This window comes from Engystomops pustulosus, chromosome 7 (assembly GCF_040894005.1).
Source record: "Engystomops pustulosus chromosome 7, aEngPut4.maternal, whole genome shotgun sequence".
Taxonomy (NCBI): domain Eukaryota; kingdom Metazoa; phylum Chordata; class Amphibia; order Anura; family Leptodactylidae; genus Engystomops; species Engystomops pustulosus.
In genome coordinates this window covers 35,423,157-35,567,335 of record NC_092417.1, presented here as the reverse complement: position 1 = coordinate 35,567,335, position 144,179 = coordinate 35,423,157, and the positions used below count along the sequence as shown (strand labels likewise).

At 44.1% G+C, this 144,179-nt stretch overlaps 1 protein-coding gene across 5 annotated transcripts; it reads left to right on the top strand.

Annotated features, from left to right (window-relative positions):
* Positions 1 to 88,462: 88,462 nt before the first annotated feature.
* DPH6 (diphthamine biosynthesis 6) lies at positions 88,463 to 135,942 on the top strand. Of its 5 annotated transcripts, none has more exons than XM_072115431.1 (15): positions 88,463 to 88,485; positions 90,115 to 90,209; positions 90,901 to 91,088; positions 100,926 to 100,999; positions 101,123 to 101,241; positions 105,512 to 105,573; positions 108,034 to 108,128; positions 111,857 to 111,944; positions 114,588 to 114,720; positions 115,129 to 115,245; positions 117,946 to 118,075; positions 119,788 to 119,965; positions 128,184 to 128,420; positions 129,035 to 129,407; positions 135,518 to 135,942. In XM_072115431.1, exons 2-15 carry the CDS (start codon positions 90,140 to 90,142, stop codon positions 135,634 to 135,636), a joined length of 1,983 nt encoding a protein of 660 aa, XP_071971532.1. In that variant the 5' UTR covers positions 88,463 to 88,485; positions 90,115 to 90,139; the 3' UTR covers positions 135,637 to 135,942. The 5 variants fall into 5 exon arrangements, 4 of the variants coding, with proteins under 4 accessions (XP_071971532.1, XP_071971529.1, XP_071971528.1 ...); XM_072115428.1 differs by lacking the exon at positions 88,463 to 88,485 and adding an exon at positions 88,608 to 88,780 and having other exon boundaries at positions 114,591 to 114,720; XM_072115427.1 differs by lacking the exon at positions 88,463 to 88,485 and adding an exon at positions 88,608 to 88,780.
* Positions 135,943 to 144,179: the final 8,237 nt, after the last annotated feature.

Here is a 144,179-nt window from a genome sequence, read left to right as displayed (position 1 = left end):
GTCATTGACACACAAAAAAGCATCTAGTGAAATCATTATATGTATTTTTACATTATTTCAGAAATATTCGGGACATGAAGGCATATCATTTTTGGTCTCCGTTTTATCCCATTCTTTAATTCACCCTCCTAATGATTTGCATGTAATATTTTAATCCTCCCATCATCCCCAGTGATCATTAATTTCACCTTAGAGCATCGGCCATGCCTGTGACACTGGCCATTATGGCCATGCACTACAGCTTGTAGAGGTCATTATGGATTCCATTGAGTCCTAATGGGTCATCATCAAGTTGAATAAATCTTATGACACTTTCAACAGTATCAATATCTACATAGTAGAGCGAGGATTTATAGAAGGAAATATAGGATCTGTGCCCTTACATCCTCTATCTACACCAGGACCATGAGAATAGTTTCCTTGTGAACTTGTTATGGGCATTATAGGCACCAAGGAGCTCTTATTAGTTTAAGGCGGCACACTAGAGGAATGGTCCATTTCAAGAGGCCATTATTACTTCGGAAGTAGGAACTTTTCTATGTGGGGGCTTTATTACTGTTTGGCAGGCCAAAGGGGTTCTAGTTCAGGGGTAGACACATACCACTTCCTTATTGGCATCATTATTTTTAGGGGCGCTTTCAGCATGGCACTTGTTCTCATTGGTACTGGTATACTGTGACAGTATATTTATGAGAAGCATAGTAATCTCAGACTGTGGGGGGATTTGTTATGCTGGTTGCGCCTCTTTATTGGTGTGGGCTGCCATTTTTTTCTGCTGCTCCTCATGTGGCCAATTTATTACGAGTCAAGGTCACAAATGTCCTCTTTTTCCGATGTGCATGACTTTTACTGAATTAGTCCCTCAATTTGGTGCAGCTTTTTTTGCTCTTCTGGGTTACCAACATCTTTTTGTGTCGCACAGGTCGACCCACAAAAAGCTAGTCTACCAAGTTCTATGACACCTTCATGAATGTGGAGAGTCCGTTCAGACTCTTTATGCCATGTGGCAAATTATTGAGTGTCTTCGACACAATCTAAGATTGACTCTAAAGGTGAACAGTCTACAAAAACACACAATTTGTGTGCCAAAAAGCTGACACAAATAATAAAGATGTCACACAGCGAGTAGAGTAATAATGGCAAATGGCCATCAACAGACACAACACTGGCGTAGGATCGAAGCAGTTTTTGAAGTTAAAGAGAACCTGTCGCCAGGGACCCCCACAAACTACACACAACACCTTCTAGATGTCTGTATTCATGTTCCACTGCTGCTTCTATCTATGCTTCTATCCATGGGATAAGAGCCACCATTCTTTTAAAAAAGACTTTTATTGATAACCTCTGTTCCAGTCATGGAGGTGAGGAGCTACAGTATACAGCCTGTATACCCCGCCTGCTCACTGATGCTGACACTTCTAACCCTGCCCCCTCATGAAAGAGAGAGACATGTGATTCTCTGAAGACAATTCCTTAGGGCAGCATGGGTTGATTTCTATTCATATAGCCAGGTCTGTCTCAGCCCCCACCTTTTTGAGGGAGTGGTTAATAATGTAGCAGTGCTAAGTCACACACAGCCAATGTCTGTGTGTGTCTCTCTCTCAACTTTCCAGCAATGGATTGTGTAAAATTCCCTAGCTTTCCTACAGCCACTGTAGGGGAAAGTAAATTAAACATGTTTGTAGCAGTGAGACCTGTCAATCAGGAAGAGAGAGCCAGGGCAGTGCAGTGATCACTGCATATGCAGGACCCCATTAATATCATTGGACTCAATTCAGGTGAGATGCATATAAGTTTACAAACTGATATTTTAACATTGTAGCTCCAGAAAGAAACTATTTAGGGATAAGGGCAATGTCTTTTAATAATTTTTCTTAATAAAGTATTTAGTTTGGGTGGGATAATTTGAATGGTAGGTTCCATTTAAGGTAGAGGCAGGAAAAGAGAGCAGCCGAAGATGAATTGCAAGCTGTGGCTGAAAGATGTTGTCATGGTGGTCTGGGCCAGATGGAAAGAACCTGTAACCTATAATTTACAAAATTTTTACTATATTATATTCATTTCATTGGTCTCCAGGCTGCCTGTATGGTCAGGGCTGGTTTTAGACAAGTCAGTAAGAGGCTCCTTTATCCCTGCACAATAATCACACTTTGTAGTTACACACAGTAGTAGGTAAGGCAATGTATTATATGGGAATGTATGAGAATTGTATAGGAGATAGGGAGATGATAGGGAGATGGATGATAGAAGAGAAATATGAAAGATTATATAGATTTATTGATAGATGATAGAGTTATAGATGCATAAATATAAAGTAGATTATATAGAGAGATGGATGATAGAAGATATATCTGAGAGATAAATAGATAGAAACAGTAGAATAGAGATAGAAGATCAGTTGATAAATTGATAATACAAAGGAGCTAGATAGAAGATAAATATGAAAGATGATAGAGATTTATAGATGCAGAAATAGATGATAGAAGATAGATAGAAGATCAGTTGATAGATGGATAGATCATAGATAGGTAGATAGAAGATATATAGATAAACAAAAGCTACATATAGGAAATAGACAAATGATAGGAGATGAATAACTAGACAGATCGATGATAGATATATAGACAGGAGATAGATGATAAGCATCTCCACCCGGCATTCAACGAAGGGGTATAAAAAAAGCAATACATCCTCTGCCCACAAATGTCCACTTGCAGGGGGCCCCGTTAGGACAGGGGGCCCTGGGCTAATGCCCAGTTTGCTGCCCACTAACGCCGGCCCTGTGTATGGTTACCATGATGTGGTAATACTGCTATACCTAGAATGGGAGCCCAGTCACATGTGCTAACCCCCTCCTTCCCCCCTGGTTTTGACGTATGGCGCACTCTAATAGAATTCAATATGCGTTCTATCTACATAATATTCTGAAATCTATCTAACAACTAGTATTATTTTCCACAAACAAGGCTGACGCTCTAGGAGGAATACGGGAGGGCAGTTCCCTGTCTGGCTCTATATATCCTCCTGCTTAAATACAAAAGCCGTAATGCCGAGGCATTCTGAGGATGTATACAGACAGTATAAGGACGAGACATGGGTTGGAGCGTTGGCTGCTATTTATTATGTGTCTGAGGTGTTTAATAAAGGTGTCTGAAGGAAGTTAGCAGGCGAGGTTCATGCACTGCCTGTGAATTAATGATCTCTGGGGTTGTTTGCCTGCACAGGAGTCTGTGTTGGGACACAGTCGGCATTACTTTACTATATTGCGTGTCAGTTCTCGGAGCTGCGGCTCTCAGCTAATATTATCTGTAATCTGCCCCCACCCTCCTCGTCCGGGCAGCATTATTTATTAATGACGTGCTCACAGCTAATGTTTGGCCTGAATTATTTAAATGCATCTTCATTTATCAATACACATAAAATGTTAAACAAAGAACACTGATTGTAGGCATTATTTAGCTATAAGATTTTATGAGGCTTTTCCGACACGCTGTTCCTATTCTGATTTATTAACCCAATATATTTTGTAATTATTTTACTTTACCTCTTTTTTTTTTTTCCACCCAGTGCACTGAGAAAACTATAAATAATAGGTGGATTTTTTTTTTCCTACGCACAAGCTGCTCGCCTCCGAAACGGAAAAACAAGCAAACATCATCCCCGTATATATATATATCTCTCCGTTACAAGCGGATAAATCATTACTGATCTGTGTTCATTTTTACGCTTATGTTAATATTGTCTCTTTGAGAGCATTAAACGTGCATTGATTTTCTTTTCTTTTGCTTGTGTCTGTTGCAAAGGAGAAATTTTATTTTACTACCTATGGGTCAAATCATCAAACCGAAAACTGGCCTTGTTCTCTATAAAATATGCGCAGTAAAAAGAAACTCGTTTTAACCTCGGAATAAAGAGTCTCTTTATGACACCGAGTGATTTGTGCTCCGCGTTTCCAAAGGTGTCCTTAAACATTGTATTTTACACCAGGAACTTGGTTCCGATTTCCCTTTATATTTTATATGTTTTATCTTCCAATTGTAGGGAATGGGGCTGTTATATGGAAATACTCAATGCGCAACTGTTTTCTTCCACAACAAGTGGAAGATGAATGATGGAGATGCTAACAACGAGGTGAATGGCTTGGAAGTGCAACTACATATATCTTTTGACCAGCTCCATGCATGGCTGAAACCTATTCTTTTATATTCCCCCCTATGCACATGCATCATCAGGTTGGCTGAGTATGCATGTACTATCTATGGGAAGAGGGGTGTAAGCTTCTAATAGACTCAAAAATAAGGACTCCTGGAGGTGGCTCATCACCTGTGAAATTGAAAAGGATTGGACATGTTAAAAAGCATGTTTAAAAGCCCCCCCCCCCCCATTTACACAAAAAAAATTTTATACTGTTAAAATGGATAATAAAAATAATAATAATTCCTTTGTTTATATAGCGCACACAGATTACGCAGTGCTGCACAGAGTTTGCCAAATCAGTCCTTGTCCCCAATGGGGCTCACAATGTAATCAACCTACCAGTATGTTTTGGAGTCTGGGAGGAAACTGGAGGACCCGGAGGAAACCCACACAAACACAGAGAGAACATACAGACTCTTTGCAGATATTCACACTGGATGGGACTGGAACCCAGGACCAAGGGCAACGCTATAGAGCTAACCACTGAGCCACCATGCTGTTCCTTGGTTTGGATGAAGTCGCTGTAATATGGATAGGTATATACAGCTTGTATAGAATTTCAGGGTCAATTTCTTTTTTTATTATTGCATTGCTTGTATTATAGGTTATAGGTTTTCATCAAAAGTGTATATTTTTTCATTCTCTTCTATGGTCTATGTCTTCTCAGTCAGTGCAGGCTAGTTTGTACTATTAGCATAGAAATCCGTAAAAGAAGCAATTGTTGTCTTCTGAGGATCTGCTAAACTTGTTTAATCATCCTGCCCATAGCTGTGTAGCTGCTGCCCCAGCTCTTGGGTCAAATGAATACATAGTTAAGGGCCAGTATACAATACAATGTTTCCCGAAAATAAGACGGTGTCTTATATTAATTCTTGCTCCTAAATAGGCACTAAGGCCTCTTCCACACTAGCGTTGCGTTTCACGTCAGGGTGCAATGCGTGAAAAACTGACGTTTTTGGCTGCGTTTTTGTTCCATTTTTCCTTGGAGTAATTAGCGTTTTTGCGTTTTTCACACGCGTGTTGTTAGCGGTTTTTTTGCGTTTTCGGCGCATTTTTCACGCGCGAGTCAATGGGAGAATCGAGCATTTTTCAAAGGGACCATGGTTTGGGATTAAAATGGGTTATTTAATTAAAAAATAATGTCTTCTGATAAGTTGCAAACATCTGCGATCTATTCTTCACTGTTCCCTGTGTATATTATCTCCCGACAAGTTAGCAGATGTGAAGAACAGTGAAGAATAGAATAAAACCAGTGAACACAGTGAACACAGGATCATTTAAGAGAAAAACAGAGTGCAGAACACAGTGCAGAATAGATAACAGATGTTCGGCACATCTGCTTACTTGTCGGGAGATACGCGCGGAACGGTGCGGCCAAAATAGCATGTGAAGAACAATATATATGTGTGTGAAGAACAAATTGCAGATGTTTAAATACATCTGCAATGTGTTCTTCACACATATATATTGTTCTTCACATGCTATTTTGGCTGCACTGTTCCGCGCGTATCTCCCGACAAGTAAGCAGATGTGCCGAACATCTGTAATCTATTCTGCACTGTGTTCTGCACTGTGTTTTTCTCTTAAATGATCCTGTGGTCACTGTTTTCACTGGTTTTATTCTATTCTTCACTGTTCTTCACTGTGTTTTTTTAATTAAATGATCGTTCGCGAGCAGGGGAAATACTGTTATTCTGGTCACCTAGCAACCCTTACGTTTAAAACGCATTGCACTCGCATTGCACTTGCAATGATTGCGAGTGCAATGCGTTCTTGATGCATCTCCATAGACTTGAATGGGGCGTGAAAATTGCGCGTGACTCGCAAAAATAGAGCATGCTGCGATTTTGACGCGCGTGCAAACGAACGCAAGCACGCGCGTCAAAAACAACGCTAATGGAGAAAGACCCATTGAATACAATGGGACAGAGTGCAATGCAAGTTCTGCGCGTCAAATGCACGCGCAGAACTCGCGCGTGAAAAACGCCAGTGTAAAAGGGGCTTAAAGGGGTATTCTCATCCTGGGTATTCACAATCAGTTTGATAAATCTGCCATATATAAACATTTCTTCCATTAGATGTTATTAAAAAAAATGTTCCTGTGTGAAGATAATTTCTCATAAATATAGTCATGTTGTCCCTTAGAAACGAGAAAGCTTCCCCGGATACGGCCACCTCTGCTGGATGGATTTCACAAATAAATAAAAAGTTTTTGTATATGAAATGTCCGGGAGTTACTGTATGTCCCACAGCCTTCCTGTAGTAATGATTGCTGAATCCTGGTGGTCCGGCAGGACTCTATAGCTCATGTCTGGCCACCGCTGCCAGAGTGTGACGTGGTCGTAACTGAGGAAGATATCTCGTTTCTAAGGGACAACATGGCTACATTTATGAGAAATTATCTTCACACAGGAACATTTTTTTTCATAACATCCAATTGAAGAAATGTTTATATATGGAAGATTAGTGAAACTGAATGTGAATGCCGAGACGAGAATACCCCTTTAAGTCTTATTGTTAGGAGATGTCTTATTTTTACATCAACAAGAATTTACTTGTATTGTTGAACATGTCATCAAAAGCATCAGCATAAACCTCTGAATTCCATGAGGAAAGTCTTGTGGCTATTTCCATGTACAACTATCTATGGCAGTGCAACAGTCAGTGATTTTATCCCATGAATTCTTCACCCATGTCACAACCTCTTGCAGAATCTACATGATCTACTACTACTAATGCACAGCATGGAGGGAGATAGCAATGCCTGTCTCTAGGTTTTATTTTCAGGTGAGGCCTTATATATATTTATTTTGACAAATGTGGGTGTTGCTGGAAAGGCTGTCTGGCTATATACTGGGGAAAGGGGCTGGGCCTGGCTATATACTGGGGGCTAGCTGGCTATATACTATGGAAGTATTTTTATACTTGGGCTGGCTACATACTGCAGGAGGGGGCTGGCTATATACTGGGGGAAGGCTGACTGGCTATATACTGGGGGCTGGCTGGCTATATACTTGGGGTTGGCTGGCTATATAGGGGACTGGCTGGGTATATACTGTGGATAGCTATATACAGGGGTTGGGTGGCTATATACTGGGGGCTGGCTGACTATATACTGAAGGTTTGCTAAATAAGTTGGGCAAGGGCTGGCTGGCTATAGTGTGACAGAGGCTGTATGGCTATATACTGGGGGGACTGGTTGGCTATACTCGAGTATATACGGTACATATTATACTGCATATTGCACAGCACATTGGGGCTCATTTACTTACCCGGTCCTGTCGGGGTCCAGCGATGTGTTTTCCGAGGAGGATTCGGGTCTTCCGGCGATTCACTAAGGTCGTGCGCCCGATGTCCACCAGGTGTCGCTGCTGTGCCGAGGTCCGTCGGAGGTCACCTTCCTATTCCTGGTGCATGTAATTGTGTGTCAAGCTATTTTTTAAAATAGCGCAATGTTTCCGAATCCGCCAGGTTTTCCGACGGGCACGCCCCCCATTTTTCGTGGCATGCAAGCCGGCGCCGATGTGACACAATCCGATCACGTGTGCCAAAAATCCTGGTCAATTTGGCGCAAAACGGTAAAAATCGGAAAACCAGGCGCAAAAACGCGATTTGGACCCTTAGTAAATGTGCCCCATTATGTATATAATATTTATGTGATGCATTTATGCTGAAACTATGATGTGTATATACTGTATGTGTATTCGGTATATGGTCTGTGTATATACTGTATAGGGCAGATTTACTTACCCGGTCCATTCGCGATCCAGTGGCGCGTTCTCTGCGGTGGATTCGGGTCTTCCGGCGATTTACTAAGGTAGTTCCTCCGACATCCACCAGGTGTCGCTGCTGCGCTGAAGTCCGCCGAGGCCCGCCGGAGTGCACGATCCTATACTTGGCGCTACAATCCGATCGCGTGCGCCAAAACGGAAAAATTTACATAACCCGCCGGTATAACGCGATTCGGGCCCTTAGTAAATGATGTAAATTAGTAAATTATGTATAGAAATATGTATATTTTTAAAGTGGGAATGGGGGCCCCATTCAGTAGCCTGCTATGGGGCCCTGCCTTTTCTAGTTACGCCCCTGCCCTGGATAGATAAATCTAAGTTTCTTTAACTTCTTTCTCCTTTTCTCAAGGGCCATACATCTCTGACTGAGCTCCTCACCTCCACCACTTTTTGGAAAAGTGTCAAAAAGGGACCTAAATGGCCTTTGATTACATGCTGCCTAATTTTTATAGATTAATCAATTACCTATTTGTTTAGCTAAATTTAACACTATTTTTCTACGCCTTTTTTTGACCGTTTTTCTGGTGGTAGTGATTCTCTAGCATCATCCAGTGGAGACCTGGACCTTGTAGAGACACAGTGATGGAGCAGGGGATTACGATGCAGCTGTGAAGAAGAGGTAAATCTAACATTGGGAAGATTGAATGGGGCGCATTTAGTCTGACAAGAATTTTTTAGGATATGGACTTTCCATGAACTCATAAATAATCGTTTCTTGTAAACAGCGATTCTGCTATAATGTGATTTTTCACTAAGCATATTTTCAAGAAAGACTTGGTCACGGTCAGACACTGCAATCCACTTTGAGCCTTAGCTGATGAGACTATACATCAGGACGTCTATATTTTCTTAATTTACTATATAATGCTCAGAGTGTGAAAATTGTCATCAGCTTGACATTCTGAAGTGTTCATGGAGGGTACAAAGAGTATAGTGTATAAGCAAGACTATACGCGTTCACCCTCCGGTGTCTGACCTTGGGTGTGAGGGTACCTGGATTCCCTGGCACCTGAGGGGTTGGCTTGGTGCACGACCTAGCGCTAGTCGTGTCACGGGTGGCTTGGTCCAGGTGAACATGCCTCATCCACTAGGGGATACAAGAAAAGGGGTTGCAAAGTAGTGAAGGGTTCTCCCTGGGGCACTCCTGGTGTACATGTAGTATGGGATCCCCAGGTAGATGGTGAAGGGGAGGCCCGTGGTGTTAGCAGCAGCTACCAGGAATCACACAAGGAGACAGGGATGATAAACATCATGAACATAAACTCAAACTCTCTTTATTCAGCAGACAATCCAATGCTGAAACAGATAACAGGCTGAAGTATAGGTTCCTTCATGCCTGCTTCCACAGGACAGTGTTTGGTTGGATTTGTAGTCTGCCTTAGAGCTGCTTCACACGAACATGTACAGTCCGGCTCGATCTTCAGCTGTTAGAACAGCCGTGCAGTGTTCTTTCCTTTTGAGAGGGGAGGGGTGAGCAGCTCTTATCCCTCCTCCTTTCTAGCGTGCTGACGTGTGCTTGTCCGGGCTATGGCCGTGTGAGCACATGTTTGTGTAAATGTACCCTTAGTCCTGTAACTTCAGGCTGGATAGTAGCTTAGGCTGCTTAGGTAGCAATCTGGTGCAGGCTATGTGGAGTTTAAGGTCACATACCTGCTGGTCTGACTGAGGGGTATCCCTCTGAGGAGAGACAGCAGTTAGCTGTCAACCAATCACTGGCCTTGGCTGCATGGAAGAATAACATAACACTCAGAACAGTAACCATTCCAACACAGACATATCACACATCAGCTGTTGTATCACAGAAAGTCACTAGTGGTAGGATAGGATTAGGAATACATCAATTGGCAATAGGTAAAATTACCTAGTTTGAATTAATAGAGTTGGCCAGACTCTATTAGCTCACCAGGAGACCAAATGAAGTGAATTGGTTTGTAATGTCCAGTCATGCGGGCCATTACACTATACATTAGACTAATTTGTTGAAACTAGCCAAGCATCACATGTCTATGCCCCCTCACTCATTCCTGCATTTCGGGAGAGATATGGATCAGGCTGTTGGATTTCAGCTATATAATCCTTATGTTTTCATTACAAGGCATCACCAGAGGTATCAGAAAGCAGCTTACACGCCCTTTCGCACCACCTGAACATGTTGGTCAGCCAAGGTAGTTGATCTAAGATGTATAGGGTGAATCAAAAGTCAGAGGACATTCTTTTATTTTGTAAATTAACGGGACAATTACATATACGAAAATTCCCCCAAGGATCTTTTAGGCTTATTATGGAACAGAGCCACCATATTGTATTTAGGACATGTTTGTCCAGTGAGATGGTGATCATGTTACATATCAAAGAAGATCAGAATTGTGCTGCCATATTTTTTCTGGTTCAAAAGTTATCAACACAGAAATTTACCTTAAATTCTCATGTGAACCTTTTATCTTCTGTTTTCAGCACCATGGACAACACGTCACATCGCTTATGTTCTCCAAATTAACTTTTTATTTCCCAGTGCAAATGGAAAACCCCGGACTACAACATGCATCTAGTGGCACCTAGACCAGATGCATTTTATTATAGCAGACTCTCAGCTTTGAGATGTATTAGGTTTCTGAAATATGAAGAAGAATGTTCTATTCCTTGACAGAAAGCTGAAATCATGACCCGACTATTCATTAATCTGTGATAAAATACTACTTTGAGATCTCCATTCACTCCCAGCAGAAGGAGGAAGTTCATGTCACTTATTTATGAAAAATTCCGATATCCTATAATGGGTGAAAGGGTTAAATTGCCCTCATTAGGCTGCACCTGTTGATACCCCTCTGGCACTGTAAGGGTTGTTGGTATCTTTTCTGTAATAAAGATGTTTTATGATGGCAATAAGGCCACTGCGGGGTGTATGGTTATCTCAGTGTAATAGAGCCCTGGGGGCAAGGCTCACACTTGGCTGTGCTTCATAACACCCAGTGCGTCTGTTTTACTCCTGATAACGGTGCTCCGTAATATGGCTCATTGCCTAATGACTCTCCCATCATGCGGAACGCTCATCCCTGGCCCTTCAGCGCAGTTTTACTCTGCCGCAACAGCTATCTCTCGCTGGCGGGCTTGGCAGCTGGTACAGCTTTCTCTTGAACCCCGTGTTGCCAAGTAGCTGGTTTAAACTATAAGCTATGTTCCCAAGAGAACATGTATGTTAGACTTTTATGTCGCGGCTCATCTGAACGCAGACAATAAAATGCACGATGATTCCTTTCTTTAATTGAAATCCACATTTAAGGTGGAAGCTTTATGGTGTTGACATGAATAAAACGAAACCCTCTAGTATAGAGGAGTCTTCCATATCTGGTCGAAGTCTTGTTAGAATTCATGGTGATGTATTTGGAGATGTATTTCATATTATTTTGTTAATGTCTTTGTACTGTTTGATAACTATAATCAATACCGTGTCTTTAAGAACCAACAGGACTGTACCGTCTGATCCTTATTCAGCCATTGTAACAGCTATTACCTGGCATGTTGTAGGTAGAGGGAGGACCAGAGGTTATACAAGGACAAGTCCACTCTAGTTAGGAGTACAAGGACCCCCTATTCTCCACCTTCAGTCAATGGTGAGTTATAATTTGGGTGGCTGCCATGGCCTAAAACATTGCCAGGTCTGTAATTACCTCATATACTCGAGTATAAGTCGACCTGAGTATAACCCTAGGCCCCTAATTTTTCCACTTATTGACTCTAGTATAAGCCTAAGGTTGGAAATGCATTGGTCACAGCCTACCCCAGTAATGAAATGCCCTGCGGCAGCACCCCTATTAATGAAATGCCCCATGCAGCCCCCCTAGTAATGCCATGATGATGCAGCCCCCCTAATGATAAAATGCCCTGCAGCCCCTTTAATGATGAAATACCCTGCAGCTCCCCCATCTATCAAATGCCCTGCATCCAGCCCCCACTATTGATGAACTGACATGCAGCCCCTTGGTGTATAAAAAAAATAATCTTCCATACTAACCTTACGATGCTCCCCACTTCTCCTCTTCCTTCTTCTCTTCACTGGTAACAGAGCAGCCAGAGACGCTATGCTCTGTTACACGTGAAGAGGAGAAGGAAGAGGAGCCGCACAGAGCATTGGGGCGCTCTGGAGTGCATTTTCTGTGCTGAAAAACTCTGCTTATACACGAGTATATACAGTATTTTGCATGGGCAACTTAAAGATTATGAGCGTGGCACAGCAAAGCCACGAGTCCCAGCAGAAGAGCTTAATGCCTTATTTTGGGCACTTTAAATAAATTATTAATGGGGAACACTGTACATAAATGAAGGAAGGAGCACTGAAATTAAATTAAAATCAGGGGAGCTGAATAACCGACACCCGCAACCTACTGACTTGGAGATCATCCGTCCCAGTTGTCTAGACATCCCATAAAAGAGTTGTCCACTTTTATTAGGTAATTGCAATACATGCATACAATTGATTATAAGTGCATACAGGCAGAGATACATTTGCACGCTCACCTCCCCTGCCCAGTAACATTAGCCCCCCCTGCCCAGTAACATCACCCCTGCCCTCGGCTAGTAACATCAATCAGCACCCCCGCCCAGTAACACCCACTACTGAGTAACAACACCTATTTTGCTGAGTAACAACACCCCTCCATTGAGTAGCAAGTAGCCGAGTAGCGGAATAGAATCAAACCCCCCACCCAGTAACATCAACCCTCCCCCCAGTAACATCACCCCAGCCCAGTAACACCCCTTACTGAGTAACAACACCTCTCCTGCTGAGTAACAACACCCCGCCCAGTAGCTGAGTAGTAATACCTATCCCCCTACCCCCACCAAGTAACAACACTCCCCTGCACAGCAATATATATGTACAGCAACAGCACTAATAAAAATTATAACATTGTACTCACCCTCCCGCGTTCCCCCACCATGTGGCAGCCTCCTCCTCCTCTTTTCCTGCGGTGTCAGTTTATTGTCGCAGACAGTAGCATGCCAGACATTGGTATCCTGATGCATGCGACGTAGTGACATTACACAATGTGCTGCATGTGTCAGGACACAAAAGTCCTGCGTGCTTCTGCTACTGTTCTGTTCCCTACTCTGCCTCACACTAAAGAATACCGGCAGACAGATGGATAAGGGGATTGTGTGCGATTCTGGCGGCCATGTGATCGGCCGAATCACACACACTTGGTGGGGGCCCCCTTAAAGGCAAAGTGGCGGGAGTCCGGGGGTGCGCGACACACGCGCCCTCCTTTAATCTGGCCCTGCTGCTGGATTATTTTATTAATGAGAGGAGGCTACTGGGTATTTTATTAGTGAGGGGAGGCTGTACTTGGATATTTTAATAATGAGGGGAGGCTACTGGACAATTTATTAATGAGGGGAGGCTGCAGCTGGACATTTTATTAGTAAGAGCACAGTATATATATGATATATGAGTATGGTGGTATGTGTATATGTCTGTGTAGAATATATGTGTATTTTCATGAGGGATGATCGCATCAGTGAGAGTTTAGGTATTTGGGGCCCTGATGCAAAGTTTGTATCAGGGCCCACTAGGGTCTTGTTTCGCCACTGCCTTTTAGTCACTGAGATCCTGATTGTTGCCCATTTTTCCTGCTGCCAACAGATCGACATCCAAAGCCAAGTCACATTGGTATTCACGTCCGCAGTAGCTTTAGTTTTATGGCTGATTGATGTATGCTATAGGATGAAGCTATCACAGTATTTATCATTTAGAGGTTTCCACTACTCTATATTCCTGTGTGAATATTCAATCCATAGATTTATTTTGTTTTCAAAAGCATAAAAACTATAGAACTGATGACTTCTGGGAATAAACAATACTATGTATAAAAGCAGGAATCAATCCTGGCCTCTCATATCCCAGATCAAGCCTTTATTCATCAGGGCTTGCTCCATGGCTCCGTCTTCTATTAGACTGGATAAAAGCCAAGTGGAGCCGCGAGAGCCTTTATTTCTGAGGCTACATTGTAATTTCAGATTACTAGAAGCTATATTGTATATAATAATGACATTGTGCAAAAAAGATTGGTAATATTGTGTTTATGTGTATTATTTTGGCAATTTGGGTATCTGAGCCACAAGATATTTAAGAAGTCTAAGGAAAGTACTTATAACCATATAACATTAGATCTTGTCTAATATTCCAGAGCAATGTATCATTACGGAAATGTGCAAGTCGCGATCCCCGCTGTGCGTTGTCCGATGAGGATTCGGGTCTTCCATGATTCACTTAGATCGTGAGTCCAATTTCCTGCATGTGTCACTTCTGCGCCGAGGTCCGCCGGAGTTTACCTTCTTCTTCCCGGTACATGTGAGTGCTGATCTTGCGACACAATTTGCTTTTTAAATTCCGCGGTTTGTCCAAATCAGTCGGGTTGTCCGACGTCCATGCCCCCAATTTGTGTCACATGCAAGCCGGTGCTAATGCGCCACAATCGGATCGCGTGCGCCAAAAACCCGGGGCAATTCAGCTCAAAACGGGAAAAAAAAACGCGAAACCCAACGAAAATGCACTATTCGGACCCTTAGTAAATTTGCCCAACTTTGATGCCATGTGGGTATAAAACAAGTATGGTGGTAAGAGCACTGTATAGATGTGATATTTTAGGCACAGTCTGTGTTATGTAACCAACATATGGCACTGATATTTGGGATGTGTAATGCTCATCATTGGGCAAAGTATGAGGATTTATATGACTGGACATTACATGGTCGGAGCAGTAACTGAACCAACAAACAACATCCAACAGCATCCAACATGAGACCAGCAATGACCCACCATACCCACACAACAGCCTGTGGCACACATCTACAGCCTCATCTACACAATCTCATCACGGGCTCAGTAGGTCACATTTCTATCTATTTGTCCTCCTTAGTAATATTGATCTTTAAGTGCCATTATTCCTGGAGATTTCACAGATTCTAAGTGAATAGGTCATCACCGGCCTATTTACCAATGCTTACAGGAATAATGAGGTTCAAGTATGCTTGAAGGGTCGAAAACTTCACACCAGTAGGACATCTGTCTGAACGTTGATGCAAGAGCTTGTGATCATCTGTGGCTGAAACTTTGGAGTTAATAATAATCATAATTCCTTTATTTATATAGGGCACACAGATTATGCAGCGCTGCACAGAGTTTGTCAGATCAGTCCCTGTCCCCAATGGGGCTCACAATCTAATCAACCTACCAGTATGTAACTGGAGGATCCGGAGGAAAGGTAAGTGGTATGCCGGGGTAAAGAAAGGTGCTGCTACAATGTTCAAGGCAGATCCATTTATTTTTATTAAAATGTACATGACACGTTTCAACTTAGAACATAGGTCTTCTTCAGGTACAAAAAAATTATTAAAACATTACAAGGCCTCCCTGCCCCTATGCTGCGCTTCAGGAGTGAAGCATAGGGTCTAGGATACTCTGATCACCTTTACCGGCTCCAGTGACGAAGTCTTATTCTTTATGTCATCGCATCGCATCTACCAGCTACAGAGCCGGAGTGTACAGCTGCCACAGAGAGGAGAAAATAAAAAGAAGGCTGCTGTCTCAGCGTGGAGAACAAAGGTGAGTAAATTTTGGGTTTTTCCCCAAGCGGGACATATATTGGAGGGGGGGGGGGCAGGCAATTGTACAGAAAGGGGGCATTTTGATGTGGGGGCACTCAAAGGATTTGATGATGGTATGGGGCACTTTGAGTATTGGCTGCTGATGTGGGTACATTCTAATTATTGGCTGCTGATGTGAGGGCACTTTGACTATTGGCTGCTGATGTGGGAGCATTCTAATTATTGGCTGCTGGTTTGGAGGCACCTTGACTATTGGCTGCTGATGTGTGCTGATTTCTGGGTCTATACCCATCCATTGTGTTATCACCCTACATTTGAATCTACACTCTCTTCTTTTTGTTTCCCTTTACTCTCCTAATCCAGGTCTACTGAACCACCACTTCAGATCACGACCCTACATTCAGAGTGATACTTTGGAATGGCACTCATGGACTGCTGTAGTGATCACAGAAGCAGACTAGAGCACTTCACAGTCTATAAAAGCGAGTGATGTAAAGAAAGCTAAAGCATCAGTCAGTGACAAGGGTAAGTCATGGTCAAGAATGATTATTCCTAGGTCATCTGTCCAAAAACCAAACTTCATGGGCCTTACACTGAAGCACAGTCCGATGGAAAGTTGGGGTGGAACCTATTTCTTTGGATAGCAGTGACTTCTCATGACTCAGATGACGCAAAACCAATCCTTTCCCCAAAGTCACGTAAAACAACTTATTACTAATGTGTAAAAGGTCTTTACTTCAGAGGGAGGTCAGGAATTTGTGCACCTCTATTAATAACCTCCCCTCTTTTAGATAAATAACACCAGATGACCACCAAAGCCCAAAAATCTATGAAACAAGACAAACACAGCAAAAAAAAAGTTGCAAATGAAAAATGGTTCCACATGAGTCTTGAGTTTAGGGAATTGGTGCCAGATTTATCAATTATTCCATAGCGTTTGACAAATGTGGTGCATCTAAATTTTGTGTCCTTATTTGCCCATTTGCTAATGCCAATTTCTGGAATTTTTTGAAAGGAAACCCACCATCAAAATCCATCATAATAAACCAGGGACACTTACTCATAGATCCAGGCACTCTTACACTGATAATCTCCTATATTTGTTATTCCCGGCCTTCTTTTTTCTAATATCAACTTTTAAAATTATGCTAATTTACAGGCTGTTACAATGAGCATACATGTTACACGCTGTTACATAAAATGGGTTGCTGTGGTGGTGGTCATTTTTTAACTACCTTTCTCTGGTACCTTATTATGCAACGCCCGAGTGGGTAAAATGACCTTAATATTTATACTCATATTGTGTACTATTGAGTTGGATTGTACTTATACTACGCATGTATGTACTTGATTATTCGACCACCACCACACTTTTTGTTCTTGTGGTTTTTAGAATCATATGTTTTAGTGTTTATTGATTGCCATGTTATTTATAAATAAAGATTGACACATTTTTATGGAATTGGCATTACAATTTTTGGTTACTTTTTGATCCTGTATTGGTACCATTAGTATTTGCTGGTATCGCTGGTATAATTTTAAAATTCAATTTTAGAAGAAAGTGTCAGGGTTCTTGGTCTGTGGACACTCTGGAGCACCGCGGGAGATGGTACTAGCCGACACCTGGGACCGGAGTCAAAGTCACACCTGGCCTCCGTCAGAGCCCGCTGCAAAGCGGGATGGTCTTGCTGCGGCGGAGTGCCACCAGGTTGCTTCACAGGTGTGACTACTCCGAGGTGGCAGACAAGGTAGATATGCAGAACACAGTCCGAGCCCGGGGTGAGAGCAGAAGAACCGCGCAGGAAGGAACCCTGGAACACACAGCAGGAACACGGGAGCAGGCACACGGCACAGGAACGCAAGAACAGACTGGAACATGGGAAGAGAGTCACAGAAACACAGGAACACGGAACGCAGGAGCGGGAACTGGAACGCAGGAACGCTGGAAACATTTTACTTCACAGGATATGGCTTGAAGATCTGGCGGGGAATGATGGGAGCCGTCGGATTAAATAGCAGACCTGGAAGTTACCAGCACCAATCACCTGTCCGCTGGCCCTCTGAGTGCCAGCACACGTTCACCCTTGGGAGCTGGAACGCGCACGGGGCCTAGGCGGACGGGAGTGGGAGCATGGAGTTCGGAGAGGGGCCAGGGGCATTGCCACGTAGAGGGGCATTTGTGTGCCCGCGATCCGTGACATGGATCGCAGGGGCACTCATGACAGAAAGGAGGCCATGGATGACAAATTTAAGAAGGCTGGTAGATTTATTGTAAAAAAACACCCATTTGATCTCTCCGTTTTTGCCAGGCTGATCACCACCACTTTCAAACCCAATTTTCAGCACATATCCTTATTTTTGTTAATTTGAGAACTTTAGAATCCTGCGCTGATTCATCCACTTCCCCCATAGTATTGCTGTGTTATATTAAAGATAGTTACAGCTTGCATTATAAAAACGTGAAAAAAAATACTCTGAATACTCTTCAATCACATTACAATGCAGAATTTGTTCCGAGGAAATGTTCTTCGGAAGAACAATCTCCCGCCATTTGGATTAAGCTTTCCATAAATAACCTCTGCATAAATAACTTTGTATGGTTGTGTTCTGTATCACTGAAACTTAGTTGTATTTACACCACTTATTGACATCTGCATGTAAATTGCCCCACGCTATGTACATTCATCCCCATATATACCCTGTCAGTGACATACACAGTCTCCTGGGAAATAATGCAGTGACACTGGAACGGCATACTGAGAAAGTTCCTGGCTAAATTAACAACGCAATTACATTACACGACACGCAGGAAGATGGATGAGAAAAACTTGGCCTGGATCCTCTTCTGTTTTCAAATTGCAATTTATTTGAGGGCTTTAATGGATGCCTTATTAAAACATCCCAGCATTGGTGAGCCCAGGCGCGCTGTCACCGCCAGCAGTGATTGATGACATCCTGAGCTGCTTCTCTTGCACATTTGCTTGGGGGTTGGAGGAAGAGACTGTTGGGGGGGGGGATGTAGAGGGGTATGATGAGGGGATAGATGGGCCCAGCTCTGCTTATTGCTATTGATCCCTGTGTACTACACAGACATTTAATTGCCGTGTATGTGAGTGTGTGCTACCAGATAGAAGGCTGGTAATATCTAAGGTCAGCATACCTGTGCCAAAGGTGGAAGAAGAGGCCGCAATGAGTTAACACTTCCATACTAACATTACTCATCAAATAGGGAAAAAAAAGTCTAGTAGTAAAAGACAATCTTATTTTCTACAATTTATGTGATTCAATATCATCAAGCATTGAGCATCACTTGGTCCTCAGAAAGTACACGCACCACAATTATTTATCAAATCTCTCAAAAAATGAATTTTTTAACAAAACCTACCAAGTCTACACCATCAGAACATAACACATAGGTAGAAGGTTCTTTTTGGACACTCAGGGCCTAGCGTGCATCTATAAGCCCATGTCGAGGCTTCAGGGGTCTTGTGCGCAGAAACAAGTTTCTGTCTATAGCCGCAGGGCCTAGAGTGCGTTTACAAGGCCCCTTTTAGATTACAGGGCCCCAGCGCACACATACAGGGTCTTACCTACATCCCTAGAATCATGTACATGCTATACATAGCACCAGCTAGACCACCTAAGACCTAATGTCCACATAGAAGTTCTTATATAGACCTCCCTGGGCCCTACACTTACACACAAGGTAACATCTAAGCCTCAAGGGCCTTGTGTACACAGCCTCAAGACCGAGACTGCACATACAAGGCCCCATCTAGATCTCACGGGCCTTGTGCACACATTCAAGGTCCTATCTCGTTCCTCAGAATCTAGCACACATATATGCCCATCTAGACCTCAGGACCTGATGCTCACATACATGGTTATCTATATCCACCAGACATTGCAGATAAATACAAGTCCCCATCTAGATCTCAGAGGCCTAGAATACACATACAGCATTCAAACTAAACCACTGGGTCTAGTACAAACCAATAACCAATAAGGCATATGAGGACGAGGGGGTGACACAAGAGCTTACAGTCTATGAGGACGAGGGGGTGACACAAGAGCTTACAGTCTATGAGGATGAGGGGTGACACAAGAGCTTACAGTTTATGAGGATGAGGGGGTGACACAAGAGCTTACAGTCTATTAGATGAGGGGTGACACAAGAGCTTACAGTCTATGAGGATGAGGGGGTGACACAAGAGCTTACAATCTATGAGGACGAGGGGGTGACACAAGAGCTTACAGTCTATGAGGATGAGGGGTGACACAAGAGCTTACAGCCTATGAGGATGAGGGGGTGACACAAGAGCTTACAGTCTATGAGGATGAGGGGGTGACACAAGAGCTTACAGTCTATGAGGATGAGGGGGTGACACAAGAGCTTTCAGTCTGAGGATGAGGGGGTGACACAAGAGCTTACAGTCTATGTGGATGAGGGGGTGACACAAGAGCTTACAGTCTATGAGGATGAGGGGGTGACACAAGAGCTTACAGTCTATGAGGATGAGGGGGTGACACAAGAACTTTCAGTCTATGAGGATGAGGGGGTGACACAAGAGCTTACAGTCTATGTGGATGAGGGGGTGACACAAGAGCTTACAATCTATGTGGATGAGGGGGTGACACAAGAGCTTACAGTCTATGAGGATGAGGGGGTGACACAAGAGCTTACAGTCTATGAGGATGAGGGGTTGACACAAGAGCTTACAGCCTATGAGGATGAAGGGGTGACACAAGAGCTTACAGTCTATGAGGATGAGGGGGTGACACAAGAGCTTACAGTCTATGAGGATGAGGGGGTGACACAAGAGCTTACAGTCTATGAGGATGAGGGGGTGACACAGGAGCTTACAGTCCATAGCTCTGGGTGTAAAGATAACAATATATCATGCTACCTATAGTGCAAGAAATATGAGAAAGTATTGCTAACATGATTCAGAAACCATGATATGCCACTTGCAAGAATTGAAGGTATATGCTGCTTTATGGTAATGGAGACTTGTTCGTGTTTTGAGCTTTAAGCAGTCATATATTACAAATTTCTGAAACGTAATAGATCAGTGCATACTTCCATGGGTAGAAAATCTGTAATAGATTATAAAATTAGTGGTTTTGAATGGCTGCCCAGGGACCAAGGCTGCTGTGGGACCCAAAACACATTGGGGGTCATTTACTAAGGGCCTGATTCGCGTTTTCCCGACGTGTCACCCGAATATTTCCGATTTGTGCTGATTTCCCCTGAATTGCCCCGGGATTTTGGCGCACGCGATCGGATTGTGGCGCATCGGCGCTGGCATGCACGCGGCGGAAATCGGGGAGCATGGCCGAACGAAAACCCGACAGATTCGGAAAAACCGTTGCATTTAAAACAAAAAAAGTGTTACGGAGCTTGCACTTACCTTCACTAGGAATAGGCCGGTGAACTTGAGCGCGTTCCGATGCTTTTCAGCGCAGCAGTCGGAGGAACTACCTTAATGAATCCCGGCCTGACCCGAATCCACCGCAGAGAACGCGCCACTGGATCACGAATGGGCCGGGTAAGTAAATCTGCCCCATTGAGTCACCCAGCCCATGTCTCCAGTATCTCCCTCATTCCCCCATGCCTTCGGCTTATGTCATCCTCTGCTCTGCTGAAGGGATAGGGGAAAGAGGGAGATGCCGGAGACATGGGGGCAGATTTACTTACTCGGGCAATTCGCGATCCAGTGGCGCGTTCTCTGCGGTGGATTCGGGTCTTCCGGCGATTCACTAAGGCAGTTTCTCTGACGTCCACCAGGTGTTGCTGCTGCGCTGAAGTCCGCCGAGGTCCGCCGGAGTCCACGATCCTATTCCTGGTGAAGGTAAGCGCGTGTCTAGCGACACTTTTTTTTTTTTATGCGGTGGTTTTTCCGAATCCATCGGGTTTTCGTTCGGCCATTCCCCCCGATTTCCGTCGCGTGCATGTTGGCGCCGCTGCGCCACAATCCGATCGCGTGTGCCAAAATCCCGGGGAAATTCAGGAAAAATCGGCGCAAAGCGGAAATTTTCAGGTAACACGTCGGGAAAACGTGAATCAGGCCCTTAGTAAATGACCCCAAATGTCTGAGAGACACACTGCCTCGCATTAATAACACATGTCCCTTCAGACTTGCTGCTCCTTGTGGCAGGGTGCCAGGTAGGCTAATACATTTTTTTAGCTAAAAACAGTGCAAAGCACAAGCGGTGTGTGTTATTTATGCAAGTGACTGTGTCACTTATGTTTCCGGCATCTCCCTCATTCCTCCATCCCTTCCGCTGACATCATCGTCTGCTCTTTTTGAGCTAAAAACTGTGTGGGTAATAGTTAGCCTGTCATTAGGTTTATTAGTGAAAGTTTGGCGACAGGTTCTGGTTATGAAATAACAGATATTTACCTAAAAATATACATTTTACATTTAATTAAAGTAAATGTATTTACTTTCCCTTCACAAAATGGAGCAGGAGCTGTTATACAGGCAGTCCCCGGGTTACGTAAAAGATTCAGTAAGTTTGTTCTTAAGTTGAATTTGTATGTAAGTCAGAACTGTATATTTTATAATTGTAGCTCCAGACAAATTTTTTTTGGTCTCTGTGACTATTGGATTTTAAAAATGTTGGGTTGTCATAAGAACCAGGATTAATAATAAATCGTAATTGTAGACATCTCTAATAACTCTTACAGCTGATTATTGTAGCTTAAGGATAAAGTACGGTAAATTACCAACATCCAGAGGTCCGTTTGTAACTAGGGGTTATCTGTAATGTCGGGTGTTCTTAAGTAGGGGACCGCCTGTATTCTAAATACTCTACCTGTTTTCTGAGGTTAGGCCGTTGACATCATCCAGGACACGATGGTGATCACGTACAGAAGGCATCATCAATGGTGGAAGAGCTATATTGAGATTCAAGATCTGTTGTTTCTTCCCCCCCTCAGCTGATTTTTGGCTTCTTTCCATAGTAATCAATATCTTCAGTCCTATATTGTGTTCCCTCTAAGAAGTGCAGCCACACACGTGATCCATGAGCCCAGCGCACACAGGACCACAGCTCACACAGTAGCAAATGTACTTTATATTACTTATGGTTGTACTGGATCGGTAGGGGTTGGCCTTACACTTTTATAGTCTCTGTCTGTGGAGACAATAATCAGATGATATCCATAGCACCTCCGGAGATGATCTATATGACATCTTCATAATTGGCATTGTAATGAATGGCAAGAAACTATTGTTTATTCTATTGGACATTAAGTTTGGGAGCGATCTGATCCCTTCCTTAGGTCCGGTTCATAGGTCACTACAATAAAGCAGACCTAAAGATATAATAATAATAACAATGATAAGAAAAATGGATGAATTAAAAATTAATAATACACGTCTTTTCAAACAATGGGGCACATTTACTTACCCGGCCCATTCGCGATCCAGCGGCGCGTTCTCTGCACAGGATTCGGGTCCGGCTGGGATTTAAGATGGTAGTTCCTCCGCCGTCCACCAGGTGGCGCTGCAGCGCCGAAAATAATCTTAACGCCCCGGAATGCACCATCCCATAGAAGGTGAAGGTGAGCGCTCCCCAAGCGACACAGTTTCGGTTTTTAAATGCTGCGGTTTTTCCGAATACGTCGGGTTTTCGTTCGGCCACGCCCCCCCGATTTCTGTCGCGCGCATGCCGGCCCCGATGCGCCACAATCCGATCGCGTGCGCCAAAAACCCGGGGCAATTCATGTACAAGCGGCGCAAATCGGAAATATTCGGGTAACACGTCGGGAAAACGCGAATCGGGCCCTTAGTAAATGACCCCCAATGTTTTAGAATTCCTTTATTATTTCTCCTAGTAATGACATTGACAAGTGGGTGTTATCAATTGGGGATATTTCTCTACCCCCTGTAATATGGTCCAATTACTGCTTCCAGATTAAAGGGAACCTGTGCAACATCCCCCCTAGGGGCCTAGCCTTTTCTTGGGGCCTGGAGACAGCCGGGGCCCAGAATACCGGAGTGGCTGGTTGTTGTGGCCTAGGCACGCTAGTGTCACGGTGCTTGGTATGGGGAGCGGAGGGCTGTCCCAGAGCTTGGCAGTCTCCAGCAGGTGGTGTGTGCAAGAAATTAGATGAGGGAGAGGCTGATGTACTGGTTCTCCCTGGGGCAGCCCCTAGAGTCTGTAGTATGTGTCCATGGTAGATGGATGGGGCGCCCTTGATGGTGATACGGAAGTAGCAGGGACCAGACGGAGGCAATGTTGTACATGAAAATAACTTACAGTTCTTTATTCGAACCAACAGCAACAACAGGCCAAACAATCCTGCACAAGTGCAGTACTGGAGTGATCTTGGAGAGTGAACCTCAGGAGTTGGGTCACCAGCCTGGATGCAGGGGCAGGCTGGGATGTAGCTCTGTTCAATGCTGGAAGCTGCAGCTTTGTCCTGGTAGTTCTTTGTCACTCAGTGTGTAGTTGCTGAGGCCTAGGAGCCCTGTGGCAAGAGCATGTGCTCTGAGGTGATGCTCCTCTGTCAGGAGCTGGGCCTAAGAGCTCCTCATGTGGTGAGAGCTGGGCCTGAAGAGAGAGGTCTGCTCACTAGAAGAGCTGGACCTGAAGAGCTCCTCATGTGGTGAGAGCTGGGCCGAAGAGAGCTAACTCCTCCCCTGCCTTAGGGTTTAGTTAATCTCTGGTCAGGTGATCTCCTTCTCCAATAACACTCCAGTTACAATAGAGGAAAATCATTGGATGACAACATTAAGTAACATTAATCTTTGCCTATTCAGGCAGTATCTACCGCTGCACAATTACCTCTATATGTACTGGATGGTACAAGGGGCTTATTCGCAAATACTCCTCTGCCCATGCATTGGCTGGGGTGTTGCACCGGTCACTAGATTTTACCCCATCAAACTACTTCCGCCTCAGGTGAGGGGGGGGGGGGGGACTGTCCTTTATAAAATTCTGTGTTTTCCTCCAAAGTCATGTGAAAATGAACAGAGAAGATCGGTCAAGTTTAGATGCTGCAGGGGAGGGTCACTTTAACGGCCCCTTAAAGTGTAACTGTCATTCTGAGCAAAAAAAAACTAAAATACATAATTCTGCTCCAGGTGTCCCTGCAAATCATTCCTTAAAGTATTTTCCCTCTCGGTCCTCATTTAGTACCTTTTTTGGCCCATAGCAACCAGGGTTTCCAGCTCTCAAAAACCTACAATCAGCAAGATGGAGGGGCGGAGCCTGCCTCCTGTCACCTCATCACAAGCTCATACTTTCTATCTCCTATCTATCTATGTATATCCTATGTATATCATATCTATCTATGTATCCATGTCTGTCTATCTACCTACCTAAGTAACACTCCAGCACAGCACATGAGGGCACAGCACATGAGGGCACAGCTTGCAGACTTGGAGAGGGGCACATTTACTTACCCGGTCCAGTCGCGATCCAGTGGCGGGTTCTCCGACACTGATTCGGGTTCTGCCGGGATTCACTAAGGTCCGTGCGCCGATATTCACCAGGTGTCGCTGCTGCGCCGAGGTCCGCCGAAGTTCACCTGCTTTTTTCTGGTGTATGTGAGTGCTTGATCTTGCGACACAAATGGCTTTTTAAATTCTGAGGTTTTTCCGAATCCTTCGGGTTGTCCTGTGGCCACGCCCCCTGATTTCTGTCGCGCGAAAGTCAGTGCGATTGCGCCAAAAATCGATCGCGTGCGCCACAATCCCGTGAAATACAGTGCAAATCGGAAATATTCGGGAAAAACCCGACGGATTCGCGGCTGTGGACCCTTAGTAAATGTGCCTCGGAGAGTGTCTCCTGCCACTTCCTTTTTATGGGATGATGGGGGGAGTGGGGGCTGCAGTTTCTGTCTGTGTGGATTATGTGTTTATAAACAAGTGTAGGGAAAGCTGAGGAGAGATAAGAGTTTAGGTGTTTGGTCACTACATTAGTGAGGGCTTCTCCCTGCACATGGCTGAGTGCTGGGGCAGTGACACATGAGGTAATCAGCTGTGTGCAGTGAGACATGAGGTGATCATGTGTAATAATATGATGTATATATACTGTATTTGTGTTTATTTGATGTGTACATACTGAAATGTACAAGTGTATAAATGTATATAGTGCCTAAATGTTTGTTTAATTTGTTAATTTGTGTGTATATATATGAGGGTATTTTTTGGGTTTGTATAAACGTGTGTGTGTGTGCAGATATGTATATTTTTTAAGGGAAAGGAGTTCAGAAGTCTATAGGGCACAACCTCTTCTAGTTCCGCCCCTGCTTATATGGACAGTGACAGCACTAGGACAGTGATGGTGAACCTTTTAGAGACCAAGTGCCCAAACTACATCTAAGACCCACTAATTCATCGCAAAGTGCCAACACAGAAATGTAATTAGCGACTTATACTCTGTGCTCTGTCACAGCTTTCATTCATATCAGCCTCCTGAAGACATCAATAAAGCAGAAAATAGAAGAAATTTGGATGATCATTGTAGCTTCCCTCCAAGGTCCCATAAACAGGAAGAATTGTCAGGGCCAGAGCAGGAGCTCTAATGAGAATCCAAATCCAATACCCCTGAGGAAGTCACGAGGAGTGACGAAACGCGTGGGGTCTGTGGGTCTGTCTCCCTGCACCCTGCATCCCTCTCATCCATTTGCAACTAAGTATCTTCAACCTGCATCTTTGTAGAATCTTTCATACCAGGTCCCATTATGTGATTTTTTTATTAGAGCTTTGTGTACCCACTGTGGACCAGTGTGTTGACCTTTCAATACTTATTTGTGGTTTCATTTGTTTGATGTGTACTTTACTGCATGGATAGCATCTTACATTTTACTGTTTGATATTTTCTCATAGCAGGGAACAGGGAGAGTACATGAGGGACATGGCTTTGTACCTTTCCTGTCCGCTCTTCAGGTGCTGATTGGGCACCTTTTTAAGGGTTTTTATAGTTGTATTGTTGTTGTATAACCTTGTTATTGAATAAAAGTATTTTCTTTGATTTTGGTCACCTTATGCATCATCTTTTCCTTTTTCAAGTGTTGCTATTATTGCTTGATACATGACCGTAATTTATTCTAGCAGTGCCGGCCTTACATTAATATTAACACGATAATCCAGATCCATCCACATCTTCCCACTCCTGCAGTAGTCCCAGGTAGCGCTGTCACTTTAAAATAGCTCTGTGCACAGCAAGTCCTGGGCTGTCTGGGACTGCAGGAGGATACCTGGAGTCATCTCTGGTGATGGCCTGAGTGCCCACAGAAAGGGCTCTGAGTGCCACCTCTGGCACTAGTGCCATAGGTTCGCCACCACTGCACTAGGAGATCCCTAGTGCTGTCACTGTCCATATAAGCAGGGGCGGAACTAGAAGAGGTTGTGAGTGTACTCTCAGCGTAGGCTGGAGGAGGGTACAATACTTTGCATCTGTCTCCCATTGCCTCCAAGCAAGGATGGAAAGATGTAGTTTGCTTAGCTGTGTTTTTCACAGTATATGATATATACAGTGAAGTCAAAAAGGATGCATATGTATGTCTCAACATTTACATGAAACAAGATATAAATGTAGCCTGATGTCTACGGCCTCATATAGACCTGATACACTATTTTATCTCCGCTTAGCACTTTCTAAGAACACCCCCTCCATACATATGACAGCATAACCATTTTTTGTGTTTTCAAAGTAAATATTGTAGCCCTGTATTCTAGGAAAAGGCGTAGCCCTGTATTCTAGGAAATATTGCAGGGCACATGTTTTAGGCAATATCCGAAAGCAGCCATATCATCCAATCTTGTTGAATACTGTATGTTACATTGTTTCTGCTATTTTCAGCTCTTTCCGAAGCAAAGGTGTTAAAATAACAAAAAACAAACAAGATAGAAAACGTGAAAGGGGTAGGAAGGGGAAGAGATATAGCCAGAGGCAAAAAGCAGTGTAAAATATGTATGAAAGCAGAGAGAGGTTGGGGAGGGATGAGAGATCCAGCTCTCAAACTGTTTGCTGAGCTGCAGGCTGGCTCCTTTAACCACTTAGTACAGAGGAGTCATTAATATTGTATAGACCAGGCGGGATGGCTGCTATGGTAAATGAGCGGCCCAAACCCAGGACTGTGGAGAGCCAGGAGCTTGGGAGTGGAGAGCACAACAGTAGATAATATACAGCGATGCCTGGAGGAAAGGGGGGTGCCTGACGCCCTCCAGACCCCTCGGCCAAGCACTGTGAGATATCCACCTTCACAAGTCTAAGGGCTAAATAACACTGCCCACCGTAGAACAACGTACATAGATATGTACTGGGAGGGTGAGGCCGAAAAAGCGTGTTTAGAAAAGCTATATGCATCTGTATCTGGGCAGATGAGAGAAATGATCAGAACCTAATCCCTGGCAATGATACGTGAAAAGTAAAATAAAGATAGAAGCCTGTGGGCTGGGAGATGACAGCTCATTACACACTGGATATATGTCTGTAATGATAACGGATGGAAGGGACAGATTATTAACCCCATGTTACAAATAGTTAGGCCCGGAGACCAAGAAACTGCTTATCATGGAAGATAGGCTGGTGTGATAGTTATTACAAAGCTCAGGCTGGAGCACAAAGTTGTGACATTGTGTATACAGAGCAGACTGCCAGCAGCATGTTATAGAGCAGGATGAGATGAGAAAGCTCATATATGGCAGATAAGCAGCAAAAAATCACCATAAGTTGGGGTTTTTAAAATCATGACTTTAAGTCATTAAAATGAAAAAAACACCTCTAATATAGGATCTACCAGTCACAATAGATGAAATATGATGCAGTACCTACACCGTACACAATGACCACTGTCACATAGCATTACCACAACAATTCCCCAGGGACCTGAATGATCTTCTTCAGACTATATTCTATGCAGTGGTGGGTACTCCAGACAGGACTCAGGGCTTCCTCCTAAGGTGTGGTTTTCCTTATGCCATCCTGGAAAACTTTGCCAGAATCCCCTGGAGCATCCATGGTTAGAAGACTCGAAACGCCTACACAGCGGCCTTATTTGGCAGTCTCCGTAAGGAGAACTGTTATTTCCTGACCCTAGTCACAAGCCTCTCATTCAGCCAAACCAGTTCCCTACACTGTACTGAAGAGACAGAACCAGGTCGAAACAGTGCTGTTTACAGTTGGGAGTCTGTTCCTTCTGGAATAGATATATTGGTTTGGATTTAATCCTGCACAATGTCATAAGGCTTCCTGAGGTTCATGCTTGATGTTGAGGGAGCTGCCTAACAAGGTAGCTAAAAGAGGTGTGGTTTTCTTATACCATCCTGAAAGACTTTGCATATTTTCCCAGAATCCCCTAGTGGAGCATCCATGACTGTAAGACTCCACACACCTGCATGGCAGCCTTAATTGGCAGTGTCCGTAAGGAGAACTCTTACTTCCCGATCCTACAGTCCCAGGCAGTCAAGGATTTGTTGTGTTCCTCCTTGGTTGATTGGAACTGCAGGAGGAACAATGAGGTGAGGACTGAGCTGGGTCAATACTGGTGCTCCTGCTGTAGGCTCCTCGATTCTTTCTGTTCTTGGAATTATGGAGAGAAGCTACAATGATAGACTGAATTTCTCAGTTTCTATAGACCATATTTGTGTTCTCGGTACGCTGATACAATTGAAAGCTGTGACAGAATAGGGACCAAAACGTTGCCGCTTCAGGTGCCATGTTGGCACTTTGTGAGAAATAAGTGGGTTTTGGTTGTAGTTTGGTCACTTGGTCTCCTAAAGGTTCCCTATCACTGGTCTATGGGATGTGGCTGCTGTAAAGCATATCTCTAAGTGCTGTTAAAAGCTCTGGCAAAAGATCTGAACGTTTAAAGGAGTATCCGCATCTCATAATGTTATGTCCGCAACATGGCTGCTCGAGGTTTTGAGTGTCAGAAGAAATCCTAATTAATTCTCATCTATATAGTTCTCACGAGCAAGATACTGCCCTTCTGGCTAAATGGTATTCATTGCATAAATCAGTGGTTCTTAATCTTGTTTGAGGTATCCACCAGTTTCATATGCACATTCACTGCAACCTTCTTTAGTAATAAATGAAATATATGTGTGTCTTGACCTCTGTTGAGGAGGCTCCGCTAAACCCCTAAGACCGCCTCACCGGACCCCTAGGGTTTAATAGAACCCTGGTTAAGAACCACTGGCACAATATGATGCCTTATACTGGCCTAGGGGTCAGTTCACATTTCTGTTATTTATTCTGAGATGCTTTTTTTTAGGACCAGGTCACATTTCCTTTCTCATCAGTTTTTTACATCCGTTATTATGAGCCAAAACCAGGAACAGGACTACACAGAGATAAGGTATAATGGAAAGATCTGCACCTGTTCTGTGTGTTTGACCATTCCTGGTTTTGGTTTTCCATAATTAATGCAACAAACTGATCAATTATCTCAATTAGGGTTTTATATTATTATCAATAGGTCATTATTGACAACCCACTTTATACACTAGGGCAGATTTACTACCTCAGTCTAAAAGTAGAACAGTGTACAGTGAGACGAGACAGCCTGATAGTACTCCAGTGTCTGGATGCTGGATGATAAGTGTGTTGCTTTATGACTGTCTAATCCAACATTACACCTCTTATTAGTTAGTTTAGTTTGAGCCAAAACCTTTGGTGCATTTGTGAGTACCTGTTGTCAAACAGTGAACCAAAACCCACAATGTTCAAATCTGTGCTGAACAATCTGGGTTTAGTGTCACCCAAACTCAGACTTCAGTCAGGAGGTTTTGGGTTTGGTTAGGGCTTCGGCTCTCCCTCTGCCATTTAACATTTGCACACCATGCATATATCTGATCACATGAATTCCCAGATGTACACCACGCATATATCTGATCACATGAATTCCCATGATGCCTGCATGGACTTCTACTCCTCCCCATCCTCCGTGCATACATGCTGTAACTTCATGTGATCAGAAATATGCATGCTGGAAGACTAAAGGACCTGAGATGATATCACCCTGGTCACAAGACATTACTGCTGCATGCTGTCAAAAAATTGTTTCTGAGGAAAACAATTTTTAGCTAAAAGAAGATTGTCTGTTAGTTAATAGGGCTCTATGAGAACCTGCCACTACTAGTAGCTGTTTTTGTGTCAGGCTAGCGGATGTGGATCCTCTGGACCACTGCAGACGATGACACAAGCCACTACCTGGGACCGGAGTCTAAGTGGTACCCGGTTTTCACCAGAGCCCGCTTCTAGGCGGGTTAGACAAACTGCGGCGTGGTACCACCAGGTCGTTCCTCAGGCGTGGTGCAGTGGTGGCCAAGGTCGAGGTACAGACACGGCAGACAATCTCGAGGTCCAGGCACAAGAGCAGGGCAGGCGGCAGAGATGCAATGTCAGAGTCCGATCCTGGGTGAGCAACAGATGGGTACGGGAACACCTGGGAGGCGGGGATGCGTGTGGCCGAAACTTGGCAGCGATTCTGGAACGGGGAGAGGTGAGCTGCGCTGGCACCGCGTCTGCGAGCCCCGAGGAGAACCCATTATGAGCCCAGGGGAGAACCCATTACAGTAATGGGTTCTAAAATTTGCATCATATTCTTGGGAATCCTTGCATCTTACCAATCAAATGGAGAATTTAGCTCTTAACGTGACTGATGGTGAACTCTGGACTGTTTCCATGGACGTTGAGTCATTATACATGAAGTGGATATCAATTACAGGGGGCTATAGATAGAAAAATAGATATTAGATGGATAAATACATACAACAAAGTTTCCAGCAGCACAGACAACTACATTTGGTGCACACCATGGCCGTGAACAACCAGTCAACAAAATAGTGTCAACAATGGCAGCGAACCAACATATTCATCGCAAAAAGGTTACTTTATTCACCCAAAGTGCAAAAAGACAATGTTTTGGGTCCTATTCATGGAGTAACAGTTCTCTTTACGGAAACTCTACCAATTAAGACTGCCTTGCAGGGGTATGGAGACTGATAGCCTTTGATGCTCCACTTGGGCATTCTGAGAAATATGCAAATATGTTTTCCAGGATGGGACAAGGAAAACAACTCCTCTTTTGCTACTTTGTAAGGAAGCTGTTTGGGATCATAAACTCAGGAATATTTTAGGGCTAAAGGAGACTGGTTTAGTTTCTGAATGTTTAATGCCACCAGGTGAGTTCACTGCAAAGGGGCCCAACGAGGCTCTGTCTCCCAGGGGCCTATTGAAACCTGGAGCCAACCCTGGATAGATAGATAGAAATCTGTACCAGGCCCCAGTCTTCTCATATGGAGAATAAACTCCTTATGGACACCCTCTGCAAGCTATGGGGGTACTGAACTGGCACTTTTAGGGCAATTCAAATCTAAGACTCCATGTATTATGAGCCCCAAGGGTATATGCCCGGCTATAGTACATGTGTGCAATGGTAGTGGCTTGTTCTAGAAATAGTTTTCTTTGTTTTAAATAACTACAATTTTCAGTCCTGTGGTGTGAGATATAGATATGGGGTATCTCTGTTTTCCGCTTTCTTGTTCCTACCTGTGTTTCTTTCTTTTCTTTCTTGCTTATCAAGGGAAGGATGAAATGGAAAGGAGGTTTCGCCTAATGATCTCCAATAAATTCAGCGTTCTTTTGAGAAGAACACAATACTGTATTTTTTTCCTTTTTTCGGTACCTAATATCCTTTTGGCACCCCCCTCTGTGACCTGTCGGTCCAGCTTTGGAAGAAGACTATCCCCCCAGCGGGAGGGGCACGCAGCATCCGATGTGCTCCTCTGAGCATTAATAAAAGCCCTCCGTTAGCCTCATCTCATTACTCTACTACAAGTATTGACTTTGGCCTGCAGTCATGTATAGATGAAATGAAGATGGCTTGTCCTAAGTGATTACTCAGAATTACAAATCATTTCACAAGTAACTCTACACCACAGCCGGCCTGGCACCCTGCCCCTGCACCCCCCCCCCCCACCCCACTGTATAATAACACAAACATATAGCATTCACCACATCATGGATGTGATCAGAATCTCTGCACAGTACAACTTATATTTACCAATAGGAAGAAAGAAAAGCGAGGGTTTCTTTCTCAGCACTTTGGTCCCAGAGGAGCCAATAGATGAATGCGAGTGTTTATGTGCAAGAAGCAGAACAGAAAAGAATCCTAATGTATAACAATGAGCAGAATTTTCGGGCCACTGTCTCTTGATATACTTTATTTTTATCCAGATATTTTGTTACAATTCTAAACTAACAAATAACTAATGAAAGAAACCCCTCCATCCCGGTCCCGAATCCAGCAGGACAGTCCCGGTTTTTGGGATCTGACACGCTGTTCCACCCAGCAGAAGGTATGTGCCAGGACAGCTGATTATAGTGATAGAGTCGGCAGCTCCCTGCACTATCACTGTGGCTCAGCTTCTACTCTGTGAGGCAGAGGCGGTGATGATGTCATCTTCCTATCATCTTCAGAGCTACTTACAACAGAGAAGCTGCCGCGGGGGAACAAGGAAAGGTGAGTATGTGTGTTTATTGTTTATTATTTTACTTTGGGGACACAATAAGAGGGGGAGATGCTGGGGGACACAATAAGAGGGGAAACTGCTGAGGGGCACAATATGAGGGGAAGCTGCTAAGGGGCACAATATGAGGAGAAGCTGCTAAGGGGCACAATATGAGGGAGAGCTGCTGAGAGGCACAATATGAGGGGAAGCTGCTGAGGGGCACAATATGAGGGAAAGCTGCTGGAGGGCACAATAAGAGGGGGAGCTGCTAAGGGGCACAATATGAGGGAAAACTGCTGGAGGACACAATAAGAGGGGGAGCTGCTAAGGGGCACAATATGAGGCGAAGCTGCTGAGGGACACAATATAAGGGGAAGCTGCTGAGGGACACAATATGAGGGGAAGCTGCTGAGGGGCACGGTAATAGCCTGTGTCTTATGGCGGCTGCATGGGAATCTGTTCCATCTGGTTTTGCTTTAATCCCTCATCATGTAATTAGGCTTCCTGAAAGTCAAGCTTGATGTTAAGGGGGCTGCCGTAAAGGTAGCAAAAGAGCCATTGTTTTCCATATGGATTGTTTTCCATATCCCATCAGGGAAAACGTACTTGCATATTTTGCAGAATCCCTTACGGCCTCCACTGAAAATAAGACCTAGCAGATGTCATTGCTACAGGTGCTGCCACATAGGCATTAGTAGATCATTTAGATACCGCAAGATGTTGTGACATGGGTGTAAAATTCATAGGATAAAGTCACTAATCGCTGCGTTGTGAAGTAGGGTACCCGGACAAAAAGTCATCCGTTAAAAAAAGTGCTATTGCATTAGAGATTGGGGCAAATGATTCTAAAGGAAATGGAGTCACAACAAATTCAGCATTAAATTCAAGTTTTGGAGAGTTATGATGAGGTTCCAAAAGGTGATGATACAACTGTCTTAAAATACTGGGATCTGCAAATGTTCCATATATTTTTGAACATAGAAATAGAGTCGCAAGGAACTCTTGATGGAATTCAGAGTTTGGCTGGTCCTGCTGATGACATGACTACAGGATATTTCTAAATGTTGATATTTTTTTATCAACAATAAATTTGAATTCTTGTATATTGCAAAATAAGACATCCCCTGAAAATAAGACCTAGCTCCTCTCCAGGAGCAAAAATTAATATAAGACACTGGGGCACATTTACTTACCCGTCTGAGGAGTTCATCTAATGTGCATTGTTCCGACGACAATGCATTCTGCTGCGATTTACTAAGATTGTTTGCCCGATTTCTTGCATGTGTCGCTCCCCCTCTCAGGTCCGACAGAGTTCACCTTCTTCTTCCTGGTGCATGTAAGTGCATTGTCTTTCGACACAAATTGAAAGTTAAATGCCGCACTCAGTCCGAATTTGTCGGATTGTCCGACGGCACGCGCCCCAATTTCTGTTGCATGGAAACCAGCGCCACTGCGCCCAAATCCGAACGCATGAGACATGCTTCCTACAGATATGACTTTTTCCTGCTCTACAAAATGCTGCCTGCAGATAATACACTATGGGGCTCATTTACTTAAGTTAATTTCTTCTTCGTGGTGCATGTTAGAGCCAGGGCTTGAATGTTAAATCCTGCGCTCAATCTGAATAAGCACTGCCCCTAAATTGTGTCGCATGTAAGCCAGCGCATGTGCCAAAATCCCCTAAAAAGGTGCTCATTCCGATGAAAGTGAGCTGCATGACCCTTAGTAAATGAGCCCCTATGTACAAGTTACCCAGCTCCTCCTGCTCTATAATATGCTGTCTGCAGATAGGAAACTATATACAATCTATGCAGCTCCTCCTTCTTTATAAAATTATACCTGCAGATAGGACATTTAGTACAGTCTTCTCAGCTCCTCTTGCTCTATAACATGCCGCCTGCAGATAGGATACTATCAGCTTAACTCATCCTGCTCTATAACATGCTGCCTGCAGATAGGACACTATGTACAATTTGTTCAGCTCATCTTGCTCTATAACATGCTGCCTGCAGATAGGACACTATGTACAATTTGGTCAGCTCCTCTTGCTCTATAACATGCTGCCTGCAGGTTTGCAATATGTCAGGATTGATTTGGCAAATAAATACTGGCTTTTTAAAGCGCTTTGATGTTTGGAGTCTGTTTCTATCCCTGGGTCAACCCCTCTTTCTCTGACAGACATGACAAAATTCTGGAAGAGCAGAGGAAACTGAGGTTAGTGTGTTCTCCAATAGGAATATATTCCTCGGAGCTTCTGTATTGATCACATAAGAGTGACATTACCATCCCTAGAAATATCCCTGGAAGCGATGATCCTGATAAAGAACCACTGATGGACTATGTGTCTGCACTTGGGACCGCAGGGCAGGATGCAGGGTGAAGATAGCATCTCCTCCAGCCCAGAGAGGACTTGTAGGCTGAATGAAAATATTCATTGATAATTTATGGAGGAGACGGATAAAGTGAATGTGTAGTGTGTGTTTTCCTTCTGCTCTGCTCACCCTTCATGTTTAATTAACTCTTTAACCACTGGATAGACTTTATTCACAGGTTTATGTGTATTAGATTGTACAGATGCAAATCCAAGGACGGGAACAAGGTAATAGGAAAACATTTGATATGTTACTCTAGTATCTGCACCTATGCAGGGCCTAGGTAATCCCAATGTAACCCTGGCTACATTACATAATGGTGGAAGCAAGAATACACCTCAATGAATTCTAGAATACAGCAAGAAACTGAGACAGAAAGTATATTGGAAAATTATACATTGGATTATTTTGTATGGACAACCCCTTTAAATATATGACTATTGGGTATGTTATCGCCAATGTCCTCTTTAGCTTTTGCACTTGAGTTTGAAAAACCCATAAATTGTTATGTTTTCTGCATAACAAATTGTACTTCCTAGTGTCTGTATATCTCCCATGCCCTGTAGCGGGAACCTGGAAAAAAAATGGTGGAATGGACAAAAAAAAAATTCTTGCGGGGTCTGTTTTTTACGTCTTTCACTGCGCTCCAAATGACGCCTCCCCTTTGTTATTGGGGTCGGTACAATCATGTGGATACCATTTATACAGGTTTCGTTATGTTGTACATAACGAAAAAGTCTTTCATACAAAAAAGAAAAACTTTTTTTATACTTGGTATACAGAGCTGTGGAAGGTGTAATATTCTGTGGGACGAGATGACATTGTCATTGCTACCATTTCGGGGACTGTGCACATTTTTGATGGCTTTTTATTCATATCTTTATGTGTTACAAAATAGTAAAAAAATTTGGTTACTATTTTACGTGATAGTGTTTATTGCCAGGAATAATTGTGTATATATTTTTAGAGATCAGGCATTTTGTGAGGTGGAGATTCATAACATGTTTATGTATTTATATTTCTCATCAAGGGAAAGGGGGGATTGAATTTAACTTCTTGTAACTATATGTTAAGGCCCCTTAGGGTACTTGAACCCTAGGGGACCTGATTGTTCATACTATATACATTAATACAACAGTATATGGTGAATTTGCTTCTTATTTATAACGGTCTTTCTCTGACAAACTGTAAAACCATGCATCAATTGAGAAGCCTGTGAGTCTCACTGAAACTTCCAGCTGTCTTGACAATAGATCTACACAGGGGGCGACATTCCAAGCCAAGATGGCAGTGTGCATGTGTCACCGGCAGCTTTGCTCACAGCATTTAAATGGTTAGCAACCACAATTGGTAGCAGCACCAAAACTGGAAAAGCCATAGATTTTTCCAGGCTGATCCTATATACATGAACTGTTTAATAATAATAATCCATAATAATCTTTTTTATATCAAATTCCGTAGCGCTTTACAGATTCTGGGGAAAATATACAAATAAAATAACCTATATACTTGAATATAAGCCAAGTTTTTCAGCACAAAAAATGTGCTGAAAACCCCCAAACTCGGCTTATACTCAAGTCAAAAAAAAAAAAAAAGAAAGTCTATACTTAGGCCCCTTTCACACTTGCGTTTTTCCTGCATGTGCTTTTGATGCACAGAACTTGCATTGCACTTTGACCCATTGTAATCAATAGGTTTTTTCAGACTTTATTTTTCACACACACACGCAGGTTTTTTTTAACAGACGTTTAAATCTCGACATGCTCCTCTTTTGCAATTCAAGCGCATGAAAAACGCACCATACAAGTCTATGGAGATGCATCAAGAACGCATAGACCACAGTCCTGAGGCTTTTTCACATGTGTTATCTGCTTGTGAAAAACACATTGAAAATGCATTGTAAACACCAAAAATATGTGCAAAAAAAAAGACCTGAAAAACTGAGACACTGAAAAAATTCTGACTGAAAATTGATTGAACTCTGGTGAAAAATGTCAGTTTTTCACTGACAAAACCTTGATCGCTCCCTGATCAGACTCTGACATGATCTGCAAGTGTGAAAGAGGCCTAACTTTTCCTGTTCAATCCGTCCGGCAGCAATAGTATTGTGTGAGCCGGCAGCCATTGTGCCGCACGGACCTGCCGCTGTCGGAGGGATCGAAGAGAAGACCTGCGGGTGGTGCCGGAAAGGTGAGTATTGACTTTCTTTTATTATAAATTGGGCAAACTGGGGCTGGCTTTATTCTGGGGCATGTGGCTGACTATATACAGAGACAAAGGGCTGGCTTTATAGAGGGGTAGAGCTGGCTGCATACAGGGGCAGAGGGCAGGATGCATACAGGGGCAGGACGCTGGATGCAAACTGGGGCAGGGGGGTGGCTATATACTGGGGGAATGCTGGGTGGCTATATAATGTGACAGAGGGCTGGCTATATACTGGGGAATGCTGGCTGTCTATATTGTAGGGGCTGAATAGCTATATACTGGGGTGGGCTGTGACCAATGCATTTCCCACCCTAGGCTTATACTCAAGTAAAAATGTTTTCCAAGTTTTTTGTGGTAAAGGTAGGAGCTTCAGCTTATATTCAATATGGCTTATACTCGAGTATATAAGGTAAAACATTACAGAGTAACAGTCTATGAGGGGGTGACACAAGAGAAATAAGAGCTTGTATAATGATCCAGCCATTTAAATAATGGAATGGAATAAAAATAATTTAAAGGGAACCTGTCACAAGCGACAATAAAGACAATATAATTGTCTGTTATAACTTACCTTGCACCCTGATAGAATCCTCTGTTAAGTCCCAGGGGTTGGGCTTTGGTTTGGCTGCATTTCAAAAAACATGTGACGTGTCACATCAACTCTCAGCCCCCACCTTTGTTCTCCTGTACAACTACTCCCACCCCCACTGATGTCACCAGGCTGGGAGCTCTGCGAAGGAGCAGGAGGGAGGAGCTGTATAGGAGCACAAAGGTGGGGACTGAGAGTTGAGCAGTCTACAGCACAGATAAGTCATGTGTTGTTTTTTGAAATGCAGCCAAACCAAAGCCCAACCCCTAGGACTACACAGAGCATTCTAATGCAAATGCTTAGAGAAAGCAGAAAGGCAGATTTGCAATGCAGGTGTGATGGGCTTCTGCAACCTGTCTTTAGTGCAAATGAGGTCCCTGATCACAGGTTCCATTTAATAAATGAAAATTCTGCTGCTTGAACCAGTCATCAACCACCATCTTATATACAAAGTCAATGAGAATGCAGAGAAGCCTGGAGCTTAGTACCTGGTAATTTCCGGATAACAGACAGGGGGAGTACTCAGAAATGGTTGCTAAATAGAGAGCTAAAGTTGCATGCAGTTAGCAAGTGTGAAAAGGCCTGCCTAAATAAATGGGTTTTAAGAGCACATTTGAAGCTTTGGTGGATGAGTATTAGTCTATTAGAATTGGTGCAGCTCGGGAGAAGTCCTGGAGATGTGAGTGAGAGGTTCTAATTAAGGTAGAGATTAATCTTATATCACTGGCAGACCGAAGAGCACGGGGTGGGTGATACACTCAGATAAAAGGAGAGTTAGGGAGCTGCAGCATTATGCAGAGCTTTGTGGATGAGGGTGATTAATTTAAGCTGATTTTGGAAGGAGACGGCAACCAGCACAAACTGGAGGCATCCATGTACCGTTTGGTCTGAAAGATGAGCCTGGCTACTGCATTAAGAATAGATTGTAGAGGAGAGAGTTTAGTGAGTAGAAGACTGATAGAAATACAGCAAATGTTTCCGTCTGGTGTAAATGAGCATTTTACAATGCAAGACCAGGATAATGTCTAAGACTCTCAGATTTATTTTATTAACTACATAGTTATTCCACATTATTTTGATGCAAATGAAGCCGATGCATAGATAACCTGTACAAAGCCCATATTAGCAATCTGTATTTATTGTACATCACATAAAGATTAAGCTATCATTGTATTGCTCTAGCGCGGTCACAAGGTCACTGTTCATTACATAGGAATTAACATTGCCTAGGGGTGTACTTTCCTAATACCGAGCAGTCACAAGAGCATGGAGTAGTCTGTCTCACCACGAGACGCCACACTCCTGTCATTCCATTGAGGCCAGACCATGTTGGACGCTGTCCCATACCCCGTTATGACATATACATATACAGTGGCGCTGTAGATGATTTATCATCTGCTCTCCAGCTGTTCACAGCATACTCAATAAGCGGTGCTGAAAGCCCCTGCTGACCGTGAAAACATGTGAATGTCCTTACTGGATGTTCTGTAAGAGATGGACAGGAGCCAGCAAGCGTAGTTGGAAAAGTTTGGAATTTTTAAAGAGGACCTGTCACCTAAAATTTCGGCTAAAGTAAGCAGCTCCTAGTGCTTGAACAAACACCTCAGTGTTAGAAGGATAGCATTACAGGAAACCTCGGGTAACGCTATCTAACACTGCGGAGGGGTACAATGTAATGCAAAGCGTTCCGATGTATTCATGAGGGGGCGGAGTTGGGGCATGGTTAGGGGCGGTGACTGTCTCATGACGCATGGCAGTCACCGCCGGCCTATGGAGTGAGCGTGGCGGTCCGGGAATAGGCATCGTCTCGGACCACCCCCTCATGAATACATCGGACCACTTTGCAAGCGGTCCGATGATTACACTGTACCCCGCCACAGTGTTATATAGCGTTATCGGAGATTTCCAGTAACGCTATCATTCTAACACTGCGGCGTTTGTTTAAGCACTAGTAAGCAGCTCCTAGTGGGTAACAGGTGCTCTTTAAGCAATTTTTTGGAAGCTGTAGTGAAACTTCTCTTGAAGACCCGTTATTCAGACCGGATTTTTTGTGATTTCTTCTATGAGAAGATCCCCGTCACCCCACACCACACACACGCTTTTTATGCAATTTTGGGTCTCCTCAAACAGGTTTCAATGCACAATAATAAGGCACATAGGCACACGACTAATAACTATGGCTTTTGATATCCCTTGCCGTCCGGAACTTAAAGTGACAGTACTTTATGTATCCGATGTAGCGGATGCCATCACTTTTTCTCTTATCGACCTTATGTCAGCCTCATATATGTGTCATATCTCCCCCATCTTTACCCCCCTCATTATAAAATGCCCCCACTGCTTTAATTAAGCCCCTGCGGTTTGCAGAAATGTGTCTGTCTGGTGTCATTATTTTCCCGGGGGATCTTTATAATTACCCACATCCATCGCTGGATGCCTGCAAGCTGCTGCATCCTTATTACCAGCCCGCTAATCGTTGCGTCCTCAGGAACAGCTGCTCTGCAAGTTCTATGCAGAAGACCAGGAGGGGGTCCCCGGAGCTGTCACATCTTCCCTCTTCTCATTTCAATGCATTTTAATGGGCCAGAATCCATATCCTGTTTTTTTATAGGTTCTGGTCCGATGTGTGAATGGGTACAGTAGAACTGTACTTTTTTTTAAAAAATGATCCTTTTTTTATAATTGGAAACGGGGAAATAAATTGTGCGGTTGGAAATTTGTAAAGGCCAGAAGAAAAAATCAATGGAGGCGAGAGGATCTGATTTGCTTATCTCATTATAATATAATAGCACAGAAGAAATTGTCATATAATAGAGGGAGATGTGATGTCATTGCATCTGTGAGGAGCAATGCCAAGACCCTTTGTTTGCATATGGAAATCATTTTTGACATATGGTTATAATCCTTATAATTTGGGCAAAAATTATTTCACTGCAAATACATCTATTTTACTCTCCCCATCATCATAATGCACATTGTTAAGGAAATGTATCATCAGAAAATGACAAATACTAAGCAAGATTTATTAAGAATTCTTTCCAATTTTACTTACTAATTTTAATCTACCATCAAACTCGAGCATGATAAACTCCTAGATCCAGGCACAGTGACTGTGGTAATCTTTTATATTTTATATCCATAGTGTCCTTCCTTCTAAAAAAAGTTTTATAATTATGCTAATAAGACAGAATAGCTCTGGGGGGATTACCAGGGCCCCTTCATGCTCTGTGTTCAAAGGCTGTTACACTGTCTCCCTTCTCCCCTGCTTTTGCAGCACTTTACCTCTTCCTTTGTCTGCTGTAATCTCACACAGTTGATTTTAGAAGGAAGGAGGCCATGGATAACAAATATAAGAAGATACCGCAGTCACGGTGCCTGGATCTATGAGTAAGTGTCCCTGGTTCATCATGATGGATTTAGATGGTAGATTTCCTTTAAAGGAAATCTACAATTTGTTTTTATGCATTGTGAATCTAACATATCTTGAGAATGCTGTAGCTACACTGAAGCAGAAACATATCTTGTTTAATCTCTGTTCCATCAATAAACAATTATGAAACTCAGTACCTTGGGAAAGCTGGGTGAATAATGGCTGCTGTGTTTCATGGAGCTTCCTGAACTGTCCAGACAGAACTATTCAACCTGAGCTGAATGACTCATACACAGCAGCTGGGGGATGGTGAAGCAATTGATTACTTCTGCCTGTCAGGGACACCACAGTGATGACGTATTCTCGGCTTTTGCTTGGCAGGACAAAGGTAGAATAGTGCATAATTAGGGTAAGAGGAGAAGCACTGGAGCAGCCACAGGAGCGACAGAGCCTCATTATCATAATTTTATAATAGTTTTTTCAGCAAAACCACTCAGTTCAGGGATTAAACAAGATATGTTTCTGCACCAGTGTAGCTACAGCATTCTCAAGGTATGTTTGGTTTAGAATGCATGAAATCAAATGGTAGATTTCCTTTAATGCATAGCTAAACGTTTTAAACCATTTCTAGACTCAGTAGTACGGGCAATAATACTAAACTTTATAATATACATTAATATAATTCAATACTAAAGGATAATCTTTGGTCTATATTTTTCCTCCTTTTCTTTCTGCAATTTTTCATAATAATTCCATGAAATAATGATTTGAAATTGTCCCAAAATATCTACATAAAAAGATTGCTCTGCCTTTATCTGGTGTCATTAAACATGTATGGCCAATATTGACTAAAATGTGAAGGGCTGTAGAGTGACTTGATTGGACACCAAACTATGGTGTATTCACCGCGTAGTCGTGTAGTCAGGTTCCTCCATATGTTCTTTATATTGTGATGTAATGTATGCTATATTCAAGGAGAGAATTGTTGGTTTTATGCTGTTTGTTGGCATTTATATGCACTTTGGATTTTTTTTAAATTTAGTTTACTTACTTCTATATATTTACTAATTTGGTCCTTTGAGCCTTTAAGACCATAATCCCTGCAATACTGTATTATACCCTCTATGTATAGGAACATGTGTAGAAGGTTATGATAGGGGGTGAATACTGCCCCTGACAGCAGCGATTACATAGCATTTCTGAAATGCTGTTTTGCAGGAAAGTAGGGACACTGTCATGGGTGCTCCCGCAATCCCTGTCTCGGATCGCGGATGCACCCGTGCCCCTGCGTGTGCCCCTGGAGCCTGACAGAACTTACCTCCCCTGGCTCCAGCGGCGGCCTCTCTAATTGGCGCTGGCCTGCCATAAGTTTCTGCCCCTTCCTGTGACCCTTGCCGGATCTTTGTGCCTCACAGCCTGAGAGAAAGGCTGCGTTCCTGTGTATTCCTGCGTTCCTGTGTGTTCCTGCTCCTGAATGCTGTGTTGCTGTGTTACCAGAGTTCCTCTGTGTTGCTGTGTCCTGTGTGCCTGTGTTCCCGTTCCCAGCAGCTCCCGTTGCTGACCCCAGATTGGATTTGACTCTGCATCTCTGCCGCCTATCCCGACCCTGTGCCTGGACCTGACCACGAGATTGTCTTCCGTTAAGGTACCTAGACCTCAGCTGCCACCGCGGGCTAGTCGCGGTGAAAACGACCTGTGAAACGACCTGGTGGTACCCTGCAGCAGCTCTGGTGAAGACCAGGTGGCACTTAGACTACGGTCCCAGGTGTCGGCTAGTACCACCTCCCACGGTGGTCCAGTGGATTCACACATCCCGAATCCTGACAGACACCTTGTATCATATATTACTATGATGCACAGTGGTCAGGCCATGAAATTTGGCCACTACAGGACCCTGATTCAAAGCGTTCTGTTTTAGCCCTTAGTCTATTTCCAGTATGTCCGGTCTAGTCCAAAACCAGTCTAAATTCAGAAAACGCTACACTTTCATGCATGTCCTATAAGGAGTTGGGCAGAAAGACAGAACCAATGTACAAATAAAATGTAGCTGTTTGATGTTTTTTATGCCATGAATAAGAATCAGCCGGTTTTCAACACGTAGATCTAGTCCAGGGTGACCATTTTGAAAATGAAGTCTTGATGTATTATGGAAGTGCCGCAGCTCCTGCAACATTTTTTCTGTACCAGTAAAATTAGTTTATTAATATATTCACCAAAATGTGCATACAATAAAGTTTATACATCCAACTGACGCCAAAGGTTACTCGTCCAAGACCGGAACCCAAGAGTCAGCATCTTCAGCACTAAAGACCACCACAAAAGGCCCCCCAATTCCTTAACCCCCCACCACCACCTAACTGCTACGCGCTACGACCAGTTGTTCAAACCGTCCACATCCAAAAACACATCAGGTTATACATGGACTTCTACGTGTGCCGGATACATAGAACTTTTTGAAGATAGATGACAATCTATACCTTACCATCACATGTTGACACAGACATAGAGTCCTGTGTAAATGGTATAAAACACAGAAATAGCGGCACATAGAATAATGAATACAAGATCACATCTCTAATCCACTTTGAGTTTCTCATAGCTTTACTTCCGTTTGATATTAGCTGGTAAAATCTCCCCCCGGCCAGTGACTGTTTCTCAATTCTAGAAAGTGCATTTTTGACAACAGTAATATAAATATCCATAATTCTCACACATGAGAGAGTGAGGTTTACAGCTTCTTTATGGAACTATATTTTATTTATAGGTGCTCTGAGCTCTGCTGCTAGTGCAGAAATCAATGGTTCTGATTCACACGAGGATGTGTGAGCCATGGAAGGCAAAGGGGGGGATGAGACAGGGAGGGTGCACCTGTATTGATAAGGAGACTGCTGGAAAAATATTGGGGGTGAAACTGAATGGGTATAATACAATAACTAAATATTAAAGAGGCATTGCTTTCCTTGGCAAGTGCAGCCTCCCGTTCATGAAAGAGCCTGCAGTGAGTGTTAATAGATAAATGGGGGGTTTAAGATGTATGAGTATCTGAGAATCCGAAAAATGTCACCATCCAGTCCGGTAAAATTCCCTCCGCTAGCGGGCAAGCCTTATCTATTGGATAAGGCTGCAAACTCTACCAGTTCAGAGCTTGTAGACCAGGTCTGGCGGGGTTATTTGCTAAAGTGGTGGAGACTATAGTAAATGTGGTGGGCCGGGCACTCACACTCGTACTCATTAAGAGACTCAAGACTCTTATTAGATATGGCCGCAAACAATGCCAGTTCCAACCATGTAGATCAGGTCTGGACTGCCGGAGTTATTTGCTAAACCGGCAGAGACTATAGTAAATGTGGCAGGCCGAGGGCTCACGCACCTCTCCAATGTGTGGTTTGGAAAAGCTCAAAAACTGTTGGGGAAGGGGAGATTCATTTGCTTTCTCCACCAGAAAACTGAAGGAGAAGGCATATCAATATATTTAAACAGGCACATAATGAAAGAAATGTCTCAAATTATAACCCATTCATCTTTACACAATAAAGATCATTTAATCACCTTACTTTACAATTTTTACGCAGTTTTATTGCTGTTTTAGCTCAGTGATGGACAGTGTTAAATTCCAGAGTGTGGACGGGGACGCTCTAAGCAGACACATTATAAGCCATATAGTGCTGTGAGATACAGTTAGCTGACAATGTGCTTAGATTATCAGGGTCCAGGTTTATCTACACTTTTATTTAACTTCTGAACATTCTTCTAAGAGAGATGACACATAGATCGGAGATGATGACATCCATGAGATGGATATAACATACAATGACACCCTGCTAACTCACCTATAACACACACAGTCAGCTCTGCTACATGCGTCCTTCTCCTGCTATAAAGATTTTATCTGTAGCTTGTAAAGTCTGTGCATGCTGCTTGCTGGCAGGAAGTGTCTGTAACTGTCTATGTGTGCGCTCATTTTGTAATGGAGGGGAAGGAGCACAATGAGGAGCTATTCATGACAAGAATCTGTCCTACCCGACCATAAAAATCTGAAAATTTACGGTCAGATCCCGGGGCAACCAAAATTGTAAACACCAGGACTGATAGAGACAGGTTGGAATTATATCTGTTTAATGCTGTATTTTTGTTATTAACAGTGAATCAAAGAATGGGGCAGATTTATCAAGCTGTCTAAAAGTCAGAGGGACTCATTTACTAAGGGTCTGCGGACCGCATTTTTTGCGTTTCCCGACGATTTTGCGCGGAATTGCCCCGGGATTTTGGCACAATCGGGGGCCGTGGCCGTCGGACAACCCGACGGATTCGGACAACGTGGAAGATTTAACATTTAGAACTGTGTCGCAAGACACACACTTACAAGCACTGGGAAGAAGCAGGTGAACTCCGGTGGACCTCAGCGCAGCAGTGACGGATGCTGACCCGACTCCTCGTCGGACAAAGCACCGTGGGATCGCGACAGGACCGGGTAAGTAAATCTGCCCCAGAATGTTCTTAATTGCCCATGGCAACCAATAACAGCTCAGCTGTGATTGGTTGCCATGGGCAATTAAGAACATTTTGACTTTTAGACAGCTTGATAAATCTGCCCCCATGTGTTATTTTGTTATCCTGAGTATCTTGTCTTTGTGGGAATAACCCTTTAAGTTTGGGGAAGAGTGGAAATGTGCAGAATAATAACTTATACATAGCTTCTACATATGGTGGCATATAAGTTCTACAAACTAAACAGGGTTTTTTTTTTTAACCCCTAGGCGCACCAGGACGTTATAGTACGTCCCCGGGGCTAGATGCTTAGCGCACGGGGACGTTCTATAACGTCCTGCTTCTGGCACCGGCTCACGAACGGAGCCGGTACCAGAAGCAGCGGCTGTCAGCTGTATTGGACTTAAACCAGTGATCAGAGCATCACTGGTTTAAGTTCAAGTATGTAGAAGTAGAAATATGAAAAAACAGTTAACACTACACATTATAATAAATAAAAAATAAATACATAAAAATATAAGCCCCTAAAATGTCACTTTCCCATAAAAACACTTAATAAAGTATAAAAAACACAAAAACACAAAAAACCCCACATATTTGGTATTGCCGTGTCCGTAAAAATCTGTATAATAAAACAGAATTGTTACTGGACCCGCACAGTACACGCCGTAGAAAAAAAAAACGCAAAACGTTCCGAAAAAAGATAATTTTTAATTAATACCCTATAAAAAAATGCTCTAAAAAGTAATTTAAAAAATGTTATGCACTCCAAAATAAGCCCACTAAAAAGAACAACTCTTCTCGCAAAAAATAAGCCCCTAACTAGATTTGTCAGCCGAAAAATAAAAAAGTTATGCATATGAAAAGATGATGATGCTAAAATGAACAAGATTTTCTCCAAATTGGTTTTTATTCAGTACAATTGAATAAAATACACAAAACCCCCACATATTTGGTATCCCTGCGTCCGTAACAATCTGCATAATAAAACAGAATCGTTATTAGATCCGCAAAGTTAACCCCGTAAAAAACAAAAAAAAGCTCCAGAAAAAAGATCATTTTCAATTAATACCCTATAAAAATGCTCTAAAAAGGGATTTAAAAAATGTTATGCACTCTAAAATAAGACCACTAAAAAGAACAATCCTTCTCGCAAAAAATAAGCCCTTAAACAGATTTGTGAGGCGAAAAATAAAAAAGTTATGCATATGAAAGACGGTGATGCTAAAAGTAACAACATTTTTGCCAAATTACTTTTTATGCACTAAAAATGGGGAAAAAATAAAAAATCTATATAAATGAGGTCTTTTTGTAATCGTAGCGACCCATAGAATAAAAATAATATACTATTTTTATGGTATGGTAAACGGGCAAAAAAAAAAACCCATAAAAATCTTCCTGAAAAGTGATGATTTTCATTTCCCCCCACCAACAAAGAGTTAATAAAATCTCACCAATTAGCCTATAGATTCCCCCAAATTACGTACCAGAAAAGTGCATCTCATGTGGCAAAAGAAATAAGCCCCTATAGGTCCACATTAAAAAAAGAAAAAAATTATAGCCTGTACAATGTGACATAGAAAATCTGATCTGGATGGCGCCTCCTTCCCTTCTATGCCCGGCCGTGCGCCCATACAGCAGGTTACCACCACATATGGGGTATCCGTGTACTCGGGAGAAATTGGGTAACAAACTTTGTGGAGCCTTTATTCATGTAATCCATTGTAAATATTTAATTTTCCACCCAAAATGAGTGTATTGTGAGAAAATATTACAATTTGCAGACTGCACCTCCATTTTGTTTTAACCCCTATAAAACACGTAAAGCGTTAACAAACTTCTTAAAAGTGGTTTTTCATACGTTGAGGTGTGTAGTTTCCACAATGGGGTATTTTACGAGTCCCACTATTATTTAGGCCTCTCAGTGTCAATTAGAAGTTGAGCAGGTCCATCTAAATACAGGTTTTGGTGATTTTACAAAAAAAATATATCATTTGAAATATGATACCTAAATTCTGAGCCTCATAACATTCTAGTAAAATATGTGGAATCTTAAAAAACCATCCAACATAAAGCAGACATTTGGGAAATGTAAGTTATGAATTTATTTGGGTGCTATGACTATCTGCATCAAAAGTAGAGAATTTAGAACATTGAAAATAAAGAATTTTTCCAAATTTTTGCCAAATTTAGTTTTTTTTCATAACTAAACACAAAAGATATCATCAAAATTTTTAAACTAATTTGAAGTACAATGTGTCACGAGAAAACAATCTCAAAATCCCCTGGATATCTCATAGCGTTCCAAAGCTATAACCACTTATAGTGACACAGGTCAGATTTGAAGAATGGGGCCGCGTCCTTAAGGCCAAAATAGGCTGTGTCCCCTAGGGGTTAATAAAAACATTTTGCTTAATTTTTTTAATTAAATTTTTTAACTGAAAAAAATGTTGAAAATGTTCAAGGTCTTTAAACACCTTCTCTACCTGACCATTCCTGATGGATTCATTGTCAATGTGCTATATGTCATAAAGTATTTATTTTTACAGTACATTTATCAAATCTGTGCTATTTTATGTTTCAGCCCTTTATAAGCTATAACTATGGATTCCAGCTGTCAACCTGACTAAAAAAGACCATGGGTCCCGCTACATTATACTCTCCTTTTGAAGAGCAGTCAAGCCGCTGGAGGATAAGTGGTAACACTTTCCTTTTAACATTGGCCTTTTGCCATAGTTTTTCCTGAATCACTAAAGAAAAAAAAAACAATACTATTTAATCTAGAAGGATTGTGATTCCGCCCCCTTACAATGCAGTACATGTTATAAGACGAAACAAATAAAGCAGTCACTATGTACACAAGTGTAACAAATGTATTCTATTACAGGCGGTCCCCTACTTAAGAACACTCGACTTACATACGACCCCTAGTTACAATCGGACCTCTGGATATTGGTAATTTACTGTACTTTATCCCTAGGCTACAATAATCAGCTATAACAGTTATCACCGGTGTCTGTAATGAAGCTTTATTGTTAATTGTGGTCCTTATGACAATCCAACATTTTTAAAATCCAATTGTCACAGAGACCAAAAAAGTTCTGGCTGGGATTACAATGATAAAATATACAGTTCCGACTTACATACAAATTCAACTGCCTGTACTGTGCTGTGTTAAAAATTAAAAATGATAAAAAATATCAAATACAATTTACCGTAATGTTTCTTTTCTTTCTATATGTCCAGTGCAGATCTATGTCTCCATGGTAACAGACAACAAACAACCTTGATTGTAGTCTGATCCTGTAATCGTCCTCCCTTTATCTGTTTGCTAATTCTTTCTTGTCTATTGGAAACATGATATAACATATTGTTATACTCATCAAAATATACTTAAAATAGCGAATTATTCTATACAAATTTGGCCTGCTTATAGACATTTATCCCCTATCCATAGAATCAGGGCCGGCACCAGCACTGGGCATACCAGGGCAAGTGCCGGGGCCCAGGGCTGCTGGAGGGGCCCACATAAGGTTGTACATGAGGACTCTATGGCAGTGAGGGGGGCTGTATCTAATGAATCCATAACCATGAGGGGGCTGTTTGGAATGATAAACTTAGGAATATTTTAGGGAACAGGAGACTGTTTTAGTTTCAGGGGCCTACTTAAACTTCGAGACAACCAGGCAAAGGAGGGCGTCTGGCATCTCGAACCCTTGCTGATCAGCAAACCAGGTGAATGTCCTGTGTTTAATTGAGTTCTTTTAGGGTGCGTTCACACATTCAGTTTTCAGATGCAGTTTCCGATGTACAAACCATAAAATAGGAGGATGATATGATATATTGGGGCACATTTACTTACCCGGTCCTGCCGCGATCCGGCGGCGCGTTCTCCGATGAGGATTCGGGTGTTCCGGCGATTCAGCAAGCTTCTGCATCCAACTTCCTGCAGGTGTCACTGCTGCGCCGAGGAGTTCACCATCGTCTCCCCGGTGGATGTAAGTGCTTGATTTTGCGGTGGAATTTGGCGCATAACGGAAAGTGCGGCCGCAGAGCCCTTAGTAAATGAGCCCCATTGGGGCAGATTTACTTACCCGGTCCATTCGCAATCCAGAGGTGCATTCTCTGCTCTGCGGAGGATTCGGGTCCGCATTTGCTATATGTAAACATTTCTTCAATTGGATGTTAATAAAAAAATTGTTCCTGTGTGAAGATAATTTCCCATAAATGTAGTCATGTTGTCCCTTAGAAACCAGATAACTTCCTCGGATTCGACCACGTCACACTCTGGCAGCGGTGGCCAGACTTGCGCTATAGAGTCCTGCCGGACCACCAGGATTCAGCAATCATTACCACAGGGTGGCTGTGGGACACACAGTAACTCCCGGACATTTTATATACAATAACCTTATGTTTCTTTGTGCACTCACTACAGCAGAGGTGGCCGTATCCGAGGAAGCTATCTCGTTTCTAAGGGACAACATGACTACATTTATGAGAAATTATCTTCACACAGGAACATTTTTTTTAATAACATCTAATTGAAGAAATGTTTATATATGGAAGATGAATGAAACTGAATGAGAATGCCAAGATGAGAATACCCCTTTAAGGTAGTTCCTCCGCCGTCCACCAGGTGGCGCTGCTGCTCTGAAAAGCATCGGATCCCGCTGGAGTTCACCGGGCTGGGCTGAGTGATGGTAAGCAGGGCCGGCGTCAGCACCCGGCATACCCGGGCAAGTGCCGGGGCCCACAGCTTCCAGAAGGGCCCACGGCACTTTTCTCACTGTCGCTTCTCAACTGGGCTGCTCGGCAGGTGACTCTGCAGAGCGAGGGGGTTGCTCAGTGAAAGGGCCGGACTGGGGCGACAGCTACTCACTTCAGGGAAAGAGTTCATTCACCGGCAAACATCGGTGAGGTGAGATCAGTGTACTGCTGGAGCTTCAATACATGCAGTCAGGGTCGTGAAATTCCACAGCCGAGCACTCAATCAGCTGTACTGCTCTACGGCACAGCGCGGGCTCGGAGCACTACAGAAAGCAGCATAGCTTACAAGCAGCAGAGCTGAACACCCCACGCTACCTTGTGCCGTCCTGCAGAAGTGTCAGTGTAATAGATCTTCCGGGAAAGACAGCGGAAGATCAGAGGTTAAATCAGAGAAACAGGGTCATAAAACACATCGCTGCGAGTCTGTGGGTTATACTGTTTTTAAAGAATAGCTGACTGGCCAGCAGATAAACTAAGCTGGACTTCTACTTCAGTGTTCTATAAAAAATACTGCAGTTTTAACAAAGGGCATTACTTAGACAACTGTATACATTTTTATAAACTGTATTAGTGTCTCTGTACACTTTGCAGGATGCTGGCTGGCGTGCGCCGCACAGAATATGCACTTCGAAGCTTATAGCAGAATAGGTGATGAGGATAGTGAGAGCCTTGGACCTGCATGAGGGGAAGTAATTTTCATTATTTGTTATTTACTGGCCACATTCATTTATAAAACTGAGGGACTATATACAGGCAGTCCCCGGGTTACGTACAAGATAGGTTCCGAAGGTTTGTTCCCATGTTGAATTTGTATGTAAGTCGAACCTGTATATTTTATAATTGTAGTTCAAGGCAATTTTGTTTTTGCCCCAGTGACAATTGTAGTTTCAAAATTTTTTGCTGTAATGGGACCAAGGATTATCAATAAAGCTTCATTACAAACACCTTACAGCTGATTATTGCAGCCTGGGACTATAGTAACATCCAGAGAGCTTCACCAGAGGTCTCAGTGGGCAGAGGGGTCCGTCTTTAACTAGGGGTCGTCTGTAAGTCAGTTGTCCTTAAGTAGGGGACCGCCTGTATATTCAATGCAAAGGGGCCCGCTGAGGCTCTGTCGCCCAGGGGCCTACCGAATCCTGGAGCCGGCCCTGATGGTAAGTACAAGCTCCGCGACAGATTTTTTTTAAAAAATGCAGCGTTTTTTCCGAATCCATCAGGTTTTCGTTCGGCTACACCCCTGATTTCCGTCGCGTGCATGCCAGCGCCGATGTGCCACAATCCGATCGCGTGCGCCAAAATCCCGGGGCAATTCAGGGGAAATCGGCGCAAATCGGAAATATTCGGGTAACACGTCGGGAAAAAGCGAATTGGGCCCTTAGTAAATGACCCCCATTATGTTCATGCTCATTATGATCCACACCTGCTTTTGGCTTTGAAAACTGCTTCTGAAAAACTCAACGTTTAAACGCACCATTTAGGGACTTCTAGGATGTCTTACAAGAGTGTCTGCTGTGGAAATCCTATTATGAGAGGGGCTTATTTATTCCAGAGGTCGTACTTCCACTATTTAGACATTTATTCACTATCCTGATCTACCATCAAAATCCATCATGATAATCCAGGGACATTACCCATAGATCCAGGCATTGTGACTGTGGTAATCTTCTTATATTTGTTATCCATGGCCTCCTTTCTTCTAAAATAAAGTTTTATAATTATGCTAATGAGACAGAAGAGCTCTGTCCTCAAAGGCTGTTACACTGTCTCCCTCTCCCCCCTGTTCCTGCAGCACTTCACCTCTTCCTTTGTCTGCTGTAATCTTACACAGTGGGAAAGGAAAGTATAACAGTACAGAGGGGCTTTGATAATGCCCCCTCAGAGCCCTTCTAGCATAATTTTAAAAGTTGATTTTAGAAGGAAGGAGGCCATGGATAACAAATATAAGAAAATAACCACAGTCATGGTGCCTGGATCTAGGAGTAATGTCCCTGGTTTATCCATTTTTTATGGTAGATTTCCTTTAAAACCATTAATTGTCATATTTTATAAATTGTTAGCAAGCTGCGAAATGTAAGGTTCCTCTAATGTGTAGTATAACTAAACCCACACTTGGGTTGCATTCCCTACAGTCATGTCTGTCCTTCCCCTGATTCTGTCCCATTTATTTATAAAGTGAATTTTCTAAATGTAAAAGATACTTCTATATTGAACGTAGCTAAGTCTTTGCTGTCCTAGTGTGGAAAACAAACAGCAGAATCGTAACAATTATCATACTAAATTTGGGGAATTTTGAAGGGAATTCTGGTTGAACTTTATAGAACGTCATCCTTATCACGCTAATGGTATATAGCGAACTTATATCACTACTAACCGATCCCTTGTTGCTGCGATGTTTCCTCCAGAGATTGTATTGAACAATAAGATAGTGGATTTTTCTTGCCTTGTTCTTTTTTTTTTTTCCTATCGTACAACATTTCCTCCATCCGAATCCCCTGGCAGAGCCATGATAGGATTAACAACTCCATTACATACTGGTTAGATTTACATAGCTGCAATAAGCCTATTGATGTAGATACAATGGGACAAGCCAGAGGGAAATTGAGACTGACAACATTTCCATATTTGCTCCAGTATATATTGTGCCAGGATGTTTTATAGCTAAGTGCAGCGGCTGAAAAAAATATATACACATATATATAAATATTATACCCGGAGCAAAAAAGCCGTTCCATCTCCCAGTGTCTGATATATTGTGATCCCAGAACATGAGGTCTGGGCAGTACAGTTGTAAATTACTTTTGCAAATGAGGCCACAAAGTAAAATGTTGCTGAAGGCAAGAATCATATATTGTGGGAATAATCAGCAGAAACACAAGAACAAACATTGATGTCAATGCTCAAATAAGACGACTGGAAAAAACCCAAAGTTGTTCACTATGCAATGGTCCTGTTGTATGATACATATTCTATATGGACTAGTGATGCCAATGCAGAAGGTCTAGACAGAACCAAAAACTTTGCTGTGTATATCACAGACAATAGTAGGAGATGAAGGTTCCATCGTTGACTGAAACAAGGCAGTTCCAATTTATTCCTATAGGATTTAATTTTGTGAAATACTAATTTCTACTTTTTTTTTGGAGATGACACTACTGGAAATGGATTGTATCCATAGACAGTATCATCAATCGTATATGGCGTATTATTGAACTCAAAACCAAGTTAAAACAAAAAAATTTTGTGCCAGAAACCTTATACCTAAAGTTTTGTGTTTGGGTTATGTTTAGCTGTAGGTCTGGAAATGCACCCAATGGCCAACATTTATTAAAAATAGTGTAAACAGATTCATAAATTGTGGCGCCCGTTCTTCATGAATCTGGCGCCCCCTGCACTGCTCCGACAGAGTGCGACAACTTTTTTTGGTGCACCTTTAAAGGAAACCTACCATTTGATTTGATGCAGTATGAAGCAAACATACCTTGAGAATGCTGTAGCTACACTGATGCAGTATCATATCTTGAATAATTCCTGAGCTGAGTGGTTTTGCTCATAAACAGATATAACATTATGATAATAAAGCTCTGTCCCTTCTGTGGCTCCTTCAGCACTTGCTTCTGCACTTCTCCTAGCACGTGAGTTTTTCTCTGCAGGAGAGGATGATACAATCACTGTTCTCCTTGCCAGACAGAATAATCAATTGCTGCACCATCTTCCAGCTGCTGTGTATGAGCGATCCAGCTCAGGGTGATTAGTCAAGCCTGACGAACCTCCATTTGTAATTACAAGCTCAGTGTCTAATGTGTTGATTGAGGCAGCCATGCTGACCCAGCTTTCCCAAAGTCCTGAATGCTATAATTGTTTTTTCAGCCAAACCACTCAGCTCAGGGATTACCCAAGATATGTTTCTGCATCAGTGTAGCTACAGCAGTCTCAAGGTATGTTTTCTTCATAATGCATGAAATCAAATGGTAGTTTTCCTTTAACATATGGGGGCATATTTATCAGGACCTCTGCGCACCGCCACTGGCGCAGAGGCTCTGAAATAATCACAAATGCTAGCTTATTGCTAGCTTTTGCGATTATTTTCCCCAATCCGCCACCTTCACGCCAGTGGGGCGTGAAGGGGCGTGAAGGGGGGGGGGCGCGGCCGGCCGAGCGGGGGGCGCAGCCGGACGGGAGTGGGCCGGCGCGGGGCGTTACTGTCCCCGCGCCTGCGCACTCGCTGCTGCCGGCGACTTTTCATACGTGAAAAGTCGCCGGTTGCGTTTTTTTCTACGCCAGGCAGGGCCTGGCGTAGGATAAACGCTACGCAACTGGCAGCCCGATACATGAAGAGGCAGAAGCCTCTTCATGTATCGGGCTGCGAATTTGCAGCGGCGGGGCTATCATACGCTGGCGCACGAGTATGATACATATCCCCCAAGCAGTTTGCACTGCTTAAATACATGTACAAGCAGTTCGCACTGAAAAGGACGTGCAAAGTCAGACAGAAAACTGGCACAGGGGCTTTAATAAATCTAGGCCAATGTATATATGTCATCTGCCAAATGTGGCCAGATCAACTGTATGCCAACATTTTGTTGACAACCTTTTATTATAAAGGTATAATCCGCTATATTTTTAAGATTTTGAAAAAAAAGTCTGGCTGTGTGATTTTTTTGCATCTGAGCTATTGACAGATGAAACTGTATTTGTGGGGGCAGGATTTAGAAGGACCAAACATACAAGTATAGCACCCAAAAAAGGCAGTTTTTCAGAAATTTCAGGATACCTAAAGAATGCCTACTGACACTCTTCCTGCAATGCTCCTGTATTTCCAGGTTTATGGCCCTCCACCTGGCCAGAAGTTCATTGGACCAGTTTAGGCAAATGATTGGCCTCCTCTGACCACGGGACAACACTGCCTCTGACAACATGAAGTCACTTATTGGATGTAATGAGTCATATGACCTCCCAGAACTTCCTAGCAAGTGCGGGGCTGAAATCTGTATCGGAGCAACAAGGGAACCTGGAGCTGGAGCACGGTAGGTATGAATTCTTTTCTTTTGCCATCCAAATGCTAATTCATCATTATTGGCCAATTATCGAATGTTTATGGAGGTCTCCTGATTCATGCTGACAATAAAATAGAAGAATAAGGAAGGCGAATTCCAAACATGCCCAGAGTGTATACCCGAGGCTTATTCTACTCGCCCCACTTACCACATGCATAATTGGCTTAGCTGAACGTGCTTCATTATGAAGGGTGTTTGGGTGCAATAATATTCTCCGAAGCCAGAAATGTAACATGTATCGACTGTTATACAGAAGAAGAACGATGGAGTAAAGCAGAGTTTATGGTTGACCAAGACGCACTAAACATTTACAACTACATACAATGGAGGGAGATTTAATCGGTAACATTTACACCAAATCTTGGTGATTTTTTGGTGATTCTCCTATTACTTTTTAAGTTATGAGGAAAGCAGTTGTAGTTTGAGGGGTGAAGCCTCTTAGGGCCTGACCTTTTTACTATAATTCACTAAAAATTAACCTTATGCCTGCTCATACCTGATACATACCGTACATTTTTTTGTTATTACCACATAAAACTTTGTAAAGAAGATTCCACTCTCCATATATGAAATCCAGTGCCTCCATAAGGTATATAAAGCGGTAACTAGTTGGAGGGCTACCTTGTACGGTAACCGGTGGTCTATATAGTCAGCCTTTCCTTGACAGTAAATTTTGATGAAACACAAGTAACAAAATTATAATTCATTTTAGGATTAACCCATAAAAAATATTATCTTCAATCTATAGAATTTGAAATTCCAAATAGTACTGGAAAAAAAATTGGTAATCTCCTTGTCTCACATTGTAAACTATTTGACCGAGGACATGGATAAAAGCAGATATCTCTAAAACCCAATAAACATAACCTTGCAGGCTCCTTGTGTATATCTGACTTGGGCAGCGCCGTCTGAAAGGACCATGGCACTCTAGAATTACCCTAGGTATATTGGCAAGCTTATGCAGCATTTGTGAATACTAGCCCATGTCCCAGGCTATGCTGAAGTTTATCTATCCTAATGGAATTACACTGAATCGCTGCATGAACTGTCACTGGGAATCCAATTTCATTTTAAGCAGGGTTTTGATGATGATGCATGACTCTGCCAGCGCTGACACATCTGCTTAAGTCCTGGGTGATTTTCCCTGTACTGGACAGCAGCACAATAAGAAGATGAGGTATTCGAATTATTTACCATCTGTGACGGAGCAGCAATCTCTGGATGACAGGACGGAGCCGGATAATGTATGCAAACAAACTCAACAAATAAAAGAGGATAGAGGAAAGTGAGTTAGAAAATTGCACGAGGAGTCGGAAAGGGAACGCAATCCACCGCTCCGGGATTAGCGTAGCTCCAAAAAGAAGACTGGAACAATGGGGAGTTGTTTTGTTTCTAGTAAATCAGATAAATCATAAAAATAAATAAAAAATAATGGACAATACACAAAGAACGCTGTAATAATATATACATAAATATTCAAGGGGGAAGATCTTTCTCTCTATCTCTCTCATCAAACATTTGGTTTGCCTTTTTGTATAATTTTTGAGACTGTTCATGCTTCATTAACACGATGTATGCCCACCATACCGTAGTACGGCGGGCATACATCGGCGTCGGGGAGAGAAACAGGGGATGAGCGCTGCTCTTCCCCGCCCCTCTCCATAGGAATACACAGCGCACTGCGCCGTTTTCCGTAGAGAGATAGGACACGTCCTATCTTTCTATGGGCTACGGAACGCGTGCTGCAACGTACCGCTCCCGTACAGGGCCGTGAGGCCATAGAAGTGTATGGGGGATGTCTATACGTCCCCCATACGTTCCTGTGAATGTAGCCTAAGACAGTCTCCTTACGAAGTTCGCCATTGTCTAGTTTTCTGCAGTGCTCCCTGAGTTATCACCTGAATCCACAGGTGAAAGTTGCAACATTTTTTAACCAAAAAAATTGCCGCTAATCTAACAAATTAGCTTAGAACTGATTGCGATTTAAAAGACTTTTTGCAACTATTATTTTAAAAAGTCTCAAATTCACTAAAGACCAAACGCCACATGTATCAATAAGGAAAAATATCTAAGATAAGCCTAGAAAATAATATAAATTATCCTTATATATACAGCGCCATCAGATTCCGTAGAGCTTTACAAATCATAGGGGACATATACAAATATAATATTACATTACAGAGTACAAACAGTCATATCGGAGTGAGGGCCCTGATCACAAGAGCTTACAGTCTATGAGGATGAGGGGTGACACAAGAGCTTACAGTCTATGAGGATGAGGGGGTGACACCAGAGCTTACAGTCTATGAGGATGAGGCGTGACACAAGAGCTTACAGTCTATGAGGATGAGGGGTGACACAAGAGCTCACAGTCTATGAGGATGAGGGGGTGACACAAGAGCTTACAGTCTATGAGGATGAGGGGGTGACACAAGAGCTTACAGTCTATGAGGATGAGGGGGTGACACAAGAGCTTACAGTGTATGAGGATGAGGAGGTGACACAAGAGGTTACTGTCTATAAGGATAAGGGGTGACACAGGAGCTTACAGTCTTTGAGGATGAGGGGGGTGACACAAGAGCTTACAGTCTATGAGTATGAGGGGGTGACACAAGAGCTTACAGTCTATGAGGATGAGGGGGTGACACAAGAGATTACAGTCTATGAGGATGAGGGAGTGACACAAGAGCTTACAGTGTATGAGGATGAGGGGGTGACACAAGAGCTTACAGTCTATGAGGATGAGGGGGTGACACAAGAGCTTACAGTCTATGAGGATGAGGGGGTGACACAAGAGATTACAGTCTATGAGGATGAGGGGTGACACAAGAACTTACAGACTATGAGGATGAGGGGGTGACACAAGAGCTTACAGTCTATGAGGATGAGGGGGTGACACAAGAGATTACAGTCTATGAGGATGAGGGAGTGACACAGGAGCTTACAGTGTATGAGGATGAGGGGGTGACACAAGAGCTTACAGTCTATGAGGATGAGGGGGTGACACAAGAGCTTACAATCTATGAGGATGAGGGGGTGACACAAGAGCTTACAGTCTATGAGGATGAGGGGGACACAAGAGCTTACAGTCTATGAGGATGAGGGGGTGACACAAGAGCTTACAGTCTATGAGGATGAGGGGGACACAAGAGCTTACAGTCTATGAGGATGAGGGGGTGACACAAGAGCTTACAGTCTATGAGGATGAGGGGGACACAAGAGCTTACAGTCTATGAGGATGAGGGGGTGACACAAGAGCTTACAGTCTATGAGGATGAGGGGGGTGACACAAGAGCTTACAGTCTATGAGGATGAGGGGGGTGACACAAGAGCTTACAGTCTATGAGGATGAGGAGGTGACACAAGAGCTTACAGTCTATGAGGATGAGGGGGTGACACAAGAGCTTAGGGAACAGAATTAAATAATTTAATAAATAAAAGTTCTGCTGCTTGAACCATCCATCAGCCGCCATCCTATATACAAAGTCCAAGTTGAATGGGACGCCTGGAGCTTGGTATCTGATGGTTGCTGTATAACAGATGGGAGGAGGACACTGGAGGGGCAAGTAAAGAGAGTTGGCATTTCATGCAAGAAAAGTCCCAAAACACAGATGGACAAAGCTTGACTTACGATACATGTACCCCAATGATTAAAAAAGTTTTTAGTCATTGGACTCATCACCTGAACCATTGGCCAAGTATAACTCATCAAAAAGGAAGGTGTTTAAGGCTAACATGAGCCATAACTGATGATGTAGACTTTGATTTTTCTGCGCTTGCCTTTAGCTTCTTCTTGGCACACATAGCTGGGAATTTATCAAAGCCTAGAAATAGTTACAATTTCTGGCTCAGATTCAGGAATTGGGACTATTCCCCCATTTACAACACCTCCTTGCCAAGTGGGAATAGTGGGAGGTGAAGTGGGTAGTCTTTGGCTACAGCTTGCACTTGCATAGTTATAGCACAATTCTACGCCTGGCAGGACCTGGCATAGGATTGCCTGGCTGCACACCGTCCGTCAGATATATTAGAGGGGGCAGGGTTTAACTTCATGCCAAGTGGGCGTGGTGGTATGTTTTTTTTTTTTAAACACATTTTATTAAATTTTTCAACATACATTTAACATCATATATAACAGGCCTGTGGCAGTATGTTAAAAGTGCCATCCAGGTCCACAGAACGCACAAACACACTTGCTATATAGAAGCCCAATTATACGCCAGGCAGGACCTAACACAAATTTACCCGACTACACGCCGCCCCTCAGATGTATATCCGATGGGGCGGGGTTTACATCAAGAATTGGTTCACCATGTGCCAGAGTGAGATATATGCCCCGCACCATGTACTTTCATAATGTACTTTTTCCAAAAGACTATTATCCAAAACAGTATGAAAACAATCATTTTTTTATTTTTTAGATTTTTTTTTTGAAAACTAGAACTGGAACTCTGGTTATACATTTGGGTTGTCCAGATTTGTATCTATTGGGAGGTCTGTTTGTAAATTTGAGAAGCCAATGTCTCCCAGGACTGCTTACATTGTATATATTTAACACTATTTTATTGTTTACATTATAGGAATAGATGCTTCTCCTTTGGATATTTTAGTCTATTTTAGGAATGATGTATGTAGCTGCAGAATTGACCATTTTATCGTTTTTTAGCTTGATGCATGGATAAGAGATAATATATGTACATTAACTCATTCATACAAAGCCTCGCTGACAAACCAGTCATGCATGAGCTTCAGTAGCTGCCTCATTTCCTTTCCTGGCCGTCATATGGAAAGCATGCATGATGACAGTGTTATTACATGGTACGCTAGAGCAAGGCTGGCAAAGCAAGTGTGAATAAATAATAGTCACTATATGGAGAGGGCTATACGGCGCCATTATCACTATATGGAGAGGGCTATACGGCGCCATTATCTGCATGAAATTAAAGGGGTTGACCACTTTATGTCATGTTTTTTGTAATATGTGTGTAAGTGTGGGAGGTAGGATATTAGGCAATTTACCAATAAATTACCAATGGCACATTGTAACATAGCAATGATTGTGACTGGGGTCTAGTGTATATTAAGTGACACATCAGAGGCACCTGACTAATATCATGCACATCAGAGACGCCACTAATATCATACACATCACAGGGGCCACTAATATACACATAAGAGGTGCCACTAATAACATACACATCAGAGGCGCCACTAATTTCTGTCACGAATTTCATGGGTGCTCCTGGAACCCATGTCTCAGGTCACGGGCTCAGCCGTGCCCCAGCGTCCCACAGCTCTAACTTACCCGTCCCTGCTCCTGTCTCTAGTCCATTGGCTGTGTGCACGTCCCCATCTCCTAGGGCGCGTGCGCACCGGCTTCAGAAGATTTGAAGGGCCAGTACAACGGTAATTGGTGCTAGCCATTTCCCAGAATCCCTTATAAACCAGCCTCTCCCTGCCTTATAGAAAGCGTTGTTCCTACGCCCTGCGTTGTTATTACGATTTCCTGTTGTGACCCCGGTTCCGTTATTGACCATGATCCCGTGCTGCCTGTCCTGACCTTCCGCTGATTCCCCGACTCAGATCCTGTGCTGCCTGTCTTGACCTCCTGCCTGTCCCTAACCACGATCCTGCTCAACGTCTCTGTACCTCGCCTTGGCTGCCACCATGGACAAAGTCGCACCTGTGGAATGACCTGGTGGTACCACGCCGCAACAAGTCCAACCTGTTTTGCGGCAGGCTCTGGTGAAAACCAGGTGCCACTTAGATTCCGGAACAGGTGGCGGCTTACGTCATCGTCTACAGTGGTCCAGTCGGTCCACTACCCCTGGAACCTGACTGTAAGATCCAACCATGGATCCCGCCAAGTTTCTGCTACAGAAACTGACTGATCTTACCAGGTTCAGCAGTACCAACAGATTGCCACGCAAGGTGTACAGCTTGGTCAAGTCACCGTCATGTTGCATCAATTGATGGTGTCTCAGCAACAGCACCAGGTTCCTGTGGCTTTTCCTGCTACTCTGGTTTGCCTGCCTTCCACTGAACCTAGGCTGAGAGTTTCCATGCCATCAAAGTTTGCTGGGGACCCCAAGTTGTGCAGGGGCTTTATCACCCAGTGCTCCCTGCACATTGAGCTTATGCCAACACAGTTCATCACGGAATGATCTAAGGAGGCATTCATCATCAGCCTCCTCTCCGGGAAGGCCCTAGCATGGGCTACTCCCCTCTGGGACAGAAAAGACCCGGTCACAGCCACGATCACTTCCTTCTTCACTGAGTTCCTGTCTGTCTTCGAAGAGTCTGCACGGCCGTCTTCTGTAGAAACCACACTGCTGAACTTGCGGCAAGGGGACTTGTCTGTCGGTGATTTTGCTGTACAGTTCCGTTCTCTGTTCTGGCTTCTGAACTGTCCTGGAATGAAGCAGCGTTGATCGCAATGTTCAAAAAAGGGCTTTCTGGGACGATTAAAGACACACTGGCTGCACGTGACCTGCCATCTACGCTGAGTGCTCTTGTCACTCTGGCAACTCAGATTTATGTATGCTTTGCTGAGTGTTCTGAGAAGCAGTGTCTGGAACGACTACAAGTCAGGGCTTGAAGTTTGTCCCACCTGGCTCCTATTTTTCAAAGACCGTGCCTACCACCTTCCGTGTCTACTCCAGAGGAATCGATGGACAGATCTCGTCTGACCATCCAGGTGCGTTCCACACAAAGACAGGAGAACCTCTGTATTTATTGTGCCAGCCTGGAGCACTTTCTTGGTACTTGCCCTGTCTGTCCTCAATGTCCGCGAAGCGCATGCACCTAGGGTCCCTAGGTGAGAACAAAGCTTCTTCACGCTTGAACATTTGCGTTCTGCTATGCTCTGGAACAGGTAGCCAGTTTCAGGTTTCTGCCTTCTTGGACTCCGGTTCTGCAGGAAACTTTGTGGATGCTGCTCTGGTCTGCCAGCATCATTTCCCTTTGGTCCACCTCGAGAGCCCCTGGTCTTCTCCTCTGTCAGTGGCCAAATCCTCTCCGATCCGATACCGCACTGACCCTTTGTAACTGCAAGTCGGAGCACTACATAGAGACTGTCTTTCTATGTGAAACCTCGGTCCACATCTTCCCTCCTTTTGGGTCTTCCGTGGTTGCAGCTCCACGCACCGGTGCTTAACTGGAAGATGGGGGAAATTCTTTGTTGGAGACCTGATTGCCAGTCTTGCTGTATGGTGGTTCCTCATCCAGTACCTGTCATGGTCTCTTCCATAGTTGCCAAGCCCTAGAGGGTCTCTCAGCTTCCTACCATGACTCTGCAGGTGTCTTTTCAAAGAAGCAAGCAGAGACTTTGCCACCGTCCCTATGACTGCCCTGTTGACCTGTTGCCAGGCACGTCTCCCCCACGGGGTCCGGTGTATCCACTAACTGTTCGACCCCCTTCGTGGAGCCAAGGTTTCTCCAAACTGGACCTTCATGGGGCCTACAAACTCATCCAAATCTGCAAAGGTGACAAGTAGAAGAAGAGCGCCTTTAATACTCGGGATGGACACTTCGAGTACCTGGTTATGCCGTTCGGACTCTGTAACGTACTAGCCGTCTTTCAGGAACTCATCATCGACATCTTCAGAGACTTGCTATATACCTTTGTCGTGGTCTATCTTGACAATATCGCCTTGTTCTCTATGGACCTTGAATCCCATTGGTCCCACGTACACCAAGTCCTCACTCGTCTAAGAGCCAATCGCCTATATGCCAAACTTGAGAAGTTCCAGTTCCATCAGAAGAGTCTTCTCTTCCTAGTCTACAGATAGATCCTGCCAAGTTGTCTGCAGTTCTTCAGTGGCCATGTCCAGTAGGAGACACAGAGATTCAGAAATTCCTGGGCTGTGCAAATTACTAATGGCAGTTTAGCCCAAAGGCTGAACTCTCACTTGCGTTTTTTTCTCAAAGACTTTCTCCTCCGCAGAGAGGAATTACTCCATAGAGGACCGAGAACTGTTGGCAATTAAACTTGCCTTAGAAGAGTGGTGTTATCTCCTGGAGGGAGCTCATTTTCCGGTCTGCATATACAAAGATCACAAGAATCTCCTCTATCTCCAGACTGCACAGCGACTAAATCCACGACAAGCTCGCTGGTCACTCTTCTTTTTCTGTTTCAATTTCCCTATCCACTTCCTTCCAGCTGAAAAGAACATCAAAGCTAATGCTCTCTCTCTTGCCTTGGTTGTCATTGGGGAGCAACTGGCTCCTAGGCATGTCATCCCTCCTGAGCAACTGGTTATGGCCGCTCTAGTGGACCTTCGACAGCTACCTCCTGGCAAGACTTACGTCCGACCTGCTGTATGGAAGAGGATTCTGACTTGGGGACATTGCTCATGTGTGGCTGGGCACCCTGGGGTGCAGCGCTCTGTTGCCCTCATTTCACATTTCTACTGGTGACCAGATCTGGTCAGAAATGTACAGGATTTTGTGGGCTCCTGCGCTTCCTGTGCCCGAAATAAGCGATCTAGTTTTAAACTTGCTGGTCTTCCTCTGCCTTTGCCGATACCCAGCTGCTCGTGGACTCACATGGCTATGGACTTTATCACGGACCTCCCGCCTTCCTCTGGCAATACCATCATCTGGGTGGTACTCAACCGTTTTTCCAAAATGTCCCACTTAGCCCCTCTGCCAGGTCTGCCATCTGCTCCACGCATTGCCAGTCTGTTCTTCAATCACACCTTCCGGCACAATGGACTTCCCTGGCACATCGTGTCTGATCGGGGGTTTCAGTTTGTTTCTAGATTTTGGCGATCCATGTGTACCAGTTTCAAGTGAAATTGGACTTTTCTTCCGCCTATCATCCACAGTCTAATGGCAAAGTGGAAAGAGTTAACCAGACTTTGGGCTGCTATCTCCGTCATTTTTTTTCTGCCCATCTGGACAACTGGTTCACTCTGTTGACATGGGCGGAGTTTTCTTCTAACCCTCTGGATTCAGAAGCACCATAATTTAGGTTAGAGGGGTTCTCCTTCCTTTCCTTATACCTGTTTAGCTACTCCGGCTGCTCCGATGTCTGCCCCAGCTTTACATGGAAATAAGTTTTCCAAGGTGTTAAATGGAGAACAATACCTCCTTTTGCTACCTTGAAAGGCAGCCTCCTTAACATCAAGTATGACCTACAAGAAGTCTAAAAACATGATGTGGGATTAAGCCAAACCAGTATATCTATTCCATATATATTCCATATATTATGGAATAGATATACTGGTTTGGCTTAATCCCACATCATGTTTTTAGACTTCTTGTAGGTCATACTTGATGTTAAGGGGGCTGCCTTTCAAGGTAGCAAAAGGAGGTATTGTTCTCCATTTAACACCTTGGAAAACTTATTTGCATTCTTCCCAGAATTCCCTAGTGGAGCATTTTTAAGTCTCCACATGCCTTTAAGGTGGCCTTAATTGGCATTGTCTCCTTAAGGAGAACACCTACTGTCTGATCCCAGCTTTACATGGTCAACCATTCATTTGAATGATCAGTATTGTAAATCAGCCAAGCCTAGTGATTTTGGTGGGACTGCGCGGCCATTTAATTTGTAAAGGGACCTCCCAATTTTGCTGGTAAGGAGATAGGGTTTTAAGAGGCAGTGTTGTTCAGTAATATTTTTAACTTCTTATAAATTTTCTGTCAATATTTAATACGTCTAAAGAGTCTAAACAAGTCATCATCCCAGTCTCCGAAGTCATGGGTGGTCACTTCAATCAATGTCATCATCTAGGTGTCACCACCGGGTTGTGGATAATTGAAGTAATATCAGACTCTTCCATGCTCTGGCAGCTAAACAGTGTCAAAGGATAACCCCCCAAATTTGCTACAACAGCCAGAGATTCATTGAAGCAGAACTTTAATATGGGAGCTGACAGTACAAACCATTGACCTGTCGCAGATAAGATCTATTGCTTGTCCTAGTCCATGATTAAAAGGCCAAGGGACCTGAAGGGAGAGCCGCAGACACATATCTGTTTATTTACACAGAGAGGGGGAAGGAGTCTCCATCAAGTCCAGGTTGACTACTTCTAACAGTTCTGCTATTGCTCCTGCCATATGTCATCTATTCCTTACTACACACTTTCACCCGCTCCTCGAATTACAAAACATTGGGCATTTTAGGAAACCTGTGTTTTCAAATCAAATATTATGATTTCTCACTTGAAGCCTCCATTGATTGGTCGGAGCAGAGAAAGAGAGGCTATAAAGTCTTAGACATACGTCTTATCCATAGAGGGATAGTGTATCTATAATCATCCACTATTTACTAAAATAAATAATAATATTTAATATGTTGTATAATATATTATTAGTAGGAAAACTACACTAATGTTCCTTCAATCTAAGACTGTGAAGTTTTTTTCCCGTAGTCTATCAAGACAATGGCAGCAACAATCTGATCCAATTGTAAGCGAAACCTTTAAATTTCACATTTATAAGTTACATTTTTTTTCATAGAAATCACTTAAAGGACCTTCCTAGGTCCTGAAATGAATGGGCAGTGACCTTTATCGGTTTAAGTTTTAAGAAGTCACCTTTATGGAGAATTTCCTGCACTTTATGTCAATTCTCGTACAGAAAAAAAGGGCTTAAAACAAACAAGAGTCGGGGGGAGCCGAGGGGCGAGTGGCATTGATTAACCAGACATTTTATTTAGAGAATCGGGCTTGCCACATTCTCCTTGGGTCTGGCTCCATAGTTCTTCAGATCTTTAGAAAAGCCTTTTAAACAAATGAGGGAGGGCGGAGAGGTCAAGAAAGTCCAGAGACATGTTTTTTTTTCCTATGAATTTTTTTTTTGTTTTTAAATGGATTTCCCCACCTTTGTAGTGTTGGTATCAAATTACCTTCATCGTTAGGTAATAAGTAATGTATCATTGAAAACGTAGTCGTACTTTCTAATGGCTCTAGTTCTTAAGACTAACATTTAGGAGATGTTCACACTGCAGATGTTGGCACAGATTTTCCCAGTTATTGATTTCAATATTAGGCCAGTTGGGTCTTTATGGAAGTGACTTTCACCTCTTGAGTCCTCTTCAAAAGTCCATAATCTTTTTGTTTTCCACTGGGAATAATAATTTTTATATTTTAATAGATCGGGACTTATGGGACTTGCCGATATACATGTATATAATTTTATTTGTTTATTTATTGTTATTTCTAATACAGGCAGTCCCCGGGTTACATACAAGATAGGGTCCATAGGTTTGTTCTCAAGTTTAATTTGTATGTAAGTCAAAACTGTTTATTTTATCATTCTAGCTCCAGACAACATTTTTTTTGCCCCAGTGACAATTGGAGATTGAAAATTTTTTGCTGTATTTGAGATTATCAAAATAACTTCATTACAGACACCTTACAGCTGATCATTGCAGCCTTGGACTATAGTAAAGCTTCCAGACAGCTTCACCAGACGTCACAATGGGAAAAGTGGTCTGTCTTTATCTATGGGTCGTCTTTAAGTAGGGGATCACCTGTATAGGGAAGGGGGAGATTTTAACTTTTTTTTATTTTTAATTTTGTCATTTATTTTTTTAGCATTTTTTAGGCCCCTTAGGGTATCTGAACCTTTGGGGGTCTAATTGCTCATACTATATACTGCAATTCTCCTGTATTACACCATATTAAATCATAGGCCACATATCCCAATAAAATAATACATTACAGAGTACAAAGTCATATGGAACAATAGGAGTTAGGGCCGTAGTCTCAACAGCTAATAGTCTATGAGAATGAGGGGGTGACACAAGAGTTTACAGTCTATGAGGATAAAGGGGGTGACGCAAGAGCTTACAGTCTATGAGGATGAGGGATGACACAAGAGCTTACAGTCTATGAGAATAAGGGGATGACACAAGAGCTTACAGTCTATGAGGATGAGGGAGTGACACAAGAGCTTACAGTCTATGAGGATGAGGGAGTGACACAGAAGCTTACAGTCTGTGTAATCTCGTGTGTCAAACTCTCATCCTCACATACTGTAAGCGTTTGTGTCACCCCCTCATCCTCATAGACTGTAAACTCTTGCATCACCCCCTCATCCTCATAGACTGTAAGCTCTTGCGTCACCCCCTTCATCCTCATAGATAATCTCTTGTGTCACCCCTCATCCTCATAGACTGTAAGCTCTTGTGTCACCCCTCATCCTCATACACTGTAAGCTCCTGTGTTATCCCTTTCATCCTCATAGACTGTAAGCTCTTGTGTCAACCCTTCATCCTCATAGACTGTAAGCTATTGTGTCCCCCCCTCATCCTCATAGACTGTAAGCTCTTGTGTCCCCCCTTATCCTCAGACTGTAAGCTCCTGTGTCACCCCTTTCATTCTCATAGACTGTAAGCTCTTGTGTCCCCCCCTCATCCTCATAGACTGTAAGCTCTTGTGCCACCCCCTCATCCTCATAGACTGTAAACTCTTGTGTCTCCCCTTCATCCTCATAGACTGTAAGCTCTTGTGTCTCCCCTTCATCCTCATAGACTGTAAGCTCTTGTGTCACCCCCTCATCCTCATAGACTGTAAGCTCTTGCATCACCCCCTCATCCTCATAGACCGTAAGCTCTTGCGTCACCCCCTTCATCCTCATAGATAATCTCTTGTGTCACCCCTCATCCTCATAGACTGTAAGCTCTTGTGTCACCCCTCATCCTCATAGACTGTAAGCTCTTGTGTCACCCCCTCATCCTCATACACTGTAAGCTCTTGTGTCACCCCCTCATCCTCATAGACTGTAAGCTCTTGTGTCACCACCTCATCCTCATAGACTGTAAGCTCTTGTGTCCCCCCTTATCCTCATAGACTGTAAGCTCCTGTGTCACCCCTTTCATTCTCATAGACTGTAAGCTCTTGTGTCACCCCTTCATCCTCATAGACTGTAAGCTGTTGTGTCTCCCCCTCATCCTCATAGACTGTAAGCTCTTGTGTCACCCCCTCATCCTCATAGACTGTAAGCTCTTGTGTCACCCCCTCATCCTCATAGACTGTAAGCTCTTGTGTCACCCCTTCATCCTCATAGACTGTAAGCTCTTGTGTCTCCCCCTCATCCTCATAGACTGTAAGCTCTTGTGTCACCCCTCATCCTCATAGACTGTAAGTTCTTGTGTCACCCCCTCATCCTCATAGACTGTAAGATCTTGTGTCTCCCCCTCATCCTCATAGACTGTAAGCTCTTGTGTCACCCCTTCATCCTCATAGACTGTAAGCTGTTGTGTCTCCCCCTCATCCTCATAGACTGTAAGCTCTTGTGTCACCCCCTCATCCTCATAGACTGTAAGCTCTTGTGTCACCCCCTCATCCTCATAGACTGTAAGCTCTTGTGTCACCCCTTCATCCTCATAGACTGTAAGCTCTTGTGTCTCCCCCTCATCCTCATAGACTGTAAGCTCTTGTGTCACACCCTCATCCTATGAGGATGAGGGGGGTGGTACAAGAGCTTACAGGTTATGAGTATGAGGGGGTGACATAATGGTCCATTACAGGTGGTCCCATACTACAGTCATCATTCGCATTCAGTGCAGGTTTTGGCAGTGGATTTGTGCTCCAATATGCAGCAAACCTGGACTGCATGGAGAGGGCTCAGCTTGTATAAACCTTTGAAGCTGATGGCAGGAGGAGCTTTAGTGATGACTCCCAGAGCACATCTGGCTCATTTACATATTTTAAAACTTTATTTTTGGGTGAATGACCACGATGCTCGGCTGAAAACATAAGTGATGCTGGTTTATCATCTGCAAAATTGATGATAGATTTATTTTAAGGGTTTGTCAGCACCAATGTTACCAATTACAATATATTAACTGATGACCATAACTCCACACCCCATTCAGAGGACTGCCCTTGGTCGCTGACACCCTGTGACTGATGCTATATGTACTGAGAGTTGTCTCACAATCTAGATGGCCTGTGACTATGATACTGATAAGAACCAGTTTGAAGTGGGATTTTGTAACTTACAAATGATTATCTGTAATTGGATGAGGACTTCTCACCTTCAAACAGTATTGCTCCAGAATGTTCAAAATGTATTTGGCTTCTTGCAGCACATCTACACACTGTGCACCAAAAGATACCACAGTCACTTACAGTAAGATGTCAGATGGAGGGAAAATATGTCCTTGAAAATAATATTTATCCACTACCACAGCATAACTTACCCCAAATATCCCCCCATTACAATCCCTCAATATATTACAATATATACTATAGCCCTTGAATAATTAATTGTTATGCAGACGGACAAAGCCCCAAGACTTAACCCCTCCCCAGCTGTCCATGCCTAATTAGCTTATCTGCCCTAAGTGGTAGTAAAAAACTTGTCAATGTTCCCTTCCTGCACCAAAGTGCAAACACAGAGACAAAGACAAAACAATACAATCAGAGATGGATAGTAGCTAAATACGGGTCAAAACCAGGAGGACAATGAAGTACAAAATCATTGGATAGTCAGGCATAGAGGCAAAAAGATACCTGCAGATACAGATGACAGAAAAAAACTGCTTGCTTTCTAAGTAGAAGACTATAGCACTGGTCAAAAAGACTTTATATGAAATGCCAGAGCCCGGGTCCAGAAAGTGATTTGATTAGTTCTCTGACAAGCAGGGCAGTAGTGACAGTGGGGAGAGATTCTGTCAATCACAGCAGATTAACTGGTTATGAACCAGATCAAAGTTTGCAGGAGACAGATGGTTGTGGTTAAAATCAATAAAGGGTGCTACAAAAGGAAATACACCAGTGTTCAGACTAGCAAAAGACATGAAACAAACTGACACTTATCAGCATATCCTCATCCATACTTTATTGGACAGAGGATGATACAGGCACAGATGTAACAAAAGTACTGTACAGTACTTCTAATAAGTTAGAGGTTGTACTGACATGTTGTAGTGTGATGTCATTATCATGTGGCCTCTCATTTAGGATTAGAGTGTGACATGTGTTGGGGAAATCTCCTGGCTGCATCACACTTGCACTACAACTGTTTTAAAGAAGCAGATGCTATTGACTGTGGTAGCTACATGAATAGAGCTTGAGCATCCGATTCCTTCCACATGAAGTACTATTATTATGACTGGTATGGAGTTAGAGGCCCTTGTCATAGCAATAATAAAGAGAAGGACCTTTATCCATGAAATCCGCATATATGTGTTCCTTCTCTTAAAGGGCACCTACCACCCCGATTCTACCTATAAAGGTAGATCGGGTGGTAGGTGGATGAATGGGCTATCCTCACGCCCCGGGTGCCTTTCATGCCCCAGTAGCCACGTTACTCCGCCTACCATTTAATCTTCGGCGCGCAGCTACGGGGACTCGTCCGAGTCCCCCGGCATCTGCGGCCTTCTGCGCATGCGCAGTAGCTCTGGCCCCTGAGCCGCGGCCGAGCAGCCGAGGGCCTGCGTTCTGCGCATGCGCAGAACGCAGGGGACCAGGACAAGGGCGCGCAGCTACAAGGAGCTGCGCGCCGAAGATTAAATGGTAAGCGGAGTAACGTGGCTACTGGGGCGTGGAGTAGCCGCGACTAATAGCCTCATGTCCGGCTACTCCACACCCCAGTAGCCGCATAAAATATTTACATATTCCTGCAATAAAGTTTTCTAAAAGACACCCGGGACGTGAGGATTAGCCCAAAAAAGGGCTATCTTCAAGTCCCATTCATCCACCTACCACCCGTTCTACCTTTATAGGTAGAATCGCGGTGGTAGGTTCCCTTTAACACACATGTACACTAGGGTCCTTTAAAGACCATTGAAGCTCCTCCTAAGGTCCTCAATCTGCAGAACTGAAAGTGGGCAGAACTGACCCTGCTCTTTTCCCAAGTAGCTTGATTCTGGTACCATATTAAGGATGTCAATAACATTTTAAATATTTCACTTGTGCAGTGGCCAGGGCCCACAATTTTCATGCAGCCCATGGGCTTCTTCCTGGTTGTAGTTGCAGCTTGGATCTTCCCATAGAAGTCTATAGGAATGCAAACACAGCATTTACAGATGTGAGGCTGGGTAACACAATCATGTAGGTAACATCAAGAATTTGGGACAAACTAGTGACACCATTTGCCAGCCTTTTCAGGTTGTCCATAAAAATGGACAATTTTTGCAGCCACTTAGGCTCAGAGTTGGATGATCCACTGGAGAAAAGCACGCATTCATGTGCACGAGGCCTAAGCATCAACATCATAGGCTGATATACTCAAATTAGGGGAGATTTATCATGGGCTGGAGCTTTGAGCCTCCTGTTGTATTCAGTGTCCAGCTGCGTGGGCGTACAATTCTAGAATAGCACTATTCCACGCAACATGGAGTTTTATACCGAGTATGCAGGTGCAGCGTAGCCAGGGCTGGTGCCAGCACTGGGCATATCCGGGCAAGTGCCAGGGGCCAATGCTCCTGGGGGGGGGGCCCACATAGGGATTTATATAATGAATCCATAGGAGGTAAGGGTATATAACCATGAGGCGTTGTATATAAAAATAACCATGGGGGGCTGTTTGGGATGGTAAACTAAGGAATATTTTAGGGATCAGGCGACTGTTTTAGTTTCTGAATTTTTTTATGCTGCCACGTGAGATCACTGCAAAGGGGCCTACAGAGGCTATGTCGCCCAGAGGCCTAGGGAAACCTGGAGCCAACCCTGAGTGCAGCCCACTCCGCCCCCGGCCATGCTCCCTACTTGACTTAGAGATGGTGTAAAGGAGAACATAATCTCAATTCCGGGTGGTTCATTTTTTATCATTTTAAGATTTATACAACAGAAAACTGACGTATAAGCGCTGATGTCCACATGTCTTAGTTTCTATAGCCATTATTCTGCATACTGGGTTGAGGGCCATGTGGTGTAAATTACAATGCATTCAACCTGGTACCACAATATAATAGAGAAACAGGAAATTTTTTGGGATCCACGGTGCCAGGTCCATGGAACATGTCCGTAATATCACAAGGTAAGCATCCATCATGTGTCCGCGCTGTATCGGGCATTGCCGGATGTCTCATTAATCATTCCACTGTATTTGGCCAGACTTTTGCACTGTGTATGGCGAGTCTAAGCCCAGGATTTGTTCTGTGTATCCGTCTCTTGTTTTATTATATCACACCACCGTGGAATTGACTTATATTTTGTATATTGATTTTTTTTGGTGTCAAAGCGAAGCTCCGAACAGCGCAGCTCCACTGTGTGTAATCACACGATTTTTTATCACTTTCATCCCAGACATAAGTCTCTCTCCCTGAGCCTCCATATCCCAGAAGTCCAGTCTGCGTGCGTCACAGGGATGGAAGTTAATAGCCGCACGTCCCATCACTACTTCTAATATTCAGCATTTAGTAACAATATATAGGACCTTGGATGGAACAGATTACATGGATGACCTTGTTTAATCATGTTACCATTAACCCTTGCCGTCCACTTCATTTCTCAGTCTCACGGGGACTCCCGAGACCAGGACGTCCTCCCCCTCCAGGGAAAAAGGGACATGTAGGTTATTGAAAAACTGGTGAAACACATTACCGGTCTGTACATTTCCCAACAGAGACTGGGAAAGGGAAGTTGTACCATAATGGTACCTTTTCATCAAGGCCTGATGACCTAATTATGAGAAAGATCTGACTGCAACCTGATCCACTGTTTATTTGGTTTAGAGAACATGGTTCTCCATTGACCTTCACTCAGGGAACAGAACAGGAAAAAAAGGACAGCGCATTAACCTCTTAAAGACTACGCTCAGGATCATTAACCCACTATGTGCCATGTGTCTGCTATTATCAAGAAGCAGTGTTATCGGGGCATGTGTAGATCACATTACCAGGAAAATTTACTCAACCTTCCATAAAGAAAACATTGTATTCTGTACATTTTAGAAAGATATGTTATATACCCATAGCCATTTTGCAATGGAATGACATGTGACATTGATTTATGTAAGTGATTACAATACTATAGAAAAATTAGGAGTTTATTGGAGAAAAGTGTACAATTGAATGAAGGCTCAAGAATTCGATCGCCTCTAGCCTGGATATAATTTATTGATGGTCATGGAGGCATATATACCGGTAGTTTCTCCAAAAATAAGCTCTACTTTCAAAATATTCCTTAGTTACAAAAGGCTGAATTGGCCAAACTGACATCAGAAATGACACAGTTCTGGTGTCATTTTAAATATGGGTATCTCTCCTTTACTGTCACATAAGAGTTGTTTTTCTAGGTGCCACAAAACCAGAGACACTCCCTGTTAAAGGGGTTTTTCTACAAATCAAGTTAGGCCATATCCTAACTCGCTGATGATGGGGGTCTCATTGATGAGACCCCCACAGATCACAAGAACGATGTACCCCAGTCAGACCCCTCGTCTACCCCCGAGATGAGCAGAGCACCATCTTCGTCAATCTCTGTGATGTCCATATAGCCATTGAGGTGAATGGAACAGCCAGGACATGCGCAGGAAGCGACGAGGGGTCTGACTGGGACCCCATTGTACCCCTCGTTCTAGTGATCTGTTGGGGTCCCATCACTGAAACCAGTCAACAAGTTTAGTGGGAAAACCCCTTTAAATTAACAGTCAGGAGTGTGATTTTCATAAAGAGTTCCCATTCCAGACTGTAACTTTAACTGTGGCTATGTCTGTGGCACCTAGAATCCTTGTGTGATATTAACCCCTTAAGGACGCAGGGTTTTTTCGCTCATTTCTCGCTCTCCATCTTCAAAAATCCATAACTTTTTCATTTTTACGTGTACAGACCTGTGTGAGGGCTTATTTTGTGCGTAACAAATTTTGCTTTCCTGTAATGTTATTTATTTTAACATGCCATGTACTGCAAAGCTGAAAAAAAATTCCAAATGTGGAAAAATTGAAAAAAAAACGGCACGTGCGTCACGTTCTTGTGGGCTAAGTTTTTACGACTTTCACTCTGCGCTCCAAATAACACCTCAGCTTTATTCTTTGGTTCGGTGCGATCGCAGTGATACCAAATTTATATAGGTTTTATTGCATTTTAATACATTTTCAAAAATTAAACGAATGTGTACAAAAAAGAAAAAAAAATTTTTGCCATCTTCTGACGCTAATAACATTTTCATACTTTGGCGCACAGAGCTGTGTGAGGTGTCATTTTTTGCGAAATGAGCCAATGTTTTCATTGCTACCATTTTGAGGTCTGTGCGACATTTTGATAATTTTTTATGTGATGTAAAAAGGTGTAAAAGTCGCATTTCGGACATTTGGGCGCCATTTCCCGTCTCGGAGGTCACCGCCGCCCGTAACCGTTTTTATATTTTGATAGATCGGGCATTTTGGGACGCGGCGATACCTAATGTGTCTGTGATTTTTACTGTTAATTATGTTTTATATCAGTTCTAGCGAAAGGGGGTGATTTGAATTTTTAATATTTTATAATTTTTTACAAATTTTTTAAACTTTTTTTAACCTTTTTTTTTCGCCATATCTTAGACCATCTAGGGTACATTAACCCTAGATAGTCAGATCGCACCTACCATATACTGCAATACTTCTGTATTGCAATATATGGCATTTTTGAAGCTCATTCATTACAATGAGCCACTGGCTCATTGTAACGAATCTGCAGAAGCCATTAAGCCTCGGGTCAAAAGAAGACCCGAGGCTACCATGGCAACCAATCGCCGCCCCCCAATGACATTCGGGGGCGCAGCGATCGGAATAAAGATGGCGGCGCCCACGCGCCGGACGGGTTAATAGCCGCGATCGGCGCAAGCACCGACCGCGGTTATTAGCGGTGGGGGTTTGCTGCAATATGCAACAACCCCCACCTTTGTATGAAGAGGACTCAGCCCTTGAGCCCTCTTCATACATTCCCTATACCTCTGCTCCGTAGAGCTACGGCGCGGAGCCTTAGGGGGTTAAAGAGGGAATTCTTTGTTTTCATCAACTGAACCAGGTGCTATGTTTCAGAAGATAATGGCTGAGGATATGTCATACAAATTAAATCTGAAAATACCCCTTTAAAGGAAACCTACCACTGCTTGCATGATGAAATCATGCAAGCAGACCACCCTGTAGGCTACTTAATGCTGATGCCGGCACATAGTTTAGTTAGGCTCGCGAACCGTGCCGAGAGCCGTGACGTCACCAAGCTCTCGGCACCTATCGCCGGTCGGCTGTCCGAGACTTAGTGTTTGCGCATGCGCGATAAGTGCCGAGAGCTTGGTGACGTCACGGCTCTCGGCACCTGAAGGAGGAGGGTAATTTGAAGTTGGCTGGAATAATTAAACATCGGAAGCCATCGCCAGCCCGAAGGTGACGTAGGGTAGCACCGGAGGGCTCATTTACATATGTAAGAAAATCGTTTTTTTAAGCTCAACTAAAGTTCGCCGAGCCTAACTAAACTATGTGCCGGCGTCAGCATTAAGTAGCCTACAGGGTGGTCTGCTTGCATGATTTCATCATGCAAGCAGTGGTAGGTTTCCTGTAACATGACACTTTTTAAACCTACCATTGATTTCATGCATTATGAACCAAACATACATTGAGAATGCTGTCGCTACACAGATGAAGGAACATATCTTGTTTATTCCCTGTGCTAAGTGGTTTTGCTGAAAAAGCAATTATAAAATTATGATAATGAAGCTCTGTTGGATCTATGCTGGCGCTCGGCGTGTCTCCTCTCACATTAAGTATTTACTGCTTAAGAGAATGATGTAATCACTGTATTGTGCCTGACCGGCAGAATTAATCCAATGGTGCACCATCCCCCAGCTGCTGTGTATGAGTGACCCAGCTCAGGTTGATTAGTCCTGTCTGGATAGTTCTGGAAGCTCAGTATTTATGTAGGCACCCAGCTTTCCCAAGGTCCGGAATCATATAATTGTTTTTTCAGAAAAACCACTCAGCTCAGGGAATAAACAAGATATGTTTCTGCATCAGTGTAGCTACAGCAGTCTCAAAGTATGTTTGTATGTTTTCATGAAATCAAATGGTAGATTTCCTTTAAGAACAAACTCTCAGGACCTTCACCTCTGGAATAAACAACAGACAAAAAGATTAGAAGTACAGCTGTGTGCATTCTTCTAATAGCTTTATATAAAGAGGGTTTCCAAGCTCTACTATTATTTTTATAAATGTGTTTATGTCACGTAGGTTTATCTGGGTATGGATAAATTCTGTTAAATTCTGAAAGGAAGGTGATCAGGGAATGCTCATATACTCTATGGGGAGAAGTATCTGCAACACCCCTGCCAACGGCAAGGTGGTAGTTGCAAATAGCGCCCTCTCCATGTCAGGAGCTGTTAGGGAGACTGATCACCTCTCTACGAAGTCTCTAAGCACTGGAGGACTTAGTGATTTCAGCTGTAGCCACTGCCTGGTAAGGCAACAGTTAACAATACTTAATCCTATTGTCCAATTATGTTCTTGTAAAGCCAGCTGGAAGCTGATTGGAGAAGTGCTACCATCTGACCAAGGGAGTAAATAAACCCCTGGTGGGTGGGAGCACATGGTCTTGGAATCCAGTCAATAGATGGAGGAGCAGCTCCAGTGTGCAACTCCCTGCAGAGCCACCCTTTAGACCCACTACCAGGAAGAAGAGGTATCTCAGACCACTGCCTGATAACTGAGGGCAAGTCAGGAGACCTAAGTCCCGGAGCAGAGGTCCCCATCTGGACTCAGCTCCATCTGCAGCAGCCCAGCCCGCAGTTCCTACCAGGCTGAGAGTAACCTTCCTGTGGATCAGCTTTCTCTCACTGGCTTTGCTGAATCTGCTGTTTATCGTCTGGCCATTTCCTGCTGTTCAATAAAGAACTGTAAGTTGATTTGCACAATGTTGCCTCCGTCTGATCCCTGGATACGGCTGTTTCCACCATAGGCTTTTCCATCCATAACCCAGGGACTCATCCTACAGACACCTCAGGGGTTGCCCCAGGGAGAAACCAGTACATCAGCCTCTCCCTCCATATTTCTTGCCCACACCACCTGCTGGAGACCTGCCAGGTTGTAGGACAGCCCTCCGGTCCCCATACCAAGCACCGTGACACTAGTGTGCCTATGCTGTAACTGTCAGCCACTCCGGTATTCTAGGCCCTGGCTTCCTCCAGGCCCCAAGAAAAGGCCCGGGCCCCGGTGGGGGATGTTGCATATGTAAAAGTACTGTTCCAGTTGCTCATGGTAACCAATCAGAGCTCAACTTTTATAAAATGAAAGCTGAGCTGTAATTGGTTACCATGGATAAAGAGAACTTCTTCACAGGCACTTATGATTTTAGTGTCTTTTGAACCTATTAAAAGAGGAAGTCAATCCATCTTAGTTATCATAATGATTTGTACAGTATAGCGGGCTGCTCTGGATGAGCACTGCCTACTACTTCTCAGCCTTCTGCACACTCCAAACTCCGCTGTGTACGATAAAAGCGCCAGGCAGGTATTTTAAGCTCTATTGATATGCACTTGTGAATAAACAACTCCATAAAACAAACAAGGATAAATAGGGAATGTGTAGTCACACTCGACTCTAAACGCCTTAGACCTGGCCTCTTCCTAGCCATCTGCTGATTGGCTTCCAGGTTTCTACATTGCCAGTGGGGAGCGAGAGACCCTTGTTCACACCCCACCTCTATCCGCTGCTGTCTTCCTAATAATTGCATGTTTTTCCTTCGGGCCCACTAAAGTCTTTTACTCTTTAATTGCAATTACACTCATTTACATAGCAGATGAGGCTAATTGCCGGTATTAGTTACCAAATGTAGGGCCGCACTGGGAGGGAGTAATGTGCCCTACAGGTAGGAACGTGATCACAGCTTTAATTGAGGAAAGATGGGGATACAGCAGTGCCGTCTTATATGGAGAGGTGCGCTGTAAACTGTGAAGTCAGTGTTGCACATAATCAGGAGTGCGTCTAGCCTTACTGCTGCCTGAGAAGAAGGCGAAATAGCGTCCCCAACATTCCTAAAAGCCTTTGAACTATTGTGAAGGTGCAAAAAAAAATTTACAGCGCAGATATGCTGATAGCAGATCTGGCATGTTTACATACATAGTTATTATTTATGTCTGATATTGGGTTCAGAATTGCTCTGTATGAATGAAGTGGTAGTGTCCTTATACTACTTCTTCCTCATAGACCAGTGGTGGCGAACGTATGGCACGGGTGCCAGAGGCGGCACCCAGAGGCCTTTCTGTGGGCACCCAGGCTGTCGCCCCAGCACCCCAGACAGGACTCTAAGAATCTTCCTGCAGTTCCAAGCAACTCAAAATATGCTGCTTTCAGTCATATTTTGATACTTACTTCACTCCTTGGGACTGTAGAAAGAGGGAGAATGAATAGACAGGACCGAATCATCTTTGGAGGACCTTCTGTTGGCCCCACGATTGTCTGTGTACAGAGGGACACTGGAAATAAGCTAAAATGTATTCTGTGTTGATGTCCTCAGGAGGCAAATATGAAGTTGCTAAACAGGGAGCAATAAGTTACTGCTTTAATTTTTGGTTGGCACGTCATGATAAATAAGGGGTTTTGGGTTCAGTTTGGGCACTCGGCCGCTAAAAGGTTAGCCATCACTGTCATTGACACATGGGGCTCAGCAGCAGCGACACCGCCCCATCATAGAGTGTGCCGGCCGGCAAAGCGCATGACTGCGGCTCTGCAGGCTGTTACAGCAGACAGAAGAAAGAAGAGGAGCCAGGGGGATGGGAGCATCACGGAGAAGACAAAAGAGGAGCCACAGGGAACCGCGCCGAGCATCGGAAGGTGAGTATGTTAGTTTATTTTTTATTGACTCATGTATAAACCGAGGTTGAGGTTTTGGGGCTGTCAGGGACACTGTAATAGGGTGGGCAGCGCAGCAGTAAGGATCTCCCTGGAGCTTACCTCTCCGGGTTCCTGACTCCTGGCTCCGGTCCCTGGCTCCGTTCCCGCTCCTGATCGCGGACTAGGCCGCACGCGCCCCCGCTTTCAAGAATTTAAAGGGCCAGCGTCCTCCTTATTGGTGCTGGCATTTCCGGCTCAGCTATATAGCCTGGCGTCTCCCAGCATCCCCTGCCAGATCTTCAGGTCATTCTACTGAAGAGAAAGTCCACGTGATTCCTGAGCGTTTCCAGACGCCTCCGAGTTTCCTGAGCGTTTCCAGATGCCTCCGCGTTCCTGTGGTGTTCCCGTGTTTCTGTGGTGATCCTGTGTTCCTGTGGGTTTCCCGTGTTCCTGTGGTGTTCCCGTGGTGTATCCTGTGGTGGTCCTGTAAACCTGTGGCGGTCCTGTAATCCTGTGGCGGTCCTGTTATACTGTGACGGTCCTGTATCCCAGTGGTCTTCCGAGGTCCTGCCAGCCGTCCTACCGAGGTCCTGCATCCCAAGGTCCTGCCATCCCGAGGTCCTGCCTTCCCGTGGTCCTGCCTTCCTGTGGTCCTGCCTTCCCATGTTCCTGCCTACTTGTGTCCCTACCTTGGCTGCCACTGCGGGCCTGGTCGCACCCGCGGAGCAACCTGGTGGCTTCTCGCCGCAGCAAGACCATCCCGCTTTGCGGCGGGCTCTGGCGAAGACCAGGAGTCCACTTAGACTCCGCCCCCGGGTTGCGGCTAACATCGTTATTCCCAGTGGTGGTCCAGGGAGTCCACAGACTTTAGCCCCAGAGACTCTTCCCGCACCCCAGTGCGTGATAGTGACAGTAAGATCCGGCCATGGACTCCGCCAAGGTCTTGTATCCTGCTAAAGCCAGCTACTGAGTGATCTTCCCAGCCATATTGCCCAGCAATCTCAAGAGATTGCTACCCAAAAAGAACTTCTGGACAAACACGCTGCCAGCCTTCGCTGGATGATTGCCTCCCAGCAGCAGGCTCCCGCGACTCTACCTCCTGTTGCTCAAGTCACCCCGCTATGTTTTCCAGCAGTAGAGTCTGGACCCAAAATTTTTTTGCCTGACAAATTTGATGGCAACCCCAAATTATGCAGGAGATTCATTTCCCAGTGCTCGCAGCACCTTAAACTGATGTCCTCCCAGTTCCCCACCAAACGCTCTAAGATGGCATTCGTCTACTGTTTGCTCTCTGGAGAGGCCCTGGCCTGGGCTACTCCTCTATGGGATAGTGGTGAGCTGGACATGGTTACCCATACCAAGTTCCTGGCAAAAATCCGGTCCAGGTTGGAACCACCTCACGTTCGGCTACCTAGCCTGTCCTGCTTGTCCCCAGTGTCTCCGCAGCCTCCCAGAGCTGCTCCAGCGGCGCCCCAGCCTCCGCAGCTTCCCAGAGCTGCTCCAGCGGCGCCTCAGCCTCTGCAGCCTCCCAGAGCTGCTCCAGCGGCGCCCCAGCCTCCCAGAAATTCTCCACCAGCGCCCCAGCCTCCGCAGCTTCCCAGAGCTGCTCCAGCGGCGCCCAAGCCTCCGCAGCCTCCCAGAGCTGCTCCAGCAGCACCCCAGCCTCCGCAGCTTCCCAGAGCTGCTCCAGCGGCGCCCCAGCCTCCGCAGCTTCCCAGAGCTGCTCCAGCGGTGCCTCAGCCTCCGCAGCTTCCCAGAGCTGCTCCGGCTTCCCCACAAGCTGCTCCAGTGTCTCCACAGCTTTCCAGGGCTGCTCCGGCTTCCCCACAAGCCACTCCAGTGTCTCCGCAGCTTCCCAGAGCTGCTCCGGCTTCCCCACAAGCCGTTCATGTGCCTCCACAGCTTCCCGGTGCTTCCCAAGAGTCGCTCCAGCCCGCGGCTCCCCAAGAGTCGCTTCAGCCTGCGGCTTCCCAAGAGTTGCTCCAGCCTGCGGTTTCCCAAGAGTCGCTCCAGCCTGCAACTTCCCAAGAGTCGCTCCAGCCTGCAGCTTCCCAAGAGTTGCTCCAGCCTGCGGCCAAAAGACGTTCAAAACGTCCTCAAGATGCCCTTGGCTTGTTCCATGCCAGGTCCAAGCGCCACATGGTTTGTCCAGTCTTCTCAGTGCCTGCTCTTCTCCTAAGGTGCCTCATCACTAAGAAGAATTGGAGGAGGCGAAGGAAGAACAGCAGGCTGAAGAAGAAGAGGGCCCTAAGGGGGGGTACTGTCACGGGTGATCCCGCGATCCATGTATCGGATTGCGGGTGCTCCCGTGTTCCCTCCTGTGACGCGACCCCGGCCCGGTCCCCAGTGCCCACGTGATCCATGTTCTGATCGCGGGTGCACCCGTGCTCCGATATGTGCGCCCCCTTTCTCGGACCCGCAGCTTACCTCTCCGGGTTCCTGACTCATGGCTCCGGTCCCTGGCTCCGTTCCCGCTCCTGCTCGCGGACTAGGCCACACGCGCCCCCACACTCTAGGGCGAGTGCACCCGACTCAGCTATATAGCCTGGCGACTCCCAGCATCCCCTGCCGGATCTTCAGGTCATTCTACTGAAGAGAAAGCCTCCGTGATTCCTGAGCGTTTCCAGGCGCCTCCGTATTCCTGTGGTGTTCCCGTGTTCCTATGATGTTCCCGTGTTCCTGTGGTGTTCCCGTGGTGTTTCCTTGGTGTATCCTGTGGCGGTCCTGTAATCCTGTGGTGGTCCTGTAATCCTGTGGCTGTCCTGTAATCCTGCGGCAGTCCTGTTATCCTGTCAGCCGTCCTCCCGAGGTCCGGCCATCCCGAGGTCCTGCCTTCCCGTGGTCCTGTCTTCCCATGGTCCTGCCTTCCCGTGGTCCTTCCTACCTGTGTCCCTACCTTGGCTGCCACTGCGGACCTAGTCGTACCCGCGGAGCGACCTCGCGAAGGCCAGGAGTCCACTTAGACTGTGCTCCCGGCATGCGGCTAGTATCGTTATTCCCCGTGGTGGTCCAGGGAGTCCACAGACTTTAGCCCCTGAGACTCTTCCTGTACCCCAGTGCGTGACAAGAGATTGTTTTGCAGAAGAAAAACAGACTTGTTTACCAGACAGCCTGACCTTAAGTATGAGAGATGGTGTCTGGAAGTCTTTTACTATTTTAGAATATTGCTGCCATATTATGGAGACACAATGTAAGTCTATGGGGAAATGCTTTATTATTGTTGTTGTGCTAAATGGTAACATAAAATGGGGCCACCCCTAATCTGGGTGCTGCACAGGCTGGGCTGTGGTATAACTGGATGTATACAAACTTTTGTTCTGCCCTGGATGCAGTAGCACACAAAATATCTCCTTGAATCTGGGGCTCGACCAGGCTGCTGCAGCTCTGCAGAGATGGCTGTCTCTCTTTCTCTCCATTACTCTCTCAATGCACAAGGGGGCATTTATCTGGAAACGTGTCCAGGTTTGGGGAAGTTTTGTAAGGTTTTTGGTTTGCTTGATTCATTAGTGGTTGATATATGAGGCATATGGGTCTGTTAGTTTTTTGAGACTTTGTCTGAAAAGTCGCACAAAAGTCTCAAATGTTGGGCCGTGGCTACTCACCCCTGGCTACTCTGTAGCCACGGGCGACCCTGCCCATCACCGCGTCCCTGCTGTCTCCTATCTTCATTTTGGCTCATTGTGAAGCCGGAGTTTGGCACATGCGCAGATCATGCTAGTGCAGGACGCAGCAGGGACGCACTGATGGGCAGGATCGGCCGCGGCTACAGGGGTGTGGTGTAACCATTCCTTCCGCTCCACAGCGCAGCTACTCTATCACCCACTTATACTCCTAAGCCACTTTCTGTATCCACTTTCTCCATGCCACCATTTACCCACTGTATGCCCCTCCTACCTCCATCTGCTCTAACTGTCTTGTACTTTTAATCCCTTACCGACATGTGACGTTTCTATACGTCACATGTCGGCTGGGGGTGTATGGAGAGGGCTCACAGGCATTTTTCAGCAAACACCCACTGGTGACCAGTGCTAGCTCAGATCGCAGGTGTTAACCCTTTGATCGCTGCTGACGGCAGTCAAAAGCTGGCGGCGCTTGGGAGATTGTCTCTCCCTGTGACATCATCAGGGAGCAGCAATATGTTACCATGACAGCCTTGGGTCTTTCTAAGACACAAGGTTGTGTATATTCAATAGATCTATTACAGTGGCACATTTTAATAGATGATGTATAATATCCCTATATACTGTAGTATGGGAGTATATGGTAGGATCAAACAACCAAGGGTTAAAGTACCTTAGGGAATCTGAAAAATAGTAAAAAAAAATTAAAAAGAAGTTAAAAAAAATTAAAAACAAAAAATTGAAATCAGTCCTTTTCCCTAAAACTGATATAAAAAGAAATAAACAGTAAAAATCATAAACATGTTAGGCATTGGCGTATCCGCCAAAAGGTTGCACAGTCCTCAAAATGGTAGCAAAGAAAAAAATCAAATCATCTCGAAAAAAAAAATGACACTTCATACAGCACCGTACACCGAAGTTTGAAAAAGTGATGGGAAAACGAAGAAATTTTATTGGTATTTCAGGTTTAAAATTTTTATGTATTACATAAATATATGTAAAAGTGCCTGGTCTTTAAGGAGTTAAAGTTTATTCCCCAATTCCCATGCTCTGCTTTCAGGGATTGAATTGCATACCCACCCACATCAGCTAATAATGAATTATTATGTGGTTTGATCCATTCTAGTTTATATTCCTACGTAGGGAGGGGAGGGGGCCCCTATAACAATATTTGCTATGGGGCCCTGTCATTTTTAGTTACACCTCTGAATGAGACCGAAAGTAGGAACCTACCATTGGATCTTCCTTGTTATGTAGATCCCTGATGGTAGGTTTCCTTTAAATTTGAATCCCCATTTTTAAAGTTTCTGAGTGGCAGCTGATTAGAATTCCTGCTTGTGACAGGATTACATCAGCAAACAGTAAACTGGAAAAAAACATGAATATTAAAATATTATAGTGTTAACAATGTTAAAGAAAGGAAGTGTAACATATCATTTAAAAATTCCATTAACATCAATGCAAATTGATCCGTTTTGTTCGGCTTCGGCAGGGATCCATTATCCTTGTGTATTTTGGACGGAAAAAGATGACGGTGACTTTTCCTCTGTTTAAAAAAATGGCAAGGATAACCGATACATGCTTAAATGGAACATAACAGATGCCATAAAATTTACATTGATGTCAATGGGTTTTTTAATTGATAGGTTAAACCTCCATTCTTTACCTTTTTCTAACGGAGTGTATTGTAGTGTGAATTTAGCCTAATTAGGGAAATAATGGTAAAGGGGACATTAAATACAGGGGCTCCGGAAAGGGTAGTGGGCATTATATTTTGGCGGGCAACATCACCCACAATTTTATTGGGTCCGCAGGGAGTCCGCTACAGGCCACAGTATGAGGGGTGTTTAGGAGTACTATGGAGTGAGCTGCATCCGTGTAAAAGTTGTATATCTGTATGTAATGCACATAAATGTATTTTATGTATTGATAAATACAATGTAATGTATAACAGATGTGACTTTATATATCATAAGTGCATACCTCCCAACCGTCCCGGTTTCGGCGGGACTTTCACGATTTTTTAGCCCTGTCCCGCTGCCCCGGGAGGTTGAGAGGTTATCACGATTTGTCACGCTTTTTCCCGGACCAAGAGACTTTGTCCCGTCTCCTGGTCCCGGGACACTGACTGCAGAGACAGGAGATAACGCGAGCTCTGCTCCCAGCACAGCCCCTCCTCCTCCTCCCCCGGGCCGCCCCTCCTCCCCCTGTGTGTGCTGCCGCGATGTGTGAGGAGGTATCATCAGGGGGGGTCACCTGGAGAGTGGCTGCTGTCTGAGCTCCCAGCTCTGCACGGCACAGCACAGAACAGCAGAGCTGTGTGTGTGTGAGGAGGAATCATCAGGGGGGGGGGTCACCTGGAGAGCGGCTGCTGTCTGAGCTCCCAGCTCTGCACGGCACAGCACAGAACAGCAGAGCCCCTCTCCTCGCCCTGTGTGAGGAGGAATCATCATGGGGGGTGCTGCTGTGTGACCCGGCCATGGATTTGGAGACTCCTCTGCTCCTTCTCCTGAAGCTGTGCAGGGAGAGGGGGCATCGCAGAGAAGAGATAGCAGCAGCTTGTGGGATGTGCCCCCCCCCCTCCAGCAGCTACAGACCTCTATTAGGAGCATCTACCATCATGAGGTAGGCCAGTCAAAGACATGCACAGCTACAGGTCAGTGTGTGACAGGAGACCTCTATCAGGACTTGTATGGCAGCATTGTGACATACAAGCCCTGAAATAATTATGAGCTATTAACCTCTAGACGCACCTGGACGTTATACTACGTCCCTGCGGCTAGATACTTAGCGCACCGGGGCGTAGTATAGCGTCCCGCTTCTGGCACCGGCTCACGAACGGAGCCGGCACCAGAAGTAGCGGTTGTCAGCTGTCTATCACAGCTGACACCGCGCTGTAACACCCACGATCGGAGCCAACTCCAATTGCGGGTGTTAACCCCTTACATGCCGCGGTCAAGCATGACTGAGGCGTGTAAGGGTGTTCCTCTTCTGGGCAGCCCTGAGGACTGCCATGTGCCCCGGAGCTGCCCAATCTCCCTGGAAGTCAGACCCCTTCTGGGTCTGACCGTAAACTGTCTGCGCATGCGTCTGCACGCTCAGACAGTTTACACTGCTCTACAATGTATTGTATTGTAGAGCAGTGTATTGGACTTGAACCAGTGAACCATCCGAGCATCACTGGTTCAGGTATGGAAAAGTAAAAGCATGTATAAATACTAACGTTTACACATTAGAATAAATAAAAAATACATAAAAATACAAGCCCCTAAAATGTCACTTTCCCATAAAAACACTTAATAAAGTATAAAACACACAAAAACACAAAACCCTTCCACATATTTGCTATTGGACAGGAGGCTACAGGAGGAGGACAGGAGGCTACAGGAGGAGGACAGGAGGCTACAGGAGGAGGACAGGAGGCTACAGGAGGAGGATAGGAGGAGGATTGAGGACAGGAGGAGGACAGGAGGCTACAGGAGGAGGATTGAGGACAGGAGGAGGACAGGAGGCTACAGGAGGAGGATAGGAGGAGGATTGAGGACAGGAGGCTACAGGAGGAGGACAGGAGGCTACAGGAGGAGGATAGGAGGAGGATTGAGGACAGGAGGCTACAGGAGGAGGACAGGAGGCTACAGGAGGAGGATAGGAGGAGGATTGAGGACAGGAGGCTACAGGAGGACGCTGGAGGACAGGAGGCTACAGGAGGAGGCTGGAGGACAGGAGGCTACAGGAGGAGGCTGGAGGACAGGGGGCTACAGGAGGAGGCTGGAGGACAGGGGGCTACAGGAGGAGGCTGGAGGACAGGGGGCTACAGGAGGAGGCTGGAGGACAGGGGGCTACAGGAGGAGGCTGGAGGACAGGGGGCTACAGGAGGAGGCTGCAGGACAGGAGGCTACAGGAGGAGGCTGGAGGACAGGAGACTACAGGAGGAGGATGGAGGACAGGGGGCTACAGGAGGAGGCTGGAGGACTGGAGGCTACAGGAGGAGGCTGGAGGACAGGAGGAGGCTGGAGGACAGGAAACTGCAGGAGGCTACAGGAGGAGGCTGGAGGACAGGAGACTACAGGAGGAGGCTGGAGGACAGGAGACTACAGGAGGAGGCTGGAGGACAGGAGACTACAGGAGGAGGCTGGAGGACAGGAGACTACAGGAGGAGGCTGGAGGACAGGAGACTACAGGAGGCTACAGGAGGAGGCTGGAGGACAGGAGACTACAGGAGGAGGCTGGAGGACAGGAGACTACAGGAGGAGGATGGAGGACAGGAGGAGGCTGGAGGACAGGAGGCTACAGGAGGAGGCTGGAGGACAGGAGGCTACAGGAGGAGGCTGGAGGACAGGGGGCTACAGGAGGAGGCTGGAGGACAGGGGGGCTACAGGAGGAGGCTGGAGGACAGGAGGAGTATGCTGGAGGACAGGAGGAGGCTGGAGGACAAGGGGATACAGGAGGAGGCTGGAGGACAGGAGGCTACAGGAGGAGGCTGGAGGACAGGAGGCTACAGGAGGAGGCTGGAGGACAGGAGATACAGGAGGAGGCTGGAGGACAGGAGGAGGCTACAGGAAGAGGCTGGAGGACAGGGGGATACAGGAGGAGGCTGGAGGACAGGAGGAGGCTGGAGGACACGAGGCTATAGGAAGAGGCTGGAGGACAGGGGGATACAGGAGGAGGCTGGAGGACAGGAGGCTACAGGAGGAGGATGGAGGACAGGAGGAGGATGGAGGACAGGAGGATACATTATGAGGAGGATAGAGAACTGGGACCACACCATGTGAGGAGGGGTGGGGGTAGGAGTACAGATAGGATTATGTTTAAGTTTGGGGAGAAAAATAAAAGCTGAAAACCAAATGTAAAGGGAGGATAAAATTAAAGAAGGGGTTTTATATGTTTTATATATTGCAGAGTTGCATAAGGGGTTATTATATTGGTCCACGGGAAGGGAGGACCAAATTAAGGGGCGTTGTACCATGTGGGGACCTTCAAGTTCGATGTTATACTATGCCTGTGGGTGGGACAATGGGCGTGGTTTAGAAAAAAGGGGGAGGGGCTTTGTGTCCCTCTTTCTCTTGTCCAAAAGTTGGGAGGTATGTAAGTGTCTGGGCTAAAACTGTTCTAGTTGTCCATGAAAAACCAATCAGAGCCCAGCTTTCATTTTATAAACAGCTGTTGGAAAATGAAAGCTGAGCTCTAATTGGTTGTCATGAGCAACTAGAACAGTTTTATCCCAGACACTTCTGACAATTCTCCCCCAGGGTGTGGAATATTTGCAAGTATATAGGTGTAATATGTGTACAGATTTATCAGTATGCATCGCATACCTACAGGCGTTCTCTCGGTTTGAGCCTCCCGCGCTCCGTATTTAGATTCTACGGTCTGCGGTCACGTGGTACTCAGACATCAGGGTCATGTGACCGTGACGTCTGCCAGGCCCTTCTAGTGCGGATGGAAGCTGCGCGCAGCTCCGGGAGACACATGTGCGGACACGTGTAGAGCCGGGCAGTGTGTACCCGCCGCTGGGGTCCACGATGAGGGCGGTGGCGCTGATTAGGTGACTCCTTCTCCATTGTAGAGCACTTACAGCTATAACCGGCTGTTACCGGCTAGGGAACTACAAATCCCGGCATACCCTGCGGGCACCTGAGGCGTGCACTGTGCTAGTATCACAGTCATACTTGTTCCATGGAGGGTGCAGGAAGCTGTGTGTGTGTGAGCTCTTACCTGCTGGGACTTGTAGTTCATTATGGTTGATTAGATAGGTGCATAACCTCATTACTCCTTGTGACACATGAGGTCATCTCTGATGTAGGGAAGGTTTAGTATTCACCTCTTATTTTCCCAGCATCTGTATATGATAATTGCTCTGGTAACAATTCCTGAGTACAGTCTCTCTGGATGTGCGCCGAGTTCAGCTTTTACTTTTCCGCAGCAGAATTCGCTGCAGAAATCTGAGGCTTAAAGGGATTGTCCAGGATTTAAATAAATAAATAACCTTGCTTTGGGTTAAATTTTTTGGAGTGCAAGTCACATAAAAATCAACTAAATGAAGATTTAGGAGTGACTTGTACTTGGTAACAAATTCTAATATGTTAAAGCTTGATCTGGTTCAGCTTTTACTTCCCAGACCTGTGATGTCACATGCATTGGTCACTTGACCAGGGTGCTGCCCAGTTAAGTGAGTTGCAATGCTAATCATAGCCACTGTAATGTGTATGGGGCTGCACATAGCATTAATGAAAGTCTACCATCAATATCCATCATGATAAATCAGGGACACTTACCCATAGATCCAGGCACCGTGACTGTTGTAATCTTTTTATAAGTGTTACCCATGTCCTCCTTCCTTCTAAAATCAACTTTTATATTTTATGCCCGTTTCAGAGCTCCTCAGTGACGTCTATTCACAGGCTGTTACAATGAGCACAGCAGGTCTCCCCTCCCCCTGCAATAGGAGGGAGCGGTGCTCTGCTCATAGTAACAGCATATAAATCTGCTGCACCGAGGGGCTCTGAAAACACCCACCAGAGCCCCTCACACTTATTAGCATAATTATAAAAGTTGATTTTAGAAGGCAGGAGGCCATGGATGACCAATATTAGAAGATTACCACAGCCACGGTGCCTGGATTTAGGAGTAAGTGACCCATCGTGAAGGATTCTGATGGTAATTTCGTCTAAATATTTCTCCAAAAGCTGCAGCCTCTTCAAGCAGCAGGAGGGGGCGCTATGTTTTACGCCACACCAGTTTCATATCTTAAGGGCAGGTCATCAATAGTTTGGTTTTGGGAAACTTTATTATTATATTCACACAGAGTAATAAAGATAAATCTGCACAATAGGAGTCTCTCATTGCTTTTGACTAAATATTTTTTATTTTTTAATATAGCGGTGGGAAGGACAGCTGCTACAACATGATGCAATGTGTCATGGCCGGTCATCAGGTTGTGGCTCTGGCTAATCTGAAACCCCCGGAGAGTGCAGGTAAGAAGGAAACCTTCTACACTGTTTATAAATACACAGGGGATTTGCTACAGTAGCTACTGATCAGTAGGGTGATGTTTATGACAACACACATCTCCAGGAGAATTAACTCTTTTTCTAACCTCTAAGATGCCGCGGTCATCATTGACTGCTTCATCTGTGTTTTAATGGCTGATGGTACAAGTTACCATTACTGTGGGGTATCTGCTATGTTGTTACATGCAAAGTTAAGTTAGTTAAAGGGGTTTGTTAGTCTTAACAGAAGTTTCCTAGTTGTCTGGTGTAGGGGTCAAATTAAAGTTACTGTCCTTCTTCCATTACCCTGTGGCACATCCCTGCCCTTGTTTACACTCCCAGCTGGACTGAGACTGTTAAGAAATCCATGTATCTGCAGGGAATAACTGGCCTCATTGGTCACATGACTAAGAACAGTGGGAGTGGTAAGAACATGCTCATGTGACCGTTGAGGCCTTTGATTGGCTGCTTCTAACCAGTTCCAGTACAGCTGGGACTGTAAGCAGAGGAAACAGGAGCTGTGGTGCAGGAATTAGGAGCTAGAGGAGGACAATTTTGTTTGTATTTTACTCTTGTCTCAGCCTTCTATTCAATCACCACTCAGAGTACATAATAATTTAGGTGCTAACAATCGAAAGGGTCTTAATTTTCACTCTTGTCACTTGTATGTCTGCAGTGGATGAATTGGACAGCTACATGTACCAGACAGTTGGCTACCAGGCGTTGGATCTCTATGCAGAAGCCATGGGGTTGCCGCTGTACCGCGCCACCCTTAGTGGCTCCAGTTTAAACACAGGACGAGGTTATACACCACAAGAGGGAGATGAGGTTGAAGATTTATACCGCTTGCTAAAATTAGTTAAGGCAAGTATTATATCTTACACCTTGTCTTTATAGGAGAATATGCAAATAAGTTTTCCAGGATGGGATAAGGAAAATCGTGCCTCTTAGCTACCTTGGAGGGCAGTTGCCTTAACACCAAGCATGACCTTCAGGAAGCCTAATTATGTGATGCAGGATTAATACCAAACCAGTATATCTATTCCAGAAGGAACAAATTCCCAACTGTAGACAGCACTGTTTCAATGTGGTTGCATCTCTTCAGCACAGTGTAGGGAACTGGTTTGGCTGAGTGAGAGGCTTTTGACTAGGGTCAGGAAGTAAGAGTTCTCTTTACAGAGACTTTGCCAACTAAGGCCACCGGGTAGGCGTGTGGAGACTTGAAAACCATTGACGCTACACTGGGGGATTTTGGGAAAATATGCAAAAAGGAAAACGTCACCTCTTTTGCTACCTTGTAAGGCAGACCCCTCTTAACACCAAGCCTGACTTTCAGGAAGCCTAATGACATGACTTGAGGTTTAAACCAAACCAATATATCCCGCATCATGTCAATGTTCAGAACTTTTGAGAGATTTCCTTTAACAAGAATATTATTTCAATTATTGTTAAAAATTTAGAAAATCTGCCATAGGTTGTGCATAGATTATTGGATCCACTAATGAAGGTATTTTAGAGAAATCTACGGTAATTACAGACAACCCCTAGTTACAGACGGACCCCTCTGCCCACTGTGACCTCTGGTGGAGCTCTCTGGATGTTACTTTAGTCCCAGGATGCAATGCTCAGCTGTAATGAAGTTTTATTGATAATCCTTCTTCCCACGACCGCACAAAATTTTGAAAATTCAATTGTCACCGGACCAAAAAGAACAGTTTTCCTGGAGTTACAATTATAAAATATACCAATTCCAACTTAAATACAGATTTAACTTAAGTACAAACCTAGAGAACCTATTTTGTACGTAACCCAGGGACTTCCTGTATATAATTAAAAGGCTTCAAAAACTCCCAGACCGGTCCCCTCTGAAAGCTGTGCCCTCAGATGCCATTGATGCTGTAGTGTCCAGGCGCTTACATCATATACATAGTCACCGGCTGCAAGTGCTTTCCTACATTTTGCTGCATCAGCATTGCACACATTAAGTGACCGAAACATCAGAGACTCCATTTTTCTCCCCAGGGTCAGAACCACTAACCCAAATGAGAGCCTAATGAGAGCTAATTAACAGTAATGACCACTAATCCCTTCCATAAAGGATGTGGTCCAAATTTGAAGCGGTTAGTTGCTTGTTGAGAGTGAGCAGCACATGGTCTCAGTTCTCATACATTGCTAGGCACAGGCATCAAAGGCAGCCAGGTCTGGACACATTACTTACACTTTCTTAGCCAATTCGATTTTAGCCATAAACAACAAAACAGTTATCAGCTTTAGCACTATTTTTGGTGTATTATTTTTTTTTTCTCTGCATAAGTAAAAAGGGAGCCTGTCAGCAGGCTTGACCCTCAAAACAACTGACACCAATATATAGCAGACGGTTGAAGGATACCGTTGAGGTCATGCAGCCTGCACGACTAACAAAAACACAGTCAAACCGAAACTAGACTATCATCAAAATTTTATAAAGGAATAGTTTAGATGATAAAATAAAACTTTGCAGTATTTAATTATTAAAGAAATCTGTCCTGTGTCCTTCTTTTCCCTCTGCCTTTCTCCCTTATTTATGCAGTTTGTGTAGCTTCCTGTCCTGTGTCATTCATTACAGACAGTGGTCTATTGTTGGGGTCCAAAAGGATGGCGCACACAGAGGTGAGTATACTAAAATTTTTTATTCAAGGTCTTTAAAACCTTGAATAAAAAATTTTAGTATACTCGCCTCTGTGTGCGCCATCCTTTTGGACCCCAACAATAGACCACTTTCACCACATCCTATAGAGTTTGGCAACTCCATTTAGGAGATTATCCTCTAAAGGCAGCACCAGACAAAAATTATCACCACAAAGCCTACAATAGTGTTGTGCCTATCTGCAGCATAACCTAAAACGGTGAGCACAATCTACAGCTTTATGTCCATCTGTTACCCCCTAAGATGTCACACTATTAGCGCTTTCCCCCTGTCCTTCCTTGCCACTTTCTATACCCCATTCATTACAGACAGTCCCTGGATAATCTAATCTCCTTAGAAAACTAAATCAACAAGTGAAATATGCTCTTGGTATGGAACCAATAAAGTTCTTATCATGCATGTTTTCACATCATCTCTAAGTTACTTAATTTTAGTAATATCAGATTATAAAATTTACCTTGCTCCTTGCCAGCTTGCGCATCGAGGTCCTGAGGGTTGTCTTTCATATTCCATATGTCTTTCATGTCGTTCGAATTTTCACTCTGCTCATCCACCCACTCATTAGTTTTCACACCATACCCCCTCCCACGTCCTCCCTCTATTCCCCCTCGCACCCATGACCGCACAAGCAAACCTCTAACTTGCGCAGCGAACCATATAACTTTGATGTGAACAGTGAGGTGGCTCGCCGTTGCTCGCTAAAACTGCGCATGCGGCGCTTCATACCCTGGCTTTATAGGCACCAAGGACATACTCAAACTGTGTAGTGCATACCTTCTACAGTGTCTAAAAAGTCGGAGTACAAAGTGACCCCTGCCCAGTTAGTGCAAGGGTGGGGTTTGCTTGTGCGATAAGCCCACATCAGGGGCGGGAGTAGGAGAAGAGCGGAGCGCAGATTCAAATGAACAAGCACCTGTTGCAATATGAAATTCCCAGCCTCCAGGACTTTGATGCACGAGCTGGCAGGGAGCTAGGTAATTTTTACAAAAGTAACTTAGGGATGATGTAAAAAGATGTGTGATAAGGACTTTTCTTTCTCTATTGGAACCTGTCACCTTTGAAAAAGAACGCACTGGTGACAGGTTCCCTTTAAAATTCACGCTGCTAAGTACAGGATAAAGAAGCAGAAAAATGGCTTCAAAGGATTAGTTACTCTAAGTACACCTGGCACTACATGTTCAAGTGTCCTTAGAGGCGCCTCTTCTAATGTGCAGTATATGGAGCTCTGTGTTGCCAGTTGGACGCTTTAGCTGTCACCTCCAGGAAGAAAATAGGAGTCTGGTAGAGTTTAGTACAATCGAAGGTGCCCAGTTCTGATCATCAGGCCTTTAAAGGGAACCTGTCATCAAGAACAGGCACAGTAAAACTTATACAACCCCCGGCTGTGCCTTTGTTGAAAAGTGCAGTGCAGGTGTCCCATCTTAAATCTTCCCCCATTGCAGGGTGCATTAAATGGTGAGAAGATCTGTAGTTTCCCACACAGTGCTCACTGCTAAATTTATCATGCAGTGAGGGGATCAGCATTCTGATAAGGGCAGGGAGAGGACTTCCTCTGTGCTCAGGCAGAGCGTTGAAGTGATGCTGAGCTGTAAATTAAAAGGAGGTGTGGTTCACTGGTAGCCTGACTAAACATGACTCTTCTCTACAGTACTTGATTCATGTCTACTCATTTGCATATCAGAAAAATGGCTGTGATTAAGATACTGTGCCGAGTGGCGGATAATTTTTTGATATGGGAAGGACTTTTAACCCTTTACCAGCAGGTATTGTTGGTGTGAGGGGTGAAATTCTGACGGGTCTTCAAGGGGTTGTCTAGGATTTTAAGAGTTTTTCCACTGCAACACTCAGGCCAGTAATACGCAGCTGTGGCCTATGTGACAGGATAAAAGGTCTTCTTTTGTTTTAGAACTCTCTTAGCTATTGGGCCATTAAAGTACAAGTCTGGACATCCCCTTTAAACCGTGTATTTCTCTGTTATGCCACCAAAGGCATGATTGCACGGCTCTCACTTTTCTCTTTTTGATGCTTATAAGTCAAAACTGCCTACAAACGCCCTGCATAAAGCTTGAATCTTTCTTAGCACAGACCCTTGCCTCCTCCGTATAGAAAACAAAGGCACGCGCCATCCTTATGTCCCATCTAGGTGGCTGCCTATTTCTTGTTCTGTTCTTTTATGTTACATGACCTTTAATCAGACAGTAGAAGTGTTTCCCCACCTTTACATGAGAAATCTGTAATCTCCTATCATCCAAGCATTGTAGGAGTTAAGCTTTACCCGTAGCCTGGCTATAAGTCGCCGTCCTTTACTTCATCGGTTCTTCATCAAACGTTATGCAGGAGCGCCCCCTGCTGGTGTCTAATGCACATTTCTCAGATAGCAGCTGACCACTGCTCTGGTTGACACAAGCAACCAACAATTGTGAGTCGGATCCATCACATAAAGGGTATGGCTGGTACCCGATAAACAGTATACAATTATATTGAATTCCGTTGGGGACATTGTTGCGAAACTTTTTTTTGTTTGTTTATTTTGCAGATTTTTGAAAAATTTTTTGATCAGGTTTTAACAATAGTATAAATTTGTTATACACCATATATATAGTCATATAAAAGAAGTGTCGGTGATGAGATGTCATAGCGCTACATTTTTGTGCCGTTTTGTCGCCCTTTTAAGTGACCTAAATAAAACCTTATCGGACAAGTGTCAGATATAGGTGACATCACATTGCTGCGGGTGTACGTGACATAAGGCTTAGACAATTCTGTGCTGTCCCCAGATATGCCGCAGGATCCAGGTCCGGCCATTTCTATATCCTCATTTTCTTCTATATCCTCTCTCACTCTTAATTATTTCTTAGCCCCTTCCCAGAGTCTAATTTTGTCCCTTCATTTCTTTTCTGTCCTTTTCCCTCTCTCATTACATTCTCACTCTGTTCCTTCCTCCTCCCTTTTTTTCTCACCCCCCCCCCTCCCTTCTTACTCTTTGGGATGAAATCACTAAATTAAAGTCTGCTTTAATTAAAATAGTGATGAATGCAGATTGCATGGAACACAGACAGTAAAATACAGCCACTCTCTGGCTGGGGACAGACTATAATTACAAGAATTGAGCAGCAGGCCGTGGACCGTCTTCTCTCTTGACACTTACAGGAAATGCTCTATTAGCGTACATGCTTCCTTTAAAAAAAAAAAATCCAAGCAAAACCCTGAAGAAGTAAAAACCCAAATTGTAATCCATTCTGTATTCAGGCCCATTATAAATATGATTCGGTGAAGACTTGTAACATTTACTTACTAAGAATGGCGCCACCTGATGTTCAAAGTGTATAGCAATGTGCACGACCCTAGTGGTGGTGGACAGGCATGCTCAGTCACTCTCTCTGACATACTACTTGTCTGGAGCAGAGTCTCTACACTATAGTTATAGTTGGAGAAAACTCCTTCTTCCAAAATTGTTAGAATCCTGAATTTAGATTGAAACAGTTTGTGGACAAATCATTCTCCACATTGTAGCAGTCTACACGTGAGGCCTAAAGTCATGGAAAGAAATACATTGTTGTAGGATTCAGATGATCAGATTGCAAGGTATGTCATATGACATACCATGTTTGCAGTTTACAGATGAGAAGAGATGTGTCAATTATCTTAAATAATTAATCAATATGTGCAAAAAAAAATTAAAATGTTTGTTTTCATTGGGGACATGGACCCATTTGACAAGCTCTGTGTAGCGCTGTGTAATCTGTAGGTGCTATAGAAATAAAGGAATTATTATTTTTATTTACCTGGATGGGGGCAAGGTAAGAAAAGAAAAAAAGGATTGTGTAGATCCAGTTACCTGAAGGGTCAAAACCTCCCTCTTCCTTCTGTAATTTCCCGGCAGCAAAGGAAGTCTCAGTACACCGTAGGAGAGGAAATTGCTCCTTCACTGTGTTACAGCCTGTGAAGCTACATAATGGAGGGGCTCTGGTAACACCTCTAGATTTTTTCCAAAATTTTCTCGCGTCCAACTGTGTGATTACACCAGGAGGAGGGTGAGGTAGAGCCCCTAAGGCTTATTATCCTAATTTTAGAAGTTGATTTTAGAAGGATGGAGGCCATGGATAACAAATATAAGAGGATACCTCAGTCACAGTGCCTGGATCTATGAGTAATGTCCCTGGTTAATCATGGTGGATTTATGATACAAACTTATTGATCCCCTGGGGGTAACTAATATTGTACATAGTGTTTTGGCGATTGTTACACAGAGATTTAATGTTTAAAGGAAAAGTATCCTAACAAAAAATAAAATTATATATAAATGTAGGTATGTATAATATATATTATAGGACATGGAAAAGTCATTTCAGTGGAACAGATGGGAAAACACCTGGATACGTGGATGCCATACAGACATTCATACAGTTGAATGATTACAATACATGGACACAAATCGAGTGTTTTTGTGTAAACAAGTCCCATTTAAAGTGTTTTATAACAAAATAAACTCGGGGGTCGTCCGTAAATGTTTTCTAGATTCTCCTTTTTTAAAAAAAACTGGAAGTAAAGCCCTACGCGGTATCTTGTCCGGATAGGCTGAAAGTCTTACTTACCGAGACTTGACCAGCAGTGTAAAGGTTAATGTGTTTGCATAACCCCTACTAGGGGTAGTAAGAGGTGCAGCCCCGGTGGATGGTATGCAGGCAGGAGGGTCGCCAGTTTGGTCCCCAGCCGCTCGGTAACCTTTACACATGCTGTAACATCATCCGGATGTCTTGTTTTGTTTGCAGCTTCCAAATCTTAATAAGTCTCCCCCCTCCCCTCCTTCCCGCCTCCCTCAGGCTGTTTGTGGTTCTGACTTGATGATTATTTCATTTATTTATTTTTTTATCTGATTAACTGACACATTGGGATCAAGTCAGACAGAGGCCCCCCGAGGCTACGCAACGTTTTTCATTGAAAGGGAAGTGGCGAGGTTTGTGATACACGCCACGTTTAATGGTCGTGTTTATCAGGCAGAGAAAAATTACCTACATCTCCGCAGGGGGGGGAAAGGAGTTTCTCCTAAGGACCTCACAGTTTAAGGAAATGGATAATAGCTCCAAGGTAATTTACTGTTAAAAAGTTTTTTTTTTTTTTTTTTTTTTTCTCATTAATATTACATTTCTGCCTATAATTACAGGTTGTGTTATTTGCCAATTAAACGCTAAAGTGTTGCAGCTAATTTCTCCCCTGGACGATTTCATGGTTGGGCGCGAGCGCGGAATTAGAGGGACACGTAATTGGGGAGTGGCGCCTCGATCTTTATAATTGCATTGCTAGGTTTTCCTATTAAACTGTCTCGTAAATTGTTACATTGTTGCAGCATTGCCAAGGATTGGGTGACAATGTAGAGGATACCGGGAAATTGGGATGATATTGTAGGGGTTAAAATATTTTTGGCATCTCCTGGTCATCCTGAACAGATAGGGTACATAGAGAACTTCTGTAAATGATGGTGTTATTAGGGATGTGTTCCGTAGATCCTGGATCATAGTTATGGAATTCCATAGATCCCAATGGTCTGTTTTTGAGCAGAAACGTTCATCCATATGTCATCTGTTTTTGTTGAAGGTAGGCAAATGATGTCACTAGCTTGTCCCAACCATTCAGTGGTCACATGGTGGTGCTTTCCTCAAATACGGATGCCACAAAGATGCCAACTGTCTGGCATCCATTGTTTTTAATATTTCCCTAGACTCCTATGGGAAAACTCAAGCCTCAAACATGAGCAGGAGTTGGAGCTGCTCTGAGTTTTCTACTGTCTGCACACGGATCCATAAAAAAAACATGTTCATGCGCATTGATCCATTGAAATGAATGTGTCCGTGTGTCAAAAAAACATGACACATAAACAAAAACAACATCCGTGTACATGTGACCTTATACTGTACATCTGATAAGAATTCCTCCAGAAGATTTTAGCTCGGAATTACAATTAAAGGGCTCTTTACTGAACTACATTTATCCCCCTATCTGCAGTATAAGTGACTAATCATTGGGGATCCCACCATCGAAATCCTGCAATGATCCTAAAAAAAAGGGGCTAACACATGCCTCCAAGTACCTTATGTAAATGGATGGTGATCGGCGCTCCTGCTGGTCATGTGATTAATCACATGATCACCAGAATATGATCAAATGATGCTACAATTCTGCTGCTGGGTCTAAGTAAAACCAGACCAAAAAGTGAAAAGTGTTACTTTAAGCAGAGACGTCCCAGTTACGGTGGAAAGGTAACGTGTATAAAAATGTGTAAGGATTAATACATTTTAATAAAAATAGGTCGGGTAATAATAAATAAAATGTTAATAAAAATAAATTACAAGCATGTTTATAATAAAATAGTTAATAATGAAAATAAAATAAGTATTAGGGTAATCTAAATAAAAAATTAATGATAATGAATAATAATGAAATCAATAAGAAATAGTAAATAATACATTTTAATATGTAATACATGAAAAGTATTAATGAATTCATTAATAAAGTTATGGTAATAAAAGGGACTGATGTTCCCCTTTAGTTTATTCTGGCCTTTGAGTGACAGTCAATTAAAAATATACAGGTGGTCCCCTACTTAAAGGAAACCTACCACCACAAATCTACCTATAAAGGTAGATTGGGTGGTAGGTGAATCAATGGGACGTGAGGATAGCCCTTTTAAGGGCTAATCCTCACGTCCCCGCACTTTTTTGTAAACTTTTATTACCCTAATATGTTAATTTTGTTATGTGGCTACTTGGGCGTGGAGTAGCCGCATCTGAGATTACACGAGGCGGCTACTCCACGCCCCGGTAGCCACTTTACCCCTCTTACTCACCATGTTCGGCGCGCAGCAGCTCATAGCTGCGCGCCCTCGTCCGCTGATCCTGCCGTCTGCGCATGCGCAGAACAGCAGGCCCGCGCCTGTGCGGTCACTGCTCCGAAGCCGGGGCTGCACAGGCGCGGGCCTGCTGTTCTGCGCATGCGCAGACGGCAGGATCGGCGGACGAGGGCGCGCAGCTACGAGCTGCTGCGCGCCGAACATGGTGAGTAGGAGGGGTAAAGTGGCTACCGGGGCGTGGAGTAGCCGCCTCGTGTAATCTCAGATGCGGCTACTCCACGCCCAAGTAGCCGCATAACAAAATTAACATATTAGGGTAATAAAAGTTTACAAAAAAGTGCGGGGACGTGAGGATTAGCCCTTAAAAGGGCTATCCTCACGTCCCATTGATTCACCTACCACCCAATCTACCTTTATAGGTAGATTTGTGGTGGTAGGTGCCCTTTAAGGACACCTGTCTTACAGATGACCCCTAGTTACAGACAGACCCCTCTGCCCACTGTGACCTCTGGTGAAGTTCTCTGGATGTTACTATAGTCCCAGACTGCACTGATCAGCTGTAAGGTGTCTGTACTGAAGCTTTATTGATAATCCTTGGTCCCATTACAGCAAAAACATTTGAAATCCCTATTGTCACTGGGACAAAAACTAAATTTGTCTGGATCTACAATTATAAAATATACAGTTTTGACTTGCATACAAATTCAACTTCGGAACAAACCTATGGAACCTATCTTATATGACTGCCTGTATATAAGAGAAAAAAAATCGGCTACCATAGTATTGCTAGATGAACAACAACCTAAAATTGGTCCAAGAGAGGATTACACCAATGACAACAAATTAAATATTTATTTCAAACATTAAAAAAAATAAAAATTTTCATGTTACAGTCACCCTGTATATTGACCGGACAAACAAAAATGTGTAAAATATAATTTTGTATTTTCGTTGATATAAAAAACAATCTTGAAAAATTATTTAAAAAATGTAATTTCCTATAAAAAAAAATATGTTGCTAAAATTGTGGCTCTCTCCCTGATTTTAAAGGGATGTTCTAGTTTAACAATGCATCCCCTATGTATAATATATAATTAACCACCGCTTCCAGTTTTTAGATACTCTACTTACACATTGAACTCACTTCTCATCCCAACTTTCTGTTTAGGAAAAGGAAGACATAGATTCGGTATCGGTTGGGGCGATCCTGTCTGACTACCAGCGTGTACGAGTGGAAAACGTGTAAGTCCTAATGTGTACTTACCTCTACTTCCAGACCTTTTTTCAAGGTGGAGGTGTAATCCCATTAGTGATTCCATTGACAAATACACTTTATACAAGCTGAAAAGTTTATGTCCTATTTAGGTGTCAGCGACTCTGTCTTCAGCCTCTCGCTTTCCTCTGGCGCCGAAAACAAGAGGATCTGCTGAATGAAATGATAGACAGCGGCTTGCAGGCCGTCCTCATCAAGGTCGCTGCGTATGGTAAGAGGGACCACTATAGGAGCTGGACATAAGGGCTAAAGTCTCTGTGCTGAAGTTATGGTAGATCCTTAGCTACTGTATGCACCAAATAGGTTCAAAGTGACTATAAAAATCTGTACGTTGTTCACAGGTTGCACTTAGCTCCAATATGTAAGAGGCCAAGTTGTGGGTAGGTTGACTGTCCAGTGTTTGACTCTAATCACAGAAGCTTGTAACATACCAGATCCTTCATTCCCATTCCAGTTTCTTTCAGAAGATTCTGGCAGTGGTTACTCCCTTCTGTTTGTTGAGAACACACGCACCCCTGGCCATATGTGTATTGGGTTGAGGAAAGTCATATGAGATAGTGGTTGTATCAATGTTTTATGTCCATCATTATGTATCTCTTACAACTGTCTTGGTGATGGCCCATAAAGGGGGAGACCCACAATATGAAATGGGTTGTTCCAACTATTTAAGCGAACACATTTCCACAGGATAAGGGACACCAAGCTGGATTGGTGAGGGTGGCAGTCCCATCTCATGATTGGTGGCAGTCCCAGCAGTCGGACCCTCGCCAATCATCTTGTTATCCCTTATACTTTGGAAAGATGATAACTGAAAAGGGGTTGTCAACTTTGGGCACATTTCAGCAAATATTTGTATTTTTATTTCTGTATCAATTCCTCACTGTTTTCTTTATCTCTGCTTGCTGTCATTCTATAGGAAGCATCATTGTTTACTTCTTGTAGATAAGCACCGATCCCTGGTCATGTGATGTCACACAGGTGCATGGCTTGTTATATCCCTGGTCATGTGATGTCACACAGGTGCATGGCTTGTTATATCCCTGGTCATGTGATGTCTCACAGGTGCACGGCTTGTTATATCCCTGGTCATGTGATGTCTCACAGGTGCACGGCTTGTTATATCCCTGGTCATGTGATGTCTCACAGGTGCACAGCTTGTTATATCCCTGGTCATGTGATGTCACACAGGTGCACGGCTTGTTATGTCCCTGGTCATGTGATGTCATACAGGTGCACGGCTTGTTATGTCCCTGGTCATGTGATGTCATACAGGTGCACGGCTTGTTATGTCCCTGGTCATGTGATGTCATACAGGTGCACGGCTTGTTATGTCCCTGGTCATGTGATGTCACACAGGTGCACAGCTTGTTATATCCCTGGTCACGTGATGTCACACAGGTGCACGGCTTGATATATCCCTGGTCACGTGATGTCACACAGGTGCACGGCTTGTTATATCCCGGTCATGTGATGTCACACAGGTGCACGGCTTGTTATATCCCTGGTCATGTGATGTCACACAGGTGCACGGCTTGTTATATTCCTGGTCATGTGATGTCACACAGGTGCAGGGCTTGTTACATCCCTGGTCATGTGATGTCACGCACAGTTTGTTTAAGCACAGTGTAATCATTGCTGTGTGATGCTAATGAGCCCACCCCCGTAGCATCACATGACCATGGACCGATGTTTATCTACAGTAAGTAAACAATGAAGCTTCCTATGAAATGACAGCAAACAGAGATCTAGAAAACAGCCAGCACTTAAAACTGAAAGTATATTGGACAATTGAGTAACTTTTAGTTGTAAAAACAATATTAACTGTTGTTATTGTGCTTAAAGTGGAACCCCCTTTAAATAATTGGTACAACCCCTTTAAGTCTGTACGTTCCAATAAAAGGATATGAACAGAGTTCCAAGATTAGAACTTATCACTTATCCACAAGGATCTCTTGTGATCATAAGAAATCGGGTCCTGTGTCCACCTATATGAGTGGATCCTTGCCCCTTTATCCTCCTCTGTGGCACTGCAGAAGATAGCCCAGTGCCATATATTCCACTTCCTGCAGGGAAGGTTATTAGTTAAAAACTTAGTACAACCCCTTTAACACCCCTGGTCTTATTATACATAAGGTCTATGGATGGTAATAGCCGAGGAGTGTCACAGACATGTCACACATTTCAGCCCAGCATCGCAGAGGGCTAGAGACCTAGGATCCGCATGGCACATTGTCAGACTTGGAGTCATTGTTAGGCAGGTAGTCATGTGCCCCCATTAGTCTGTAAATGTAGTCATCCCTCCAGCAACCTCTAATGGCCACATCCAACTTTAATCTTGCCACCTCAGCAGCACGTGTCATGTCTTCATGGCTGGCTTTTCCGGTGGTGGAAACCATCTTTCCAACCTGTCGTATATCAAAGAAAACTTTTTTTTTATAGTACTTTATAAAGTTATGTTAAGTTTAGTAATAAAAACATCTTTTTGATTTTAAAGGTTTATGCTTAAGTAAATACATGTAAGTATATATACCGTATTTTTCGGACTATAAGGCGCACAAAAAATCCTTTTGATTCTTATAGTCCAGTGCGCCTTATATATGAACCGTACTTACAGACAACAGCCGCCTTGAATTGTGCACAGGTCTGCCACCTGCTGGTCATTCATCCTTATAATCAGGTGCACCTTATAGTCCAGTGCACCTTATAAATGAACCTAGACATTTTAGCAGGCATTTATTGATGGTGCGCCTTATACTCCGGTGCACCTTATAGTCCGAAAAATACTGTACTTGTGTATGAGTCGAGATTTTCAGCACAAAAACTGAAAAAACCCAACTCGGTTTATACAGGAGTGTAGAAAAAAAAAATCTAAACTTAAATACTTACTTTCCCACTCTCCTTGCATCTTCTCTCCTTCTCCACTTCACCCGTAGAATGGGCAGAGATTCCTCCATGCACTCTGCCCAGGCACACACTATGACGTTACCACTGGGGAACCCTGCAGGGTCTTAGTGTGTGCGCTGGCTGTTCGTTACTCTACGTGTGTAAAGGAGAATGAAGAAGAGGGGGCTCCCTGGGACGTTTCATTACTGGAGGAGCCTGCTGCATGGGTATTTACATTACCGGGGGAGGTTGCTGCAGGGCATTTCATTACTGGAGGAGGTTGCTGCATGGGTATTTACATTACCGGAGGAGGCTGCTGCATGGGTATTTACATTACCGGAGGAGGCTGCTGCATGGGTATTTACATTACCGGAGGAGGCTGCTGCATGGGTATTTACATTACCGGAGGAGGCTGCTGCATGGGTATTTACATTACCGGGGGAGGTTGCTGCAGGGCATTTCATTACTGGAGGAGGCTGCTGCATGGGCATTTACATTACTGGGGGAGGTTGCTGCAGGGCATTTCATTACTGGGGGAAGCGGCATGGTGTATTTCATTACTGTAGGAGGCTGCTGCAGGGCATTTCATTACTGGGGGAAGCGGCATGGTGTATTTCATTCTTGGTGGAGGGCTACATTTATTCATACATTTTCGGGAGGAATAATAGCATGCCACCGTGCAAACTTTTAAGAAAAGGTGCTCCAGATATGAAGTGAGTCTGCCAGGAGTTTTGATCATACAATGCTGAAGACGATGTTAGGTATTGTCCCTGGAGAGCTGTGTAGCCATACATCTGTGTGTATTGTTAATAGCAGCAGGACTGTGAAAAAAATTATTTATATTCCAGGATTCTTGATGGACTTGAAGCAACAGTGGAGTACAGTGGGGTATGCTACTGCTCCTACTATTAGAGATCCCACACACCAGTGCACCAGAGTGATCCAAGACTAACTACAATCCTGGAATATAGATACATTTTTCACAGTTCTGCTACTAAAAGCGCAGAAAGAGATGGTTACACATATCTCTTGGGCCAAACAATATCTGTAGCTTTGTATGGACAAGACTGCTGGTAGATTCCCTTTAGGGGTAGGATACAATTATTTGCTGTAACATAACTAGTTTTGTGTGGTTAGTCCTGGGGGAGGAGGAGCAGCAGCAGCCTATGTGTGCCTGTATCAGTCTCCTCTACTCCCCACTCATGCTGCTCCCTCCCCACTTCCTGTCATGTCCATTGAGCAGGGAGGGTGATGGTGTGGAGTAGAGGGAGGATACATGATTAAACAGACACACACAGGCTGCAGTTCACCGGGACTCACCACATGCTGCTGGCAGGGAGCCAGGTAATGTGAAACAAAGTTTTATAAACTACTAAAATGATTCAGAATGCTGACAAAGGCATTTTTAAAACTGGCATAGCATAAGTCATTGGAACCTGTCACCAGCTACAATTGTCATTTCTCCTGACAGATTCCCTTTAAGCACTCTAAAGAGCCTTTACCTTTGTGGCTAGTCTAGGAGACTTAATTCGTCAGATGGTCTGTCTGACTTTTCCAAAGCTCATCTACGGTTGAGAACTTTTTCTTTTGCATTTTAGGCTTGGACCCTGATAAACACCTTGGAAAATCATTAGAAGAAATGAGACCTCACCTGAATCAGGTCTGTTGGGTTCATTGTAATTTTTATCAATGCAACAACCCCTACTGTTATCAATGGATTGGGTCCGAAATAGGTTGTATCATTCGCATTCCAATTTTTTCTTTTTCCTTATCGAAGTGAATGGTTGAGTGTAAGACCAAGCGTCTTAAACGTGTACACACTGCATCAGATGTGTGAATAACCACATTGACTGTAATGGGTTTGTGTACAATCCATTATGTATCTAATTATGAGAAAACTAAATTTCAAGGAGTGGTGCCATAGAATATAATGTAAGTGTTAGATTGGGTACAAACTTCTATATATTCATTGTTGGGATCCAGACTTGATTTTTTCTAAGCTATATTGTCTGTTACTCATCTCTCGCCACAGATTAGTTATGATGCCACATTTGGCAGGATTGCGGATTTACTGTACATTCTGCTGACCCATCAAATATTTCACTAAACATCATCGGAATAAATCCTTTTACTTTATTTTTTTGCCTCTTCTAGGAAATAATCATCTAGTTCTGATTTACTTGCTGCCAAGTTAATAGCAGCCACTATCAGCAGGCAGCGTTTACCTCCTGTAGTAGACGTTTAGCAAGGAAGCAGCAGTATGACTAATTAGCAGGATATTGGAGCTATTCTTCTGGGCTGTGGAAGAACCTGGGCTTTCTTAAGAACAAAGAGGTTGTTCCAAGTTTGAAAGTCATAGTCCTGTGGACCGGGGATACTAAGCTGCTTAGTGATTGTCCCACTGCTGGGACTTTCATGATCACTGGGACGCAGCCCCCAACAACCCAGCGGACGAAGGTCCTGCACTCACTAATGGTTGGAGGAGCAAGACAATCCTGCTGCTAGATTCTATGGGAGTGTTGGAAATTGCAGAGCAGAGTGCAGTCATTTACGGTCTAAATTAGTGCCGGAGACAGCCGAGTGACCCTCTGACACTCAAGTAGTAATTTAATGGAGTGGCAGGACCCATGCTCGATCTGCTGCTCCTTCTCTTAGTTCTACGGATAGTGGACCCCATTCTTGTTATAGATCAGGGTCCCAGCAGTTGGACCTTTGCCAATGAACTTGTTATTTCATATACTGTGAATGGGGATAACTTGCAAACTTGGTATAACCACTTTAAACAAACGTGTCACCAGGAATGTGATTTTTAGCTTCTGACAGGTTCCAAAAAACCTATGTTGTTCTGATTTGTCAGCATTCTGAATGATTTCAGTAGTTTGATAATAGTTTGATTTACATTACCTGGCTCCCTGCCAGCAGCGTGTGGTGAGTCCCTAAAGAGGGGCAGCTGCAACCAGTCTCCCCTCATGTAATCTTCCTCTCTAGAGCATCCCCCTCCCCTGCCTGCTCAATGCACATGATGTGTAGGATGTAAGGAGGGAGCTGGATGAGTGTGGAGGAGAAGAGACTGACACAGGCGGCAGCTGCCGCCTCCACTGGGACTCGCCACACGCTGCTGGCAGGGAGCCAGGCAATGTGAATCAAACTATTATCAACTACTCAAAGGATTCAGAATGCTGACAAAGGCACAGCATGGGCTATTGGAATCTGTCTCCCTCTAAAAATGACATTCCTGGTGACAGGTTCCCTTTAAAGGAAACTTACCATCAGCTTTCTACCTATTACGGTAGATCTGATGGTAGTTTGCCACCTCGCTAATCTATCTTTAGCTAATACTAAACTACTAATATAAACTAAACTACAGTTCATCAAACTAATATGCTAATTTATGGTGAGGCTACTGGGGCGTGGAATAGCCACTCCGTGGAGCGGGAGCTAAGGCTACTCCACGCCCCAGTAGCCTCTGCTGTCCTTGCCTACCTACTCATCCCCCGACATGCTGCCTCACTGATTCTGCATCCTCGGAGCAGTCAGGTCGATATCTCATGGTAGGTTTCCATTAAAGTCTAAGCACAACTCTCTTCCTATACCCCCACCAGACACATCACATTCTGCACTTATTATAACACCTGCACTAATTTTTTTGCAGTACAGCCTCAACTATGCTAAAAAATATACTCCATCCAACTTCTCCTTTCCTGCTCTCCTTATTTGCTCTCAATCCCATGATTCCTCAGCACACCATCACTTAGCTATCCATAGAGATAGAAAGAAGCATCTTTGCAAGCCCGGGGTGCACTGTGTTATTCCTCCTTTTTCTATATCCTCATAAGTATACAGTCAGAGAGGCTGAACTGTGAGCCACTCATTTATAACTGTGTGTAGTAATGATAGAAGTTTCTGTGTCTCTGTGGAGGATACGGGTGGTATAGTCCGTTATACAGGATGGATCTTGTAATGGGTTCCCAATGGGGTCTCCATAGACTAAATTATACAAAGTTTGTACATGGAGTGTGGAGTGTCCCCCTATCACCCATGGCATGTGACTATTATTTTGAACATTATATTAAACATGGAGCCACAGTGTGATTTGAGGGATTGTCTGCCTTTGTTTCAGCTGGCGGCTCGATATGGGGTCCATGTGTGCGGAGAAGGAGGAGAATATGAGACTCTTACCTTGGATTGTCCTCTCTTCAAGAAGAAGCTAGTGGTGTAAGTTTAGTTGCTTCATACTTTTCTACAATATTATAAATAGGGCAAAAACTTAATTGTCTATTTTTGTTTTCCAAGCTAAATTTTTATGGATTTTCAATCTGTATTTTCCTATCCCATCTCTTCAGGCTTCCCTCCTATCTCTCTGCCCCCGTTTTCTCCATGTTGAATCTTCAAATCTCTCTATGACCCACCTGTTACCAGATCACATCTATTAGACACAATAGTCTAATATAGGGAAAGATTTGCTGATTGCAACGAATCACAGCTCCGTTTTTTTATTTTTCCCACAGCTGTATGAAATTAAAGCTGAGCTGTGATTGGTTGCCATGGACAACTACAATCTAAATTTGTTTATTGAAATAATCAGCTGGTGACCTTGCGTATTAGATGAATTTTCGGGAGGGCTCGTTTGCTATCTTTTTCATGTGGGTGTCAATTTACTAGAGGCCTAGGATGGGGCATGACCGATTTCAGCATGCCCCATCCTTAGTCATTAGAGAGGAAAAAAGAACTGAGCCTATGCCAGTACAGGGATTTTGGGAGGAGGTGATGACAAAATGTTCTGCTCCTTGTAATCTCAGCGACTGTCTACTTTATTACAGGCTATGAAAACCCAGGCTTTATTATTGTAAAGGAGCTAAATGAAACAAAAGAAAAATAATTTTAAAAAAAAAATCTTTTTCAAGGAGCAGTGTTCCTACCATGAGACTAAGCTGCCGTTATGTATTGGTAGTTGTAATTGCATAAGCGGCTCTTAAAGGTAATATCTGAGAAAAGCCAGAATTATATTTCCAATGCTTTTGCCTTTGGGGAATGTTCTAGAATCTATAAATTCACTGGATGAAGGGGTTATCCATGAATATTGGATATTAAGGAAAAAAGAAGAATCGCTTACGTATCCCTCTCCTGGTTCTTGGTTCTACTTTCGGTTATCGTGCACTGCGCCCAAAAGGAAGTTCTGGGGGTTATGGGACCACCTTAATCCAATGGAAACGTTTTGTTTTCCAGTGGACTTCCTGTGTTGTTCCAAGGTAGCCAGTCAATGGAGGAAGCCGGTCCCCTGACCACCATGAACTTCCAGACGGATGTGGGGCTCAAGGCTATAAATAGTGGAGCGACCCAGGGATAAGTATGTGTTCCTTCATATACCGGTCCCACATGGGTAAATGCATAACGCTTGGTTCTGGTTTCCCTCGTATATGATAATAAAGGAGAGCTAATTTGCATACTGTTTTCCCATGAAGCTTTGCCTGTCTCCTCAATGAGAGACACTATCCCCGTTTCACCGTAGGTTGTTTTGAAGACCGTAATGATTAAAAATATTCAACAACTTTTTCAACTATTTGTGAGCCCATGAGACTGTCCAGAAGCAAGCAGAATGTGCCATCCGTGCTCACGGTTCTGGCAGCCCGTTTCATATCGCGCCGCCCACCCCAAAAGGTATCTGAATGCTGTGATTTGCCTTAATGGCACAGCAGTGTTCCCAGACGTTCAGTGACGGACATCCTCGCTGGGAAGAAATCAGCCAGAGCGACAACTTTTTTGTGTAAAACGGTTACGGTAAAGTGTGGCGACTCCGACACTTAGAAGCCGCAATTGTTTCCCTTCATTGAGAGCTTTCACTTTTTTTTTTTCACATTAAAATCCCTGTAATCATAGCTCATAATTCTTTCCTGACAGGGATTAGTCTCCCTCATGAGGGCGGCCTGTACTGTCCCGAGAGTTAGAACGTGTTCTTGACATTAGGAACATTTTGCTATTTTCATCTCTTGTTCACGGAGACTAAAATAACTATGCAGGACGCATTGAAGCTATGATGTGTCACCGAAAGTGACTGGGACTTAGATCCTGGACAGAGGCCACTTTGATGTGCTCAGGAGTATAATTTTATCAAATTTTTGACAAATGTGTATTTGCATACATCAGTAAGGGTTACGGGTGTCCGGGTGCCTATAAAACTGCTGCACATTTGCTACTTCGCTATTTGTGCTGTTAGATCCCCTGCTGCTGGCTGTATTGACTGATGTGGAAATCCACATTTTTCTTCGCAATTACATTTTACAGTAAATATCTGATCTCTGGGGGTCCGACACCTGGCACTCCCACCAATCACCTGTTCATAGAGGTCGTCAAATTGCGCTGTTCATTGTGGCCGATCACGATGGTGGCAATGTCTGACCCTGTCCTGATCTGGGATAGGTCACCAATATCACTAACCTGGAAATGGTTAATAGTATCTAGGATAGTATCTTTCTTAAAGGGCTGCTACCTAGTTTGCAAGGTATCCCCTATCCACATCATTGGGGACAACAATTTGATTGGTGAGGGTCCGCATGCTGAAATCACGAGAATGAGACCTCCAGCAATCCATAGAAAGACGCTCCATCCAATAGTGAAAACAGGATCCCCATTCTGCAGCTTTCGTGGGTTGGATCGGTGGGTGTTTTAGGATATGGATCAGCGATCAGTTTGTTATTCTCTTAAACTGTGCATATGAAACTTACGATCCCTTTAATTTGTATCAAAAAGGTTAAGGATTTGCAGGAAAAGGGGCATGTGTCAAAATTATGCAAATAGATCAATATTTTGGCAACTTTGTACTGGTGGAATGGCCAGACATTAGTCTACGTGCACACTTAGTCTACTGTGTGCATAAATGGGACATAATGGAGGTAATTGGCGTTTCGGCCGGGTGGAGATTGGAGGGGTCACTGCTGCTCACCTTTCCCATCTACATAGGAGATAAGTTGACCGACACAGCACCGTCATGGTGCTGTGAGACACTGTGGGTTTACCGTACCGTGCGCAGAATAGACCTCTATGGGAGCCATCACCTAATGGAAATTTGTATGTGTAGCTCACAGCCCCTCGTACGGCCGTTTGCACGTAGCACTAAAATACACCTGCTGTATATTCTGCATTGTGGTGCAGCATATGATCGTCTTGTCTTTCCAACCTATCTGCCCCATAAAGGGAATGACTTGGGGATATACCAAATTTTGGCGAGTATGTCAATGAACAACTATGGGCATGACTGCATTTTCTCACATTTGTTTTTACACTTGTTTTTACATAATGAGTTGGGATCATCTCTTTTTTTTTTTTGTTTTGTGTCCGTATTGTAACCAATTCCCCATTAATCGCCCAGGGATTGGGCACCGCATCTGTTCTCATAGGCTCCTTCAAGGTTACTCTACCATTGGACTTGCCCTGAAGTAATACAAGGAAGCAGTTTTTACTCCAGTTTTTTGGGAGGGTTTGGTTTCTTATAATTTGCTGAGTTCCTGGAGCTAATTATAGCCTGTTATCTGTGAGTTCTCCATATCTCTGCCTGCCGGTAATTATAGCTGCACTATTAGCCGGCTCCCATCATAGCTGCAGGCGACAGCCCTGTGAGGTCATCCTATGCTTCCAGTACTAGCTGCCTGCCTAGCCATCCCTCATTTAGATATATGGGGCTTGGTTTTATATTCTAAACTTCTGGCATGAACTCCTGAGATGTGTCAATGTGTTGGGTCTCTGCAGAAGTCGGGCTGTGAATTTGTTACACACAATTATTATTCTGATTTGGTTCAAGTTCATTCAGAGAAATTGTGAATTGTTGTGTGATTCTGGGCAGGGTATGTTCCTGTGCTCCTGATTGTCACATTGCATTCTTGTGTGTCCTGTGATGCCGCTGCTCTGTCCGCCAGGGTATGTGACCCTGCGTTCTTTCTTTGCTACAGTGATTCCTCCGAGGTGGTGATGCATTCTAATGATGCCTTTGCTCCTGTGGCTTATCTCCGAGTGTCAAAGCTTCATCTGGAGGATAAAGTGAGTAACACGTAGGCAGATCCCTCCTTCGCAGCCTCTACACTCTCTTATTCTGGTATGTCAGGTCACACTATGCACTTATTTTATGCATACGGTACACACATTATTATGATTTTTTTGATCTTCCTTTCTGCTTTGCTGTCAATCTCTTGATGCCTCAGCACAACATTACATTGACTATTAAGAGACTGAGTACATGAACATTAAAATGAATTATATCAGTGTGGACTGTGGTCTATCATGCAGAAGATCCCTTAGTCTTCAAAGTCACCAAACACCTATTTAAATGATAGTAGAGACAACTATAGGAAATTAATGTTCACTTCATCTTTATACAAATGGAAAAATATTCAATTACATCACCACAGTCACTTAATTACAATTACATCACTTTATAAAGTCCATAAATATAAAATCGGTCCACACTGAATCCTCCTCGCTCACTGAGACGCCAGACGTCATGGCTTGTGACGTTTCGAAGGATGTCGCTCCTTCCTACTGAGGGTGAAGTGATTATTAATTTCCTATAGTGGTCTCTACTATCATATGTTTTCAGAGACTGAGCCATTTCTGCTAGCTCGGAGTGCACTGTGACTATAGTCTCAATACATATTCTTTGTGCTATAAGTATACAGTCAGGGAGGCTTAGCTAGTAATCGGTTCCTTCCACACAGTTTTAAATGATATTCTGTTACTGTGTGACTGGAACCTGTCTAATTATTCAGACTAACTATGATAAGAGTTTGTATCCTGCTGTGAAGAACTAGTATGGTTTAACCCATCATACAAGAACATCTGATGAATGCGATGGGTGACACATAGATCTTGATATGCTCAAGTTTAGGAGGCAGATTTACACTACTACTACCACCATCCCAATATATTATATAGGACAAAAAAGTTTGGAAATATTTCTTTTTTTGAGATGAGCTTTTGAAATATACTTCAGAAAAGCTGCAAAAAAAATTGATGTGATTTGGTGTGGATTTTCTGGTGCATTTCCCTTTTGGACTATAAATACTTTAAAGAGAAACTGTAAAGTTACTGACAAAAAAAAGTTTTAGCGCAGCTGGAGAGAGACTTTGATAACTATTCCAACGGTACCTATAACATGCTGCTGGCTTCTTCCTAGCCTGAGATTCATCCTGGTATATCCGTCTGCCGCCCTTAAAAAATCATATTCAACTATTCCTGAAGTGGGTGGCACTTTCTAGTTGTGACATCCACTAAGGGCACTGAGGCCAGAGCACTGAGGGCATCCACCTGAATCAGAACAGCATGTTTGTAATTGGACGATATGAAGCATGTGATGAGACATCACTCAAGGTCCTGTTTACTTAGTGGGAACTGCTATTCTTCTGCACATAGCAAGCGGCGAGTGCACTCCTCCCCTCCCAACAAGCTTTGCCCACCCTCCAGCTGTGCTGTACAAACACCTGCAGATAGCTGATTAGACTGAATTTGAGAATAGCCTATGTTTGCTAAGTGCAAAGGTTTTTATATTTTATAGTTGTACTTTAATGGGGAACCTGTCACCCGAGACCTTATTTTCACTACAGACAGGTTGTAGAAGTCAATTACAGCTGCATTGTGGGTATGTATTTCTGCCTTTTCTAAGCATTTTCATTACAATATAATTGTGTGTGTTTTAACATGAGACTTGTCTGTGCTACTCACTCTGCAGCTCTCAGCCCCCACCTCTGTGTTCCTGTTCAGCTCCTCCTTCCTCCACTGATGTCAGAGAGCTGAGGCGTGTGCAGCACAGAGAAGTCACATGTTGTTTTTTAAAATGCATCTAAACCAAAGCCCAACCTCTGGGACTGCATAAAGGATTCTGTCAGGGTGCAAGGTAAGTAATAACACACAATTATATTGTAATGCAAATGCTTAGAGAAAGCAGAAAGACATATTTGCACTGCAGGTGTGATGGGCTTCTACAACCTGTCTTTAGTGAATATGAGGTCCCTGGTGACAGATTCCCTTTAAATGAAATCTACCATCAAAATAAAGCCTGATATACCATAAGCACTTACTGATAGATCAAGGCAATGTGGTAATCTTCTTTTATTTGTTATCCATGGCCTCCTTCCTTCTAGTATCTACTTTTTAAATTATGCTAATGAGTCTGAAGGGATTCTGGGGTGTTATCAGAGCCCCTCCATGCTGCAGATTCACAAGTTGTTACACTGTGCAGAAACCATTCCTCCTCCCACTGTGTGCGATTACAGCAGGAAAAAGGAGGGGGGAAGTGTTGAGGGAGCAGGGGGGGGGGGGGAGAGAGTACAGACGGACTCTGTATCACCCCTCGGAACCTTTCTGCTTGATTTGCATAATTTTAAAAGTTGCTATTAGAAGGAAGGAGACCATGTATAACAAATATAAGACTATTACCACAGTCACGGTGCCTGGATCTATGAGTAATGTCCCTGGTTCATTATGATGGATTTTAGATTTCCTTAAACCTTTGAAATAAACTTACTGTACAATATTTGGAAGGCATACTGGGCCAGACATGACAAAAGGACACAGTATTACTATATTCCTGGCTCATTGATCTTTGACCTACAGATTTGATCTACAAAAACGCTGCACCTTGGCCCCTATATACCGCAGTGATGCCTCTCACCATTTGCCTCCCCTTAGCAGGTCGGATGTCCTCTGGTGGCAGCAGGACCTTGTCCCTGTGATATCCAAAGTCTTCTTCCAGATGAGACCTCAGCATCCAGTGAGGTGGTAAAGAAACCTGTTCCTCATCTCCCCCAGGCATGGCCTTCAGGTAAATACTCGGGGACATACAAAATTCTGTTTATTGGTAGATGTGTAGGAGCGTCGCACACTGCAGATATATGTAACATCAGTTACAATGATGGGATTTTGACCCGTGTCCTGCAACCACAGGTCATGCTGATGGGAACTACATTTTACTAGTGGACAGGGTGTTATAAAATGTGCAGTTTCTCTTGACAGATTTTTACATATACGATTGTGCACAGGGCTGGTTACATGGTATCCTGTGAATAGGAGAAAACCTTGATGTGGCCGGACAAGATTTTATATGAGGCAGTGTATGTTATTGACCTGTAGGGGGCGTTGTGGCTAACTTGCCCTCATACTGTACACTCTTGTGCAAAGTATTATATAATCTTAATAATCTTAACCTAACATCATGGTTCCTTGTATGCAGGTATCGCAGTACAGCAGTCGTCCCAATCATCGTGTGGATTCCGATGGATCAGTGAGGTAACAGCCCGGGGAAGTGATGTCCAGGAGGCCGTTCACACTGCACTCTTCTCATTGCAAGGCAAGGATTACTACATGGGTACCATACTGTGCCTTTATCCAGATGTTGTATACTATCCATAGGGGATGAGTGGAGGGGGTGTTGTATCCTATCCATAGGGGGTGTTGTATCCTATCCATAGGGGGTGTTGTATCCTATCCATAGGGGTTGTTGTATCATATCCATGGGGGATGAGTGGAGGGGGTGTTGTATTCTATCCATAGGGGATGTTGTATTCTATCCATAGGGGATGAGTAGAGGGGTTGTTGTATCATATCCATAGGGGATGAGTAGAGGGGTTGTTGTATCATATCCATAGGGGATGAGTGGAGGGGGTGTTGTATTCTATCCATAGGGGATGAGTGGAGGGGGTGTTGTATTCTATCCATAGGGGATGAGTGGAGGGGGTGTTGTATTCTATCCATGGGGGATGAGTGAAGGAGATGCTATATCCTATCCATAGGGGATGAGTGGAGGGGGTGTTGTATTCTATCCATAGGGGATGAGTAGAGGGGTTGTTGTATCATATCCATAGGGGATGAGTGGAGGGGGTGTTGTATTCTATCCATGGGGGATGAGTGGAGGGGGTGTTGTATTCTATCCATGGGGGATGAGTGAAGGAGATGCTATATCCTATCCATAGGGGATGTTGTATTTTATCCATAGGGGATGAGTGGAGTGGTTGTTGTATTCTATCCATAGGGGATGAGTGGAGGGGGTGTTGTATTCTATCCATGGGGGATGAGTGAAGGAGATGCTATATCCTATCCATAGGGGATGTTGTATTTTATCCATAGGGGATGAGTGGAGTGGTTGTTGTATCCTATCCATAGTGGATGTGTGGAGGGGGATGTTGTTTCCTATCCATAGGAAATTACATGTATTCTATCTATAAGGATAGGGGAAGTTGTATAAAATACATAGGGGATGTTGTATTCTATCCATAGGGGATGTTGTATCCTTTCCATAGGGGGTGAGTAAAGGGAATGTTGTATCCTTTTCATAGGGGATGAGTAAAGGGGATGTTTTATCCTATCCATAGGGGATGAGTAAAGGGGGTGTTGTATTAAATCCATAGGGGATGTTGTATCCTATCCATAGGGGATGAGTGGAGGGGATGTTGTGCTGGCACTGACACATTGTGACAGCCCCGCTGTCCTCTGCTTATGGAGATATCTTTTGGCTGACCTTTGATAAGTGATCCCCATTTAATATGCCTGTACTGCATGTCCTGCCAAATGCTTAAGTTTCCTAAAATAATAAAAATTATTCAGCCGCAAAAACTTTGTATAAAAATGTAAAGGTAAATTATGATTTACCAGATGACATTCATCAAGTCCTTTCTGTGACCATGTAGCAGCTATTAATAGAGAAACCCAAGGCAAGATGGCGGCTCCCTTAACGGTTGACATGGAATAGAATACCAAAAATCTACGGTCCAATGAGACGTAAGAATTGTTTTAATTTTTTGGTGGCAAATAATTTTTGGTCAGACTTTCCCTATAAAGGGAAACTGGAGTTGTAAATATTGCATTTTGCAAAAAAAAATACCATCATCTTGTTTAGGTATTTAGGATTCTTAGATGGGGTCGTGCTGGAGGGGACGTAGCAGCGATCTAGCTTTGGGGCCCCTTTATTCTCAGGATTGGGGGTGGTCATCAATATCAGATCGTTGAGACTTTGATCCCCCATATCCCCCTCTCGGATCAGTAAGTTGTCCATGTAGTACCCTATTAGGCTACCAGAACATTACAGAGATGGGGAGAGCAAGACCTAAGTCTATCCAGATATGTGTCATCTGGTCTCATGGGTTTGGGAATTGGCTCTTGGTGAGACAATCAATGTGACGGGGGAAGCAGAGTAATGGTTATAATACGATAATCCGGGCGTGTGCCTGTCCTAAGAATATTAAAGACAATGAGAACATTCTGCGCTGCCGAGGGATTAATTGTCAGATTTCGTAACACGCCTCTCGAGGTGTAGCGTTAGTAACTCGTGACAGATGGATGTTAACACTATGGCGGCCGTGGGGTTTTCATGGTGTTGTGAGTCAAGGTTTAGCTGTGGACAGCTTTGTATTTACGAGGCAAGGGAACTCCCATCGTCTGCACATTGGGGACAGTAAGAATATTCTAGATCTCTCCTGTCATTCGAGTTGGCTAATAGTGGGCGAATATTCAGTATTTTTCTCCTAGAGTGTACAAATGAAATAAATGAATTAAAAAATGTGATAAATTATTAAGGATTGGTTATCTTCAGAGTATATTCATTTTCAAGCAAGATGCCTCCAGGAATCAATGGATTTATCTATCTTTAGCAGGAATAGCCAAGGAACAACATAGAAGAAATTTGTTATTTTAGGTGAAATACAATGATTTAATAAACCGGACATTTCCAGAGAGACGAGCACTGGATCTGTGCTTCACATATTCTAGAAGGGCAGTTACAGATTGTAAGGCTGCGGTAACACGTTCCGCTAGCGTTGGGTTCATAATGCGACGCTAGCACACAGGGGGCCAATACAGGACACCGGGGCCTGGTTACCGATCGCATGCGTTTCCCTCGAAACGCATATTCTGATCAGGCCGAAGCCCACTGCCTGTGCGCTAGTGTCGCATTATGAACACAACGCTAGCAGAACGTGTGACCACGGCCTAACATGGATGTGTAGATGTAGACTATAATGTCCAATGAACATATCTTTGCTCTTCTCCTTTGCAGCACAAGCACAAGAGTCGGGCCTGCAGATGAGCGACGCTGTGCTGGTTCACCTGTACGTACGAAACATGGATGACTTCACCTACATCAACGCTGAATATGCCACCCGCTTTCCTTCAGCTCCTCCATCTCGGTAACAATAACTTTTTGTGAACTTTTCACCTGTTGCCACTGTGTCTTTAGTTGGGAGCATATAAGTTCCCCTAACAGTTTTCTAGATCTCTGCTTGCTGTTATTCTATAGGTTCAATAAGCTTTTTTTTTTTTTTAATTCCAGTGGATAAAAACTGGTCCCTGATCATGTGATGGCACACAGGTACACGGCTTGTTATATCCCTGGTCATGTGATGGCACACAGGTACACGGCTCGTTATATCCCTGGTCATGTGATGTCACACAGGTACACGGCTCGTTATATCCCTGGTCATGTGATGTCACACAGGTACACGGCTTGTTATATCCCTGGTCATGTGATGTCACACAGGTACACGGCTCGTTATTTCCCTGGTCATGTGATGGCACACAGGTACACGGCTTGTTATATCCCCAGTCATGTGATGTCACACAGGTGCACATATCATTATATCCCTCATCGAGTGAAGTCACAGCTCATTATATCCCATGGCGAGTTCTGTCACACAGGTACTGAGCTCACATTTCTCTCACACACACAGCTTTGATTACTGTCTGTGATATAACGTGCCTTGCACCTGTGTGACATCAGAGAGAGTAATCAAAGCTGTGTGTGTGAGAGAAATATGAGCTCAGTACCTGTGTGACAGAACTCGCCGTGGGATATAATGAGCTGTGACTTAACATGATGAGGGATATAATGACATGTGCACCTGTTTGACATCACATGACTAGGGATATAACAAGCCATCCACCTATGTGACATCGCATGATTAGGGATATAACGAGCCATGCACCTGTGGCATCACATGACCAGGGATATAACGAGCCATGAACCTGTGCAACATCACATGACCAGGGATATATAACGAGCCGTGCACCTGTGTGACATCACATAACCAGGGATATAACAAGCCGTGCACCTGTGTGACATCACATGACCAGGGATATAACGAACCGTGCGCCTGTGTGACATCACATAACCAGGGATATAACGAACCGTGCGCCTGTGTGACATCACATGACCCGGGATATAACGAGCTGTGCACCTATGTGACATCACATGACCAGCAACCGTTGTTTATCCACAGGTAGTAAGTAATAAAGCTTCCTATAGAATGACAGCAAGCAGAAATATAGAAAGGTTTTAGGGATTGATACAGAAAGTATTTTGGAAAATTGTTAACTTTTTGTTACACAAACCTCAACTATCTGCTGAGAGGGGACAACCCCTTTAAAATATTTTCCAGGAATAGTTGTCCACAAGTGACGTCTGGTATGGCATCTTGGCTCTGTTCAAGTAAACGGGGCTTAGCTCTATTATTAGCGCTGTCATTTGGAAAGATAAAATAAAAAAATAAGACAAATTTGTTAAAGGGAAGGTATTTAACAGTTAAAGGCAATGAAAGCTATCTGCATTTACTATTATATCATCCTAAAAACCAGTACAATGAAAATGACCATCATTGATATACACATTAGATAAATATCAACCATAAAGAACGACAGACTTATGTTTATGGGGTTAGCCTCTCAAATGATTGGGCTGTTGGATTCAATATGCCTGATCATAAGAGCAGCAGAACCTTTTCCCCTGCGCAATATTAAGGTGTATTGGGGACGATGCAAACGGCGCCCCCTATCTCAGCTGCTGACATTTAGCGTGTTTTCGCAATTGTCTGATCTTTTTATCACTTTCTCCATGGATTTTCAGGGTCTGTGTGCAGTGCTGTCTACCCCAGGATACCCTCTTGAAGATGGATGTTCTCTTTTGGCGGTGGCTGCCTGTCATCTGCGATGAAGACTGCCCCCCAGAGAAGATAGCCATGCATGTACAGAGCATTTCCCACTGGGCCCCTGCGAACATTGGACCCTACAGCCAAGCCGTGCGGGTGAGCAGCAATGTGGATCAGGCGTGCGATGTGGCGTCATTAGACGCTTAGTGTCACTTAGCACCTTGATTAATCTGGTCCGTGCCGCGGTACTAATAATATTCCCTGACATGGCAGGGCAGCAGAGGTAGTGCAATGTAGTGTGACACATTTCTGTCCCCCGGGGGAATTTCCTTTGCTAATCACGTGGCGTGGGATGAAAACGTGCGTCTTTTCCGATTATTGAAATCCTCTTTGAACATTATTAATATTGAAATCCTGGAGATAGCCGAGTGTCTGTGTGTGAGAGGGTGCCGCTTTATCCAGGTCACTGCTTACGAGATCTTGTCACTCACTTGACCAAAGCGGCTGGAGAATAGATGTAGTCCTGTAATATCGCATACATGTATATAGGGGAGTATTAAGGTTCCAAAAATCGGGGTTGGGGGGGCGACAGCTTTGCACAACTTTTAGTAAGTCCCTCTTGCATGCAGAGATCAGGGAGTTGAGCGTCTGTGTAGAAGCCGCGTCTGGTGGCTTCCCTTATCGTAGACGGAGGCGCAGCAGTGACAAATGCTTTATGTTTTGTTTATTGTGTTGGCAGATTGAGTTTTATGCAGTGCATGCAGCAGGGTCACACTGCCACCTAGTGTCCATATACATCAGTTACACGTCACGTCGGCTGGATAGATTGGAAGAAGGTCTGTAGGATGTGACAGCCTTGGGTAGAGACTGTCCCTTCAGCATCAGTCACTCAGACACTGTGCCCTTTAGCTGACGGTCTTGCAACTCCTTGGAATGAGGGGTATTAGAGTGAAGGCGCTTAATGCGGGGTGATGGGGTTTGTCAGTATTTCCAGTGTCCTGGAAGGAGACCCCCGGCGGGCAGGTCACAGGAGGCACCTTGGCAGAAATAATGTCCCCTTCTAAACCCCCCCCCCCCCTCCACCTCCTTGAAGGAAACGAAGAAGATTGTAATATTCAGAACACCAGGAGCAATGTAGGAGCCGTCCTTATGTTAAGACTGTGACAAGTGTAGCCAAAATGTCAGACGGCAGGAATATTTGTAGTTTTGGGTTTTGTATCTTTCAAGACTGTGACTCTGCCGCTATTTAACTCTTTCCATATGATAAAAACCGAGCTGTCCCTTAAGATATTTAGGTGCACAGTTTCTAATGAAAAATTGACTCCCTATGAGTGGGCCGGTGGTCACACATTGACTCCCTATGAGTGGGCCTGTGGTCGCACATTGACTCCCTGTGAGTGGGGGCGGTGGTCGCACATTGACTCCCTGTGAGTGGGGGCGGTGGTCGCACATTGACTCCCTGTGAGTGGGGGCGGTGGTCGCACATTGACTCCCTGTGAGTGGGGGCGGTGGTCGCACATTGACTCCCTGTGAGTGGGGGCGGTGGTCGCACATTGACTCCCTGTGAGTGGGGGCGGTGGTCGCACATTGACTCCCTGTGAGTGGGGGCGGTGGTCGCACATTGACTCCCTGTGAGTGGGGGCGGTGGTCGCACGCATTGACTCCCTGTGAGTGGGGGCGGTGGTCGCACGCATTGACTCCCTGTGAGTGGGGGCGGTGGTCGCACGCATTGACTCCCTATGAGTGGGGCGGTGGTCGCACGCATTGACTCCCTATGAGTGGGGCGGTGGTCGCACGCATTGACTCCCTATGGGCGGGGCGGTGGTCGCACGCATTGACTCCCTATGGGCGGGGCGGTGGTCGCACGCATTGACTCCCTATGGGCGGGGCGGTGGTCGCACGCATTGACTCCCTATGGGCGGGGCGGTGGTCGCACGCATTGACTCCCTATGGGCGGGGCGGTGGTCGCACGCATTGACTCCCTATGGGCGGGGCGGTGGTCGCACGCATTGACTCCCTATGGGTGGGGCGGTGGTCGCACGCATTGACTCCCTATGGGTGGGGCGGTGGTCGCACGCATTGACTCCCTATGGGTGGGGCGGTGGTCGCACGCATTGACTCCCTATGGGTGGGGTGGTGGTCGCACGCATTGACTCCCTATGGGTGGGGCGGTGGTCGCACGCATTGACTCCCTATGGGTGGGGCGGTGGTCGCACGCATTGACTCCCTATGGGTGGGGCGGTGGTCGCACGCATTGACTCCCTATGGGTGGGGCGGTGGTCGCACGCATTGACTCCCTATGGGTGGGGCGGTGGTCGCACGCATTGACTCCCTATGGGTGGGGCGGTGGTCGCACGCATTGACTCCCTATGGGTGGGGCGGTGGTGGCACGCATTGACTCCCTATGGGTGGGGCGGTGGTGGCACGCATTGACTCCCTATGGGTGGGGCGGTGGTGGCACGCATTGACTCCCTATGGGTGGGGCGGTGGTGGCACGCATTGACTCCCTATGGGTGGGGCGGTGGTGGCACGCATTGACTCCCTATGGGTGGGGCGGTGGTCGCACGCATTGACTCCCTATGGGTGGGGCGGTGGTCGCACGCATTGACTCCCTATGGGTGGGGCGGTGGTCGCACGCATTGACTCCCTATGGGTGGGGCGGTGGTCGCACGCATTGACTCCCTATGGGTGGAGCGAGGTGGCACATTGACTCTGCAGCCTTCAATCTCTAGGTGTAGGTGAGGTAGCCAAGGCCTATAAACTTTACTCTGTAATTTAATGGAACAATGAAATAATTGCTTATGTGTAATTAAAGGGAAGGCAGTTTAATATGAGGTCCTGGTGGAGCGTGTGTATGTGCCAAGGCCCCTGGATATGATTATTTACCATTCAGGTGCCTATAAGAATTTGGGAGGATCCTCTGCAGGGGAAGCAGCACTCCAGGGGTATTAATACATTACAGCTTGTATAAGGTAATACTGCTCCTTTCTCCTGCACCCAGTGAAGCACTGCAGGGGAGGGAGGCATGCCGAGGAAGGGTGGGGAGGGCTCATTTTGTATTTTCTGAGCGACTGCTCCTGACCTTGATAGCATTCGCAAAGCGAATCTCGGCAGAAAAAAAAGAGGGTAATCAGCGCGGCGTGGACAAAGCGGAGGTGACAGCGCTGCCTGCCCTGCACAGCACATCCAGGACGGGGGCATACAGCATTCAGACAGGCAAACACAGCAAGACGCAGCACCACCCAACAGCGCACACACAGCGAGGGCTTACTTCCACCTGAGCAGCCCCCAAATCCACAAATGTCCTCACATTATATTTTATATATGGGACAGGAACCATTCTACAAAAACTTCTATGACAGATTATTATATAACTTACATAAGTTGGGTGACTGTGATTTACGTGTGTGTGTGTATATTTATATACATACGTACACATACATACATACATACATTCATATATATATATATATATATATATATATATATATATATATATATATATATAAGAAAAACATGAGACTGCATTCCAAGGTAAAATGTGAAAAAAACGGATGGGAGCTTTATTAGCCCAAGTGCAACATTTCAGACCCTGTTCAGGATCCTTTTTTAAGCCTTGAAAAAGGATCCTGAACAGGGTCTGAAATGTTGCACTTGGGCTAATAAAGCTCCCATCCGTTTTTTTCACATTTTACCTTGGAGTGCAGTCTCATTTTTTTCTTGGATATATTTGTCTGGTGTGTCAAGACCAGGATATTGGGGTTTGCACCCACAAAATTACTTGGCAATTCTGGTGCTGCTGGACTTTTCAAATGTTATATATATATACACAAACATACATCTGCACTTAACAAATAATCCACAGCGGCACTGAAAACAATATAGAAAAAATGGGTGCCAGCCAAATGCATACATGTATATGTACATCTATATACCTATCCATATGTACCCTATCTTATCTGCTTGTCTCATATCACTCTGATCTTTCTTTCACATATCTATTCTAGTCCATACATTTCCTATGGATAATTTCCATGTATTTCATAATTCTCTCCTTTGTAAAATGTCTGTCTAGCTCCTATCTATCTCGTATCTCTCTATCTCTTCTATCTCTTCTATCTATCTATCTATCTATCTATCTATCTATCTATCTATCTATCTATCTATCTATCTAGTCTATATATCTATCTATCTAGTCTATATATCTTTCTCATGTCTACCTAATCTCTCTATAATATCTATATGAATGTATTTGATCTGTCTAATCTCTTGGTTCTATTGATCTAATCTCTATTATATATCTATTTATTCATCCATTCTTTTATTTATCTTTATCATCTCTCAATTCTATCTCTATCTATCCTTCTCATCCTTATCAATCTTTTTATTAATAGCATACAATTCTCCTATGTATAATTTCTCATATCTATCCATCTTCTCTCATCTAATATCAAAAATAAAAGCAGTAGACCAAAAAATAAGGTGAAAAAAACCTTATTCAGAATGGGAGCAATAGGGAGATCCTTTATAGAGTGCACCCACCATTAAAAAAATGTGATACTTGTTGTGCTGCTAGAACTTTGTATCTATCTCTATCATCTCCTGTCTGTCTCTCTTCCTCTCTCTCTTCCTCTCTCTCTTCCTCTCTCTCTTCCTCTCTCTCTTCCTCTCTCTCTTCCTCTCTCTCTTCCTCTCTCTCTTCCTCTCTCTCTTCCTCTCTCTCTTCCTCTCTCTCTTCCTCTCTCTCTTCCTCTCTCTCTTCCTCTCTCTCTTCCTCTCTCTCTTCCTCTCTCTCTTCCTCTCTCTCTTCCTCTCTCTCTTCCTCTCTATGTATCTCTCTCTCTTCCTCTCTATGTATCTCTCTCTCTTCCTCTCTATGTATCTCTCTCTCTTCCTCTCTATGTATCTCTCTCTCTTCCTCTCTATGTATCTCTCTCTCTTCCTCTCTATGTATCTCTCTCTCTTCCTCTCTATGTATCTCTCTCTCTTCCTCTCTATGTATCTCTCTATAGAAAAATAAAAACGAACGGCACTCCAAAGTAGTGGAATAATTCAAGTGCTGCTTCGGAATAAACACCACTTGAATTATTCCACTACTTTGGAGTGCCGTTCGTTTTTCTACATTTGGAAGGATGTGGCTGTCCGGTGGTAACGTGCACCTATCCCTTATTTTATTGCAGTGCCGCTAAGGAAATCTTTTTTTGTATCTATCTATCTTATATCTATCTATCTATCTATCCATATGGATACCCTAACTTTCTCATACTTTTCTACCCCGTAGATAGTTTATTCATTGCTGTAATAACTATTTATATAGAAAGACAAGTGTAATGAAGTTTCCCATTGATATGAGGAGGTGATGACACGTTAGGATACGTGGTATATACAGGGTATGCAGTGTGGGGATACATCTTGCTGTGTGTTGTGCTCCCTGCAGGGACGGCTTCTATTAGTCTAATTACTGGCAGGATTATCACACACTGCGAGACGAGAAGGTCCCTAATCCCGTTAGGGATCTGATGCGGCAGGTTACATCTTTTATTGATTTGGGTTGGAGCCAAGGCCAGAGGTTAGATCTCCAGGGGGAGCCACTTACATGCTGCCCCCACCTCATCATGGATATTTACACAGATCATTTTCTGCGGGGATGTAGGTATTAAGCCCGTATGGCGGTATCTTACTGATCCGGATGTGTTGTAGGTATCTGCGTCTGGCCCATGACTCTCATCATCTCCATCCTCTATCCTGACGGGAGGACGCTCTGTATATCACTCAGTATGCACAGAGATGCACAATCCTGCCTCGCAGTGGGAGATGAAGGCAAAACGCTGGTTTCCCTATTGAGTATCGGCTGACCTCTGACCCCGGGATAAGAGCGAGCTCTTCAGGCGCTGCGCTGCATTTATCAGCTGGATTCGGGTTATTGGGTATTGATGGGAGGCCGCGTTAGTTACAGACAGCCGATCTATGTGGGGTCACAAAGAGGAAGAAATTAGAGGATTTCTGTTCTAACAGGGGACAGACATGTCCTATCAGTAATCCCGGCTGTGGTGCAGGGGACTGCGTTCATTAGAAACTTATGCAAATCTAGTTCCGGATCCATGGATGTGCCTTGTTTATTGATGGAGAAGGAAGCTTTTATTAACATTTAAGGCCGTTTATAGATCTGGATAGGAATTTATATTAAGAATGCCTGAAGATATCTTACCCAGGTCAGGGAGCAGGACAGAGACGTGTATATAGTCCACTACTCCATACAGAACCAATGTATAGTATATACAAACTATAGAACTATATGCAAAAAATACAGAAGACAGTAACATTTGTTCCATAGCCTTTACAGAAGTTTCCTGGATGCACAAGGATTTCTTTCCTGTGTCATAGGTTTATAGTTTTGTGGGAGAAGATTCAGAATGACTTTTATTTTATCCATATGCTCTCTATGGTTAGGAGTCCAATAGATGGCTACTAGGTGTATGCTGAGAGGCTGTCTATCACTGAATAGGGATTTCAGTTGGCGTCCTAGCAGACAAGAAATCTAGAATTTAACTGAATTAAATACAATGTATGCTTTAAAGTTATCCTGAAATCTTCTCCGCTCCTCCTGCTTTATAACATGCTGTCTGCAGATAGGAAACTATGTACAATCTGCTCAGCTCCTCCTGCTCTATAACATACTGCCTGCAGATAGGACAGTGGGGCAAATTTACTTACCCGGCCCATTCGCGATCCAGCGGCCCGTTCTCTGCTCTGGATTCGGGTCCGGCCGGGATTTAAGAAGGTAGTTCCTCCGCCGTCCACCAGGTGGCGCTGCTGCGCTGAAAGTCATCTCATCGCGCCGGAATGCACCACCTCGGACCAGGTGAAGGTAAGAGCTCCCCAAGCGACACTTTTTCGGTTTTTAAATGCGGCGGTTTTTCTGAATACGTCGGGTTTTTGTTCGGCCAAGCCCCCCGATTTCCGCCGCGCGCATGCCGGCGCCGATGCGCCACAATCCGATCGCGTGCGCCACAATCCCGGGGCAATTCAGGTACAATCGGCGCAAATCGGAAATATTCGGGTAACACGTCGGGAAAACGCGAATCGGGCCCTTAGTAAATGACCCCCATTGTGTACAATCTTCTTGGCTGTTCCTGCTCTATAACATGCTGCCTACAGATAGGGCACTATGTACAACCTGCTCAGCTCCTCCTGCTCTATAATATGCTGCCTGCATATAGAACATTGTGTACAATCTTCTTGGCTCCTCCTGCTCTATAACATGCTGCCTGCAGGTAGGGCACCATGTACTATTTGCTCAGTTCCTCCTTCTTTTTAACATGCTGCCTGCAGATAGGACACGATGTACAATCTACTCAGCTCCTCCTGCTGTATAACATTCTGCCTGCAGAAAGGACACTATGTACTATATGCTCAGCTCCTCCTGCTCTGTAACATGCTGTGTGCACATCATGTTTACTGTCACAGGTTGCCCTTAATTTTGGGTAAGTGGACTCCTTTCTTATCTAGATACAAGCAGAATGTTCTGGTTTGGGGGTCAGTATGCAGAAAGAAGAAGCTAAAGATTGTTTTCTTTGTTGCCTATTGGTATATCCCGGAATCGCAGATCAATGTTGTGTCTTCCCTCTAGCTGTAGAGTTAATAGTCTATAGAACTAGATTCCAGTAATTCATTAGACACTAGTGGGGTGATTAATACAGGACGGGCTCCTGCAGGGTCTAGGTGTTAGCAGTCCTGTAATGGTTAGTCATTATTGTATAGTTTCATCCTCTATACATCAGAATATACAAATATTTTACCATAGGATAGTGTCCAAGTGACCTGTGGGCACCTGAAGATCACAACCACAGACCGAACCCCAAACTATGGCCGTTACCTGTGTGTGACCGTGACATTCATCTCTCTCCAATATGCACGTTGCGTGAGGCTGAGGTGGGGACAGGTACATTAGATGAAAAATTTGCAGCATTTTTTATTGCACAAAGAATACGATTCAGGTGAAAGGGATTGTCTCACTTATGCAAATTAATATTATTATTTATACATTGAACAGGGGAGTAAAACAGCTGACAGTGGAGATCATGCGATCATCAATTATTGTGCACTTCTAGGGTTAGGCCTAAATTTCCTAAATGTCTACTTGTAAGAGGAGTTGCCTGTACCAAAAACCTTCTTGATAGTGAGAATTTTATAATTAATACGGAGTATACAGATTAATATTTTTAGGTTAATACCGTATATACTCGAGTATAAGCCGAGACCCCTAATTTTGACACAAAAAAACTGGAAAAACCTATTGACTCGAGCATAAGCCGAGGGTGGGAAATGCATTGGTCACATATTTTACTATGTATCATTATATCTTCTTTTTCAGGTTGGTGGCGCCATATTTTGTGCAGGACAGATTGCGCTGATACCATGCACCATGCAGCTTATTTGTGGTGGAATCGTGGCCGAGAGCAGACTGTCCCTACGTCATGTTGATAGAGTATTGGATGCCATCAGCCCTGGTACTTCTAGAAGTCACGTCATGCTTGCCCATTGCTATGTGACACATAGCTCCTATATACACTGCGCTGTAAAAGAATGGGAGGCCACCGCCGAAAATCAGGTAAAGAAAGTTGTTATTAGTTGACGTATTTTGCTAACAAATATTAGTAATAATGTTCACATTGGTGGAAATCTACCATTTGATGTGATGCATTATAAAGCAAATATACCTTGAGAATGCTGTAGCTGTACTGATGCAGGAACATATCTTGTTTAATCCCTGAACTGAGTGGTTTTGCTGAAAATTATAAAATTATATTATAAAATTATGATAACGAGGCTATGTTGCTCCTGTAGCTGCCCTGGCTCTCTCCTCTTACCCTAATTATGCAGTGCTCCGGCCTTGCCCTGCCCTGCATAAGCATAGCATAAATCATCACTGTGTTGTTCCTGACAGGCAGGTTGATTAGTCCTGTCTGGACTGTTCAAGCAGCTCTTTCATTTACGGAAGCCAGTCTGCACCCAGCTTTCCCAAGGTCCTGAATTTCATAATTGTTTTTTTAAACAAAAAACCCTTTCAGGGACTAAACAAGATATGTTTCTGCATCAGTGTAGCTCCAGCATTCTCAAGGTATGTTTGGTTCACAATGCATAAAAGCAAATGTTAGATTTCCTTTAAGTTGTATCAAGTTGTTCATTCTGTACTTCTAGTGGCACATTTTTTGTTACTTTTAGGATAGCCCCCCTGCCCTTACAGTGGCGGTAGTTCCCAGGCTCCCCCGTGGGGCGCTGGTAGAGTGGCATGTCATGGCTGCTGTGAGTGATCCGGATGGAAGGAGGAACATATCCGTCACTGAGAAAGGTCTCGGCTTCCAGGTGACACTGAATGGCTCTACATCCAGCTGTGAGACCTGTGCGTCCCTTGTACTGTCCCTCTCATTGTCAGCACCTCAGCCGGACTCCTTGGACCACAGTAACGTTAGCCAAATTGTGAAGACTGTTCTCCAGAAAGCTTCTGTTCAACTTCCGAAAAATTCCTCTCTTATACCCGTGTGCTGCAGGGTTTTCCGCCGGAGCGATGATGTAGAATTACAGAGCCTCACAGCAGGTAGGTGACCGCTCAGACGTGCTACTTACAACATTGTGGAAATTTGTGCTGCTGATATTTCTGTAATATTTTCCTGTAACAGTGAGATTTTAACCAACAAAATTAAAGTGTACCTACCTTTCCAACATATCTGTGAAAACAAAGACACATACTTGACAAAGTGTAATGGGTACAGTGTGTGTACATGAGGGGTAATATCATTTGCGGCCATTTTTTAATCACTTATACCCTTTGCGTTCTGCTGGCGTGTGGAGACCAGCTGCACATAGAGAGAAGACAAGAATCTTCTTATCATCTTCTTAGGGAGACATGGAAATGATAGAGAATTACTGACCTGTATTAATATGAACAAGGCACTTGGGGATGAGATAAAAAAAAATACTTTTCAAGTTTACTCTAGAAAAAAGTTGGGATTTTAGAATGAATCTCAGAAAAGTGTAGGGGAGGACCCCGATAGGTGGATATATTGCATATTTTCATCTATGTTCTTCAATGGTAGCAGATTCTGCATTAAAGGGTTTTTACCACGAACACAAGTTAGGTCCTATCTACAGGATAGGGCCTAGCTTACTGATCGGTGGGGATCTCAGTGATGAGACCCACATAGATCACAAAAACAAGGGGTCTGATGGGGTCTTCACGTACCTCAGTCGGACCCCTCACTGCTCCAGGAGATTAATGGAGCAGACGGACACGCATGACCATTCTGCTCCACACATCTCAATGGAGGTGACGGAAATTACTGAGCGCCGTCAGCTCCGTAGAGATTAATGGAGCAGAATGGTCATGCATGGCCGTCTGCTCCATTAGTCTGACAAAGCAAGGAGGGTCCAACGGAGGTACGTGGGACCCCATCCGGACCCCTTGTTTTCGTGATCTGTGGCGGTCTCCTCACTGAGACCTCCACTGTTCAGTAAGACAGGATAGGGCCTTAACTTGTGTTCGTGGAAAACCCCTTTAAGCTATCACAGTCCCTCACCGTGCCAGCCTGGTGTTACTAGTATTAGCTGGAGGGCGCTGACTCCACTATGTGACCTCACGGCGGTGCCCATCCGGCTGATCCGGGTGTGGATGGTGTATGTACTTTTTGCTGATGTCACTGGTGCCAGAGACTTCCCTGAAGACAGGAGGAAACCTGTAAGTGGATGAGATGTCATTAGTATAGCTTTCAGCAGTACTTCATATTGTCTAGGGGAAGGCTGATAATTATTTGGTGCCGGCTACTGAGGTGCGTCCATTACCTCTTCTGACAAACTGCAGATGTATTCCTATAAATCGAACGATGCACAATATTAACTCTTTAAAAGGGAGCGTATCACCAGTTTTCTGTTTTTACTTATTAAAACAAGAATTTGTTTCTCCTTTTTTGTCATTAACACAATAATAGGGGCTTCCAGCTTCCATTTCCTATTTACAGCATTTTAGTGATTTGCTTTACAGTAGCTTCATGGCTGGAGCCAACAATAGCATAAAACCGACTCATTTGTTTTCGTGCAGTGCTTCACTGAAAGAAAAACAACATTCGAGAATACAATTTTGTTATGTGAATACCCTTAAAGGAAATCTACCATTCGTTTTTATGCATTGTGAAGCAAACATACCATAAGAGTGCTGTAGCTACGCTGATGCAGAAGCATATCTTTTTTAATCCCTGAACCGAGTGGGTTTCCTCAAAAAACAATTATAAAATTCAGGACCTTGGGAAAGCTGAGTGCAGACTGGCTTCCTTACATAAAAGAGCTGCCTGAACTGTCCAGTTAGGACTAATCAACCTGAGCTGGATGACTCATTCACAGCAGCTGGGAGATGGTGCAGCGATTGATTACTTCTGCCTGTCAGGGACAACACAGTGATTACATCATTCTCCGGAGCAAATGCCGAGACAGCCACAGGAGTGACAGAGCCTCATTATCATAATAGTTTTTTCAGCTAGACCACTCTGATCAGGGATTAAACAAGACATGTTTCTGCATCAGTGCAGCAACAGCATTCTCAAGGTATGTTTGGTTCATAATTTATAAAATCAAATGGTAGATTTCCTTTAATCCTTTAACCCCTTAACGCTCTGCGCCGTAGCTCTACGGCGCAGAGGTATAAGGGATGTATGAAGAGGGCTCACGGGCTGAGTCCTCTTCATACAGAGGTGGGGGTTTTTGCATTATGCACAAAACCCCCACCGCTAATAACCGCGGTCGGTGCTAGCACCGATCGCGGCTATTAACCCTCTAAACGCCGCCCGCAAAGTCGCGGGCGGCGTTTAAAAGACGGCGGCGCGCGGGCGCCGCCATCTTTTTTTCGATCGCCACGCCCCCGAACGTCATCGGGGGGCGGCGATCGGTTACCATGGTAGCCTCGGGTCTTCTTTTGACACGAGGCTACATGGTTTATGCAGGTTCGTTACAATGAGCCAGTGGCTCATTGTAATGTAAGACCTGCAAAAACGCCATATATTGCAATACTGTAGTATTGCAGTATATGGTAGGAGCGATCTGACCATCTAGGGTTAATGTACCCTAGATGGTCTAAAAAATAGTGAAAAAAAAAAGAAAAAAAAAAGTTTAAAAAATAAAAAAAATTAATAAAATATTAAAAGTTCAAATCACCCCCCTTTCCCTAGAACGGATATAAAACATAACAAACAGTAAAAATCACAGACATATTAGGTATCGCCGCGTCCCAAAATGCCCGATCTATCAAAATATAAAAACGGTTACGGCCGGCGGTGACCTCCGAGGCGGGAAATGGCGCCCAAATGTCCGAAATGCGACTTTTACACCTTTTTACATAACATAAAAAATGAAATAAAAAATGATCAAAATGTCGCACAGACCTCAAAATGGTAGCAATGAAAACGTCGCCTCATTTCGCAAAAAATGACCCCTCACACATTTCCGTGCGCCAAAGTATGAAAAAGTTATTAGCGTCAGAAGATGGCAAAAAATTTTTTTTCTTTTTTGTACACATTCGTTTAATTTTTGAAAATGTATTAAAACACAATAAAACCTATATAAATTTGGTATCACCGCGATCGCACCGAACCAAAGAATAAAGTAGGCGTGTTATTTGGAGCGAAGAGTGAAAGTCGTAAAAACTGAGTCCACAAGAACGTGACGCACGTGCGTTTTTTTTTCAATTTTTCCACATTTGGAATTTTTTTTCAGCTTCGCAGTACACGGCATGTTAAAATAAATAACATTACGGGAAAGTAAAATTTGTTACGCACAAAATAAGCCCTCACACAGGTCTGTACACGTAAAAATGAAAAAGTTATGGATTTTTGAAGTTGGAGAGCGAGAAATTAGCCGAAAAACCCTCCGTCCTTAAGGGGTTAAAGGAAATCTACTGCATGGATTCCGAGGAGTGGATAATTGCTAGTGACTTCACCCCCCACACCCCTTCCAGAGCAATTGAGGCTTATTTGCAACTGGAGATGCTTTAGTAAGTATTATCTGGATGGTAGATTTCCGGCCATCGCATCAGGTTTTTATGCTGGTTCTTGAGGGTAGTTCTTTGAACTTTTCATCGGTTCCAACAAGGCTGCACATTATCACAGCCCAGCACTAGCACTAACCACCACCGGGATCAGAGTAGCTCTGATCCTATGGACACCACAGCCCCCAAAAAAAGGATTTCATTATGCAAATGAAGGTCAATACAAATACAAAAAAAGCCCCAATAAATTTTGGTATTGTTGTAAGTTATCTAGGATAAATCCAGAAGACTTCAGTTTTGCTGGGTTTTTAAACTTGCTGTACAGAAAGGGTTAAAAGTTAAGAAAAATCTACCATTAAAGCCCATCATGATAAACCATGGGCACTTACTCATAGATCCAGGCACCGGGACTATGATAATCTTATATTTGTTACCCATGGCCACCTTTCCTTATAAAAGCAACCTTTAAAATTATGCTAATGAGCCAGAAAGGCTGTGGGAGTGCTGCTGCAGTGTAACGACATCGCTAATGAGGCTCTGGTAGCACCCGCCCAGAGCCCTTCAGGCTCATAAGCATATTTTTAAAAGCTGATTTTAGACGGAAGACGGCCATGGATAACAAATACAGATGGTCTCCTACTTAAGGACACCCGACTTACAAACGACCCCTAGTTACAAATGGACCCTTTTGCCCACTGTGACCTCTGGTGAAGCTCTCTGGATGCTTTACTATAGTCCCAGACTGCAATGATCAGATGGGAGTTACATGGTCCCCGTGGGAGCACAGAGTTATGGGAGTTACATGGTTGCGACGGGGGCTGCAGGGTCGCGACGGGGGCACAGAGTTATGGGAGTTGCGCGGGTCCCGACGGGAGCCCAGGGCTCGTAACTTTTATTGGATAAATGGAGGCTGCTGCCATGTAGTCTATGGGCAGTTTTAGTGATTCCCCAGCGTCCCCCTCCCCTCTGGGCACCAGGGACTAGTAGTATCCTGTAAGGGGTCTCATTCACATGTACATTTCCATCACGTGCGTGCGTGCGTTTAGCTCCTGGCCCCCCTCCCCGGTACAGCTGGGGAACTTGTAATGAACGACTCCTTGATTTAATAAAGCCCAATTATTGCTGCTGTTTATCTGCTCATTTGGAACATTTTGGGATTCAGCAAATTGCAGCGCTCCCGGCTTTTCCAATTTCGAGAGCTGCTAATATCCCCATCAGGCCCTGAATTAATAAAGCACAACACAAAAATCCTCTTCCTAAGGAGATTATCATTACACAGCGAGCCTGCGACGCTCCCCACAACTTGTATGGAGCCAGTGATGGCAGCGCTCCCCTCTGCGGGGCTTCTCCTGGGCCGTGGTTACATTTTTGAGGCTTTTTTTGGGCAGCTCAGGAATATGTTACTAGTCCCATGCTTCAAAAAGCCATATGGTGGGAAATTGTGAGCAACTTCAATCCCTTTATATTTCCCTTCCTGGACCCAGCGGCGATGTACTTCTATGTCGTCCATGCTATGCCCTACTGCTTTTCAGCGCTGAGAATGGATGTGGGGCTGCTCTTTAGTCGGATGAGTATTTGCTAGTAAACATGGATTCCCCTAATGGAGATAAATATAATTAAAAGAAACCTGTAATAAGTGTCCTATCTGCAGGCTGCACATTCTAGAGCAGAAGGTACAATCTACCCCGTTCTTCCTGCTATATAACCTTTTGTCCATGTATAGGACACTGTTTAAAATCTGCTCAGCGCCCCCTGCTCTATAACATGCTGCCTGCAGATAGGACACTATTTACAATCTGCTCAGCTCCTCCTGCTCTATAACATGCTGCCTGCAGATAGGACACTATGTACAATCTTCTCAGCTCCTCCTGCTCTATAACATGCTGCCTACAGATAGGACACTTTGTACAATCTGGTCAGCTCCTCCTGCTCTATAACATGCTGCCTGCAGATAGGACACTTTGTACAATCTGCTCAGCTTCTCCTGCTCTATAACATGCTGCCTGCAGATAGGACACTATATACAATCTGCACAGCTCCTCCTGCTCTATAACATGCTGCCTGCAGATAGCACACTATTTACAATCTGCTCAGCTCCTCCTGCTCTATAACATGCTGCCTGCAGAAAGGACACCATGTACAATCAGCTCAGCTCCTCCTGCTCTATAACATGCCGCCTGCAGATATGACACTATGTACAATCTGCTCAGCTCCTCCTGCTCTATAACATGCTGCCTGCAGAAAGGACACCATGTACAATCAGCTCAGCTCCTCCTGCTCTATAACATGCTGCCTGCAGATAGCACACTATTTACAATCTGCTCAGCTCCTCCTGCTCTATAACATGCTGCCTGCAGAAAGGACACCATGTACAATCAGTTCAGCTCCTCCTGCTCTATAACATGCTGCCTGCAGATAGGACACGATGTACAATCAGCTCAGCTCCTCCTGCTCTATAACATGCTGCCTGCAGATAGGACACTATGTACAATCTGCTCAGCTACTCCTGCTGTATAACATGCTGCCTGCAGAAAGGACATTATATACAATCTGCTCAGCTCCTCCTGCACTTTAACATGCTGCCTGCAGATAGGACACTTTGTAGCTGTGAAGTTAGATTTCCAGGTAATGTGGCAGTTTGTATTCACCCCAATGTCGTCTTTTTGTTATTTTTTCAGATTTGCCAGAGATTCTGCGAGAAGTTTGGGGTGACAATGCTCCGTGCCTGGTCTTGGTGCCTGTAGTAGCACTGGGTATATCAGAACGTCTGCACCTGTCTATGTGGCTCAGCTCTTGATCTTATGGACTTATGACAGAAGTGTTTACAGCATCGGACCGGGCAGGAAACCCCTGTACAACGGAATGGAGGGGATCATTCATCACCCGGTTACTCTGCACTCATGGGCTTTATTATATATATATATATCTCCCAGTGATCATGAAAACTAAATCTGGTTGCACAGAACATATACATTTCCTTCTACACTGTGGAGCATCTGAAATTGGGGGGCAGCTCCAATATTAAACAGGCGGCCATAAATGAATACTACATGTGGATATAAGAAACATGCACTATATGTAATAAAATAATGATTTTTTTTTTCGTGCTTTCTCTCTTTCCTGCTTTAAGAGTCATTTCTAACATGTGGTACTGCTTCTGCTATACTTAGTAAGGTGCTGGTAAAGTCTATGAAGGATATTATCAGGACTTTCTGGCATACAGGCCCTGAAGTAATCGCAGTTACCGGCAAATCACCAGTAATTATTCATTATTTCCCCCTTTATGCCACCTCCACGCCAAGGGGGCGTAACTGGAGCAAAGCTGCTGGCAAATTGGGCTGGAATGGGCCTTTTTGTCCTGCGCCCGCACACTTGTTACACAAATGAAAGTTTGCAGGACCTGCCGCAGCTGCCTGACTGGATGCTTCAGGAGGCCGGAGCCGTCTCATGTATCCGGCGGTGCCAGAGGGGCAAGGAATCCATCATACACTGCCGCTTGTGCACCCCCTATAACTACCATATACAGGCAGTCCCCGGGTTACCTTATATACTCGAGTATAAGCCTAGTTTTTCAGCACAAAAAATGTGCTGAAAACCCCAGCACAGTTTAAATATATCTAAACTCACCTTTCCGGCGACCCCTGTATATCTTCTGTGCGATCTGTCCGGCAGTGGCGGCAGGCTATATACACTGGGGCAGGGTCCGGCAGGCTATATACACTGGGGCAGGGGCTGGCAGGCTATATACACTGGGGCAGGGGCTGGCAGGCTATATACACTGGGGCAGGGGCTGGCAGGCTATATACACTGGGGCAGGGGCTGGCAGACTATATACACTGGGGCAGGGGCTGGCAGGCTATATACACTGGGGCAGGGTCTGGCAGGCTATATACACTGGGGAGGCTGTGACCAATGCATTTCCCACCCTCGGCTTATACTCGAGTCAATAGGTTTTCCCAGTATTTTGTGGTAAAATTAGGGGCCTCAGCTTATACTCGGGTCGGCTTATACTCGAGTATATACGGTACATACAAGATAGGGTCTGTAGGTTTGTTCTTAAGTTGAATTTGTATGTAAGTCAGAACTGTATATTTTATCATTGTAACCCCAGCCAGAATTTTTTTGGCCTCTGTGACAATTGGATTTTGAAAATGTTGGATTGTCCTAAGAACCAGGAGTAACAATAAAGCTTCATTACAGACACCTGTGATAGATGTTATAGCTGTTTTTTGTAGCCTAGGACTAAAGTACAGTAACTTACCAACATCCAAAGGTCCGTTTGTAATTAGGGGTCATCTGTAAGTCAGGTGTTCTTAAGTAGGGGACCGCCTGTATACTCAAGTATAAGTCGAGTTTTTCAGCACTAAAAAATATGCTTAAAACCCCAACCGCGGCTTATACTCGAGTCTATTAAAATAATTAACTCCGTACTCACCTTACCGATGCCCCATGCAAGTCCTCCTCTTGCTTCTGGGGCTCTTGGCCCCATCTTTGGGTCCACGCTGCTGGCACACACAGAATGATGTCGGCAAGCAGCTGAAGTCATAGTTCATGGGCGGGGACTCTCATCAGAATGTGGGTGGGGACTCTCAGCATGATCCCTCTAGTGCTTTGAGCTGACAGTGTGTTTAGATTATCAGGGTAAAGGGTTTATATGCACTTCAATTTAGCTTCTGAAGATTCTTCTAGTATCTGACACAGAGAAAGGGAGAGGAGACAGATCAGAGATAATGAGATCCAAGAGATGCTTATAACACATAATGGGGATCACTTATCTTTATTTTTCATCGAGTTTTTTTCAATCTTTTTTGAGACTTTTTTTTTCAATTTTTGCACCATTTTGGGGACATTTTGCTATGTCTGTCGGACATTTATCTTTCCATGTTGTCTAAAATTTGCAATATTTTTGTCGCAAAAAAACTCCAGACAAAACCATACTGAACTTAATACATTTGTGCCACATTTTTGAGACATTTGTAACAAATGTCTCAAAAAGAGTTTTTAAAAAAACAACAACATACATTTAACACAAGGAAAAAGTGAGATTGTCTTTTTTGCATCTGCTACTTTGATAATTTATCAAAGGCAAAAAATAGCCAAAACAACCAGAGATAAAATAAGTGACCCCAATGCCACACTTTAGCACTGTTACATATGAGCTATAATACACACACACAGAGTGCCCCCCTGCTATAAAGACATCATCTTGCCTGTAGCTAGTACATTATGTCTGTGCACACTGCTGCTTACATGTAGAAAGTGTCTGTGTGTGAGCTTGTCTTGTAATGCAGGGGGGAGGAGCAGAGATCACACTGTATTGAGCAGATAGGAGAAGCTATTCATAAGAAGTATCTGCCCTGCCCAATCATAAAAATCAGAAGATTTACAGTCAGATCCTGGGGCAACCCAAATTGTGTACACCAGGACTGATAGAGACAGGTTGGAATTATATCTGTGAAATGCTGTATTTTTGTTAACCGTGAGTTAGAGAGTGTTATATATGTGTTATCCTGAGTATATTTGAGAATCTTGTCTTTGTGGGAATACCCCTTTATGGGTCGGGCAGGACAGATTTTCCTCATGAATAGCTTCTCCTGTCTGCTCCCTACAGTGTGTCTCCTGCTGCATTCCAAGACAAGCTCACACAAACAGACTCTCACACTTGCTTCTGGCAAACAACAAGTGAGGAGAGTAAATCTACAAGCAAGATAAGATCTTTATATCAGGGGAAGGAGGTACAGCAGAGCTGAATGTGTGATATAGTTAAAGGGGTATTCCCATTTCAGCAAATCAATATTATTGTTTGTATTATAAAAAGTAATACAAGTTCCCTATATAACTTCTGTATCAATTCCTCACAGTTTTCTAGATCTCTGCTTGCTGTAATTTTATAGAAAGTTTCTATGTCTCCTTCCAGTGGACTGAAATCTGAACATGGTCACACAGGTGCACGGCTCGTTATATCACACAGCTCTGATTACTCTCTGTAACGAGTTGTGCACCTGTGTGACCATGGTCAGATTCTGTGCACTGGTAGCAAACATCGAAGCTTTCTATAGAATGACAGCAGAATTGAAACCGAAAGCATATTGGAAAATTGTATACGTTTTTATAATGCAAATAATAACATTAATTTGCTGAAATGGGACAACCCCTTTAAGTTAGCGGAGTTGGAGAGTGTCATTGTGTCATGCATCTCAGGTCTGTCATCTCTCTTTGTATGTGTCAGATACTAGTAAAATGTTGAGAAGCTAAATAAAAGTGTAGATAAACCAAGTACCCTGATAATCTTAGCACATTGTCAGCACACAGCATCTCATAGCACAGAGAAATCATGAAGGATATGCTTAGAGAGCCCCTGGTAACAGCCTGGGATCTTCTTACACTGACCATCACTGAGTGATAGGAGCTAAATCAGCAATAAAACTGAGTAAAATTATACAGTAAGTGCTTACAATTTATGTTTATAATATAAACATCACTAGGGGGTTAAAATTTGAGAACTTTCTTTCATGGACAATCACCCTGCCAGGACCTTATGATAGTATATATGAATATAAAATCAAGGTCTTGACAGGGCGATTGTTCATGGACAGTTAAGATCACATGACCCTCCATCTGCGGCCATTTTATCTACAGGAATCTCTGGCTGATGAGGTAAAAGACAGGAGGCTTCACTTTACATATCAAGAAAGCGGAGCAGAACTAATTATAGATGTATATTGGTAAATTACCTCATATAGATGAAGTAAAGTGACCAACCCCTTTAAGGGGGATTTCTATGACCTATTCGATTGTCAGATTGGTGGAGGTCAACACCCAGCACCCCCACATATCAGTGGAGGGGATTTGGAATTTGGGGAACAGCAGGAATTGTAACTATGTATTATGTATGTACAGTGGACGGGGAGGTCATTTCAACGAGTGCAGGTGGAGAATCTTATGTCAAATATCCCAAGGAAAAATGATTTATGATGATATCCTGTATGGTGCGTCACCAGCGGGGCACTACCCAGGCTTTATATGCTGAAGGTTTCCTTCATTTTCAAAAACGCTGAGCAGGAAATAAATTCTAGACATTTCTTGTCTTCTCTCTGTTACAATATTCAGATTCTGTGAAGCCTTTTCCATGATCTCACTATGTATGAGTGCTTGAAATTTCTTAGCTGTCATTTTCAATCTGTATTTTGCAAAGAACCACCTATAGCAGTGTTTCCCATCCTTCCTAATGCCGTAACCCTTTAAAACTGTTCCTCATGTTGTTGTGAGCCAGCAGTCACTGTGATGCCCCATATTATCACGGTGCCTGCTGCCAGTAGTCACAATGATGCCCACAGTAGTCAAAGTGATGCCATCAGTAGCCAGAGCACCTGCCCCCAGTAGTCAAAGTGATGCCATCAGTAGCCAGAGCGCCTGCCCCCAGTAGTCAAAGTGATGCCATCAGTAGCCAGAGCACCTGCCCCCAGTAGTCAAAGTGATGCCATCAGTAGCCAGAGCGCCTGCCCCCAGTAGTCAAAGTGATGCCATCAGTAGCCAGAGCGCCTGCCCCCAGAAGCCGGTAGTCACAGTGATGCCCAAAGTAGACAGTGGTCACAGTGATAACCCCAGTAGTCGCAGGAATTCCCTCAGTAGCCAGCAGTCACAGGGATGATTCCAGTAGTGCCAGTGATGCCCCACAGTAACAAGTAGTCACAAGAATGTCCCCAGTATTCATGGTGATTCCCAAGTAGCATATGTGGAAAAAAAATTCTTACCCTGCTCCTCTGCTTTTGCTGCCTTTTTCCGGATCTGCGTCACATGACATCACCCGCCACCCTGTGCCTGACCATCTTTGGCCATAGATCACCGTAGCCTTTGACCCAGCACAGGTGGATGCGTTATCACATGTTGCCTGCAAAGTATCTACTATCACACAGACCGTAGAGCAGCGGCTCCACTGGCACAAGTGGATTCTATATGCCCTTGTAGTGCCTTAATTGGCAACGTAAGGAGAGCTTTTACTTCCTGTACCTAGTATTTCCAATGCTGAAGTAGTCATCTTCTATTTCACCACATGAGGGCAGCAGTGAGTGGAGCCTTGTATGTGAGTTGTGTTCCATGTGAATGTATTGTACATTGCAGGTCAGTACAGGATGCTGCATCATATCAAGTAATAGTAAGGATACTCCAATTGTATGTGTCATGATGACAGATGTGCCGTCCTGTTATCACGACACTCAAGCTGGTATACAATCCTTCTTATGTGAGCTCTATGCCATCAAACAGTATGAAGAAGGGAACATACATGGAGTAATGAACAGAGAACAGCGACTGATCACGGAAAAATATAGGACAGAAATATTTTCCAGTATTACTCTCCTGCGCGCAGCTGTATGCTCCACCATATGTTCATGTGCAAGGAGCTTACCTTTTGGAAAGTTAGCCAGAATAATAATAAACTATATGGTAAAATGTGTACTAAATTTTACATACTGGAGCACACAAGCCAAAAAAAAAATCTGCCACTATACAAGTTAGATGTCTTGTTCTCTATCTCCTCCTGACAATATTACTTTACACCAAAGTCATGGATGAGACCTGCTGCCACTGTATTTTGTACAGGCTTTCCCATACACTGCTCACTTCAGGAGAAAGGAGAAGCGGAGGAGATAGCAGAGAGAAGCTATTGAACTTATTAAAGTATATTAAAAAGTTGACCATTGTTACCTGTTCTACTCATCCCTGCAATACACAAAATATTGATTCAAAGTTTAAGTTACTCTTTAAAGGTCTCCTCAACGCTGCCGTGTTAGTGTGTCTTATTGAGTGTCACCATAAAGGACATCTATCATCACTTTAGCCGGACTGGTGACCGCGCAAGCTGCGCAAGGGACAAGTTCTATCGACTTCGCAAGATTTCTTACAAGCTGGATGACGTCACTGGAGGCCGGAGAACTGCGACAGAGAGGAGTTATGCACGTCAATTAGCCAGGAGCGTGCATAAATTACTGAGGGGAGGAGCTCAGATAATGCGACCCGGAGCACCTCCAGTACTATTTCCTAATTTTATAATGTCATTTTATTAGTGATTCTGGAGCCTGGAAACAAGCTGAAAGAAGCCAGGTACAATCATGAGTTATAGGACACTGAAGTGGTGATAGATGTCCTTTAAAGGAAATCTATCATCAAAATCCAGCCTGATAAACCAGGGACACTTAGGCCTCTTGCACACTAGCGTTGCGTTTCACGTCAGGGTGCAATGCGTGAAAAACTGACGTTTTGGCTGCGTTTTTGTTCCATTTTTCCTTGGAGTAATTTGCGTTTTTGCGTTTTTCACGCGCGTGTTGTTAGCGTTGTTTTTGCGTTTTCTGCGCATTTTTGACGCGCATTTCAATGGGAGACTCGAGCAGTTTTCAAAGGGACCATGGTTTGGGATTAAAATGTGTTATTTAATTGAAAAATAATGTCTTCTGATAATTTGCAAACATCTGCGATCTATTCTTCACTGTTCCGCGTGTATATTATCTCCCGACAATTTAGCAGATGTGAAGAACAGTGAAGAATAGAATAAAATCATTGTACACAGTGAACACAGTGAACACAGGATCATTTAAGATAAAAACACAGTGCAAAACACAGTGCAGAATAGATTACAGATGTTCGGCACATCTGCTTACTTGTCGGGAGATACGCGCGGAACGCCGCGAACAAAATAGCATGTGAAGAACAATATATATGTGTGTGAAGAACACATTGCAGATGTTTAAATACATCTGCAATGTGTTCTTCACACATATATATTGTTCTTCACATGCTATTTTGTTCGCGCCGTTCCGCGCGTATCTCCCGACAAGTAAGCAGATGTGCCGAACATCTGTAATCTATTCTGCACTGTGTTCTGCACTGTGTTTTTATCTTAAATGATCCTGTGGTCACTGTGTTCACTGTTTTTATTCTATTCTTCACTGTTCTTCACTGTGTTTTATTAATTAAATGATCGTTCGCGAGCAGGGGAAATAATGTTATTCTGGTCACCTAGCAACCCTTACGTTTAAAACGCATTGCACTCGCATTGCACTTGCAATGATTGCGAGTGCAATGCGTTCTTGATGCATCTCCATAGACTTGAATGGGGCGTGAAAATTGCGCGTGACTCGCAAAAATAGAGCATGCTGCGATTTTGACGCGCGTGCAAACGAACGCAAGCACGCGCGTTCAAAACCACGCTAATGGAGAAAGACCCATTGAATACAATGGGACAGAGTGCAATGCGAGTTCTGAGCGTCAAATGCACGCGCAGAACTCGCGCGTGAAAAACGCCAGTGGAGAACGGGCCTTACTCATAGATCCAGGCACCGTGACTGTGGTAATCTAATTATATTTGTTATTCATGGCCTCCTTCCTTCTACAATCAACTAATCTACAATTATGCTAAAGAGCCTGAAGGGCTCTGAGGGATATTACCAGAGCCTCTTTGTGCTGCAGTTTCACAGGCTATAATCTCGCAGAGTGGGAGGGGGAAAAAGATACTGCAGAGTGTAACAGCCTGTGAAGCAACAGCACAAAGGGGTTGTGGTAACACACCCAGGAGACCTTCCGACTCAGTAGCACAAGTTGATTTTAGAAGAAAGATAACCACAGTCACGGTGCCTGGATCTATGAGTAAGTGTCCCTGGTTTATCATGATGGATACTGATGGTAGATTTCCTTTAAGGTAACACTAACATGGCAGCAGTGAGGATATACATGGCTGATCTGCATAAATCTCTGAAGCCCTTAGAATTTCTTGGTATAAATGATGTCACCCTCTTATTTTTTGATGATAATTAGACCCGCGCTATCAAGAACTCTGCCTATAGTTATAGCGGTATTGCTGAGCCTGGTATAGGTCAGTGCTGTATATATCATACACCTCCTGCAGGGCACTAGTTACCTGTGTTACCCGGTGGCTACTCCACAAATGTCTCAATATGGCGTCTAGTCAACACCTGCAGGACTGTCCACATTATTCATGGTTCTGATTCAAAGCATCTCAGGAGCAGAGAGAAAAGGTCACTGCACCGGAATCAGACTGTAGGAAGAAATGACTGCGCCGGTGACCTCTCCCCTGCTCCGGGTCCAGTTTGTGAATACAGAACAGAGAAATGTAACGTTAGAAGAGGTGGATGTCCATGGAATTATCCGTGACATGTTCTCTGGTGCAATCATAATGAGGCCTGCAAAAATCATCTAGGAAGGGTCGATGGGTTGTTCACAAGCGATGGGGATCAGCAGCATATACTTTATATGTCACAGAGTTTTGGGTTGTGTAGGTTTTGCACTTTGCACTATTCAGTCTTGTGCACCTCTGCTGACCCCTAG

What these genes read in the sequence shown, in the direction of transcription:
- DPH6 (XM_072115427.1), top strand. Translation starts at nt 88,758, where the DNA reads ATGAGGGCGGTGGCGCTGATTAG. An exon ending in AGGGCGGTGGCGCTGATTAG is followed by an intron (nt 88,781 to 90,114) that starts GTGACTCCTTCT and finishes TTTTTAATATAG; the next exon opens with CGGTGGGAAGGACAGCTGCT. An exon ending in CATCAAGGTCGCTGCGTATG is followed by an intron (nt 101,242 to 105,511) that starts GTAAGAGGGACC and finishes TTTGCATTTTAG; the next exon opens with GCTTGGACCCTGATAAACAC.